At 54.7% G+C, this 119,005-nt stretch overlaps 6 protein-coding genes and 1 non-coding gene across 13 annotated transcripts; 6 read left to right on the top strand and 1 right to left on the bottom strand.

The window, feature by feature from the left end:
- Positions 1-4,743: 4,743 nt before the first annotated feature.
- Positions 4,744-8,214, top strand: Kiss1r (KISS1 receptor). The gene is made up of 5 exons (XM_042697235.1): positions 4,744-5,015; positions 5,331-5,455; positions 6,289-6,424; positions 6,728-6,960; positions 7,338-8,214. Exons 1-5 carry the CDS (start codon positions 4,772-4,774, stop codon positions 7,734-7,736), a joined length of 1,137 nt encoding a protein of 378 aa, XP_042553169.1. The 5' UTR covers positions 4,744-4,771; the 3' UTR covers positions 7,737-8,214.
- Positions 8,215-17,910: 9,696 nt separating this feature from the next.
- On the top strand, positions 17,911-60,394 carry Arid3a (AT-rich interaction domain 3A). Of its 4 annotated transcripts, none has more exons than XM_042697097.1 (9): positions 17,911-17,993; positions 22,107-22,778; positions 23,413-23,734; positions 45,682-45,754; positions 50,038-50,221; positions 50,861-51,108; positions 52,667-52,963; positions 55,681-55,779; positions 56,949-60,394. In XM_042697097.1, the coding sequence occupies exons 2-9, from the start codon at positions 22,384-22,386 to the stop codon at positions 57,152-57,154; spliced, it is 1,824 nt and encodes a 607-aa protein (XP_042553031.1). In that variant the 5' UTR covers positions 17,911-17,993; positions 22,107-22,383; the 3' UTR covers positions 57,155-60,394. The 4 variants fall into 4 exon arrangements, with proteins under 4 accessions (XP_042553031.1, XP_042553028.1, XP_042553029.1 ...); XM_042697094.1 differs by having other exon boundaries at positions 55,678-55,779; XM_042697095.1 differs by lacking the exon at positions 17,911-17,993 and adding an exon at positions 18,080-18,164 and having other exon boundaries at positions 55,678-55,779.
- A 6,881-nt stretch (positions 60,395-67,275) lies between these two features.
- Positions 67,276-76,182, top strand: Wdr18 (WD repeat domain 18). The gene is made up of 10 exons (XM_042697098.1): positions 67,276-67,500; positions 68,450-68,560; positions 72,358-72,491; positions 72,677-72,818; positions 73,223-73,366; positions 73,471-73,535; positions 73,626-73,750; positions 73,947-74,113; positions 75,667-75,735; positions 75,832-76,182. The coding sequence occupies exons 1-10, from the start codon at positions 67,291-67,293 to the stop codon at positions 75,967-75,969; spliced, it is 1,305 nt and encodes a 434-aa protein (XP_042553032.1). The 5' UTR covers positions 67,276-67,290; the 3' UTR covers positions 75,970-76,182.
- Positions 76,183-80,435: 4,253 nt separating this feature from the next.
- Positions 80,436-88,926, top strand: Grin3b (glutamate ionotropic receptor NMDA type subunit 3B). The gene is made up of 9 exons (XM_042697014.1): positions 80,436-80,867; positions 82,586-83,178; positions 84,827-85,859; positions 87,194-87,339; positions 87,415-87,530; positions 87,644-87,795; positions 88,041-88,205; positions 88,312-88,379; positions 88,512-88,926. Exons 1-9 carry the CDS (start codon positions 80,436-80,438, stop codon positions 88,924-88,926), a joined length of 3,120 nt encoding a protein of 1,039 aa, XP_042552948.1.
- Positions 88,927-89,009: 83 nt separating this feature from the next.
- Tmem259 (transmembrane protein 259) lies at positions 89,010-98,060 on the bottom strand. 2 transcript variants are annotated; one of them, XM_042697170.1, is made up of 11 exons: positions 97,632-98,058; positions 92,571-92,843; positions 91,840-91,939; positions 91,648-91,758; positions 91,388-91,510; positions 91,201-91,301; positions 91,027-91,084; positions 90,862-90,945; positions 90,656-90,788; positions 90,451-90,550; positions 89,010-90,176 (listed from the first exon to the last, which is right to left on the bottom strand). In XM_042697170.1, exons 1-11 carry the CDS (start codon positions 97,860-97,862, stop codon positions 89,631-89,633), a joined length of 1,860 nt encoding a protein of 619 aa, XP_042553104.1. In that variant the 5' UTR covers positions 97,863-98,058; the 3' UTR covers positions 89,010-89,630. The 2 variants fall into 2 exon arrangements, with proteins under 2 accessions (XP_042553104.1, XP_042553103.1); XM_042697169.1 differs by having other exon boundaries at positions 90,862-91,084; positions 97,632-98,060.
- A 327-nt stretch (positions 98,061-98,387) lies between these two features.
- LOC122122894 lies at positions 98,388-98,494 on the top strand. The gene has a single exon (XR_006150211.1). It is a non-coding gene; the product is annotated as a U6 spliceosomal RNA (small nuclear RNA).
- Positions 98,495-107,073: 8,579 nt separating this feature from the next.
- On the top strand, positions 107,074-116,618 carry Cnn2 (calponin 2). Of its 3 annotated transcripts, none has more exons than XM_042697291.1 (8): positions 107,074-107,108; positions 107,199-107,269; positions 111,860-111,981; positions 113,583-113,649; positions 113,744-113,881; positions 114,439-114,555; positions 114,705-114,851; positions 115,901-116,618. In XM_042697291.1, the coding sequence occupies exons 2-8, from the start codon at positions 107,207-107,209 to the stop codon at positions 116,168-116,170; spliced, it is 924 nt and encodes a 307-aa protein (XP_042553225.1). In that variant the 5' UTR covers positions 107,074-107,108; positions 107,199-107,206; the 3' UTR covers positions 116,171-116,618. The 3 variants fall into 3 exon arrangements, with proteins under 3 accessions (XP_042553225.1, XP_042553224.1, XP_042553226.1); XM_042697290.1 differs by lacking the exon at positions 107,074-107,108 and adding an exon at positions 107,124-107,142; XM_042697292.1 differs by lacking the exon at positions 107,074-107,108 and adding an exon at positions 107,132-107,147 and having other exon boundaries at positions 107,204-107,269.
- The last annotated feature ends 2,387 nt before the right edge of the window (positions 116,619-119,005 follow it).

The raw sequence follows: 119,005 nt of genomic DNA, 5'->3' as shown, positions 1-119,005 counted from the left end.
AAGAGCAGAGGGACAGCGCCCAGGCCCAGAGTTCAGGCCCCATGACCAACAAAAAAGAAGAAGAAGCAGCAGCAGCAGCAGCTGTGGGAAACCACCATGGTATGAAACCACAATGTAAAGACCACAGAAATGCAACCTGCCAGTTCCTCACCTGCCAGTTCCTCCTTCATGGTAGAGGAACATGTTTGGGACAAAGGATGTGATTGGTTTTTTTTTTTTGGGGGGGGGGGGTCCGGTCGTGGGCCTGGGCGCTGTCCCTCAGCTCTTCAGCTCAAGGCTAGCACTCTACCACTTGAGCCACAGCGCCACTTCTGGCTTTTTTTTTCTGCTTATGTGGTACAGAGGAATCGAACCCAGGGCCTCATGCATGCAAGGCAAGCGCTCTACCACTGAGCCACCTTCCCAGCCCATGTGATTGTTTTAATAAGGAAAGGAAAGAAAAGAGAAAATTTAAAGACGCCCACCCCTCCACTCCCCATGAGCCTGCATATACTTGGGGATTATTGTGGGGATATCTGTGAAAAGAGGCAAAAGAAATCAACAGTGATACAAATCTGAAAGAAACAGCACTGGGGAGAGTTTTTGTGATGTCCAGCTTCCAGTATTTTCCCCTTCCTCTTCTCCCCCGCCCCCTCCTCCTTCTCCTCTTCCTACTTTTTCTTCTGCAGTAATGGGGTTGGAACTCAGGGCCTTGCACTTAGCTGACATTCTACTACTCTACTTGGGCTACCTTTCTAGCCTGTTTGGGTTTTGTTGTTGTTGTTTTGTATTGTTTGCTGGTTAATTGGAGATCGAGTCTCTGGACTTTCCTATGGAGGCTGGCCTCCCACCCAAGATCTTCCCAGTCCTGGCATAAAGAGAAGTTTGCTACTGGCTTCAATATCTTTTTTCCCCCCTGCCTATCCTGGGGCTTGAACTCTGGGCCTAGGCATTGTCCCTGAGCCTCTTTGTGCTCAAGGCTAGCACTCTACCACTTGAGCCACAGTACCACTTCCAGCTTTATCTGATTTGTTTATTGAAGATAAAAGTCTCACAGACTTTCCTGACAGGGCTGGCTTTGAGGTTCAATCTTCAAATCTCAGCCCCCTGAGTAGCTAGGATTATAGATGAGAGCCACCAGTGCCCAGCCAATATCTTCTTAACACCCGTCTGAGCCCCCTCTCCCCAAAAAAACCTCCTAGCTCCTTGCTCCTTTAGCCTATCCATGTGCTGCTAATTATAGCTAATGCATTCCAAAGTCCGGCCAGCTGCTAATGTATTCCCAGACTCAGGAGATTCCCACAAACAGGCGCACCATCCCTGCCTCCTTGTCACCACTGGCCTTCATTCTAAACTAGTCTTCAGTATTACTCCCAAAGAGCAGTCTCATGCCTGTAATCCCAGCTACTCAGCAGTCTGAGATCTGAGGATCATTGAAGCCAGCCTGGGCAGGAAAGTCCCTACAACTCTCATCTGCAATTAAGCACCAAAAACAAAAACAAAAGAACAGAAGTAGAGGTGTGTCTCAAATGATAGAATGCCAGCCTTCATTCAGCACACAAGCTCAGGAGCCTGAACCAAAAATAAATAATAAATAAGTTTACCCTAGACTGATTTGTCCAGGCTATGGTCAAGAATAACTAAGCAGGGTATGGTGTCACATACCTATAGTCCCAGCTACTCAATCTCAGCTGAGGTCAGGGAATCAATTCAGTTCAAATTTAACACCAGCCTGGTGCTGCCTTGAGGGTGGGCAGGGGTAGAGAGGGAGAAAAAAAATTTTTTTTTGCTAGCTTTTATTCAGGATAAAAACCTGAGAAGGACCATTCACTGGTAGGTTACTCAGGAGGCTGAGATCTGAGGATTATGATTCGAAGCCAGCCAGGCTTTAAAGTCTGTGACACTCTTTTCTCCAATTAATCACCAGAAAAGCAGATGGTGCTGTGGCTTAAAGTGGTAGAGTGCTAGCCTTGAGTGAAAGAGCTCAGAGACAGTGCCCAGGCCCTGAGTTCAGGCCCCACAACCAACAGGGGGGAAAGAAAAAGTATAAAAAGGCTGAACCGGGCACTGGTGGCTCATGTTTGCAATCCTACCTACTCAAGAAGCTGAGATCAGAGGATCAGGGTTCAAAGTCAGATTGGGCAGGAAAGGCTATGAGGTTTCTCTACACCAAAAAGCCAGAAGTGGAGCTGTGGCTCAAGTGGTAGAATACCAGATTTGATTACAAAAGCTCAGAAACAGTGCCCAGGCCCTGAGTTGAAGCCCCAAGACTGGTGCGCGTGCACACATGCACGCACACACACACACACACACACACACACACACACACACACACACAAATGAGCATAGATAGGCACTGGTGGCTCCCACCTGTAACCCTAGCTAATCAGGAAGCTAATAACTAAGGAACATGGTCAAAGCTAGCCTGGGCAGGGAAGATAGTAACACATTTATCTCAAATTAACCACCAAAAAGCTGGAAGTAGAGGTATAGTTTAAGTGGTAAAGTACTATCCTTGAGGAAAAAAACATTAAGTGGCAGAGTCCACACTCTGAGTTCAGGACTGACACACAGAAAAAAAGGATGAAAAGGAAGCACCTTTCTCTATTCTGTGTGTGTGTGTGTCTGTCTGTCTGTGTGTGTGTGTGTGTGTGTGTGTGTGTGTTACTGGAGATTGAACTCAGGACCTCAGATCTTGGCTTTTTCGTTCAAGGCTGAGTCTCTACCACTTGACCACACCACTTTCAACTTTTTGGTAATTACTTAGACATAAGAAATCTCACGGAGGCTGGGAAGGAAGCTCAATGGTAGAGTGCTTGCTTCACATTCCTGAGGCTCTGGGTTCTATTCCTCAGCACCACATAAGCAGAAAAAGCTGGAAGTGGCACTGTGGCTCAAGTGGTAGAGTGCTAGCCTTGAGCTGAAGAGCTGAGGGACAGCGCCCAGGGCCAGATTTCAAGCCATGACCATTAAAAAAAAAAAAAAAAATCTTACAGACTTTCCTATGGGCTGGTTTTAAGCCCAAATCCTCAGATCTCAGCCTTCTGCGTAGCTAGGATTACAGGTGCCAGTACACCACCCCCCCCCATTTCTTCAGTGTCCTGTCCCCAGGGATGAACCTGGAGCCTTGCACATGCTCCTAAAGCACTTTTTTTTTTTTTTTTTTTTTTTTTTTTGCCAGTCATGGGGCCTAAACTCTGGGCTTCGGTGCTGTCCCTCAGCTCTTCAGCTCAAGGCTAGCGCTCTACCACTTGGGCCACAGCACCACTTCTGGCTTTTTCTGCTTATGTGGTGCTGAGGAATCAAACCCAGGGCCTCATGCATGCACTCTACCACTGAGCCACCTTCCCAGCCCCTCCTAAAGCAATTTTACCCACAGAGTCCCCACTTTTTCTTGTTGTTGTTGCTGGTTGTGGGGCTTGAACTCTGGGCCTGGGCTCCACTTGAGCCACAGTACCACTTCCGGTTTTCTGGGGTTGATTGAAGAGTCTCATAGACTTTTCTGCCCCAGCTAGCTTTGAACTGTGATCCTCAGATCTCAGCCCCCTGATTAGCTTAGATTACAGGTGCCTGGCTTTCCTCACAACTTTTTTTTTTTTTGTCAGTTGTGGGGCCTGAACTCTGGGCCTGGGCGCTGTCCCTAGCTCTTCAGCTCAAGGCTAGCATTCTACCACTTGAGCCACAGCACCACTTCCAGCTTTTTTTGCTTATGTGGTGCTGAAGAATCGAACCCAGGGCCTCATGCATGCAAGGCAAGTGCTCTACCACTGAGCCACCTTCCCTGCCCACAACTTTTAAGCTGCCTTTGAGTCTTGTGGCAGCCTCTTCTCAGCTGCATAATCAGAATAGGTGAAACCAAGCCTGAATCCAGGAGAGGCAAGCACTCTCCCCATGTGCTTCTCAGGGTGAGGTGAAGATGTAAGATGCCTCTCCTTAAGGGGCAGGCGTGGAGGGACAAAGGGTGGAGAACTACAACAATGGTACTTACTGGACACTATGTAGAGAATGAACCATACAACTTATGGGAGGGGGAAGCTGGGAGAGCGAGGGGAAAGGATGACACAGTCCAAAAAGAAGTGCACTCTTTACCTGACTTATGTAACTGTAACCCCTCCGTACATCACCTTTATAGTAACAAAAGTAAATAAATAAAAAGATGCCTCACCTTTCTGATCGCCTGGCCACTGGTTCCAGCTGCCAGCATCAAAAGCTCTCGCCTGTATCCCCAGTTGGTGTGGGCCACTGGCTACCAGTTTGGGGGGGGGGGGCGAGGGAGATTAACACCCCCTAGGGACAGATGGGTCAACATTCAGTCAGCGACCAGCTCACTACCCGGAAACTTCCATGGTGCTCTCCCCAGCTTTACCTTAGCCTGGGTGGGAGCTGGGTCCCTGAATCTCTGCCGGGGGGGATTGAGGGGGGGGGGAGATTGAGACCAGCCCTTGGGGCGGTGCAGGGGAGGAGCACAGCGGGCCTCCACGTACCTTCCCACCCCTGATCTGCGGGTCCTGCCCTCCCTCCCTCCAGCCCCTGCACACAGGACCCGGCTGGGTGGAGGCGAGGAGCGCCGCGTGCGTGCGCGGTGGAGGGTGGGCGAGCGCGCGGGGAGGGCGCGCAGGCGGGGACCAGGGGAGGGCGCCGGGTATAAACGCGCGAGGCCACGGCGACTGAGACATCCTCCTATCCCGCCGCCTCCAGAGCCTCCGCACTCTTCCCGGGCTCGGACTCGGTCCTCGAGACAAATCCCGGCAGACAGCCAGGAGGAGGAGGAGGAGGAAGACGGTGCCAAGCCATGCATGTCGCGGCTTCATCGGGGCCCAATGTGTCCTGGTGGACACCGGCCAACGTTTCCAGCTGCCCCGGCTGCGTCGCCAACGCATCCGACGGCCTGGGCCCCGCGCCGCGGCTGCTGGACGCCTGGCTCGTCCCGCTCTTCTTCGCCGCGCTCATGGTGCTCGGCCTGGTGGGGAACTCGCTGGTCATCTATGTCATCTGCCGCCACAAACAGATGCGCACGGTGACCAACTTCTACATCGGTGAGTGTGCCACGCCAGGCGAGGGCCTGGAGCGTGTCCTCCCCCCCCCTACCCCGGCCGGTCACAGCAGCCCAGACCCTGCTCTCCTCCCCTCGCGGGCGCCCCAAGCCCCCACCCCCTTTTTTGGTCCAGGTCCTGGGGTGGAACTCAGGGAGGAGTCAGGCTCAGATGGGACAAAGGATGTTCAGGAACGGAGCAGAATGGCTCCGAAGGGGGAATAGTCGAGGGCGCCTCGGCGTCTCTGCCCATGGTGGTAGAGGGTCGCTGGGACCACCCTGCACCAAGCGCCCGTGCCTTTCCCCCCCTCCCCTGCAGCCAACCTGGCGGTCACGGATGTGACCTTCTTGCTGTGCTGCGTGCCCTTCACGGCCCTGCTCTACCCACTGCCCGCCTGGGTGCTGGGCGACTTCATGTGCAAATTCGTCAACTACATCCAGCAGGTGCGCAGCCCGGACCGCCGGGCGGGAAGGGGCGGCGGGCGGGGTCTGGAAGGGGGCGTGGCCTCGTGTCTGCGGGGGAGGGGCCTGGAGTAAGCACTGGTGGGCGTGGCCCAAGCGGGGCCACATTGGACAGCTGGGTGGAAGGGGGTGTGTGCCTGTAGGTGGGCGTGGCCGACGGTAGGCGGGGCTATATTTGCAGCCTAAAGCTTAGCAGGTCTTCTTCCTCCTTCTCCCTCTCCTCCTCCTCCCTCTTCCTCCCTCCTCCTCCACTTTATTTATTTTGTTTTCTTAATGTGGACACTGGGGCTTGAATTCAGGGTTTTGGCACTGTCCCTGCGCTCTTTTGCTCAAGGCTAGCGCTCTACCACTTGAGCCACAGTCCCACTTCTAGCTTTTTGGTGGTTTACTGGTGATTGTAGCCTCACAAACTTTCCTGCCCCGGCTGGTTTTGAATTGAGATCGTCAGATCTCAGCTTCCTGAGTAGCTAGGATTACAGACATAAGCCACCGGGTTCCTGACCGACTGGGCTTGGGGAAAATGGTTCCTGGACACCAAGGCGATGGTAGGGTGGGTGGATGCTTTCTAGAATCGTCCTCCTAGAGAAGCTCTGCTGCTCCCTGCCTCAAAATTGGGGTGCCAGGCGACCCCCGCCCCTCCTACGGCTCTTTTGCTCCTCCCTCCACCCCTCTTGGCCTCCCTTTCCAGCTCTCCCTCTCCTGTCCCCCAACTGGTGGCCCCCTGGATACCCTTCTCTGAAAAACACACCAGAGTGTGTGCCTGAGTAGTCGGGTATGTGGGGGGACCGGCAGGACACTCATCCCTGCTTGTCCAGGTCTCGGTGCAGGCCACATGCGCCACCCTAACGGCCATGAGCGTGGACCGCTGGTACGTGACGGTGTTCCCGCTGCGCGCCCTGCACCGCCGCACTCCGCGCCTGGCGCTGGCAGTCAGCCTCAGCATCTGGGTGGGTGAGTAGTGGTGTGGGTGCTGGGGAGGGGGTAGAGGGGGGGAGTCCTGGTGCCCTGGATGCCCAAGGCTCACTGCTACCCCTGCGACACCAGCCTGGCCTCAATGGGCCACCTAAAGTTGGGCGCACTAGGTCTCTAGGTCACCAGGGGTGTCCACAGGGCAGCATGCCATATGGCACGAGTTCAGGCCACACCGAGCCTCTGGAAGGCTCCTAGGAAGATCGGGGGACCGGGGGGAGGGCATGGGCTCCCCCAAGCTTTAAGTCCTCGGAACCAGGGTCTTCATCTTGGCCTGTGGCGCAGGCTCTGCGGCCGTGTCTGCCCCGGTGCTCACGCTGCACCGCCTCTCCACCGGACCGCGCACCTACTGCAGCGAGGCGTTCCCCAGCCGCGCCCTGGAGCGCGCCTTCGCGCTCTACAACTTGCTGGCGCTCTACCTGCTGCCCCTGCTGGCCACCTGCGCCTGTTACGGCGCCATGCTGCGCCACCTGGGCCGCGCCGCCGTGCGCCCGGCACCCGCGGAAGGGGCCCTGCAGGTGTGTAGCTTCGGGGTGAGAACGGGGCCATGGGAATACCGGGAATACATCCTTTTGAAACTTGTTTTATCCATCTCTCTCCAAACTCACTTCATGCGGGTGGCTCACGCTTGTAATCCTAGAGACTAAGGAGGCTGAGATCTGAGGATCTTGGTTCAAAGCCAGCCCAGGCAGAAAGTCTGTGAGAGTTTAATGAACCACCAGAAAACTGGAAGTGGCACTGTGGCTCAAGTGGTGGAGCACTAGCTTTGAGCTGAAGAGCTCAGCATCAGTCCCCAGGCCTGACCACAAAGCCAGGGCTGACCCAAACAGATAAAAGTGGAGCTGGATTTGGGGGGCAGTGCTTTCCTCTAACCCCTCACCCTTCTGCCATTCAGGGACAGCTGTTGGCTGAGCGCGCGGGAGCCGTGCGTGCCAAGGTTTCCAGGCTGGTGGCCGCCGTGGTCCTGCTCTTTGCTGCCTGCTGGGGCCCCATCCAGTTGTTCCTGGTGCTGCAGGCTCTGGGCCCAGCTGGCTCGTGGCACCCGCGCAGCTACGCTGCCTACGCACTTAAGATCTGGGCACACTGCATGTCCTACAGCAACTCAGCGCTGAACCCGTTGCTCTACGCCTTCCTGGGCTCCCATTTCCGACAGGCCTTCCGCCGTGTGTGCCCCTGTGCCCCTGGACGCCAGCGCCAGCCACGCGCACCCGGACTGGACCCCACGGGGGAGCTGCACAGCCTGGCCCCGCATCCTGCCCCAGCCAGAGCGCCAAAGCACTCGGCCCCTCTCTGAGCTTACTCTATGGGAATCCACTGGAGTGGGGCTACAATTATTGTTATTAATATTGTGTGTGTGTGTGTGTGAGTGTGCGCGTGTGCTAGGACAGGGGCTTGAACTCGGGGCCTAGCACACGCTCTTGCTTAATATAGTTCTGCTCAAGGCTGGCACTCTACCGCTTGAGCCACGGCTTCACTTTGCGCTGGTTACTTGGAGAGAAGATGCCTGGGGTTGGCGGAGAACTGGGATGCTCAGATCTCAAGCCTCCTGAGTGGTTAGGGTCAGCCAGCATCAGGCTATTATTATTTTTATTGTTCCAGATCATCAGTGAAAATGTTTTGCTCTCTTTTGCTTTCAATGTGGTAACAATCGTTTCTGTAATCCTCTCGAATTGAAGACGAGCTAACACCTGTACTTTCTGGGTCTTTCCAGGAAGGTTCAGCCATTTGGTAGCACTGTCTTTATTACTGTAAGATTGCAGATCTAGGGGTTGGTGAGGATAAAGCTCAGTGGTAGAGCACCCCAAAGCAGGAGACAGACAGACAGACAGACACACACACACACACACACACACACACACACAGAGTAAGATCTAACTAATTTCATAAGAAAAACAATGGCAGGCTGGAGCCCTGGCTCTGTGGTAGAATGCCTAGCATGTGCAAGGTCCTGGGTTCAATTTCCAGAATGGAAGATAAAAGATCTCTAGAGCACAGAGCAGGGCATTGGTTGATACTTAGTAAGTTCCCTGGATCCCATCTCCAGCTCTACCAACACCCCAGAGGTGTATGGTTTTGTCACCTCCCAGAATTCTGTGCATAACTCCAGGTGGCACTGACTACTGTTCCCAGGCTGGACCATTGGGCTACTTCTAGTAGCAAGTGTTCTTAATTCTTTGATAGAAGCTTCCAGAAAAGAATTTTTTTTTTTTGGTCCGGTCGTGGGGCCTGAACTCTGTGCCTGGGCGCTGTCCCTCAGCTCTTCAGCTCAAGGCTAGCACTCTACCACTTGAGCCACAGCGCCACTTCCGGCTTTTTTCTTTTTTCTTATGTGGTGCTGAGGAATGGAACCCAGGGCCTCATGCATGCAAGGCAAGTGCTCTACCACTGAGCCACCTTCCCAGCCCTCCAGAAAAGAATTATTGGTGCAAGTTTTTTTTTTTTTTTTTTTGTCAGGGGCTTGAACTCTGGGGTTGGGCACTATCCCTCAGCTCTTCAGCTCAAGGCAAGCTCTCTTCCACTTGAGCCACAGCACTACTGTCAGTTTTCTGGTGGTTAACTGGAGACAAGAGTCTCATGAACTTTCCTGCCCAGGCTGGCTTTGAATCAGGATCCTCAGATCTCAGCCTCCTGAATAGCTAGGATTACAGGTGTGACCCACTGGCGCCCGACTAAGACTTTTTTTTAACACAAGGATTCACTATGGAGCTCAGGGTGGTCCAGAACTCACCATCTTCCTGCCTCTTCCTCCACCTCCTGAGTGCTGGGATTAAAGGGATGCAGTTCTACATCAAGCTTCAGTTCAGAGGCTTTTCGTATAATCTGAGATATAGCCAACAAAGCCCCCTGTCGATTTTAGAACATCTCATCATCCGCAAAGCAGACTTGTCCCCATGAGCATTCAGTCCCATCCTCCACATCCTGTCACCCACTTCCTGTCTATATGGTTCATTTCCTATCAATGGAGTTACACTGTGGGGCCCTTGTGTCTGGTTCTCTCACTGAGCAGGGTCTTCAGGGCCCCTCCATGTTGTAGGGTGGGTCTAGCAACCCTGAGATGTTCCTGGCTGCCCACATGCTCCTCCTGTGTGGGGAGGTCCTGCTGTGCATGTGAACCTCACCAGTGGGTGGTGCTCATGGAGGGTGGAGCATATTGGGGGTGGAGTTCACTGGAGGGTGGTGCTCATTGGTGGGTGGAGCTCACTGGATGGGTAGAGATGACTGGGTGGGCAGAGCTAAAGGTGTGGTGGGTCAGGGCTGAGTGGAGGGACCATGCTGGCTGGTCCACTCATCCATCCCACAGATCATGTCACTGGGAGTGTTCTGTCATCTTACCTAGTTTGGTATGCCTCCATCTGGGATCAGACATGACTCACTCAGCTGCTATAATAAAAGTTACACTGAGGGATTGGGAACGTGGCTTAGTAGTAGAGTGCTTGCCTAGCATGCATGAAGCCCTGGGTTCAATTCCTCAGTACCACATACACAGAAAAAGCCAGAAGTGGTGTTATGGTTCAGATGGCAGAATGCAAGCAGATGGGACAGTGCCCAGGCCCTGAGTTCAAGCCCCAGGACTGGCAAAAGAAAAAAAAATTAGCTGGGTGCTAGTGGCCCACGCCTGTAATCTTAACTATACAGGCTGAGATCTGAGGATGGCAGTTCAAAGCCAGCCCGGGCAGGAAAGTTCATGAGACTCTTATCTCCAATTAACCACCAGAAAACAGGAAGTGGTGCTGTGGCTCAAGAGGTAGAGCACTTGCCTGAACTACAGTGGTTAGCTTTTGTCTCCCAAGCCCCGCTCCCCCATCAAACCCCTGGAACCACCAGAATGGTGGTTAGATGACACTTCCTTCTCCTGACTTCAGGGCAGAGAGTACTCAGGCTTTGAGACCTTAATGTCAACCTCAGGCCACAAGTCTCTCTGGCTGTAAGATCCACCAGGGCTCCTTTTTTGCTCTCAGGACAAAGCCCAACTCCTGGCCTGTCTTCTGCCCGATTGCCCCAGGCCTGCTGGTCTGTTCCTCCAGTTCCTCCCCCCTCTTTCTCTGGACTTAGTTGCAAGGACTCCTGAAACTTAATTCAGGACCCTGTGTTGCTTGGAGCTGTCATAGTCCCATGGGACTGGTTACAGTTCCCATTCTTCCCAAGGGAAGACTGAGGCTCTGGCTGTGTGTGTGTGTGTGTGTGTGTGTGTGTGTGTGTGGTGGGGATGGATGTGGACTAGTTGGGGAGAGAAGGGAGAACTGACCCTCTACCCCAACCCTGAGGACATCATTCAACCATCCTGAAGAATCCTGCCCCCCTCCCAACCTCTCTGAGAATTCCAGAGTCTCCCAAATAGAGGAGAGGTTGAAGCTCAAGCATACAATCCTAAATGCTCAGGAAAGTAGGATCCAGAGAATCACATATGGAAGCCAGTTTGGGCCAAAACATCTGTAGATCTCCATCTTTGAATAACCTACAAGCTGGGTACCAGTGGCTCATGCCTATAATCCTAGCTGCTTTGGAAGCTGAGATCTGAGGATAGCTGTTTAAAGCCAACCCAGAAAGTCATGAAACTCTTATCTGCATTAATTAGAAAAAGGTCAGAAGTGGAGTTATAGCTTAAGTGGTAGGGTACTAGCCTTGAGTGAAAAAGTTAAGAGACAGGCTGGGAATGTGGCTTAGTGGTAGAGTGCTTACCTGGCACCCATGAAGCCCTGGGTTCTGTTCCTCAGTATCACATACACAGAAAAAGCTGCCGCTGTGGCACAAGTGGTAGAGTGCTAGCCTTGAGCACAGGGAGGCTCAGGGACAGTGCCCAGACCCTAAATTTAAGCCCCAGGACCAGCACAAAACAAAACAAAAAAAACTAAGGGTCGGTGCTTAGGCCCTGAGTTCAAGCTCCAGTACCAGCACACACACACACACACACACACACACACACACACACACACACACTCACACAAATGGGCTTGGGAATGGGAATGTGGCTTAGTGATAGAGTGCTTTCATAGCATGCATGAAGCCCTAGGTTTGATTCCTCAGTACCACATACACAGAAAAAGCCAGAAGTGGTGCTGTGGCTCAAGTGCTAAAGTGCTAGCCTTGAACAAAAGAAGCTGAGGGACAGTGCCCAGGCCCCGAGTTCAAGCCCTAGTATTGGCAAAAAAATATATATATATATGGGTTGGAGGTGTGGCTCAGCAGATCACATACCTAGCAAGGCTGGGCCGTGAGCTCACATCCAGCTGCAACAGAACAAAATAAATTGAAGGGGTTGAAAGTGTGGCTCAGTTGATAGAGCACCAGTCAATGAGAGAAAGCATCAGGTATTAAATCCTGGTCTTGGACAAAGAAAAACAGAAATGACAAATTTAAACATTCAAATGTAAGTCATAGTTTATATTGTGGAAGACTCCATACATTCACTGAGGGCTACAAAGTGGTGGAATTCTAGGTTTGGCCCCCAGCACTGCAACAACGTCAACAAAAATTGTCTGTAGCCCTGCGTCCCCAAGTTTGAGATGAAAAGCTTGTTCACAGGTGAGAGGGCGCCACCTAGCGACCTCCGCTCTTTGGGCAGAGGCCACGCCCCCGGCTTTAGCACCGCCCCCTAGAACCGCACCCACCGGATTATAGCCGCACCCACTCAAACCGAGTATCCCAGACTGCAGCCCCGAGGCCGTCCAGCAGGTGGCGCACGCCCCCAAGAGTCTTCTCCCCTACACCCATCCCCTGCGCAGAGCAGGTTGGGAGTGATTAGCATCCCAACCTGGACTCCTGGGTGGATATGTCCCCCGCTGTGAAAGAAGACATGCTGAGCCACATGAGAATTTTCCCGGGCTCTATACGATTTAAGGTCTCTTCTATTAAAAAATACTCAAAATATACTATGGCCCCAGCACCAATGGTTCATGCCTATAATCCTAGCTACACAGGCAGCTGAGATCTGAGGATTGAGGTTTGAAGCCAGCCTGGGTGGGAAAGTCCATGAGGCTCTTCTTTCCAATAAACTACCAAAAAAATGGAAGTGGAGTTGTGGCTGAAGTGGTAAGCAGAGTGCCAATCTTGAGCAAAAAAGCTCAGGGACTGTGTCCAGGCCCTGAGTTCTAGCTCCAGTACCAGCTCCCCCCACCCCCTTATTTTTTTTATTTTTATTTTTTGGTTGATCATAGGCTTGAACTTAGGGCCTAGGTGCTGTCCCTAAACTCTTTTGCTCAAGGCTAGTGCAGGCTTAAGTCACCAGAGTCTGACACTTTAAAAGAATTTTAAATTACACCCCTGTGGGTCTCTAGGACTTCTTTATCTAATGTCAATAAAGTTACCCTGGGGACAGGTTTGGATTAAGACTATGTCCAGGCTGAGATATAGAGGCCTCCTTCCAAATTGGAAAGAAAAAAAAACCTGTGTGCTGGGATTGTGGTTTAGTGGTAGAATGCTTGCCTAGCATGCATGAAGCCCTGGGTTCAATTCCTCAGTACCACATCAACAGAAAAAGCTAAAGTGGCACTGTACCTCAAGTGGTAGAGTGCTAGCCTTGAGCAAAAGAAGCTCAGGGACAGTGTCCAGGCCCTGAGTTCAAGCCCCAGAATTGGCAAAAAAAAAAAAAAAAAGGTTTTGCAGGTGGATGGGGCTTAGTGGCAGAGTGCTAGCATGTGCAAGGTCCTGGTTTAAGCAAGAAGATATACCTACATTCATGTGTGTATGTATATTATTATTTTTATTTTTGTTGGTCGTGGGGCTTGAACTCTGGGCCTGAGCACTGTCCCTCAGCTCTTCAACTCAAGGCTAGTGCTCTACCACTTGAGCCACAGCACCAGGTCCAGTTTTCTGGTGGTTAACTGGAGATAAGAGTCTCATGGACTTTCCTGCCCAGACTGGCTTTGAACCATAATCCTCAGATCTCAGCCTCCTAAATAGCTAGGATTACAGGTGAGAGCCACCAGCGCCTGGGTTTGTATGCATAGTATGTATGTGTAATTTGGAGACTTGTGTGCACAGACACCAAAAACCCAGGAGAAGGGAGTTAGGGAGGGGACACAGGACACAGGAAGACATTTATTTCACCAACTTCCTTAGGCAGCTCTGTTCTCAGGACTGGGGATCCTGCTGTGAATAGAGTGAGGTAAGTCAATACAACTCTTGCAACAGAAAAAGTATCAGGGGCCATCTAGGGGTAATGGGCCCTGGACTCTGATACAGAAAGAACAGAGCAAGAAGCCATGTAGGGAAGGGAAGGGCAGACCAACTACTAGTGGGGGCAATCAGTACAAAGGCCCTGAGGTAAGAAATTTAAGGAGGAACATATGTATATGACATATGGAGAGTTTGCTTTTTAATTTTAATTTTTTTTTACTGCTTTGTTGGTGGTGGTTATGAGGCTTGAACTCAGGACCTGGCACTGTCCCTGAGCTCTTTTGCTCAAGGCTAGAGCTCTACCACTTTGAGCCACAGCTCCACTTCCAGTTTTTGAGTAGTTAATTGGAGATAAGTCTCACACAGACTGTTCTGCCTGGCTAGCTTTGAACTGTGGTCCTCAACCACTGGTGCCTAACTTTTAAAAATTGTCATTATAAAAGAGATAGGTGGCTGGATGCTGGTGGCTCACGTCTGTCATCCTAGCTACTCAGGAGGCTGAGAGCTGAGGATCACGGTTCAAAGCTAGCCTGGGCAGGAAAGTCCATGAGGCTTTTCTATTAACCACCAGAAACCGGAAGTGCCGCCGTGACTTAGATGGTAGAGTGCTCGCCTTGAGCTGAAGAGCTGAGGGACAGCGCCCAGGCCCAGAGTTCAGGCCCCACAACCGACAAAAAAAAGTGATAGGTGATGTATAGGTTACAGGTACATTAGTCAGGTTATGAGTACTCTTCCTAGCTTTTTCCTTTCTTCCTTCCTTTTTCTTCTTTGTTCTGTACATTGTTGGTCCTGGGGCTTCAACTCTGGGCCTGCGTACTGTCCTTGAGCTTCTATTAGCTCAAGACTAGCACTATACCATGTGAGCTGCAGCTCCAATTCTGGCTGTTTTGGTGGTTCATTGAACATGAGGCTCACAGATTTTTCTGACCAGGCTGGCTCTGAATTGTGATCCTCAGATTTCAGCCTCCTGAGTACCTAGGATTACAGGTGTGAACCCCCAACATGAGTATATTTATTTTTGGACTATGTTGCCCCTTCCCTCTCTCTCTCTCTCTCTCCCGCCCCCAAAATGGGAAGAGCTATGAAAATGGAGTCTGGGTGAATTTGTACAGGGACATTCCCTCAAATGCCTCCTGCATGCTAATCAAGCATTCTACCACATGAACCACACCAGTAGCCCCTTTTCATGTGGGTTATTTTATTTTTGTGCCAGTATTAGGGCTTGAACTCAAAGCTTGAGTGCTGTCCCTTAGCTATTTATTTATTTATTTGGTCCTGGGGCTTGAACTCAGGGCCTGGGCTCTGTCTCTGTGCCTCTGTGCTCAAGGCTAGTGCTCTACCACTTGAGCCACAGTGCCACTTCCAGCTTTATGTGGTGCTGAGGAATTGAACCCAGAGCTTCATGCATGTTAGGCGAGCACTCTACCACTAAACCACATTTCCATCCCTTAGCTTTTTTTTTGTTCAAGGCTGCAGCTCTACCACTTGAGCGGAAACTCCACTGGTAGCCTTGCTGTGATTAAGTAATCAGAGATGAGAGTCTCATGAACTTCTCTGCCTAGGCAAGCTGGCTTTGAACCTCAATCCTCAGATCTCAGCCTACTGAATAGCTAAGATTATGCTGGCACCCCAGCAAGTATGAGTAAGTTTAACAGAGTCTTAGTATGTTTCCCAGGTGAGTCTGGGCTTCAGTTCTCTTGTGCTATCATTGGGGATGACAGGCATGCCCCACAGCACTCAGTCACTGTTTGAGATAGAATCTCCCCAAAACCTTTTGCTCAGGCTTGAGAGACAGAAAGATCCCCATGACATCTACCCTGCTGCCCACCCATAGGGCAGCTCGGAGCCAGCAAGTCTGTGTATAAATTCCCCCATCACTCCCTGGGCTAAAAATAGGAGTCCTCAGTGGAGGCAGCTGTGACCAATGTAGCCCCTCACCCTCCTACCCCTGGGGGAACCTCAGTACCACTCTGACCTTAGAGGTAGGGCCTTCTCCCTCCCCTCTACTCTGCCCTTTACCTTTGTGTTGGTGGTGGTGGTGGTTGTGGGGCCTGAACTCTGGGCCTGGGCGCTGTCCCTCAGCTCTTCGGCTCAAGGCTAGCACTCTCTCACTTGAGCCACAGTGCTACTTCCAGTTTTCTGGTGGTTTATTGCAGAGCCTCACAGACTTTCCTTCTCTGGGCTGGCTTTGAATTGTGATCCTCAGATCTCAGCCTCCTGAGTAGCTCAGATTACAGGCATGAGCCACCAGTGCCTGGCTTTTTTTTTTTTTTTGGTGTGGTACTACATATGGTTTGAATTCAGAGCCTGGGTGCTGTCCTTTAGCTTTCTGCTTTACTACTTTAGCCATGACTACACTTGTGTTTTCTTCTTCTCCTCCTTCTCCTTCTCCTCCTCCTCCTCTTCCTCTTCCTGCTCTTCCTCCTCCTCCTCCTTCTGTTTGTTTCATTGGAGATAAGTCTCATGGACTCTTCTGACCTGGCTTGGCTTTGAATTGAAACCCAATTACAGATGTGAGTCACCAGCCCTGGATGGGTAATAGCCAGCCTTTTGTTTTGTTTCGTTTTGTTTGTGGATCCTGGGGCTTGAACTCAGGGCTCACACACTGTCCCTGAGCTTCTTCCTCAAGGTTAATGCAGCCACAGCTCCACTTCCAGCTTCTTCCTCTTCTTTTTTTTTTTTTTTTAAATATAGTTTGTTGGAGATAGAGTCTCACACACTTTCCTGCTGGGGCTGGCTTTGAACTGCGCGCCTCAGATCACAGCCTCCAGAGTAGCTGGGAGGACAGGCCTGAGCCACTGCCTCCCGCTGTCAATAGCCTTAGCGACCTGAGCTGGGGTGTGGCGGGCTGGGCCCCCACATCTTACCTGGGGGTGTTTCTAAACTACCCCTCTGGGGCAACAGCTTCCAGCTCTGCCTGGGGATGGGGTGAAGCAGGGGCAGCTATTCCTGGTGCTGGAGAAGCCTAGGCCGGGGGAACCTGGGCCTCAGGCATGGCGCAGGGGCTGCGCCAGCGGGCCGAGGGGGGGGGGGGGAGGCCGGGCCGGCCCCCTGCTGCCCCAGGCCCGGAGCCCGGGGTGGGGTGGGGGGGGAGGCCGGGCCGGCCCCCTGCTGCCCCAGGCCCGGGGTGGGGGGGGGGAGGCCGGGCCGGCCCCCTGCTGCCCCAGGCCCGGGGTGGGGGGGGGGAGGCCGGGCCGGCCCCCTGCTGCCCCAGGCCCGGAGCCCGGGGTCGGGGTGGGGGGGGGGCGTCCCATTTTGAGTTCCAGAGAGGAGTCAGGCCTGGGACCCCCCAACTGCCCCGACGTGGGACCCCCAACTGCCCCGACGTGAGGGTCAGGAGAGGGGGGGGGATGCACCGAACCCCGCGCTGTACGCTGGGGGGGGTGCGGACAGCCCCCCCCCCGCCGGGTCCCCCCCCGGGTCCCCCCCTCGCCGGGTCCCCCCCCGGTCCTCCCCCCGCCGGTTCCCCCCCCGATCCCCCCCCCCGCCGGGTCCCCCCCGGTCCTCCCCCCGCCGGGTCCCCCCCCGGGTCCCTCCCACCGCCGGGTCCCCCCCCGGTCCCCCCCCTCGCCGGGTCCCCCCCCGGTCCTCCCCCCGCCGGTTCCCCCCCGATTCCCCCCGGTTCCCCCCTCCCGTCCCCCCGGGAGCGAGGGCCGAGGGGATCCGCCACCATCCACGCGCGCGCGCGCCCCGCGGGCCCCGCCCAGGCCGCGCCCCCTCACCGCGGCCCGCACGCGCGCGGCCTCCGGGGCGGGCCCGCCTCGCGCTTCCCCGCCCCGCAGCCCCGGTCGGTCGGCCGGTGCCGGGCTCCAAGCCCATTCCTCCGACGGGAACCCCGAGGCCCGCGGTGCCGGGAACCTCGCCGGCGGCGGCTCGGCCCCAAGGGGCAGAGGTGAAACTCCGAGCTCCGTAGCTCCATGCTAGGTTCCGGAGCAGAGGAAGGGAGAGGGTCCCGGGACTGGCTTCCCCCAGAACACACGCGCAGGGGAGTGGGGGGGGGGAGGAGAGGAGCCCACCTCAACACACACACACACACACACACGCACACGCACACACACACACACACACACACACACACACACACACACAGCGTCCTGTGCGCCTCGGGCAGGGGCGCGCACTTTGTCCACCGTCCCTAGGCGGAGGGGGCGGGGCTTCCCGCAGCCCCATTCCCTTTCTTTTTTATTATTTATTATTATTTAAAGGGGCCGAGACCTAAAAAAAATTTCCGTCCGCTGCTGCTCGCCTCCCCCTCCCCCCGCGCCCGGCTCCTCCGCCGCCTCCTCCCGCGGATCCCCAGCGCCCCCCCCCCCGCCCCCGCCGGTGGAGGAGTTGTGCAAACGGCGGGGACTGGCGGGGCCGTCAGGGAGCAGGGGTGGGGGCCCGGCAGACCCCTCCCGCGTCCCGGGGGCCTGGCGGCTGAATCACCGGCGAGGTATTTGCATCTGAGAGCGATTTGTCACCCGGTGATTTGTCTGCGGGGCGGGGAGCGCCGTGGGGGAGGGGCGGGGCGGGGGGGGGGGGGGACCGGCCGCGCGCGCGGGGCGTCTCGTCCCAATCCGGACGGGCGGGGGTGCGGACGCGGACGCGGCCCGCCGCGGAGTCGGTGAGTGGGGCGCGCCGCACCGGCCCCCGCGGGCGGCCGGCAGCCGGGCGGGCGCGCACCGAGCGCGGGGGAGGCCGGGGCGAGAGGCTGCGCGGGGCGGGGAGGCCGCGGGGCCGAGGCCGGGAGAGGCCGGGCGGGGGTCGAGGGCTCCGGGCCCCCCCTCCGGAGCCGCTCCGCACGGTAAGGCCGTGGAACCCCCGGGGCTGCGCGCCCTGCGTCCTGGGGAGGTGGCGTGGGAGGGACGGACGGAGGGGGGGGGTCCCTCCAAAGTTAGGCGAGCGACACCGGCACGGGTCCCCCGGGCTCTGCGGGACGAGCGCCCCCCCCACCGCAGCCGGGGTTTCGGGGTGCCCGTGGTGCGCGGCCGGGTCTCGGAACCCCCCGGCCGGCGGCGCGGCCCTCCGCGGACCCGGCGGAAGGAAATGGGCGCTGCGTGCGCGCCCGCGGGGGGCTGCGCTCCCTCGGGATGGAAGTTGGGGACGGGGTGGGGTGGTGAAGCGCTATTTCTTTTCCCTGCCGACACCCCCGTTGTGTGTCTTCTCCAGCCCCCCCCCGGAGGTGGGCAGCTCCCGGGGACCCTCCCCGAGCGGCTCGCGGGCACTTGGGACCGCGTCCTGCAGCTCGGGGTGCGCCGGCCCCAGGCTCCCCGGCCCGGGGAAGTGGAGGTGCTGGGGGGGTCCTCAGGAATAAGTTCCCCTTCCTCAGTCCCAGCAGGATGCCCCCACACCCCATTCTAAGGTACAAAATCCGGGGCGCAGGAAGCGCGGGGCGCGCGCGTGTGTCAACTCCAACGTTCGCGCAGGCTGGGCGGCGGGCTTGTCTAATACCTTCCGTTTTTGGACACCCGGGCTCTCCACACACACCCCACTCCCTGCACCCCACCACACACGCACACCCCATGCAAATCTACCGCTTTCCAAGAAGCCTTTGAAATCCTGACCTGGGGGTTTTGTCGTCTTTTGCCGCTGCCTTTTCGGATTTGCTATTCTCACTTCCTCTGGGAGGGGGGGGCTCCCCACTTTCTCAACCCCCCTCCCCAGCTTTCTGCCCTTCCCCCTCCTCTTCCCGCGGCGGAGTGAGGGGCCCCTTTCACCACCCGCGGCCCCAGCCTTGCACAACTCTTTAAATAACCATGTTTTGCAAGGCCCGGCCAAGCGGGTGACCTCTCTCTCTCTCTCTCTCTCTCTCTCTCTCTCTCTCTCTCCCTCCTCCCCCCCAGCCTGGGGGGGGCAGAGTGCAGAGGGTGTGGCCCTAGGTCTCCCCCCTCCCCACCCCTGCCAGGTCCTCAGGACCACCCAGCACCTACTTCCCGCCTGGGACTGCCCTCCTGGTGGAGCTGTCATAAAATGTGGGGTGGTGGCCCCCCACCCCCAGGACAAAGGGCTCTTGGGGGGGAGGGGGTCTCCAAAGGGCGGGCGTTGCCAGTTTAGGGTTCATAGTGCTGATGGGGGTCTGGGGTTCCCCCCTGCCCCCTCCTCCCCAGCGGCCCCTCTGTGGAGGCCTGCCCTGCTCCCCTCCCCCACCCAGCGACCCGGAAGGGTCATTAAACCCTGCAGGCCCACGAGAGGAGGGGGGGGGCTGGTGGGTAGGCGTGGCTTCCTCTGGCCTCTTCCTTCTCTCCTCCCCCCCCAAGAGGGGGCGTGGCCTGGCCCGTTTCCGTGGGGGGGGCTCATCTTGAAGTTGTCAAAGGTGGGGGAGGGGTGGCTGACCAGACCAGACCCGGCCAGAAATGTCCCTTCAGCACTTCTTGGGTCAGTGTGTGTGTGTGGGGGGGGGGGGGGGGGTTGACCAGCTGCCCTGGGGGCAGGGGTGGGTCTGGGTGCTGCTCCTGCTTGCCTGGCCAGGACAAGGGTCTGATGGGTCACTCTGTAGTGTTCTGGCCCCTGAGGTCTTTGTGCCCCGCCCCACCCTGCCCTCACTGTACCAACAGGGACCTGAGGCCCTGTGGGGCTAGGGCCTGTCCCCTTTCCCCTAGGACCATCTACCTTAGGCCCCCAACAGCACCCTGTCCCTTCTGCTGGAAGGCCAGGCGGAGCTGGGGTCCAGGTTGTCTGGCCCCTGTGGCTTCAGTAGGATCCCCCTTCCCCCCAAAAAACTAGGGGAATCTATTCTGCAAGAGTCCCCTGGGTGGAGGGCAGGTCACCCGAGGGTCCAGAGTGCAGCAGGCAGGCAGCCCAAAGCCTCCCGCTGGAAGCTGCCCCTCCTTCTCCCTCCTGTCTTCAAGGCAACAATCCTGGGAGCTTTGTGTGAACCCTGGGGTTCCTTTGGCAGGTTAGGGTTGGGGTGGCCTCCTGCACCCTCTGTTTTGAAAGATGGAGCTTTGCTTCCTCCCTCACTGTCCCCTGGGAGGAGCATCTGAGATGACACCAGTCCTGCTGGATTTCTGTCCCAGCTGGTTTATTGGCCTGGGTGGGTGGGATGAAGGGGCCCAGGGTGGAGGTGGGGGACCTCGATTCTGGTTCTGGGGTATCCCTCATGGATTCCGGGCAGCTAGTGTTTGTGGTGAGCTGAGGGAGACTCCAGGCAGAGACAGAATGTTGCATTCTGGGCTATTTACTCCCTTGGGAACCGCCCCCCCAAGAACTGCGTACTGGGGACCCTTGTTTTCTGCAAAAAGGGGCAGTGTGGGTAGCTCTCGTGACAGGGATCTCCTCCAGCCTCGTTTTCCCTCATCTGCACCATAGGGAGTCCTCCTAGTGTCTTCTCTTCTCTGATACCTGGGGGTGGGGGTGCCTGCCTTGGCCATTGTGAGCCCCCTTTGTCCCCACGGGGGTGCAATGAGGCAGGGACTGTTACCGAGCCATTTCACTGGTGGGGAAACTGAGGCCTGAGAGGCTAAGGCTTGGTGTTCCAGTGGAGAGCGAGGAGGAGGTTTGCCCACACTTGTATACAGCAAGTACAGATTCTGGACCTCTTGAGAAAGGGGTACCTGGGGCCTCTCCGATGCCACATTCTTCTAGGTGTGAGCAGCACCTAGAACTCAGAACCAGAACTCAGAACCCATATAGATGCTTGGGGCCTGCAGCCAGCGGTAGCCAATCAGAGTGCAGGAACGCCAGGTCCCCTTTGACTCTGCCTGTGAGGCAATAACCCAGGGTGTCCCAGGTAGCTCGGATGGTGGCAACGTGCTTCCTCGTGGCTGGGTTGGAAGGGGGCCGCTGGGAATCCGGAGTGGGTAATGCTGGTCCTTGGACCTGCTGGAGGGAGGGTGGATGGTGGATTGGGGGGGGGGGGCCTCCACTGGGGCCACCAGGTTTACACCTGGACCACAGGATTCTTCTAGAGGCCTTCGAGGTCTGGTGTGTGTGTGTGTGTGTGTGTGTTTGTTTGTGTGTGTGTGTGTGTGTGCGCGTGTGTGTGTGCGTGTGTGTGTGTGCGTGTGTGTGTGCGCTCATGTGTATTGCGTGAGTGTGTGTACGTGCCTGTACTGGGGCTAGAACTCAGGGCCTGGGTGCTGTCTCTGAGCTTTTTCACTCAAGGCTAGGGTTCTACCACTTGAGCCACAGTGCCACTTCTGCCTTTTTGGTGGTTAATGGAAAGAGCTCATGGACTTTCCTGCCTGGGCTGGCTTCAAACTGTATTCCTTAGATCTCAAGTCTCCTAAGTAACTAGGATTATAGGTGTGACTACCAGCACTTGCCTGAGGTCTGACTTGTTTATTCTTTTATTTTTTGTCAGTGGTGGGACTTGAACTCAAGGCCTGGGCACTATCCATGAATTTTTTTTTGCTCAAGGCTAGTGGTTAATTGGAGATGAGTGTCTTGTGGATTGTCCTGCCTGGGCTGGCTTTGAACTGAAATCTTCAGATCTCAGCCTCCTGAGTAGCTAGGATTCCAGGCGTGAGCCACCAGCACTAGACTGAAGTGTGATTTCTTGAGATGGGTGAATTGGAAAGGCTCTGGCATGGTCTGACTCCCCTCTTTTTTCTCCCTTCCCCTCAAGGTTTCTGCAAACGTGTGAATGAACCAGATACCAGACTCTGCCCCTGGGTGCCCTGTCTGAGGAGGCATCTGCCCACCCACCTGCCACTGGCATGCTCCACCAGCCTTCAGTCTGAGCTTGGCGGCCCCCGCCCCCACTCCCCGCCACCCTGCACTGCCCCGGCTCTCCCGAGGCCCCCACGCTGCAGTGTGGCCGGGCCCCCTCCCCACAGGGGCCACCCCTGCCGCCTGCCCCTGGTGCCCGGGGTGGTGGTGGCGGCGGCCCGGCCCGCAGGGCCATGAAGCTTCAAGCTGTGATGGAAACGCTCTTACAGCGACAGCAAAGAGCTCGCCAAGAGCTGGAGGCCCGGCAGCCTCCACCAGCCCAATCTCCCTCCACTGGACCCCCAGCCAGAGCCCGGGCCACCCCAGATGAGGACAGAGAGCCCGAGAATGCCCGAATGCAGCGGACACAGATGGCTGCCCTGGCTGCAATGCGGGCAGCTGCTGCAGGCCTGGGGCATCCGTCCAGCCCTGGTGGCTTGGAGGACGGCCCCCCAGGCTCAGAGGATGAGGACATGACCCAAGAGGGGGCTCCAGGTTCCCCAGACCTGCCTGGCCGAGGCAGGGAGGGGCCAGGACACACAGAAGGAGACAGCCGCTTCGAGGATGTGGGATCAGATGATGAGGAATTGTGAGTTGGGGTCTGGGGCCTGGTGTCCCTGATCTAGGGACTGAGGCTTGAAAGGGAGAGTGATGTTGATGAGCCAGTGCATACGGAGTGTGTGCTGCCTGCTTTGTGTGTGTGTGTGTGTGTGTGTGTGTGTCCTGGGTCTTGAACTCAGAGCCTGGACACTGTCCCTGAGGTTTTCTGCTCAAGGCTGGCACTCTACTACTTGAGCTCTACTTCTGGCTTTTCGGTGGTTCTTTGGAGATAGGAGTCTCATGGACCTTGCTGCCTGGGCTGGCCTGGAACTGCGATCCTCAGATCTCAGCTTCATGAACAACTGGGATTGCAGGTCTGAGCCACCCATGGCACCTGGCTCCTTTGATCCAATTTCACATTGGCCTAGCCATGTGTGGCCACAGTGGTTGAGGATCAGGCAGGTAAAGTCTGCATTAGGATGAGGCCTGCCAGGAATGAATGCCAAGATCTAGTGCCCCAAGTGGGAGTGGGAGATGCTCAAGATTCCTATAGTCTGAGCAGGTGGCCAGCTCTCCTTACTTTCAGGGAAGAGGAGGAACTGAGGCTGGGGCACTGCCAGACCTTCCCTGGGTTGATAAATCTTCCTGTCTTCTGACTGATTGGTGCCCTGCATTTACCCTAGAAAGCCAAAGTGGGAGGAGGAAGAACTTGAGGAAGACCTGGGTGAGGAGGATGAGGATGAAGAGGATGACTACGAGGATGAGGAGGATGAGGACGAGGAAGGACTGGGCCCCCCAGGCCCTGCTGGCCTGGGCTCTGCCGGCCTGTTTCCCCGCAAGGCCCAGCTGGCCCAGACCTTCCGTGGAGATGGTGTAACGAGAGTGCTGGGTGGCCCGGAGCGGCCAGGGCCTGGCACTGCCCTTCCTGGAGGCGCTGCCCATGTTGTACCCCAACTGCAGCCGCCAGACCACGGGGACTGGACGTACGAGGAGCAGTTCAAGCAGGTAAGCAGCGTTCCGTGTCATCTGGTGGCCAAAGTGGAAATGTATCGGGTGTTGCAGGTCAGGCAGACTGGCACCCTGTATGTGTTTGAGATGAGCCTGGCAGTGAAGGCTGGGGCGGGACACACAGGGCACCAGACATATGTGTGGAAGTGGGGGCGGGGGGAGAAACGCCTGGAATGCTCTGTGATCACCCCAAAGCAAGTCGAGGAGGTGACAACAGAGCTAGGCAAGTCTGAGCAGGCTGGACCCATGTCTGGAACTTTGATGGTGGACTCCAGGAAGCCACATGGAGTCCAGTTGGCTTGAGAGCTCTGTGTGTGTGTGTGTGTGTGTGTGTGTGTGTGTGTGTGTGTACACGCACACATATCCAGGCATATGTGCATCTGTGTATATGTGTGTGCATAGGGCGTGGCCATACGGCAAGTTCTCTGGTGTGCTCTGTGGTGCTGGCCCCCTATGGCTTTTCAGAGGTGCTTGGTGACTGTTCAAACGACCGTAGAGGAAAAGGCAGGAGCCAGGCACGTAAGGCTTAGAGGAGGTGATGGGTAATTCTACGCTGGCACTGGCCTATAGTAAAGGGGGTGTCAAGGACCCCCCTGATTGTTTCCTGGGCCCAGGAGGGGCATTGAGGAAGCAGAGGCCCGCCCTAGCCCTTCCCCGCAGGCGGCCAGGCCAGAGGAAGTGGCCGGCAGGGAGCCTTTGAAGTCAGGCCGAGCACTGGCCGCTGGCCGGGCAGATGGGAACCAGATGGTAGTCGGGTGACTGGCTGGGCCTGCATTCCAGGCCGAGGCCAGCTGGGGCTCTGCCCCCCGACCTCCTCCATGGTGGCTGCCAGTGGTTCCCACCCAGCCTAGGACGCAGCCTGGGGTGGCTTGGGCTGTGAGACTCAGCAGAGATGCCTTCCCAGGGCAGCCTGAGCCCGGGTACCAGCTGCCACATTGGGTCTAATTTGGGTGGCAAAAAGGGGGTGGTGTGCCATTTTCTGTGCCTCTAGGAGCTTGATAGAAAAGAATATCAGCTCCTATGGTTTGTAGAGACTTCATTACAGGTGCCCAAAAACTCAGATTAAAAAAAAGGGTGCAAGTTGTATGTATCCTGTGTGGGGTTAGGGTTTGGGTTTAGCATTAGGGATAGGTAGGGTCAGGGTTAGGTTTTGGGCTGGTGAGAGGATTAGGCTTTGAGTTAATGTTGGATCAAGGCAGCTGCTAGGCTTAACATTAGGGTTAGGGGTGGAAGTTGGTGGCTCACCCCTATAATCCGAGCTACTCAAGGAGACTGGGGTCCTGAGGATCATGGTTTGAAGCCAGCCTAGGCAGGAAAACCTATAAGACTCTCAAGTCCAGTTAACCATTGAAAAGCTGGAAGTGGAGCTGTGGCTCAAGTTGTAGAGCGCCAACCTTGAGCAAAAAAAGCTAAGGGAGCCAGGCACTGGTAGCTCACTGGTAGCCTGTCATCCTAGCTACTTAGGAGACTGAGATCTGAGAATCGCTGTTCAAAGGCAACCTGGGCAGAAAAGTCCCTGTGAGACTCTTATCTAATTAAGCACTCCAAAACCAGAAGTGGAGCTGTGGCTCAAAGTGGTAGAGCACAAAACTTGAGCAAAAGAGTTCCAGGACTGTGCCCATGCCCTGTGTTCAAGCCCAACACCACAACCAACCAAAACAAAACCTAAGGAAGAGCTAGGCTCTGCCTCATGCCTGTAATCCTAGCTACGCAGGAGGCTGAGATCTGAGGATTGCAATTTGAAGCCAGCCGGGGTAGGAAAGTCCATGAGACTCTTATCTCCAATTAGTCACAGAAAAAGCTGGGAGTAGAGTTGTAGCTCAAGTGGTAGAGCATTACTTTGAGCAAAAATGAGCTCAGGAACAGTACCCAGGCCCAGAATTCAAGCCACAGGACCAGAGGCAGGGTGAAGCTAAGGGAGAGTATGAGATCTGATTTAGGTTGGGTTAGTTTTAGGGCTAGTTTGGGTGGGCACTAGGTGAAAGGGTTATATTAGGGTTCAGGCTACATCTAGGAAGCAGGTTTGGGTTAGCTTTAACTGTGGGCTAGGGTGTATGGTTAGGTTTGGGATAGTTGTTGGTTAAGGTTATGGGTGAGAGGTTGGTTAGGGTTAGACTTGTTAAGGGTTGTGTGTTAGGGGTAGGTAGGACAAGAGAGGTTTTGGCTTAGGGTTTGTGGCTTGGTTAGGTGTTACCCTAGGGCAGTGTTGAAGGTGCAGGGCACAGACATCATGTTGGTACAGGAAGGTAGGTCGGTTGGAGGCTATCTCTAGCCTGTTGTCCACAGCCACCCTTGGAAGCCATGGTGGCACCACCTGGGCTGTGTGATGTCCTTGCTTTCTGCTCTAGCTCTGACTTTTGGAGGTGAAGGTGAGCAGAGGGCTAGCTGACCTACCCACAGAGGACTGTGCTCCTGGGTGTAGCAGTGTCCATCCCCAGCGGCTCTGCTTGCATGAAATGTCTCTGGGTATTCAGGTAGTCTTGTGCACGCACCTCAGTGTCCCCCCCCTCCCAGGGCTGGGGTGTTCAGTGGTCTGTGCTGTTTGGGTCTGAATCTGGCAGATGAGAAGAAGCGGGCTTCAGCATCTGGGGAGGAATCTCTAGATTTCAGATGATAGAAATGAGCCAGGCGCTGGTAGCTTGTACCATTCTAAACACTCAGGAGGCTGAGATTTGGAGGACTGAAGTTCCAAGCCAGTGAGGGCAGAAAAGTCTGTGAAACCCATCTACAATTAACCAGCAAAAAGGCCAGCAAAGTTGGGTGCTGGTGGTTCACGCCTCACATCTGTAATGCTAGCTACTCAGGAGGCTGAGATCTGAGGATCAAGGTTCAAAGCCAGAAGTGGACTGTGGCTCAAGTGGTAGAGCGCTAGCCTTGAGCACCAAGAGGCTCAGGGACAGAGCCCAGACCCTGAGTTCAAGCCCCAAGACAGGCAGAAAAAACAAACAGGCTGGAGGCATGTCTCAAGTGGTAGAGCACCAGCTGAGCAAGCATGAGGCCTTGAGTTCAAACTTGTATCAATAACTACAACCAAAAAGATACAAATGAGCACCGGTGGATGAATTATATTTATTATGAATTATGTTTATTATTCGAATCATGTTTATCAGTTTCCGGCATTTGCCATCTGCTCTGGCCCTGGCTGAGGGGTCTGAGCCAGACAGACGGCTTCACCTTGCAGGGTCATAGCTCAATCAAGAGCAGGACTAGAGCTAGCCAGTCTTTGGGGTCCAAGGTCCATCCAAGACCCTGTGTACAGAGACACAGGGGATGAAGGTCAGGAGCTCTGACCCCAAATAAGCTTCCTGGGAGAGTCATTGTCTGGCTTGCGTGGGGGACACTTAGTTTGGGGTTCAAAGTTGCTCCAGAGACTGGAGTCCTGTAGGAGTTTCTGTAGCAAAAAGTTGAGAAGGAGAGCCCCAGTCCAGGCAGGAAACCTCAACACCTATCTCCTGTGCTTATTGAGAACCTACTATATGAGCCAGGTCCTCCAGTGCTCATGCAAGTCCACGGGGGAACAAGAAGGTATCTGGCCATGTTAGCAGGAAACGTTGGGGAGACTCCCGCGAGAGGACATTTAGGCTGACCCCTTATTAGGAGCCAGGTGTACAGGAAAATATACCTAGCAGAGGACACAGCCTGTGGCAGGGTCCTGGGGTAGAACAGTATGTAGAGTCAGATTCCTACCACAGCCCAGAAGGGTGTCATGGGAGATGGGATCAGATGATGATTGGGTTTGGGGCTATTGTGGGCAGGCTAAGGCTGACCCTGCAGTACGGGGCCTCACCCTTCACCCATCTGTGCCCTGTCTGTCAGCTGGCCACCTTCTGCCCAGCTGGCTTGGGCACCTGTGCATCCCATGTCAACAGTAGCCTGGCAGCTCCGCCAGCCCAGCAGATGTAGAGCCCTGGCGAGGGCTCTGTGGATTCTGGATCCCGCCCCACGGCTTTCCTGGCACGTGGCAGCCCTGGCCGGCCTGCAGCCACTTGGCACTGTCTCCACGTCTTCCTTCCCAGTCTTGGCAGAGCCGTGCAGAGTTCCGCCTGCCGTCCTAGACAGCTGTGATTCTCGCTGTGGGTGGGGGGCTGGGGGCCCCGCCGGGCTGGGGAGCAGCTGGCTGCTGTGTGCCCCAGGGGAGCTACTCTGCTTGGCCGAGCTGCAGACCAGACCGGCATGGAATGCGTCACGGGCCATGATTACCATCTCTGACTCTTGGCATCACACGTACATCCTGGCGGCTTCCTGTCACCCACACAGCCACGCCCGGCTCCCAGTGGCCAGCCTGCTGTTCTTAACTCTCCATCCCAAATCTTAAGATGCTTTTCAGTCTCAACAGCGCAAATCACATTGACTCATAAATAACTAAAGCAGATTGAGATGTGAGACCTATGTACAAACACAATTCACCTATAGAAAGTATACTGTTCTCTTTCTTTGGGGGGTGGGAGGGAAGGCTTATCCCTGAACTCAGAGACTAGGTGCTGTCCGTGAGCTTTTTGGCTTAAGTTTGGTGCTCTACCACTTGAGCCACAGCTCCACTTCTGTTTGTTTTATGTCAGTCCCAGGGCTTGAATTTGGCATGGGTATCTTTTTGTTGTTGTTCAAGGCTAGCACTCTTATCACTTAAGCCACAGTGCCACTTCTGGGTTTTTTCTGTTTATGTGATACTGAGGAATTGAACCCAGGGCTTCATGAATGTTAGGCAAGCACTCTACCATTAAGCCACATTCCCAGCCCCCACTTCTGGTTTTTTGGTAGTTAATTGGGGATAAGAATTGGGGCTGGGAAGGTAGCTCAGTGGTAGAGCGCTTGCCTTGCATGCCTGAGGCCCTGGGTTCGATTTCTCAGCACCACATAAGCAAAAAGAAAAAAGCCGGAAGTGGCACTGTGACTCCAGTGGTAGAGTGCTAGCCTTGAGCTGAAGAGCTGAGGGACATGGCCAGGCCCAGAGTTCAGACCCCACAACCGGACCCCCCCAAAAAAAAAAAATTTCATGGACTTTTCCTATTTGGGCTGGCTTCAAACCAAGATCCTCAGATTTCAGCCTCCTGAGTAACTAGGATTACAGTTGTCCTTCCTTCCTCCCTTCCTTCCTTCCTTCCTTCCTTCCTTCCTTCCTTCCTTCCTTCCTTCCTTTCTTCTCTCTCTCTCTCTCTTTCTCTCTCTCTCTCTCTCTTTCTCTCTCTCTCTTTCTTTCTTGGTCCTGGACTTGAACTCAGGGACTGGGCACTGTCCTTGAGCTTTTTTTTGCTTAAGGTTGGTGCCACTTGAGCCACACCTCCACTTTTAGCTTTTCTTTTGTCTGTCGTCTGGGCCTGGGTGTTGTCCCTCAGCTTTTCAGCTTAAGGCTAGTGCCCTACCACTTGAGCCACAGCACCACTTCTGTTTTCTGGTAGTTTATTGGAAATAAGAATCTCACGAACTTTCCTGCCCAGGCTGGCTTTGAACCATGATCCTCAGATCTCAACCTCCTGAGTAGCTAGGATGTCAGACATGAGCCACTAGAGTGTGGCTTTTGTTGTTGTTGTTGTTGTTGAGATAACAGATCCAGGCTGACCTGAAACTAGTAAGTTCTGAGATTGAGTTGTGCGCCACCATATCTAGTTTGTTGTACATTCACAGGTGTGTACAGCCAAAGACTTTGGTCAGTTTTCCAGTTCCATCACCCCAAAAGATAATCCTATTCCCATGAATCATTTCTCCATGGCCCCCTCCTGCCCCCCCACCCCCAGCCCGTCCTGTTCGTGGCAGTGTGATATTCCAATGTGGTTAGACCACGCTGCGCATATCCACTGACTAGTGCCCGTTCTCTGGTTTTGTAAAGCTGAAGGAGGTTTTTGTGTGGCTGAGTACTTTTCTCTTAGCTGTGGTCTGGCGTGGGATGGCTGGGTGTGATATTCATTCCATATTTACCTATTGGGGGCCTGTGGATGGCTTTGCACCGCATTGTCTCTGCTCTCCTCTGCGTTGTAGGGCCTCTGCTTCCTCGGGGGTGACGGAGATCCAGCCACATGACATGGCATCTCAGTGTGGTTTGAGATTCTCTACCTTCCAAGGTGAAGCGTGCCTGCCATGCATGGTTTGGCTGAGTTCAGGAATGCAGAAATGAAGGGCAGGAGGCTGGGCTCAAGGGATAAGCACCTGCCAAGCCAAGTACAAGGCCTCAAGTTCAAACCCCAGCACTGCCAAAATAACAGGCAGTGAAGCTGTGGCACTTTGCCGGAGGGCTTATCCCTATAATCCTGGTTGCTTGAATGGAAGGATTACAGTTCGAGACCAGCACAGGCAGAGAAGCTCATAAGACCCTATCTCAAAAATAACCAGCAAAAATCAGGCACCAGTAGCTCATGCTTGTAATTCTAGATATTCAGGAGGCTGGGATCTGATGATTGTGTTTGAAGCCACCTTGGGCAGGAAAGTCTATGTGAGACTTTTATCTCTTAATTAACCAGCACAGAGCTGAAGTGTAGCCAGGTGTTGGTGGCTCATGCCTATAATCCTAGCTTCTCAGGAGGCTGAGATCTAAGGATCAAAGTTCGAAGCCAGACTGGGCAGAAAAGTCTCTGTAAGACTCTTATCTCCAATTACCCACTCAAAAATCAGAAGTGGTACTGTGGCTCAAGTGGTAGGGTGCTAATCTTTAGCATAAAGAGTCTCAAGGACAGCGCCCAGGCCTTGAGTTCAAGTCCCAAAACCGACAAAAAAAAGCTGGAAGTGAAGCTGTGGTTCAAGTGGTAGAGCGCCAGCCTTGAGTAAAAATAACTCAAGAGACCTAGTGCTGGATGCATTCCAGGTGTCAGATACGACTAGGTCCTGGCTTCGTGCCCTCTTCCCTGGGTTTCTCTAGCCTTGTTCCTCTCTGCCTGGCATACATTAGCCTGCAAGCAGTTCAGAGATCCAGTGTGACCTTTAAAGTTTTTTGTTTTTAAATAGTACAGGGTTGGAGGTCCCGTGGCTCCGTTGGTAGAGCTCTAGCCAATGAGGTACCAAAGCATCAGGTACCAAGTTCAAATCCTGGTCTCAGACAAAAAAAAAAAATAGAAAATACACACTGAACCTGGTGCCAGTGGCTTATTTCCCATTAACCACCAAAAAGCCAGAGTGGAGCTGTGGTTCAAGTGGTAGAGCACTAGCTTTGAGTGAACAAGCTCAGGGACAGTGCCCAGGTCCTAAGTTCAAGCCCCAGGACTGGCACCAAAGAAAAAAAGAAAAGAAAATACACACTCACATTTGCTAGTTGTTGTTTAAGTGTTTTGTTTTTGAGGGTCTTTCTGGTTAGCTCAGGCTGGCTCAGAACTCACCATCCTCCTACCTCAGTTTCCCAAGTTCTAAGATCCTTCCTGTGGCCACCACGCCCAGCTTTGAATGATACATTTTTCAGATCTACTGAGAAGGGACAGACACCAGACAGCATGCTGGTAGCGAGGAAGATGGAAGCTTTCCAAGAAGGCTTGGCAGCCTAGCAGGGCCCAGCCCGGCCTTGCCCTGCCCTGTCCGGCCCTCTCCTGTCCCTCCCTGTTCACACCCGGAAACAGACTTGCTGGGTGTCTTAAGGTGTGACCTTTGGCAGGTTTCAAACACGGAGGGTGACGCGCTGTTTTTCTTATTGTCACCTCTGCCCCTGTCTGCTGCAGTCAGGGTGTTCTGGACACCGCCCATCTGTCTACCCGATCAATTGTAAATAATACCACAAGGAACATCTTAGGGCTCATGTTGCTTGGGGCAGTATCAGGTAGGGGCCCAAGAGAAGATGGTTGGTTTTAGATCCTGTTTAGTCTGGGTAGAGCCAGAACCAGATCTGGACTCCCCCCACCCCCCTCTTTCTCCCTCTCTCTCTCTCCTCTCTAATTAGTTGTGGGGTTTGAACTCAGGGCCTAAGTGCCATCCCTGAGGTTTTTCACTCAAGGTTAGTGCTCTAAAACTTTGAGCCACAGTGCTACTTCCAGTTTTTTGGTGATTCATTGGAGATAAGAATCTCATAAACTTTCCTGCCTGGGCTGCTTTGAACCGTGATCCTCAGATTTCAGCCTCCTGAGTAGGTAGGATGATGTGAGCCATCGGTGCCTGACTTTTTTCTTTTTTTGTGCTAGTCTTAGGGCTTGAACTCAGAGTCTGTCCCTCAGCTTTTTCTTTTTTTTGTTTTTTTGGGTCCAGTCGTGGGGCCACAGCTCCACTTAGGACTTTTTTTGCCAGCTAATGTGAAGCTAGAAGAGTCTCACAGAATTTCCTGTTCAGGCTACCTTCAAACTGCCATCCTTGCATCTCGGTTTTCTCAGTAGCTAGGATTACAGGTGTGAACTACATAGCACGTGGCTTGGACACATCTCTGAGGAGTCTGGTCTGGGTTCGATCAAGAGGATTAAGGATCAAGCTGTCTAGGGGAAGGGGAGTTGGAGCTGGGGCTATGCAGATCACATAAGAGTTCTCCTGTTGGGGCTGGGAAGGTAGAGTGCTTACCTTGCATGCCTGAGGCCCTGGGTTCGATTCCTCAGCACCACATAAGCAAAGAGAAAAAAGCCGGAAGTGGCGCTGTGGCTTAAGTGGTAGAGCGCTAGCCTTGAGCTGAAGAGCTGAGGGACAGCGCCCAGGCCCAGAGTTCAGGCCCCATGACCAACAAAAAACAACAACAAAAAAAGTTCTCCTGTTGTAGAAGGGCTTGCTGGAACAATGTGTCTGAAGTAGAACATTTGGGAAAAGTAGACTTGAGCTTGGATGTGAGCCTTCCCAAGGGGATGGGAGATATTGGGGGGGCGGGGATTTTAGAGTTCTAGTCCCAGGAGTGGATGTGGAAGACACTGCTGCTGGGTGGATGGGCTCAGGGAAAGACAGGACTGTGGTGTTCAGCATAGGGTACCTCCTGGGCAAAGAACTGGAGGTCAGGCTCCGGGCTCCAAAGGCCACGTTGTCTGGCGTGCGAGACAGAGTGTGTGTGTCCCGTGGGCTGGGAGCCAGCCCTGGCGGCCGGCCCAGGAGGGCGTCTTCCTGGGGCTCTGGAACCTGGCCCGCCTCTGCTGGGGAGGGGAGGGGAGGGCCGGGCAGGGCAGGGGAGGAGAGGGCAGGAGAGGGGAGGTGTGGGCAGCCCCTTGGCAGGCAGCACCAGCCTCATCAAAGCCGCTGTGGCTCCTGGCACGGGGCCAGCGGGCTGTGGTGGGCCGGGGAAAAGGGGCCTGCCCACCAAGCCTGGCAAGGTGCCCTAACCCGTGCCAGCCCTGGGAACCACGCTGACTCAGCCGGAAGGGCCTTATCTGGTCCCTGCGTCACCATCCAGCCGCCTGGGTCACCGCCGCCATGGCTCGGCTCCCTAGCCCAGCTTCTGCCAAGTGCCAACTCCGCCCTATGCTTTCTAATAACACACGCCATGGCCCAGGGAGCGGTGCCCAGAGGCGCAGTGGCCCTGATGCAGGGCACGCAGGGTGAGAGGCGCTTTGGGCCTGATGGAGGCTGGTGGCAAGTGATGGCTTGTGTCAGCCATCCTGGGCCCTCCCGGTGGGCGTCTCCTGGCCTTTCCCCTGTCTCAGTCACTGGCGTGTCCTATCCGTGGGCCTCTATGTGGCCATGTGTGGGCTGGGGCCACAGGGACTTCTCTGGAGGTGGCTGTGTGTCGATGTGTCACTTCAGGCCTCTGCCTGTGTATCCCTGGCTGCTGTCTGTTTTGTGTATGTGCGTGTGGCCAATGTGTGTGCCAGTCCTGGGGCTTGAACTCAGCGCCTGGGCACTGTCTCTGAGCTTTTTTACTTAAGGCTGGCACTCTACCACTTGAGCCACAGAGCCACTTCCAGCTTTTGTGTGTGTGTGTGTGTGTGTGTGTGTGTGTGTGTGTGTGTGTGTGTGCGTGCGTGGTCATTGGAGATATGAGTCTCACAGACTTTCCTGCCCCGGCTGGTTTTGAACCACTGTCTTCAGACGTCAGCCTCCTGAGTAGCTAGGATTATAAGTGTGAGCCCTGGGCGCTCGGCCGACGTGACTGTGTTGCTCTGTGGCCATGTGTGTTCCAGCATCTAGCGTGTCTGTGGGTATGGCAGGGTTGCCACGGGGGACAGTTTGGTTCCAACGGGGCCACCCTCTTTGGGTGTGCCCCGGGTGGCTGCTGCACAGGCGTGTGGAGGGAGAGTGTGCGCGTGAGACGTGCGTGCTGTGCCCTGTCCCGGCCGTGCAGAGCGGGCAGGGGGCTGTTAACCATTACCTTCCTTCCCACTCCAGCCAGCCCTGGGCACAGGTCAGCTGCCGGCCACCCATGTGGGTACACATCAGAGGTGCTGATGTCGACCTGTGGCCACTGAGGCGTAGACACAGGGACCGAGCCCCTGCCTCGTTCAGACAGACCAGCCCGTTCCAGCCTCAGTTTCCCACCCGACCCGCCTCCCCTCCGCCACCTCCCGCGATCACTCTGGTCCCTACCCAGGTAGAGGCTACTCATGTCTGGCAGCTCTCTTGTAGCCAGTGCTTTGACCCCTAAGGTCATTGTCCCCAGCCCTGTGATGCTGCCTAGTGACCCCAATCCAGCAGCCCTGTCCACCCCTTGCCGGGCCGGGAGCAGCTGGGGTGCAGCCTGGCGATGTGGGCACGCGCGCGCGCGGGGCGGCGGTGATCCGCCTCCTCTCTGCTTGCCCAGCTGTGCATGGCTGAGGACAATGGGGGGGGTCACAGGGGGTTAAACGGTAACTAATCTGGCCATTGAAGGCCCCCAGTGCCGGGACATGGCCTTGCCCTGTGGTCAGGGTTGGGCCAGAGGGAGGGGGGCGGTGGGGGGGTGAGTGTGTAGGGTCAGCTCCAGGGCCAGCCTGCAAGCTTTCATTCCACACCCAAACTTGGGACCTGCGCCTTTGGGACCAGACCCCCGTGGTCTGGTCAGCAGAGGAAGACCTGTCACTTGGCGCTGACCCATGCTGGGTAACAGACATGTGAAAATCGTCTGGGGCTGTAATCTTAGCTACTCAGGAGGCTGAGGTCTGAGGATCGAGAATCCAAGCCAGCCCAGGCAGCAAAGGCCGAATTCCCCCGCCCCCCCCCCTCCCCCAAAAAACAACCGGAAGTGGTGCTATGGCTCAAAGTGGTAGAGTGCTAGCCTTGAGCAAAAGAGCTCAGGGACAGTGCCCAGGCCCTGAGTTCAAGCCTTATGACTGCTGGGCCTAGAATCCCCTGTTGGAAACTGAGAGGCCAGTGTACAGGAGGACAGCGGGAGGGTGGCCAAGGGATAGGTAGATGGGTGGGTGACCAGGGGGATACAGGGACACGCATGCCCAAGACCTCCATTGTCACTGGGGGCTCAAGGACTTCACGTGGGCTGTGTCTTGCCTCCTTTTATACCTTCCTTTCCACCACACCTTAAATGTCTGCCCCCCACCTCACCCCCATAATTCCTACTTCATTGGCATCCACCCTGGGGCAGCGGGCGGGCAGCCCTAGCGGGTGGGTGTGGCGGCCTCTCCTGGCCCTGCCAGTCCCTGCTCCAGCTGGCACGCAGCCTGGTCCTCATGAAGATCCATAGACAGAAGCTGGTTCTTGGAACGGAAGCCAGGCCCAAGGTCGTGGGGGTGGGAGGGGGGAGGGGGAAGGCGGGTGTACAGTCTGTGGAGTGGAACCCAGCCAAGCAGGGTGCACAGTACCGCTCTGCCCCAGCCGGGAACAACCACCAGCCAACCACTTCCCTCTGGCCTCAGTTTCTCCATCTGTAAAACAATAGAGCTAAGGTTTGGAGGCTGGCTTATGAACTACTTACTCATCAACCTCTCACTCTGGCCTCTGGTTGTGACACCTGCTGTGCACCCAGCATGGCAGACATAGCTTTCTCAGTTTCCCTGTGAATCGTTTGCTCATGGGTGGTGGGGGCTCTCACAATGCGAGGTCACCATTGTCAGGGGTGGGAGGCTTGCCCCGCCCAAGCCTAGGGTGGGTCTAGACTGCTCTTATGGGGGGGGGGGTGCTGAGGGACTCTCAGATAGGAGGGAGAGCCCTTCCTTTCCTGCAGGTGACTTTGGGCTTGGGCTCCCATGGGCCTGTGCATGGGGCTGCAGGGGCCGCTGGCCTCTTGTCCTGCCTGCTTGCTGTTTGGCATGGCTGTGCAGGTGAGGCTGTGGCCACAAGACCCCGGGTGGACATTCTGGAACAGCTTTCCAGGGCTGTCTGGGCCTGTGTTTGGGGAACTAGGCTGCCTCTTCCTAAAGACAGATATTGTTTTGCCAGGGGTAGGGTAGGATGCTGGGGATGAAGCTCTGACCCACTCCTCAGCCTCAGATCGGGGCAGGGGGAGGTGGGAGGACAGGGTGTGCGGTACACCAGACCTGGAAATTGAACTCAGGACCTCACAGTCGCACTTGGCTTTTTCACTCAAGGCTGGTGCTCGACCACTTGGGGCATGCCTCCAGTCTAACTCTTGGCTGGTTAATTATAGATAAGAGTCACATGGACTTCTCTGCCCGGGCTGACTTCGAACTGTGATCCTTAGGCCTCAGCCTCCTGACTAGCTGGGATTACAGACGTGAGCCACTGTCGCCCTGCCGTGGCCCATGGGAGTTCTCGAGCTCACCATAGGGGTTGAGAGACTCTCGCGGGCTCTTTTTCTATCCCTGTAAAGTGACCTTGTAGTAAAACCCCCTTCCTTCCGGCAGGTCCTGCAACTGCTCAGGCCAGTTACAGGCTTGCCATGTCATTTCTGCCACCCTGGGGCTACCCACCTCCCTCCCTGTACACTTCCAGCAGCCAGCCACTGCCAGACGCTGGGGCTTCCTCAGGTGCCAGCGCCGCCCCAGCATGGGGCCTTGGTTTCCCCAACTGTGAGGTGAGCCAGCAGCTAAGTCATCTTGTCACCTATTTATACCACCTTTGAACCATCTGCCCTCCCTTATCCCCCCCCAGGGGTTTAGGGTGCATTCCCTACTCGGGTCGCAGATGAAGACACTAAGGTTCTTTTTTTTTTTTTGTAATGACAGTTCTGGGGCACACAGCGCCACTTCCAGCTTTTTCTGTGTATGTGGTACTGAGGAATCAAAGCCAGGGTTTCATGCATGCCAGGCAAGCACTCCACCACGAAGCCACCTTCCCAGTCCCCGACACCAAGGTTCTGAGGCAGCCCCAGATCAGAGACAGAAAAGCTGACCAGAGCGAGGGCCCGGTGCCCAGAGCTGGTGGCTCACATCTGGAATCCTAGCTACTCAGGAGGCTTGAGATCTGAGGATCGTGGCCTGAAACCAATCTGGGCAGGAACCTCTATGAGACTCTTATATCACCAAAAAACCAAAGGTGATTTTGTGGCTCAAATGGTAGAGCACCAGCCTTGAACAAAAGAAACCCAGGGACAGCGTGCAGGCTCTGAGTTCAAGCCCCAGGACTGGCACAGAACTCAACAAGCAAGTAAACAAAATGAATGAATAAGACGGTGGCTCATGCTTGTAATCCTGGCCACTCAGGAGGCTGAGATCTGAGGATCCAAGTTTGATCCAGCCCACACAGGAAAATCCAGGAGACTCTTATCTCCACTTAACCACTAAAGAAAAAGCCAAAAATGGAGCTATGGCTCAAGTTGGTAGTATGCCAGCCTCGAGTACAAAAGCTCAGGGACAGTGCCCTAGGTAAGTAAATAAAATATTGTAATATAAATTAATAAATAAAAGCCAACCCAGACAGAGAGAAAAGAGTTTGAGGGAGGTCAGCAAATTTACACGCTCCCCTCCCCCCCAAAAAAAATCTCATGATCTGGAAATCCAGAAGAATGCATCTGGAAGCTTTGGCTCCGTGTCGCTCTGTGTGGTCATTTCAAGAGCTCTATTAATATCTATCGTGGGTGGGGTGCTGTGTGTGTTTAGAGTGGGGGGGGGGTGGCCAGGCGGACAGATGTTTTGGCCCTGCCCGGAATCACTTCCCCAATTTCCTGTGAGCTGAGGAGGCCCTACTGCCTGCAGAGCTGACGGGAAACGAGAAAGGGCCGAGAGAGCTGCATGGCCCCAGCCTCTCCGGGGAAGCCCCTGTCCAGGCAGGTGCACCTGGAGGCTGATACATATTCAAGCAAGAGCCCAGAGAAGGCTAGAAAGGCCCTGAGGTTGCACAGCACACACATACAGAACCTCTGGGGCCCCTGCTGTTCTTTGAGGACCACTAGGCCCTTCCCCCTCTTCCATACCTTCCCCATACCTTGATTTCATTTCTGCTGCTGACCTGCGACTTCCTGAACTGGAAGTCTAGTCTGTCTTTTTTTTTTTTTTGGTCAGTCATGGGGCTTGAACTCCGTGCCTGGGCATTGCTCAAGGCTAGTGCTCCACCACTTTGAGCCACAGCTCCATTTCCAGTTTTCTGGTGGTTCATTGGAGATAAGAGTCAGGGACTTTCCTGCCCCCACTGGTTTTGAACCGAGATCCTCAGATCTCAGCCTCCTGAATAGCTAGGATACAGGCGTGAGCCACCAGCTTCTGGCTTTCTAGTCTGTCTTGAACACCATGTCTTCAGCACCTGGCACATGCTTTGCATACAGAAAGTGCTCAATAATGGTTGCAAAATGTACTGTCCTGTCAAATACCAAGAAGCTGACACAAGCCATCAGCCATGTGGCCTTTTCTTCCTCCTCCTGGGAATTTTCAGAATGGGAAAATCAAAAACCCTTCAAACTTGAATTTCCCAGAGCTCTTGAAGTCGCAGTTAGGCGCCCGTGTGTGTGTGTGTGTGTGTGTGTGTGTGTGTGCGCGTGTGCACTCACACACACACACACACACACACTGCTACTCAAACTTGAACTCAGGGCCTTGTGCTCTTGCTTGGCTTTTCCCACAAAAGAGCTGGCTCCCTGCCACTTGAACCACACCTCACTCCTGGCTTTTTAGTGGCTAACCAGAGGTAAGAGCCTCATGGACTCTCCTGCTTGGGCTGACTTTGAAACTGTGATCCTCTGATCTCAGCCTCCTGAGTAGCTAGGATGACAGGTGTGAGCCACCAGCGTCCATCTTGAAGGTGACTCCATCAGAGCCGGGCACCTCCTCTGCCTCCAGATTCTGCCTCTTCGCCCCATGGTGGGTAAAGTGAGGACGAGACAGGCCAGCAGTAGTGAGGGGCTGTGAGGCTGCATCCTTCCCCCGACCCTCTTCCCACAGCCCCGCCGAGCGTCCCTCCATCTCCTTCATGCTGTTCCAATCTTGGTGGCTTTGCCCACTCGCTCCCGTCTCTTGGGGAGTGTGGGTATTTCCATTGAAGGGCAGGCTGCTTGGTGGCCCCCTCTGGGACCCTGCCCACCTGGCCTGGGGAGCCACAGGGCTGAGTCATCCCAGAGGCCCCAGGGCCTCGCAGAAGCCTCACTGATGCAGTGATGACCCCTAACCCCTGCTCACATAGGTGGAAGGTGAAGCAGATGAGGGCACTCCAGAGCTGCCTGGAGGGATGAGCCATCACAGAACTGTGACAGAGGCTGGTGTGAGGCCCTGCCTAGGCTTCCTGCAAACTACAGGAATCAGAGAGGCTGAGACTGGGGGAAGGGAGGGCTGGGAAGAACTCTAGGCTAAGCCAGTGCCAAGGCCCACCAGGGGCAGGGCTGGTGTGGAGAACAAAATAGGTCCATTTGGCCAGTGCACATTTAGTGAGAAGGAAAGGAGGGAGGGAGAGGGAGAGGGAAAGGGAGCAAGGGAAGAGGTGGAGACAGCGGATCTTGCAAGCCTCGGGCCATGGAGCCGGAAGACCAGCTAGGAGTTGGGGCTCTTTCCTGGTGGGTCTGGCAGCTGGAGAGATGTGTGGCCTGAGGTTGACATTTAGGACGCTTGGCCCCTGGAAGCTGGGAGAAGGAAGTGTCATCTGACTTACCGCTCTGGTGGCTCCAGGGATTTGGTCAAGGGAGAGGGGGTGGGGAGCCAAAGCCAGCCGCTGTAGTTTTTTTTGTTATAGCAGCTGCAGTGAGTCACGTCTGATCCCAAATGCAGGCGTACAGAAAGAAGTAGGTGAGATGGCAGAATGCACGATCCCACTTCAGCTGGAGGTAGACGCCGCCCAGGGGTCCTCGGGTGGATGAGTAAAGGGACCCTGAGGACACAGACACTAAGGGCCCACAGAATGGAGCTCCATCCATAGGAAACATCCAGAACAGGGCGTGGAGCCAGGGACTGGGGAAGGGACAGGTGGCTACTCATAGAGAATGTTCTGCAGCTAGATACAGGCAGAGAGGTCATACCACAGTCAGAGTTAAACTGCTCACTTTGCATTAGGTGATACCATATGATCTGAGTTTTAGGTCAATACTTTCTATGTGTGCACAAGTCATGGGGTTTGAACTCAGGACCTGGGCGCTGTCCCTGAGCTCTTCAGCTCGAGGCAAGGACTCTACTACTTGAGCCACAGCCACTTCTGGTTTTCTAGTGGTTAATTGGAGGTCAGAGCCTCATAGACTTTCCTGCCCAGGCTGGCTTTGAACTAGGATCCTCAGATCTCAGCCTCCTGAGTAGCTCAGATGACAGGCGTGAGCCACCAGCGCCCTGCTCCTGAGCTTCTTTTTGCTCAAGGCCAGCACTCTACCACTTGAGCCACAGCACCGCTTCTGGTTTTTGAGTGGTTAATTGGAGATAAGAGTCTCATGGAGACTTTTCTGCCCAGGATGGCTTCAAATTGTGATCCTCAGACCTCAACCTCCCGAAAAGCTAGGATTATAGGGGTGATTACAGTGGATTACAGTGGTTGGCCTGTCCCTTAATTTTTTTGTTTAAGGCTGGTGTTCTACCACTTGAGCCACAGCTCCACTTCCAGCTTTTCGGTGCTTAATTAGATATAAGAGTCTCATAGGCTTTCCTGCCTGGCTGGCTTCTAACATGAACCTCAGATCTTGGTCTCCTGAGTAGCTAGGATTATAGGAGTGAGTCTTGGGCCCGGCCCTCATTCTTAGGGGTTACCTCTAAACCTGTCCTGATTTTTTTTTTCCTTGTCTTCCTGATCTCTTGCAGACTGTTAGGGCCATGCCCAACTGGAAGGTCCTCATTCTTGGGGTCCACCCTCCCCAACGACTAGGTACCTCCTCTCCAGGTGGGGCCCTGTGGACTTTGGAGTCATGGGGAGACTGCAGGGGGCCAGGACAGACCCTCCCTGGGGGAGCAAAGGTCCTGCCAGGGGGGCCCTGTGGGCGGAAGGCCGTTTCTTTATAGCCTGGGCCCCAAATCTACAGACACCACTGGGGCTGCTGCCCAGGTGGGGCCCAGCTGGGGCCAAACACAGCAGTCATGTGACCCTGGGCAGCTGGTCTGGGGTCCAGCCTGGCCTAGGGAAGAGCTGCCTCTCCCCTCCCCTCCCCTTCTTTCCCGTCCTCTCTCCTTTCCCTTCCCCTCCTCTCCTCCCCTCCCCTCCTTCTCTCTTCAGCCCCCACCCTGGTCCTAGTTGGTTTTGTGGATTTTCTTGAAAGCTCTAAGGCATTTTCTAAGCCATGATTGAGTACCCAGTTCCCAAGACTCCCCCATCCCCCCAGAACCAGCTGATGATGCCCTGCCCACTCCCAAATGGCCCTGGGGACATTGATCAGCCAGATCAACCACATAGCTGCCCCCCCCCCAAAATAAAACCCCAACCCAGGAACTGTTTGTCCTTCAGGGCTGGGGTGTGTATGGGGGAGCGGTCTCACTTTTTCCTCCTTTACCCAAGGCCATGCCTAGCCCTGGCCACACCTGAGCTCTGGGTTCTGCTTTATGTAATGGGCTGGCACTGCTCTCTGTCCCCCTATTGTCCCCCCACACCCTCACCCCCAGGAGTGGCCTGAGCAAAGGGGGGAGGGGAGAGGCCGGGGACCCGGTGACTCTCATTGGTGCAGAATGCTAGGCAGGAAAGGGGGAAAAAAAGCATGGAGGGTTGAGAGGGGGACGAGCAAGCCCTGCAGAGAATCAGAATTGCATTTAGGGCAGAGGCTACAGCCAGTGTAAAGGCCCTGGGGTATGTGTTTTGCTCAAAAAGCAGCTCCACTAGGTTAGAGCAGATGGGAGGGGGTGGACTGGTGGGAGCCAGGGAAGGCTGTAGGGGGGGGAGGGGTTGGGTCATTCTCAGCCACCTGGAATAGCCCCTTTGCTCCCAGGTCCCTGTGGTTCAGCAAAAGGAGAGGGAGGGTCCACTTGGCCTCACCCTATCTGTGCCTCAGTTTCCCCATCTATAAAATGGATGGCTCTGGGAAGGCGGCTCAATTTTGATGTCCACAGACTGACAACCTCTATCCTGGGAAGCGTGTCCTGCCCTCTGCCTAGTCCCCTGACAGGGAGTGTGTGTGTGTGTGTGTGTGTGTGTGTGTGTATACGTGTGTGTGCGTGCACACAAGTGCATATGTGTGCAAGTGCAAGCTCTCTCACACTTGGCTTTTTTTCTTTTGCTTGGTTGATGCTCTACCACTTGAGCCATACCTCCACTTGTAACTCCTTTGCTGGCTAGTTGGGCATCAGAGTCCCTCAGATTTTTCTGCCTGGGCTGGCTTTAAACCGTGAGCCTCAGATCTCAGCCTCCTGAGAAGCTAGGATTGCAGGCGTGAGCCACCAGTGCCTGGCAGGGTTTGAGACTCTAGGGCAGATGAGCCACCAATTACCCATGTTTTGAAGACTTGGGTTCCCCCTTGGTCTGAGAACCAAGGCAGTGCCAGGCCTGGGCTTGACTTAGGACATTTTGGGGCCCACAAATATCACCTTTGCTTTTCCCCCACAAGATTAGGGCAGCCTGGACACTGTCATATGAGGCCCTGGCCAGCTGTCCAGGGCGGGATACACCCTGCAGGGGAGCGGATCTGGGGCCCAGAGCCCCATAAAGCTGGGCAGCCTTTACTACCCCGCTTTGTTGTCAGCTTTCTACATTAAAGCTGCCTCTTCCACCAGCAGCTGGGGGCCCCCCACGAGTCTCCCCTTCTTTATGGCCTGGAGTCAATGGCCCAGATCCACAGGGGTCCATCGATGCCCTGCTACTGGCCCCTCATCTACCATTTGGCTTGGGGTTTAATGGCTCTGTTCATCTTTCCTGGGCAACTAAATTGATCCAGCTATTTCTGCCCCAGCCTCAGTTTCCCTGCTGGGACTGGAGGCCTTATGGTTCTAGGTGTTCAGAGTAAAGCTGTTGTATCTCTATCCTTTACGTTCTGGGGGAGAGGTGGGAAAACTGAGCAAGAAGGGACCCACCCAGGAGATCTCAGTGGGCTATGGGCCTGGGAACGGCCTGGGGCGTCCAGGCCTTGGGCCTGGAGGTGGATGTCCATCTGGGCTGGGAAGGGCCTGTCCTGCCTCCTTTAGCACCTGGGGCTTGGAGCATCCTGGGCTTGGGGCCACCACCCCAGTTCCTCCCTCTATAACCTCATTTACATTTGTCTCTGCATCCTCCCGAGCTTGCGGATGCAATTCCACCCCACTCCATTTTACCTGAAGACATCCCCAAAAGACCCTTCTCCCCAAAACAGTCCTGTTCTGGGCTTCTGCCTGACAAGATCGTGTGTGTGCACGCACACCGCACCCGTACAGAGACCAGGACTCAGAGCGTCATGCTCAATCACTTGGCTTTTTTGCTCCAGGCTAGCACTCTTACTACTTGAGCCACAGCTCCACTTCCGGCTTTTTCTGTGATTAATTGGAGATAAGAGTCTCCTGGACTTTTCCTGCCAAGCTGGCTTTGAACCATGATCTTCAGATCTCAGCCTCCTGAGTAGCTAGGATTCTAGGAGTCAGCCACCAGCATCCGGCTCCATGATGGGACCTTGATTGGCCCAGGCAGCGGTGGCTTTGGGCCTGTCCCCACAGTTCTATCTAATGTCACTTCCCTCTCTGCCCTTCCTGCGGCAGCTGAGAGAGCAAGCGTCGGGTCGGTTTGAGGAACTTTTATTAAGTGACTGCTGTATGCCGGGCCCAGTGTGAACCAATCACAGACACCAGCATGAAGCCACAGGCTCTAAGGATGAAAAGCAGAGGAAAGCCCCGGGCTAGCACAGTGGAGGGAGCCGGCTGGGGTGGACACATCAGGCCGCCGTGTGTGTGTGTGTGTGTGTGTGTGTGTGTGTGTGTGTGTGTGTGTGTGTCTGTGTGTGTCTGTGTGTGTCTGTGTGTGTCTGTGTGTGTCTGTGTGTGCGTGCGCGCACATGCATGTGTACAGTGTGTGCACGCCCAGAGGCAGGTCCTGCATGGCCAGCTGGGTCTACCTGCAGGCCCCACCCCTCAGGCAGCTCAAGGGGAATGGGCCTCCCAGGCCACCATAAATCAGCACAGGAATGCGGGCAGGCCAGTCTGGTGCTGGCCGGGGGTGGGGAACAGACAAAGGCCCGAGCAGCTGGCCTCTGCACAGACTCCACCACCCAGGATAGAAGGCCTGGACTCCTCTTCCCTCTCTTTCTGGAAAGTCCACTCTCCCCCCTCCGCCCCACCCTATTCCTCTTTTTGTCTCCATTACACAGATGGAGAAACTGAGGCCCGACAAGGGGCAGATTAGCAAAAGGGTGGCAAGGAAATGTCCCAGTAGTCAGTACTGAGCTCAGGCCCTGGGGCCCCTGCACTTGGGACAGGACTAATGACTGATTATCCTAGCTGAGGCCCTAATTGGTGGTTTCACGACCCCCCACAGTGGGCAGGCCTGCTTTCCTAAGAGCTTAATTTGAAGCCTGGTATTTTGGCTCTGCCCTTCCTCAGTAAATTGGCCCCCTCCCTGATCTTCACTTTCTAATTACCTCTGCCCGCTTCCCCTTGAGCTCACCAGTCCCTGCCCATCTTCCAGAACCAGTGTGTATGTGCTGCTGATCCCAAAAGCCCGGCCTCCAGCCCCCTCCCACGCCACCCCCTGGCCACAGCCTTGCCATACTGAAGGCTTGCTTTCTTTTTTAATTTTTGTCAGTCATAGGGCTTGAACTTGGGGCTCTACAGCTTTGAGCCACAGCGCCACTTCCCATTTTCTGGTAGCTTATTGGAGATAAAGAGTCTCAAGGACTTTCCTACCCAGGCCGGCTTTGAACTGTGATCCTTAGAGCTCAGCCTCCTGAATAGCTAGGGTGACAGGGGTGAGCCACGGGTGCCCAGCTTTGAAGGCTCACTTTCTAGACAGTGATGAGACCCCAGGAACTCAGCTGCTAGGACCAGAACCAGTTGGAGCTCAGGGACAAAGGTTCACCCCATTCCCAGCTCTGGCTTCATACTTGCCATGCCTCAGTTTCCTCATCTGTCTCTTAGGAGCAAAAGTGCTGTGTGTTTCTCATCCCTGGTCTGCATCTGTCTCTCTGTGAGCCTGGTGGTTGTTGCTGTCAGGGTGGGCTGAATAGTCTCACACACCCATTAAGGATTGTATGGAGCCGGGTGCTAGTCGGTGACTCATGCCTGTAATCCTGGCTACTAAGGAGGCTGAGATCTGTGGGTCATGGTTCAAAGCCAGCCAGGGCAGAGAAGTCCATGAGATTCATCTCCAATGAACCAGCAAAACCACAGAAGTGGAACTGAGGCTCACAGTGCTGTAACGTGCCAACCTTAAGCAAAAAAGCTCAGGGATAGCGCCCAGGCCCTGAGTTCAAGCCCCAGGATCAGCACAAAACAAAACAAAAAAAAAAAAACAGGATGGAAGCCCAAGGAACTGGTTGGAATTAGGATCTTTCAGATAGAATTAGTAGTGATGGAGATGGGAACATGTCAGCATGCGGATTGGGGTGACAGCCGCAAGCCCCCAGAGGCTCTGGGACCCCAAGCTCTGGCAGAGTCAGAAAGGACCTCTGTTAGCTTGGGGTGGGGGCCGCTGTGGTCTGCCCCCTCTCCCCGCTGCAGAACTGAGTTTCAGCCTCCAGGCAGGGATCGATTCCTGTTATTTGCATCACCTCCCCTTTGAATTTGTGGGCTTTGTCTGTCCTTCCCCAACCCCAGATGCTCCCACTTACACCCCTCGATTGTGGCATCAGCCTCATGGGCTGCTTTGCCACAGCTCAGGGAAAATCAGGGAGTCCCTTGGTCACCCCATGTCGTGGGGACATGGCTCCTGTCCTCCGCTGACCCCTTCCCCTCTCTCCACAGCTCTATGAACTTGATGGGGACCCCAAGAGGAAGGAGTTTCTGGATGATTTGTTCAGCTTCATGCAGAAGCGAGGTGAGTCTCCTGTCTGCCAGGTGTGCCGACAGTAGGGTCTGGATGTGGAGTCAGATGGGGGAAGCAAAGGTCTTGCCATGAGGTCTGATAGTGGATGGAGGCAGGGTGAGGTCCTGCCATAGGGTCTAATGGAGGAGGTAAGATACTGATGACAGTCTGATGGAGGAAGCAGGGTCCTAATGTGGAGTCTGATAGGGAGAGCCATCCCAGAATTCAAAGCTCCCTTTCTTTTTCTTTTTTCTTTTTGCCAGTCCTGGGTTTGAACAGAGGATCTGGGTGCTGTTGGGCCACAGTTCCAGTCCCAGCTTTCTGGTGGTTCTTTGGAGATAAGAGTCTTACAAACTTTCCTGCCCAGGCTGGCTTTAAACCATGATCTTCAGATCACAGCCTTCTAAGTAGCTAGGATGCCAGGCGTGAGCCACCAGCACCCAGCTTAGGCTCTCTACTTTGAGATACCTACAGGGTAAGAAGGGGGGGGTTCCCTGCTTCCAGTACTGCCCCCCCAAAGCTGTGGCCTGCAGGTGAGGGACAGGGCCAGCCTTTTTGGGGGAGTGGGTTCCTATACCTGGTGGACCTTACAAGGCCCTGTGCTTGTTGGTCCTGCAGGTGCTAATTCAGTTTGAGATTCCAGGCCCGGCCTAGCCCCCACTCCCTCTAATGAGCCTCAGTTTCTCCATCGGCAGCACAGATGCTACAGCTCGTTCCTGCTGTGTACTAGTGCCCCCAAATTCAAGGTCCAGTGAGATCCCAGACACACACTAGTGCAAGGTTGCTGGTGTGTTGCACATTTACTGAGCATACCGTACCAGCTGAGCCACCTTGCCTCTCGACCCACTTTGTCCCCCACCCGAGAAGCGAGAAACCATGGGGTGACCCCTCCAGCGCACACCCACCAAGGACAAGTCTAGACAGGTGTGTCGTGGTGGAGAAATTGAGGCCTAGGACAGGCACCCAGTCCCTCATGATGAGAGTAAACCAAGCTTGGGAGGGGTGCGTGCGAGTGCGTGTGCATGTGCGTGTGTGTGTGTGTGTGTGTGTGTGTGTGTGTGTGTGTGTGTGTGTGTGTGTGTGTGTGTGTGAAGGGCCATAAGCAATGTTCCCAACATTTGCTTCCAGGTCCTGGCCCATTGTGTGAGGATCCCAGGGTGCCCTCTCTCCCCTGCTTAGGGCAACCCCTGGACTGGGGTAGTTACCAGTCTGCTTTTTAGGGCAGGAAACTGAGGCCCAAGGCGGGGCTGTGGCCTGGGGGCCCCTGGAGCAGGAAGGGGTGGAGGGGACAGAGTCCAGTCCCAGGGGAGCCTGTGGTCCAGCAGCTTGTAGCTGGGGGCCCTCGCAGGGGCTGCCCCAGCCCGCTGTGTGCCCGCCCCTGCCTCTCCCTGGGCTTGTACTGGCCTTGTGTAAACACAGCCGCCAGGCCAGGCCGGAAGGGAAAGGAGAAAGGGGGGGGCTGTGGCCTCCAGACCCCCCTGCCCAGCTCAGTGGCCTCTTAGTTAACCCCTCCTGTGCCGGGGTGGGGCATCTAGGTCCAGTCCCTGGGTGGAGGCCCCTCTATCTTATCCTCAGGCCCCAACTCAGACCAGGCCTGCTGCCCCTTGTGTGGCCAGAGAGATCACCCTGGTCTCTTTTATCATCGCTCCACACCTGCATGAGCCCCTCTGACCCCTCAGCTGGGGCCTCCAGTTCCCAGGCTTAGAGGGGACCATATTCTCTGCTCTCAGTGGCCCAGTCTGGTGTTCCAAAAAATGAGTTTCCTGTGCATGTGGTCAGCAAGGCCAGGGAGCCAGATGCTTCAGTTGAACCCCTGTTCACACAGAGTCACGAGGATCTGTGTCCATCACTACTAACAAACTCCTATGCTTCCCTCAGAACCCCACCTCAAAATCTCTGCTATCTTTCTAAACTCTTTCCCCCTTAGGTGTTCTTTGGGACTGAGAATTTGTCCAGCTCCCCACCCTTATTCTCTTTCCTACATGTCCTTTTTATTTCACTTGGTTGAGCTGGGAGGTGGTCCCAGAAATACCCACCATAGGGTGAGACTTACACCTAAACCCCTAGACTATTGGTGGGGGAGGGGGCATGGCAGTTGCCACCCTACTTTTCAAGGCAGGAAACTGAGGCCCCAAGGCCTCATGAAGCCAGACGGTAATTGTTTTGGGCAGGGGAGTGGGGGGTGGGGGCGGTTATGGGGCTTGATCTCTGAGCCTAGGCGCTGTCCCTCAGCTCTTCAGCTCAAAGCACACACTCTACCACTTGAGCCACAACACCACTTCTGTTTTCTGCTGGTTTTATTTGGAGATAAGAGTCTCATGGACTTTCCTACCCAGGCTGGCTTTGAACCACGATCCTCAGATCTCAGCCTCCTGAGTAGCTAGGGTTATAGGCAGGAGCCACCGGCGCCTGGCTTTTATTTTTTTAATTGTTACTATAAAGGTGATAAACAGAGGGGTTACGATTATGTAAGTCAGGTGAAGAGTACACTTCTTTCTGGACAATGTTACCTCTCTCTCACTCTCTCCCAGTTTTTCCCTCCCATCACACACTCACAAGTTGTCAGTCCTGGGGCTCGAACTCAGGGGCCTGGGCACCATCCCTGAGCTTCTTTTGCTTAAGGCTATTATTGCTCTACCACTTGAGTCACAATATCACTTCTGACTTTAACTATTTATCTGGTACTAAGGAACGAAACCCAGGGCTTCATGCATGCTAGGCAAGCGCTCTAGCACTGAGCCACCTTCCCAGCCTGAGAGTTCACTTTCAATGTAGTGTTTTCAGTGTTCAGTGAGTACCGCTGCTGCTTTTGTTCACCCTTGGTCCCTCCAAATCGTTTTGTTTTGAAAGGGAAAAAGATCCTCCAAACTAGATGCATCTCAGAAGTCTTGAAATGTGGGGTCCCATCGACACCTCTCACTGTCTCAGCAGTTCGCCCTATCCTCCCGCAGGCTCCCAGTCTTACAGTGCAGTCCTTCTGGGAGGCTCTGTTCTTTCTGTCCTCCACGGCGGGGGCGGGGGGGGGGGTGCTGAGGTCCTGAGTAGTGCAGGAGTTGTATGTATACAACTGAGATCTGGAGCTGCTGCTTCTCTCTCTCCCTTGTATTGTTTCCTCTGTGTGTGTATGTACATGTGTACGTGTGTATGTGTGTGTACGTGCGTGCATGTGCGCACACCTGCACACACCTCTCCTGTGGTTTGAACTCAGGACCTGGTCACTGTCCCTGAACATTTTTGCTCAAGACTAGCTCTCTACCACTTGAGCCACAGCTCCACTTCCAGCTTCTTTGATAGTGTAGTAGCAATAAGAGTCTGACAGACTTTGCTGCTCTGACTGGCTTCAAACCAGGATCTTCAAATCTCAGCCTCCTGAGTAGCTAGGGTTACAGGTGGGCGCCACCACCCCCTGACCGTAGTGTTGTTAATGAGTGATATATGCCAGGCTAGGTGCGAAGGACTCTGCATAGAACAGATTGGCAGTAGAGACCATAGTCAGTAAACAGATGGCTTCCTGAGCCCAGAATTTCAGACATGGAGGATGTTTGGGTCAGGCTTCTCCTGTCCTTAGGCCCAGGCTGCGCCCACCTCTGTTGAGTATGAGGGAAAGACAGAAGAAGCATGTACAAAGGCCCTAGGAAGTCTCGGTGAGCAGAAAGGCTGGGGGGGGGGGGGGGGTGGCTGTCTGTAGCGGGCATGGGGTAGTGAAGTTGAAGGCAGGGCAGAGCAGACATTGACTTGGTGGTAGGCCCACCACCTCCCTCCCAGGCCTGGCCCAACATTCTCTGTTCTTTAAACTGAAAGCCAAGTTAGCTCAACCCTCCCTGCCCCCACTGAGCCTGCACAGCTCCTGGGGGACAGGGATGTGGAGGGAGGGGCCCTGGGGATTGAAGGCTGTGTTGTTTTGGCAGCTGTTGTGGTTAGAGACATGGGGAGGGGGGCAGTAACAAAGGCCTGTGGGTCCCCTGCATGTCCCCAAATGGCCATGCTGTCCCCTCCTCATCTTGCCCCCTCCCCTCCCTTGAAGCTTGTATTGTCCGCAAAGGCTCGTGTAGACCGGAGTGCAGCGACCTCTGTAGGGCGCTTTGTAGGAGGCACCCATCCCGGGGATGCTGGGCACGTACGGCTATCACAACTGAGGGTCCCCTCCGTGGAACAGACACGCTGCAGGGCCCAGGATATCCCCAACAGGGTACAAGAGCGCAGGCCAGCTGTGCACCAGAGGCCCCTGCCTGCGCTCACCAGACCCAGCGGCGCCCACGGCAGCACCTGGCCTCACCCGCGTCCCCTCCCCACAGGCACGCCCGTCAACCGGATCCCCATCATGGCCAAGCAGGTGCTGGACCTGTTCATGTTGTATGTGCTGGTGACAGAGAAGGGCGGCCTTGTGGAGGTTATCAACAAGAAGCTGTGGCGGGAGATCACCAAAGGCCTCAACCTCCCTACCTCCATCACCAGCGCTGCCTTCACCCTGCGCACCCAGTGAGCGGTGGGCGGACGGGGGCAGCATGGGCTGGAGTGAGAGGGTGACCAGAAGACTCGGAACCCCGGGGAAAGACCATGAACTCGGGTTCTGTGGGTCATGGGGAAGGCCTTGAGAGTCACCACCTCCCTTCCTGGGCTAGCCTGCCACCCTCTCTGGACTAGCCTTCTGCCTCCCTTTCTGAGCTAGCCCACCACCTCCCTTCTTTTTTCTTTTCTTTTTGGTTGTTGTCGGTTGTGGGGCTTGAACTCTGGGCCTGGGCGCTGTCCCTCAGCTCTTCAGCTCTAGGCAAGTGCTCTACCACTTGAGTGAGCCACAGCACCACTTCCTGTTTTCTGGTAGTTAATTGAAGTCTCTCATGGACTTTCCTGCCCGGGCTGGCTTTGAACTATGATCCTCAGATCTCAGCCTTCTGAGTAGCTAGGATGATGGGCGTGAGCCACCGGTGCCCACCCCCACCTCCCTTCTTGGATTAGCAGACAGTCTTCCCTCCTGGGCTGGCCACCCACCTCCCTTCATGGTTAGGCAGAGAGGCACAGCAGCCCCAAGGAGACAGGATGGTGCCATACCACAGGGCTTGGTGGAAGGCCATGGGAGCCTTGGTCAGCCTAGTTACCAACCCTCTCCTCTCTCTGCAGGTATATGAAGTATCTATACCCCTATGAGTGTGAGAGGCGGGGCCTGAGTAGCCCCAACGAGCTCCAGGCTGCCATCGACAGCAACCGAAGGGAGGGTCGGCGCCAGAGCTTTGGAGGCTCACTCTTTGCCTATTCGCCTGGTGGGGCCCATAGCATGCTGTCCTCGCCCAAGATTCCTGTGCCCTCCCTAGGTCTGGCTGCCAGCACCAATGGCAGCTCCATCACCCCAGCCCCCAAGATCAAGAAAGGTGAGGGGCTATTAGGGGCCTGGGACTGGATGCCGGACCACCTTGGGTCTGGATAAATCTCATAACCATAAACCCAAAGTGAGCAGGAAAGAGAGTTTCCAGCAGATATTACCAATCATTTTCAACTGACCACTACTGTACCCATGCAGACATTACCAATCAGTCATTTCCAGCTAACCACTACTGTACCCATCCAGGCATTACCAATCAATCATTTCCAGCTGATCACTAATGTACCTGTCCAGGCATTACCAATCAGTTACCACCTCTCCAATCCCATGTCTGCACCTGGTAGACAATCATCAATCAGTGCTTATTTCCCAGTTCAGTGCCAAGGCAGACATTATATATCAAGTGCCATTTTCTATCTTCTATCCATGGCAGACATTGCTAATTAGGTGCTGTTTTTCATGTCCACACGGAGATAGATTGAGAGTACTGTGTATCCTTTCCTAATCTAGACACTCATCCATGGTAGCCCCCATCTCTGGAGCATGACAGATGTTCTTAGTTGATCACCGTGTTCTTTCCCTCTGAGCTTTGAAATCCTCAACACACTGGCTCAGGCAGACTTGTGGAAATTGTCCTAGTATGTATCATTTTGATCCTTAAACCATGTAAATTGATTGCTAGGTACCCCTGGGGAAAGTCACTGCGCTTTTCTGAGCTGGTTACTGGATATTTGTGGAGTTTGTAGGGTCTTTGTGTGCTGGTAAACTCCCCATCCGTGACAGACGTTAGCAGTTGATGGCAGGCTTTCTCCCACTCAGCCTCTGAGTCCTTTCTAACCTAGAAACAGCAACAGCAGATGCTACTGTAATGGTAGTTAAGCATCAGCCATGTCAAAGCCTCACACTGGGGAGGGGAGAAGACAATGATGGACAAGATAGGTGCTGATGAGATCCACTGGCCACAGTGTCAACAGATAGATCCACAAAGATGGAAGGCAAATCCATGACTGCAGGGGGCTCCTTCGAGTCAAAAGCAGATTTCCAGACTCAAAAGCTTGCAGGCATGGGCATGGAGTCTGCAGAAGCCTATAGCAAAGAGCCCAGCAAGTAGAAGCAATGTTATGCATGACTGCGGGAGGAAGTAGTCAGGGAGAAAAGAGAGCAGGGGTCAGAGTAGGACATCTCAATCATGGGGTTGTTTTTTTTTTAGCCCAAGAAGAGGGGAGTCTTTATGGATTTCTTTATTTATTTTGCTGGTCCTGGGGCTTGAACTCAGGGCCTGGGTGCTGTCCCTGAGCTCTTGTGCTCAAAGCTGATGCTCTACCATAGCTCGAGCCATAGCTCCACTTCTGGCTTTTTTGGTAGTTCATGTCTTCATGGACTTTTTGGCCCGGGGCTGGCTTCAAACTGTGATCCTCAGATCTCAGCCTCCTGAGTAGCTGGGATTATAGGTGTGAGCACCAGCTCTGGCTTAGACAGCCTGACTTCCTCCTCATCCACCCATCCACTTCCTCCGCAGAAGAGCGGTCTGTCCCCCTCATGCCTTGGGTAGAAGTGGGGGCCAGGCCCTCTCGGCCTCTCCAACCACCTGCTTTTCTTCTGTCTAGAGGAGGATTCAGCCCTTCCTATCACAGTCCCGGGCCGCTTGCCTGTGTCCCTGGCAGGCCACCCCGTGGTGGCAGCTCAAGCAGCTGCTGTGCAAGCGGCAGCAGCCCAAGCAGCCGTGGCAGCCCAGGCTGCTGCCCTGGAGCAACTTCGGGAGAAACTGGAGTCTGGGGAGCCTCCTGAAAAGAAGATGGCCCTGGTGGCAGATGAACACCAGCGGCTCATGCAGCGAGCCCTACAGCAGAACTTCCTGGCCATGACAGCCCAGCTGCCCATGAGCATCCGTATCAACAGCCAAGGTACCACCCGCTGCCCAGGCCCTCTGTGTCTCCTTTGTAGCAGACAAAATAAGAGCTTGAGAGCCATCCTAAGACCAAATCAATAAGACCCCCAAAAAAGGGCAAACTAGGAAGAAAAAAGAAAAGATACAGGGGAGGAACAGCAACAGGTAGGGCTAGTAAATTCACATAAAGAGCTGTTCAGGCTGGGAAGGTGGCTTAGTGGTAGAATGCTCGCCTAGCATGCATGAAGCCCTGGGTTCCATTCCTCAGTACCACATACACAGAAAAAGCTGGAAGTGGTGCTGGAGCTCAAATGGTAGAGTACTAGCCTTGAGCAAAAGAAGCTCAGGGACAGTGGCCAGGCCCTGAGTTCAAACCCCATGATTGGCAAAAAAAAAAACAAAAACTGTTCAGTTCCATCCCACTGGGGATCTACAAGTTATTGGAATTTAATATCAGGTGATTGGCATCGTCATGATAGGGCATGCCTTAATCTCAGCACTCAGGAGGCTGGTGCAAGAAAATTGAGTTTCCAGCAGCCTGGGCTACATAACGAGACCCTGTCTCAAAAATGTGAAGGATTAGCTGGACATTGGTGGCTCCTGCCTATAATCCTAGCTACTCAGAAAGCTGAGATCTTTTTTTTTTTTGTCATGGGGCTTGAACTCGGCCTGGGCACTGTCCCTCAGCTCTTCAGCTCAAGGCAAGTGCTCTACCACTTGAGCCACAGCGCCACTTCTGGTTTTCTAGTGTTTTTTTTGCAGATAAGAGTCTCACAGAAAGCAGGGCGCTGGTGGCTCATGCCTGTAATCCTAGCTACTCAGGAGGCTGAGATCTGAGGATCACGGTTCAAAGTTAGCCTGGGCAGGAAAGACCGTGAGACTCCTATCTCCAATAAACCACCAGAAAACTGGAAGTGGCGCTGTACAGCTCAAGTGGTAGAGTGCTTGCCTTGAGCTGAAGAGCTGAAGGACAGCGCCCAGGCCCAGAGTTCAAGCCCCACGACCGACAAAAAAAAAAAGTCTCACAGACTTTCCTGCCAGGGCTGGCTTTGAGCCATGATCCTCAGATCTCAGCCTCCTGAGGAGCTAGGATTACAGGTGTGAGCCACCGGCACCTGGCCTGAAGAGTACACTTTTAAAGCCAGCCAGGGTGGGGGTGTTCTTGGGATCCTGATCTCTAATTAACCAGCAAAAAGTTGGAAGTGGAAGTGTGGCTCAAAGTGTGCCAGCTTTGTGTGGATAAAGCTAAGTATAAGAGCTAGGTTCAAGCCCAGTACCAGCATCAGGTTGTGTTTGCATAAGACCTGAGTACCACATATTTATTTAGCTGGCTCATTGAACTTGATACAATGTCGGCTGTGTGCACAGAGTTGTTACACTGTATTGTGTAGGGATTAATAACATGTTCTCTTCAGAAGCTACTTGGTTTGTTGTTGTTGTTGTTTTTAATACTAAGGTTGGAGTCCAGTGCCCTGGATATGCCAGGCAGATGCTCTTTTTTTTTTTTTTTCTTTTTTGGTCATGGCGCTTGAGCTCAGGGCCTGGGCACTGTCCATGAGCTCTTTTGCCCAAGCGCTTTGCCCAAGGCTAGCGCTCTACCACTTTGAGCCACAGCACTGCTTCCAGTTTCCTGGTAGTTAATTGGAAATGAGTCTCACAGACTTTCCTGCCTTGGCTGGCTTTGAACCTCGGTCCTCAGATCTCAGCCTGATAAGTAGCTTGGATTAGAAGTATGAGCCACCAGCACCCAGCAGGCAGATGTTCTTCTATGTGAGCCATGCTACCAGCCCCAGATATAATTGTCTTTCTGAATATTTTCAATCCCCAGTTGGTTGAATTCAAAGATGTAGAACCCACAGATAGAATTCCTTCAGGTGAGGCTGGGAAGATGGCTCAGTGGTAGAACACTTGCCTTGCATGCATGAGGCCCTGGGTTCGATTCCTCAGCACCACATAAGCAGGGGAAAAAAAAGCTGGAAGTGGCGCTATGGCTCAAGTGGTAGAGCACTAGCCTTGAGCTGAAGAGCTGAGGGACAGCGCCTAGGCCCAGAGTTCAGGCTCCATGACCAGACCCAAGAGAATTCCTTCAGGTGAAAGGAAATGTCATTTTTTGTTTCCATGGAGCTTGAACTCAGGACTTTGTGCTTTTTTTGGGGGGGGGGGGGTGGGAGGTCCGGTTGTGGGGCCTGGACTCTGGGCCTGAGTGCTGTCCCTCAGCTCTTCAGCTCAAGGCTAGCGCTCTACCACTTGAGCCACAGCGCCACTTCCGGCTTTTTTCTTTTTGCTTATGTGGTACTGAGGAATCAAACCCAGGGCCTCATGCATGCAAGGCAAGCACCCTACCACTGAGCCACTTTCCCAGCCCCCAGAACTTCGCTTTAAAGAGTTTGTTAATCTGGTACTCTACCACTTTAGCCAGGCCTCCCATTCTGCTTTTGACTGGTTATTATTAGGGACTTTTCTGCACGAGCTGACTTCGAACCAAGAGAATCTTCCAGATTCTCAGCCTCCTGAGTAACTAGGATTACAAGATGTGAGCCAGTTGGCATGGGGCTAAATAAGTCCTGATTTATTAGCAGTGTTGGACATGGAACCCAGAATCTGGTGGGGAGATAGGAGGCAAATCTCTCAAACTAAACAAAGCCAAGTGACTGAGACACCCAAAGGAGGAAGTTGCCACAAAGCAATTGTTCTCTTAAATGGCCGTGTTCTTGTTCCCTTCTCTCCTAGCAGCCTCTGAGAACCGCCAGGACTCTGCCATGAGCCTGACCAGCACCAACGGCAGCAACAGTATTAGCATGTCGGTGGAGATCAATGGTATCATGTACACAGGTAGGGACCGGAGGCCAGGCTGCCCATGGGATGGACCCAGCTCTTGCCTGCTGGAGCCCAGGCATGGGGCACAGGGAGCAAGGGAGCCACTGGCACGAAAAGGAGCAGGAGCACGTCATCTCTATTGTGTATTCTTTCTCCTTTCGCAAGTGGTTTTCTTTTTTTCTTCTTCTTCTTTTTTTTTTTTTGTTGTTGTTGGTGGTGGTGGTGGTCATGGGGCTTGAACTCTGGGCCTGGGCACTGTCCCTCAGCTCTTCAGCTCAAGGCTAGCATTCTACCACTAGAGCCACAGCTCCACTTCCCGTTTTCTGAGTGGTTTATTGGAGATAAGAGTCTCATGGACTTTTGTTCCAGGGCTGGCTTTGAACTGTGATCCTCAGATCTCAGCCTCCTGAGTAGCTAGGATTATAGGCGTGAGCCTCTGGCGCCTGGCTTCTTCTTTTTGTGCCAGTCCTGGGGCTTGAACTCAGGACCTGGGCGCTGTCCCTAAGCTTCTTTTGCTCGTGCTCTACCACTTGGACCCATCCATAGCTCCACTTCCAGTTATTTTTGGTAGTTTAGTGGAGATAAGAGTCTCACAGACTTTCCTGTCCATGCTGGCTTCAAACTTCGATCCTCACATCCCAGCCTCCAGAGTAGCTAATATTACAGACATGAGCCATCCAGTGCCTGACTTGCTTTAGTTATTCTGTAGATATTTTCTCACATGTTTGCTTGAGGGCAGCCTCTGACTGTGATGCTCCTAAGTACACTTCTCGCATGACTAGGATGACAGGCATGAACACCATACCTGGTTTGTTGCTTGAGAGGAGTCTCATGAACTTGTATGCTTGAGCCTTAAGCCAGATCTGTGCCTTCCAGGTAGCTTGAGATTACAGGCTGGAGCCACTGCGCCCCATCCATCCCCTAGTTTCCTTCATAGTGGAATTAGGCCCTGACTCACAGTAGCCACTGGGAGGCGCTCCTGACGCAGTACAGCCTGGTTTGCTTGGTGGACAGTCCCAGAGGGTCAGAGCCATTCCTGTCTGGTGGATCTAGGGATGGATTTTTTTTTTTTTTTGAGGGGGATTGTCTTTGCCTGGAAAGAGTCAAGAAGCTTGTTATTTCTGGTGACATCTGCTTGGGGACCCAACCCTCAGTGACTTGTTTCTCTCCTGTTCTCCTATCAGGAGTGCTCTTTGCCCAGCCACCGGCCCCCACACCGCCCTCAGCAGCCAGCAAAGGTGGTGGCAGTGGGGGTACAGGTAACAACAACACTGGCAGCAGAGGAGGAGCCAGCGGAATCAGCAGCAACAGTGGGGGCAGCCAGGCGGGGCCCACGGGGCTGTCTGCGCCGCCCCCCACATCCTCTACCTCAAATAACGCCTTGCCTTAATTTACCACATCGCATTGCTGCCCACCCAATAGCTCCTTGGAATCGCCCACGCCTCCTCCCCTCCCCCCTGCAGGAGGTGCCAAGCTCTTCCCCCCTCACAGGGTAGGGGGTCCTGGCAGCCAACCATGGCAGGGGCCAGAAAGGCGAAAATGCGGGTGGGGGAGGGTAGAGATCCACAATGGTGCCACATTAACGCCAAAAAACAAAAAAAAAAAGAAAAGAAAGGAAAAAAAAGGAGAGGAAAAAATATAGATATATATACATACATACATATATATATAAATATAAATATAAAGCAAATTTAATAAAACAGGGGAAAACCAAGGAACACTTGAATTTGTAAGGTTTTGGACATTCAGAAAAATGGATTGTGAGGACCACCACAAGATAGGAGTGTCCCCCCCTCCCCGGGAGGGGGGTCTCACCCTGGGGTCCAAGTCAACCTATTTATTACCTCATGCATTGCTGTAGTGTGCAGATCTCAGTTCTGCTGGGTTTTTATTATTTGTATTTTATCTTATTTTTATTCATCACACATTCACACCAGCTCCTTCCTTGCGTTGAAGGAAACCCCTGAGCCATCGTCACAAAAAAAAAAACTTTTTCTTTTTTTTCTGTTGCTTTAGGAACTATGAATTTTCTTTTTCTCTAAAAAAAAAGAAAAGAAAAAAAAAAAGAAATAGTGACACTCAAAAAAAATCTAAGGATTTTTTTTAAGAGGTTTTGGAGGGGGGTGGTTAGCTTTGTAAATACTTATTTTATTCTGGGGGGTGGGGAAGTTTCAGACTTAGGATATCTATATAGTTCTATATCTATATATTTGTGTTCTTTCAGGGAATATGGTCTTGGAAAAGGAAACAAAAAGGCAAAAAAATCCAACCCAGTAATAACCTGTTTAATCTTTCCGGTAACTGGCTTGGGTTATTTTGGGTGTGTGGGGGGGGTTCCCTGTGTGGCTGGCAAGCCTGGAACACTGGATCTTGGCACTCAGGGGGCTGTGGCGATCTCCATGTCTTGCCTGCCAGCACTGTCTGCACACCTGGGTGTTGGACGTAGAAAGTTCTGGAAAAGGGTGTGTGAGGGAGGGCCTTGCCTGTCTCAGGGATGATCTGCTGGGCTGCTTTGGGGGACTATCAATATGGGGGTGATTGAGTGAAGCTAGGCCTAGCTCAGGGTGAGGATTTTAGGGCCTCAGCCTTGCCGGCACCCCTACTTTCTCATCTCCTTTCTCTTTCTGTCTTCTCCCTGCCCCTTTTTAGCATGGGGTGGCCAGCTCCTGTGGCCTAGGGGACAGTCATTAAAAGTGGCAGCAGCCTGGGACAGAAGGCCCCTGACCCCTCCAGGAGCTGCTGGGTCTTTCTGCCAGTGTCTCTGCCACGGTCCTCTGGTGCCAGCAAAGCAGCACGTGATGGCTGCACTGCGTTTTGGTGTCTTGTGGCAGGGAGTCAACCTGGCTGTCCCTGGTGGCCCCAAGATGTCTTAATGGGGCCCCTGGGAGGCTGGCGTAAGGAGAAGCTGCTGCGGGAGTTTGGAGCCCTCAGAGCCCCTTTCTCTGGGGTGGGGGCGGGGCGTCCATGGCCCCCAGCCCAACTTCTCTTTCTTAGTTCCCCCTCCCCACACACCCCTTACCAGGGAAGGGGCAGGGGCCCTTATTTCTTTCTAAATCTCAGGGTGATCAATACACTCCCCTCCCTTCATTTCCAGGGGAGGGGATGGTAGCCTCTTTTTGACTTTTCTTTCTGGAAGTTTCTGCCCTGCCCCATGTAGGGAGGTGGGGGTGGGGGGGAAGGCGGGTGTCTTCGCAGCACAATCATTCCTGGAAAATGGGTACTTTTGATTCCCCAGACTCAGTCCTTTCCCTTCAGAGCTATCTGAATTCTGGCTGCATTTGGTTGTGTGGCCAGGCTCTGCCCTTCCCGCCCAGGGTTTCAGCCGGGCTGTCCCTGTGCCTGCCAGGCTGGGGCACCTGGGGGGGTGGGGGTGGGGAAGGAATGTCCTCTGCACATTTCTGTCTACCTCAGGTCTTTTTTGATGCCAAAAAACAATACCATGTTCTGCCTGCCTCCTCTCCCATCCTCCAGCTCATCTTCCCCCCTCCCCCTCCCCAAGAGGGACCAAGAGTCACCTCCATCTCCACCCCCCCTCATGGCAGTTGGATATCTCCCAGGTGGTCTTGGAGGGATTGATGGGGGGGGATCCTGCCTGGGCAGAACTGGACCCCTAACTGGGGACCCTGAGCCTGTGGGTCATAGTGTAGGACAGATGGCTGAGGAGGGGGAAGGCTTTGCAGCTTGGGAAATGAAGGGGGTCTGTGTGACCCCTGGGCTCTTCCAGAGGCCTCCCCCGTGGGTCTCCTACCCCAGCCATCTCCCATCCACCACCTACCCTGGGTTTAGAAAGGGGCATATTGAGGTGGGGGTGTCGTCAGCACCCCTTTATGCAAATGATGGGAGAGGCCGGGCCTGTGCCCTGTACATCTGGCACCATGCATGGAGTTTGAAAGGTGATAGAGGGGAACTCCAAACTCAGGGCAAAGAGAGGCTGTGGAAAGGGGGGATGGAGGGTGGGGCCACTATCCTTGGATAGGCTGTTTCCAGAATGTTCCTTGTGGCCCTTTCTGCTGTCATGGAGCTGGCTGACCAGCTGTGGGGATGGCTGGGTTAGGTTTGTTTTTGTTTATTTTTTTGAGTTGTGCATTTTCTGTATAGTCGCATTTTCCCCCCTTTTATTCTATCGGCTTTGTTCCTCCCTCCCCCCAATTTTGGCTTTTGCATTTCCCCCCCCCCCTCTTTTGGCAAACATGAAAACAGCCTTGTTCCATTTTCAAATCTGTGACATTTCAGTTTCTCTGGGGCTTTGTCAGAAGGCGTGCCGACCACGCCCAAACTCAGGTAAAAGAAAAATAAACTTAAAGAAATAAAGGTTATAAACTGCTCTCTACCTCCGGCTGGGCCTGCAGTCATCCTGTGGAAGGACAGGGAGGCTGCTACAACTTCAGTTGTCCAGAACATTCAGGTATTAAAAGGAAAAAAAAAAAAAAAAAGGAAAAAAAATTGAAAAGACCAAAAAAAAAAAAAAAAAAAGGTGCGATTTTGAAATTAAAAAAAAAAAACACTGAAAGTTTACATTTTATAACATTATTATGCAGATTGTATTTAAAGCTCAGAAATATTTAAGACAATTGTAACCCCTGTAAAGCTGATGAGATATTAAAACCAGACAAAACACTTCTGACTTTAACAGACTGTGTCTTGAGCTGTTTTTTTTAGGGGGAGGGGGGCAGTGAATCTGGGTACCTTGGCCCCATGATGCTGGGAGAGGGGGTTCTCACCTAGCTGTTAATTCCAGGAGGGAAATACCCTCCCCATCCCCTGGCAAAACATGCATCTCAGGGGACTCTGAGCTAGGTTGCAAGCGGGGAGTATGGAGGCTGGGGGTACTGCTCCGAACCCTTCAGGATCTAGGACACCCCACTAGTTACAAATGTCCACAAAGTCTGCAATAAACCATAGCTGAGGTGATTCCCTTCCTGGTCCTGTGGCCTACAGTGCCTCACTGGACACCTGGTCCCCATTTTCAGGGTTGAAGGGTACCAGATGAGGGCCACATCTCCTGTCCTCAGACATCCCATAACACCTCTGTAAGACTGTGGGGATCCCATCACTCCTCCGCAGTCTGGTGCCGCCGCCAGGCCTTTGCACAGCTTATTATTCCTGCCTGAAATAGCCTCCCTGCCTTCCTCTTCTTTGGAAGGGAGCTTTAGTCCTGTGTGATAGATATGTCATCATCTTCTGGGCCAGATCCACGTGACCTTTTGCTCCTGCTCAGATCAGCCAGTGATAGCCGCCTCCCTGTGGAGCGAGCTTCCCACCTCACCCCAAGGATCAGCACTATGCCCAGAGGAGGCCCCCAGTTCTCAGGGGGCATCCTTTCCCCTCCTGACAACTGAGAGAGAGAGAGAGAGAGTGTGTGTGTGTGTGTGTGTGTGTGTGTGCGCGCGCGCGCACGTGCACACGCACACGTGTGCGCACACAGATCCTCAGAGCCTAGGAGCCATCCCTGAGCTTTTGCACGGCTGATGCTCTACCACTTGAGCCACAGCTCCACTTCCAGCTTTTGGGTGGTGAATGGGAAGTAAGTCTCACTGACTTTCCTGCCTAGGCCAGCTTTGAACCACAATCCACAGATCTCAGCCTCCTGAGAAGTTAGAATTACAGGCATTAGCCTCCATTTAAGCCACAGCTCTACTTATGGCTTTTTCTGAGTACTTTGTTGGAGATAATGAGTCTCATGGACTTTCCTGCCTAGGCTGGCTCCCAGCCTCCTGAGTGGCAAGGATTATAGGCGTGAGCTACCAGCACCCAGCATTCACTTGACCTTTTATTACTACCCAGTCCCATGGAAACAGGACGGAGGGCCCTGGTGGCTGGTGGACTCCACTCCCAGCCTCCACACACAAACCAGAGATTGGACTGCAAACGTTGGGGTGGTTTTCTGGTTGTCTTCCCCCCTCGCCCTCACATACACACTGTTTTCCATGCTAGGGACTCAGATGGACAGGCTCAAGGTCATGGTAGCCAGGTAGGCCAGCTAGGGGAGGCCCCAGGCCATGGCCACCTTGGCGCTCAGCCCAGCAGCCCCACTCCGGCCATGGCTAGCCTGAGCTGGTTTCTCCTAGGCTGTTGGAGAAAAAAACAAATCACTGTACTGCCACCTGCATGCCCTCCCCTGTCACAGGTGGCCCTTTGTCCACCGCCTCTAACCACTCCGGCCAGAAATACACAAACACAGGAAGGGGGCTCACCCACCACTCACCCACCACTCACCACTCACTCTTCCCTTGGGGGAAGATATGGACTAACCAGGGGAGAGAAGAAAAAAAAAAATCCCCTTCCTGGTAAACCAGATGGTCCAGTCCCAAGTCTTTGTCTTCATTCCTAGCCAACATGTCTCAGAGAGGTTGCTGAGGAGCCTTGAGGTTTCACAGCCCCTGAGGGACACAGTAGGACCCAGATCCCACCTCTCCAGCTTTCTGTGCCCCCAGCCTGGTCTGACTAGGCCTTTTAGTGTATAGGGAGGGGGGGCAAGGGGGTGTCAACCACTTTGTGCCTCAGTTTCCCTTGGTCCTGTTTTCCCCCCTTGTCTCAGATCCCAGTAGTGTGCTGAGGGCTGTCAACTGGGTGGTCCCAGGCTCCCCCAAGTATGGCTTTTGTGCTGCGAGGCGCTAGCGTAACTGGCCTATCCTCATTCCAAGGGCTGTGGGGAGGGGAGCTGACCTCTGACCTCCCCGGCAGGCCAGCCAGCCCCAGGGAGAGGACAGAGGGACACTGGCCCCTGAGCTAGACTGCAGCTAGAGGCTGAAGGGGAGGAGACACAGCCCAGCTGCCCTGCTTAGGTTGCCAGGAGTATATGAGGGTCCACGACTAGTTGATCTTCACCCCACCCAGGCTGGGACCTAGATTCTAGAAACTTCCAGGCCAGACTTCCCCTGATAAGTGGGTATGCAGACCTAGGCCAGAACTTCATCATCCACAGAATCTCTTACTCCAGCCTGGCCTAGGCAGCCACAGTATCCCCTAAATGTAGTTGGGGTAACTGAGGTCCCAAGCTGCTCAGTGGTCTGATTCTCCTGTACCACCAAGGCAAAGTTAGCTACAGGGCTCAGCTGAAGCTTGAAAACCCACGTTAGCATTAAGGTACCTTGGCCACGTGCTGGGGATGCAGTCTAGGGCCTCCAGCTCGAACTCTTCCAGCCCTAAGCTGGAGGAGGTGGGGGCCAGAATGAGTATCTGAGCTGCCAGGTACAAAAACCACATGTGGGCCAGTATTGAGGCTTGACCTCAGGGCTTGGATGCTGTTTTTTAGCTTTTTTTTTTCTTGCCAGTCCTGGGACTTGAACTCAGGACCTGGCACTCTCCCTGAGTTTCTTTTGCTCTGGCTAGCACTCTACCACTTGAGCCACAGCACCACTTCCAGCTTTTTCTGTTTATGTGGTACTGAGGAATTGAACTCAGGTATTAATGTATGCTAGGCAAGCACTCTATCACTAAGCCACATTCCCAGCTCTGCCCTTTAGCGTTTTCTTTTACTTTTTTTTTTTCTTGGTGAGTTATGGGACGACTTGAACTCAGGGTCTCGGTACTGTCCCTGAACGCTTTCCCTCAAGGCTAGCATTCTATCACTTGAGCCACAGCTCCACTTCCGGTTTTCTGATGGTAAATTGGAGATAAGAGTCTTACAAGCCAAGTGCCGGTGGCTCACGCCTGTAATCCCAGCTACTCAGGAGGCTGAGATCTGAGGATCTCAGTTCAAAGCCAACCCCAGGCAGGAAAGTCCGTGAGACTCTTATCTCCAATAAACCACCAGAAAACCGGAAATGGTGCTATAGCTCAAGTGGTAGAGCACTAGCCTTGAGCTGAAGAGCTGAGGGGCAGCACTCAGGCCCAGAGTTCAAGCCCCACGACCAACCAAAAAAAAAAAAAAAAAAGAGTCTTACAAGCCAGGTGGCAGGGGCTCACGCCTGTAATCCTAGCAACTCAGGAGGCTGAGATCTGAGGATCTTGGTTCAAAGCCAGCCCAGGCAGGAAAGTTCGTGAGACTCTAATCTCCAATAAACCACCAGAAAACCAGAAGTGGTGCGGTGGCTCAAGTGGTAGAGTACTTGCCTTGAGCTGAAGGGCTGAGGGACAGCGCCCAGGCCCAGAGTTCAAGCCCCCTGACTGACAAAAAAAAAAAAAAGAGGCTCAGACTTTCCTGCCAAGGTTGGCCCTCAACAAGATCCTCCTATCTTAGCCTCCAGAGTAGCTAGTAGCTAGGACTATAAGTCTGAGCCGTTGGTGCTCAGCTCATGGCTTTTTCATTCAAGATTAGTGCTCTAGGCGCTGGGAAGGTGGCTCAGTGGTATGCCTTGCATGCATGAGGCCCTAGGTTTGATTCCTCAGCACCACATAAGCAGATAAAGCTGGAAGTGGCGCTGTGGCTCAAGTGGTAGAGTGCTCACCTTGAGCTGAAGAGCTGAGGGACAGTGCCCAGGCCCAGAGTTCAAGCCCCACAACCGACAAAAAAAAAAAGCAAGATTAGTGCTCTACCACTTGAGCCACGGCTCTAATTAATTGGCCATGAGTCTCAGACTTTGCTGCCCCAGTCCTCACAGATCTCAGCCTCCTGAGTAGCTAGGATTATAGGTGTGAGAGCTGGCACCTGGCTGATTTCTCTTTCTTCTTCATACTATAGAAACATTAGAAGCCCGGTGCAGTATTGCACACCATCATCCCAGCACTCTTTTTTTTTTTTTTTTTGTCGGTTGTGGGGCTTGAACTCTGGGCCTGGGCGCTGTCCCTCAGCTCTTCAGCTCAAGGCGAGCACTCTACCACTTGAGCTACAGCGCCACTTCCGGTTTTCTGGTGGTTTATTGGAGATAGGAGTCTCACGGTCTCTCCTGCCCGGGCTGGCTTTGAACCACGATCCTCAGATCTCAGCCTCCTGAGTAGCTAGGATTACAGGCATGAGCCCCAGTGCCCGGCAAAGGGTTGGTTTTTTTTTTTGTTTGCGTTTTTTTTTTTTTAAACTGTATTTTTTTTGTCTTTTCTTTTTTGGTACTAGGGATCGAACCCAGGACGTTGCACTTGCTAGGCAAGCGCTTTGCCACTGAGCTACATCCCAGCCCAATAATTGTATGATGCTAATATATTGCATACCTTTTTTGTTTTGTTTTGTTTTGTTTTGTTTTGTCGGTTGTGGGGCTTGAACTCTGGGCCTGGGCACTGTCCCTCAGCTCTTCAGCTCAAGGCAAACGCTCTACCACTTGAGCTACAGCACCACTTCCCCCAGCACTCTTTAGAGGCTGAAGCAGGAGGATTGCAAGTTTGAGGTCATCCTAGCCTGGGAAGCTCTGAGCTTCTCTCTATACGGGAAAAAAAAAAAAAAAAAAAAGCAAGCAAACAAAAATTTCCAGAACATTAAAGGAACTGGAAGCATAAACCATCTTGGGTTACATTTCCTTTCAGGATGAATTTAAAATAAGATCCAGCCTGCACTCAAAGTCCTGCAGAGCCTCCTCCCTGCCCCACCCCATAGTCCTGTCTCCCAGGCCTCCCAGGGCCTTCGTATGTGCCCTGCTCAGCACCAAGCTCTCCTGGGTCCCCGGCTCCGGGCTCAGACGATGTCACCCCAGACTGGTCCTATGGAGCTAGCTTTCTCTGAGTTCTGGGGCCATGTTCCACCATTCTATGGATGGCTCACACCTGCCACCTGGTGGCAGCATCGGGCTGCACTCTGGGTTCCAAAACTGGTCCTTTGGCCAGGAACTTTCTCCATTATCCCCTCTGAACTGGGGTCATGACACCCATCACTGTTGTGATTGCATAGCTATGTGGATTGCAGGCAGCTTGATCACAAGGGCTGGAAGAGTGAGACTGGAGGCTGCATCCCATGTCCAGCATTGAGGTGGGTTGCTGTGCACGGGGCCTGGGAGTAATGAATGAATTTTCCTTTTTCAAAGCATGGCTACTGAGACTCTTTCTTTCGCTTTTCTTTCTTTCTTTCTTTCTTTTCTTTCTCTCTCTCTCTCTCCCTCTCCCTCTCTCTCTCTCTCTCTCTCTTCCTTTCTTTCTGTCATGGGGCTTAAACTCTGGGCCTGGGTGCTGTCCCTGAGCTCTTCAGCTCAAGGTGAGTGCTCTACCACTTCAGCCGCAGTGCCACTTCCAATTTTCTGATGGTTTAACTGGAGATTAGAGTCTCACAAACTTTCCTGCCTGAGCTGGCTTTGAACCACAACTGCGATCCTCAGATCTTAGCCTCCTAAGTGGTTAAGATTACAGACATGAGCCACTGGCACCCAGCCTCTTTTTTTTTTTTTTTTTTAATTGTCTTTTAAAACACACCTGGCTCTTGCCCATGTAATTGTAACCCCTCTGTACAGTATGTTCACAAAAAATAAAAATAAAAAACACACACACACACACCTGGCAGCTGTGACTGAGGTGAAGAGCTGTTCAGATGGAGCTATGACTTTGAACCAAGTGGCCCAAGTCGAAATCTGAATTTTATAGCTCTAAAGAAGCAAGGTCAAAGAGGAGGCAGACTTGGACCAACAAATAATCATTTAATTCCAATTCACTCTGTAGACATGTTAGCTGTGTAGTCTGTTTTATGCATGTCTCATTTGGGCTTTTGCATTCTATAAGGTAAAGATCAGTTCTTAATATTTGCATATTCAAAAAGACTGAAAAATAAGCCAGGTGCAGGTGGCTCATGCCTGTAACCCTAGCTACTTAGGAGGCTGAGATCTGAGGATTGCAGTTCAAAGCTAGCCCCGGCAGGAAAGTCCATGAGACTCTTCTGTTCAATAAAACACTCACAAAACCGGAAGTGGCGCTGTGGCTCAAGAGGTAGAGTACTCTCCTTGAGCTGAAGAGCTGAGGGACAACGCCTAGGCCGAGTTCAAGCCCCACGACCGACCAAAAAAAAAAAAAAGACTGAAAAATAATCTCAGAATATGCTGGATGGTGGTCAGGCTCACGCCTATAATTCCAGCTACTCAGGAGCTGGGATCTGAAAATCAAGGTTCAAAGCCAGCTGGGGCAGGAAAGTTCATGAGACTCTTATCTCCAATTAGCCACCAAAAAGCCAGAAATGGAGCTATGGTTCAAGTGGAAGAATGTTAAGAGTGTAAAAGCTCAGTGCTCAGACCCTGAGTTCAAGCACCAGGATTGGAACTTCAGCCTTGAGCTGAAGAGCTGAGGCACAGCGCCCAGGCCCAGAGTTCAGGCCCCAAGGGGGCTGAGAAGTTGGGTCACTAGTTCAAAACTCCCAGCAGGAAATGGCCAATGGTCAAGTCAGGCTCTGGTCCTACTAAACAGATGGCCGGAGACACTAGGCCTCGGAAGAAGTCACAATCCAAGAGCTCTACTTAATCCCTCAACCCTCGAGTCAGGGCTACAGGAAAAGGTTAAAAGAAAAAAAAAAGGGGGTTTCCCCCACCCCCCCACCCCCCCACCCCCGCCAAGGCTTGTGCGCACGCGCAAGTCCTCCAGCCCCGCCCCCCCAAACTCGTTACCGCCTCTCTACCCCAACGTGATAGGCGTGGCCAGAGCCACGGGTGGTGACGCGCTTCCGGGGCGGGACCGGCCGACAACATGGCAGCCCCCATGGAGGTGGCTGTATGTACGGACACGGCGGCGCAGTTATGGAGCTGCATTGTGTGGGAGCTGCATTCGGGCGCCAACCTGCTCACCTACCGCGGCGGCCAGGCCGGGCCCCGGGGCCTCGCTCTACTTAACGGCGAGTACTTGCTGGCGGCACAGCTGGGCAAGAACTACATCAGCGCCTGGGAGGTGCAGCGCAAGGTGCGACGCGGGGCCCGGGCATCGAGGGGTGCTCGCGAGAAGAGCCAGGAAGCGTTCAGGGGACCGTGTGCGTCCGTTTGGGGGTCGCGGCGCTGGGGGGCTGGGAGAGGAGAAGAAAAAAAAATAATTGTTGCGGTTATGAGACTACGCATGCGCGATTGGGGGGGGGGTCTTCGCATTGTGCGCATGCGCAGAGCTGGGTTGGTGGTTGGGCTGTGGAGAGTTGGCTGTGCCAAGGCTACAGCCAGCTGGGGTCCTTAGAGGAACTGCGCATGTGTAGGCTCGGGAGCGCTAAGTTTGATTACAGGCAGAGGTTGGGGCTCTTTGGGGTTCGGTTTGTTTTTGCGGTTCTGGGGTTTGAACTCGGAGCCCCCATCCCAACTTTTGGCTGGGTGTTTGGAAAGTGGAGTCTTGTGAACTTTTCTTCTTGGGCTGGCTTAAAACTATAATCCTCCCAATCTCAGCTTCCTGAATAGCTAGGGTGATAGGCCTGGGCCACCAGCCCTCTACTTGGGGTTCGTAGTTTCTTGGAGAGGAGAGGTTTGAAGTCTGGGGGGAGTCTCATGAAGGGATAGCCCAAAGACATGCATCTGTCTTCTCCAAAAAAGCCACTTTCACCATACAGCTTACTGTGTCCTCTCTATCAGCAGCCCCCAAAACACAGCCTCTGAAGCCCCTACTGCTCCTTCTGCCCTCTGCCATCTCTTCTAGCAAGTGCTGTGCTCTGGAGCTGCCTGCTTGAAGTTTTTCCATGTCAGAGAGAGGAGAGGAGACTCAGAACCACATTACAAGGGCTTGGGTCTCAAACCTGTTAGCCATCTCTCTGACCTGCCCCTCACTTCCAAAGGAAACTACCTTTCCACCCTTAACTCCAGGATCTGCCTTCATGGACTTTATTCCCACCAGTAACCCCTCTGATCAGCTCACTGGTCTTGTTGTGTGTCCCTAGGACCAGCTCCAGCAGAAGATCATGTGTCCTGGGCCTGTCACCTGTCTGACTACGGCACCCAATGGTCTCTACGTGGTGGCAGGAATTGCAGAAAGTATATACCTCTGGGAGGTAAGAAGATGGAGCACGCCTGTCTGTGGAGTGACCGTGAGGATCATATTCCAGGCTGGGGGAGGCAGATACTGGTGGCTGCAGTGTCTTGCTTGTCCTTCAGTCTCAAAGCCCCCTTATCTCTAAAGGATCCTAATTATACCAGCAGCCCTCCCAGGCAGATTGCAGTGCAGCCCCACTCCTAAGGCTCCCTCCAAAAAGCAGCACCTGGAGTTCTGCCTTAAATTACACAGAAGAGCTTGGGTACAACCAAGCTCACGCCTTATAATCCTAGCTATTCAGGAGGCTGAAATCTGAGGATCACAGTTAAAGCCAGCCCAGGCAGGAAAGTCTGTGAGACTCTTATCTCCAATTAACCACCAGAAAACCAGAAGTGGCACTATGGCTCAAATGGTAGAGTGCTTGCCTTGAGCTGAAGAGCCCAGGGACAGCACCCAGTCCCAGAGTTCCAAGTCCCACGACTGACAAAAAAAGAGCTTGGATACAACTCAGTGGCAGAGCACTTGCTTAGCATCTTCAAGGTACTAAGTTCTATCCCCAGGAACATGGGGGTGGAAGGCAGGCACCAGTGGCTCGCACCTGTAATCCTAGCTACTTAGGGAGGCTGAGATCTGAAGATCAAGGTTCTAAGCCAGCCTAGGCAGAAAAGTCCATGAGACTTTAACCACCAAAAAGCCATGACTGAAGCTGTGGCTCAAGTGGTAGAGTCTCAACCTTGAACAGAAAGCAAAGTGATAACACCCAGGCCCAGAATTCAAGACTGAGAACTAGTACACACACAAAAAATGAAAAGCTGGGGCTGGGAATGTAGTTTAGTAGTACTTGCCTAGCATGCGTGAAGCCCTGGGTTTGATTTCTCAGTACCACATAAACAGAAAAAAAAAAAAAACAGAAGTGGTGCTGTGGCTCAAGTGATAGAGTACTAGCCTTGAGCAAAAGAAGCTCAGTGCGCAGGCCAAGTTCAAGCCCCAGGACTGGCAAAAAATAAATAAAAGCCGCAGGGGAGGGGGGTAAGAGGCAAGATGATATAGCTCAGTCTCTCTTGCCTCCTTTTCTCATTGATGGAGAAAGCAGGTGACACCTCCCCTTGTCCCCTATCATATAGCCTGGAACCTGTCCCACAGGGCCAGGCTTTTCCCAGAGGGCCAGGGATCAGTGTTTTATACTGTACCCTTAGGGAGCACCCCTGGCAGTTCTAACCATGCTTGTGTGGCCATGTCCCATCACAGGACTTGGCCTGCTTCGTGCCGGGGAGGCCTAGCCTTCTCCCCCCGCACCCCACACAGATGGCGTGGTACAGACAGCAAAGGGCTTGGGGTGGTTAGCAACCACATTGCTGCCCCTCCTAGGCCCATCCTTGCATCCCTATGGGTCACCAAGCCATCCAGGGCTATGGCAATGCCGGGCCGTCTCATCTCACTCTTCAATGGGGTGAGTCTCTTTGGGATACAGGGGAGGAAACCTAAACAGTAGGACTTGGTTTGCCCTACCAGGTAGGCATCTTCATCCAGATTGCCAGGAGCCTCAAGTGTGGTGCCCAGTGTGGTAGTGATTCGGTGGCTCAGCACTTGGTATGTGAGAACCCCCCTTCTTGCTGAGGGGCTGGCTGCCTGGCAAAGGGCCGCAGAGTTGTGGCTGCCCAACCCGGCTCCTTCGCCTCCGAGGGTTTCTGTGCAGTGACCACCAGGGGGCGCCCCAGTGGTTCTGCAGCCTGGTAACCAGGAGTGGGTGAGGAGCAGGGAGGAGGTCAGCAGGGGCCTAGCAATCTTAGAGCAGGCTGAGGGTGGGCAGCTGGGCTCTGGCAGCCTAGGCTTGTCAGATCTGCCCTTCATGCTGGCTCCAGAGGACCAGGGCATCCCTGGAGGTGTGGCAGTTACTCAGTCCAGCCCAGCCCAAACTCCAGGAAGTTTGATGGTTCCCTGGAGGTGTCAGTTTAGTGGTGCTGACAATGCCATTTAACCCTCTACGCACCTGGGCTAGCCTGTCATGCAGGTGGGGAGACTGAGGCCCAAGAAGAGGTGAGGCTCCATCTACCACCACAGAGCACACAAGCAGACACCTCAGGCCTGAGGCCCAGAAGCCTAAACTGCGGGTGTGGACAGTGTTTCCCATGCTAGCAAAGGGCCTCTTCCAGCCTTCCATGGCCTCCTTCCCTGTGTGTCAGCTTTCCTCCCCTCTTCTCTCTCTCTCTCTCTTTCTCTCTCCCCCTCCCTCTTTCTCCTTCTCCATCTCCCTCTCCCCCCTCCTATTTTGGTGTTTCTGCATATACTAGTACTGGGTATGTGCCAGTCCTGGGACTTGAACTCAGAGTCTAGGCACTGTGCCTGAACTCTTTTTGCTCAAGGCTAGTACTCTACCACTTGAGCCACAGCTCCACTTCTGGCTTTTTCTACGATTTAATTGGAGATAAGAATCTTACAGACTTTCCTACCTGGTCTGGCATGGGAACCATGATCCTCAGATCTCAACCTCCTGAGTAGCTAGGATTACAGGCGTGAACCTTCAGCACCCAGCATTCCATCTCTATAAGAATACTGGAATACTGCCACGTGACTTTATCTTAACTTGGTCCCCTCTGCATAGACCAGGCTTATTTTCTTTTTCCCTTTTTCCCATTCCTCACTGCTAGAGCTGGAACTCAGGGCCATGCCAGACAAGTGCTCACCACCAAGACCCAGCTCTGCCCTTCCTAGGTTTGTTGTTGTTTGTTTTGTTTTTGTTTTTGTAGGTCTTGGGGCTTGAACTCTGGGTCTGGGCGCTGTCCCTCAGCTCTTTAGCTCAAGGCTAGCGCTCTACCACTTGAACCACAGTGCTACTTCCAGTTTTCTGGTGGTTCATTGGAGATAAGAGTCTCACAAGCTGGGCGCCAGTGGCTCACGCCTGTAATCCTAGCTACTCAGGAGGCTGAGATCTGAGGATCGCGGTTCAAAGTCAGCCCGGGCAGGAAAGTCTGTGAGACTCTGATCTCAAACTCAAAAACCGGAAGTGGCACTGTGTCTCAAGCAGTAGAACGCCCGTCTTGAGCTGAAGAGCTGAGGTACAGCGCCCAAGCCCAGAGTTCAAGCCCCATGACCGACCAAAAAAAAAGAGTTTCACAGACTTTCCTGCCCAGGCTGGCTTTGAACCGTGATCCTCAGATCTCAGCCTCCTGAATAGCTAGGATTATAGGTGTGAGCCTGGCATTCTACCTAGTTTTAAACAAGGTCACACGCACAGGTCTTGGGGAACAGGACTTGAATATACTTTGCGGGGCACAGCACAGCGAGAGCAGCATCCCCGCTAGCCCGGACTCCTCCTAGGTGTTGTTCAGGGTATTCTCAGCCTCTTCGGGCTGACACACAGGCCCCAGCGGGGCTTGAGCCAGTTCCCCAGGCCCTGCGCGGGGCACCCTACCCCCCAGCTCCTGCAACTGCCTGTCCCATGATAGCTTCCTACCATGACAAAGATGCCAAAGAGCCATCCACAGGTCCTGAGTGCAGCCTTAGGGGTCTGTGGGGCCAGGGCTGGTGTTCAGGGGCACCCTGGAAAGCAGCTCCCCAGTGGCAGCTGGGTTGTGGGAAAGCACAGCAGGGTCACCCCATTCCTGGGCCTGTTCTGTAGCCAGGGACAGAGTGGAGTGCTAGACAGCAGTACAGCCAGAAGCCGTAGCTGCCACCGTAGCTCAAGCTGGGGACTCGCTCCTGTGTTGACCCCCTGGGGCCCTTGGACGCGAGGGCTTCGGAAGCAGTGCCTCCACCTGTGGGGTGGTGGCAGCTGGGATCCACTCCTCCCCTGGCCCTGTGCCCCCGCCCCTCCAGGTCTCCACTGGGAACCTCCTGGTCATCCTGAGCCGCCACTACCAGGACGTCTCCTGCCTGAAGTTCACCGGCGACAGCAGCTATTTCCTCTCTGGGGGCAAGGACTGCCTGGTGCTGGCCTGGAGCCTCTGCAGGTAGCGCCAGTCCCGCTGAGGGAAGACTGTGCCAAGGCCCTGGGGCAGGAAAGGTTGTGTCTGGGTGGGTGTGTGGTCATGGTGAGCCTGCTGCGTGCGGGTCCCAGTCAGGGGCAGTGGGGCGGGTCTGTACCCCACATGTGGAGGCTCCCCCCCAATGGTCCACTGCCGCCCTCCCCGCCCAGTGTGCTACAGATGGACCCCTCCAGGATCGTGGCCCCTCGGCACGTCTGGTCTCGTCACACGCTCCCCATCACAGACCTGCACTGTGGCTTCGGGGGCCCGCTGGCCCGCGTGGCCACCGCCTCACTGGACCAGACAGTGAAGGTAGCCCCCGCCCCCACCAGGTCTGAGCCAGCAGCTCCGCAGGGCGCTCTTGGCAGGCCAGTGGATCACCTCTTCCCCTGGGTGCCAGGCTTCCAGACAGCCTGTAATCCCTGCGGCTTGAGCCCAAGGACGTCCGGGGCCTGTCGGCTGGAAATTCCCACTCAGCCAGCCATGCTGGCCAGCTCAGCCAGCCCGCAGCCCGGCGCACAGGGGGCGGGGCGGGGCAGGGCAGCCCTTGGTTTTGATAGGGGTCACCTAGGGAGAATCAGGCTTGAGCCAGGCTCAAGGCCAGGCACCTCAGGTCTCTGCCGTCCCTCCCCCACCCCACCCCCAGTGCCCAGCCCTAACCCCCCATGGCCCACAGTGTGGGTCCTGTGCCCAGCTCTCCCGTCCCCTCCCCCCAGCTGTGGGAGCTCTCCTCCGGTGAGATGCTGCTGTCCGTCCTGTTTGACGTAGGCATCATGGCTGTGACCATGGACCTGGCCGAGTACCACATGTTCTGTGGTGGCACCGACGGGTCCATCTTCCAGGTGGACCTCTGCTCCTGGGTGAGTGGCCGTGGGAAGCCGTGGGGTGGGTGCGCGGGGCGGGGACGGGGAGCCCGGCCAGGGGGCTGCTTCCCCAGCACTCAACACCCTCTTGGCCCCCCCAGCCTGGACAGAGGGAGCGGAGCTTCCCACCGGACCAAGACTCTGGGAAGATCTTCAGAGGCCACAGGTAAGGCGGGAACGGGCTCTGGGAGGCCTGGGGCAGAGCTGGCACCTTCCATGCCCAAGTGAGGCCAGTGCCCATCTCCACCTGCCGCAGGAACCAGGTGACGTGCCTGTCGGTGTCCATGGATGGCAGTGTGCTGCTCTCCGGCTCCCACGACGAGACGGTGCGGCTGTGGGATGTGCCCAGCAAGCAGTGCATCCGCACCGTCACCCACAAAGGTGGGCGGTGAGCGCAGGGTCCGCGCCTGTCCCAGTGTGTAGCAGGGGACGGGTGGGGGCAGGGGAGGGAGGTCCAAATGTGGCCCGCACCTATCCCAGGGCGGGGTGGGGAGTCTACAGAAGGGACCAACAAACCAACTCAAGCACAGGCAGGGTGGGCTGGCCCGCGAGAGCAGCTGACTGCCGTGTCTTGCAGGCCCTGTGACCAATGCGACCATCATGCTGGCCCCAATCAGTATGCTGAGCTCCGACTTCCGGCCCAGCCTGCCGCTGCCCCACTTCAATAAGCACCTGCTGGGTGCTGAGCATGGCGACGAGCTGCGCCGTGGGGGCCTCACTCTGCGCCTGGGTCTCCACCAGCAGGTGCGTCCCTCCTGCCCGCCACCTCTCCTCACACCTGCGGTGCCCGTCCTGCTGGGCGTGGGGACTCTGCCAGTCGTCCAGAACCTTTGCTCCCCAAGGGCAGCCCCAGGGTCCCGAAGGCCGACAGTACTTCCTGTGCAGTCTCCTGCTGCCCTTCAGCAGTGTCCTCACCAGCCCAGACGCTCCCTGTCCCCCGCGCTCTGGAACACTTGGCACGTCTCCCTACGCAGCTCTTACCCAAGATACAAATTGATTCTATCAGTGGTAGTGCAGCTGCTATCTCTGTCCTCTCTGAGGGAGCCTGGGGCCTCACCTAACTCGGGTAAAGTCAAACACCCTGAAGGGCCAGGTGCTGGTGGCTCACGGCTGTAACCTTAACTATCAGGAGGCTGAGATCTGAGCATTGCAGTTAGAAGCCAGTGTGGGCAGGCAAGTCCATGAGACTCTCCAATTCACTACCAAAAAGCCAGAACTGGAGCTGTCGCTGAAGAGGTAGAATGCCAGCCTGAGGCAGAAAAATGCCAGAAACTTGTGCAGGAGCAAAAGATGCCAGAAATTTCAGCTGTGCCTACAAGCCACCGCAGCAAGGTGTCCTGCAAGGTGTGGTGTGCGGTCACATCTTCCGCCGTCCTTCCCTGGCCTCTTGCCATCCAGTTGGACACCCACCTGTCTGTCCAGGGCAGGGCCTGCCACACAAAAGCCATGTGCATTTACCATTGTAGGGTTCCATAGGGGCCAGTTGGGGTCAAGGCTAATGGAGCATTCCCTGTGTCTGTGCATCCAACAGCCAGGGCTGCTCTGAAGATGGCGACTCGCCCACCTACTGCTCCAGCGTCTATTGGTTTTGGCTTTCAGAGAGAGGAAGAGAGAGAGAGGAGAGAGTATGCTGGGCCACTTATCTTAAGACTGGTGCTCCGGGCACCAGCGGCTCACGCCTGTCATCCTAGCTACTCAGGAGACTGAGGTCTGAGGATGGCAGTTCAAAGCCAACCCGGGCAGGAAAGTCCATGAGACTCTAATCTTCAATGAACCACCAGAAATCTGGAAGTGGTGCTGTGGTTCAAATGGTAGAGAGCTCTCCTTGAGCTGAAGAGCTGAGGGACAGCGCCCAGGCCCAGAGTTCAAGCCCCATAGCTGACAAAAAGGAAAACAAAAAAAAGACTGGTGCTCAACCATTTGAGCCATAGCTCTACTTTGAGCTTTCTGCTGGTTCGTTGGAGATAAGAGTTCACAGACTTCAAACCAGGATCCTCAGATCTCAGCTACTCCTGAGTAGCATGGATTATAAGCGTGAGCCACTGGCCCCCAGACCACGAGCTACTTAAGGCCTTCCTCAGGTGTGATATTCCCACCGTGGGAGCAGCGCTGGCCCGGGGCTCTGGGCAGTAGACGCACTGCAGAGCTGGGAATGCCTCCCTGTTGAGTCTGACAGCTGCCACCACAGGAGGGGCTCCCCGACTGAGTTGCTGGCCGCTCTGGGGTGGTGTGTCCCGCGCTCACCGTGGGCGCTGGCCCAGTCCCCACGCCCAGGCGTGCTGTGCCTTGTCTTGCAGGGCTCCGAGCTCAGCTACCAGGAGCGGCTAGAGCAGCTGCAGGCCGTGCTCAGCGACTCTGTGGAGAAGGTAGGTGCCGCCCTGGGTGGCTGGAAGCTGGGGTCCCTGGTGCTGCTTGTGGCTGGGGAAGGCACCTGCTGACCTCTGACCCTTGCATCTCCCTAGAATGTGCTGGGTGGTCAGGACCGGCTGCAGCTACATGTGACAGAGCTGGAGGACGAGGTGTGCAACCTGCGCAAAATCAACAGGGACCTCTTCGACTTTTCCACGCGTGTCATCACCACCACGCGCAGGGCCAAGTGAGGCCAGAGGGGAGACCCTGCACGATGCGGCCCTGAGCCTCGCCAGGGCCCCCGTCCCCCATCTCCCCCCCGCGACTAGAGCCGCAGCTCCTGGACTTGGCCACCAGCACGCTCCCGGACAGGCTGGCTCCCATTGGCCACTTTAGCATTTTGTTTTATATTTTTTTACTCCCTTTGGTGTTTGTTTGCCTTTAACAAAAAAAACTGGACTGAGCCCCCCTTGTGCCCTGTGCACTGTGTCCGCACCGTGCCCGCGCTGCGCTCAGCCCTCGCCGGCTGGACTGCCCTGGGCCAACGCCTGGGCACTGCCACAAGGGTGGGGTGCTGCCCTGCACATCCCCGGGGGGGGGGGGGGTCCCAGCCAGGGTCAGGCACTGTCAGGTACCTGCTGGCTGCCCAGCTAGCTCTGCCTAAGGAGGCTGAGCCCCTCCCACCCCCTCCCACATTCTGGGGACACTGCCAGCAGCCAGCCTGTGCCTGTTGCTTAGCCCGCATACCCATAGAACCTTCCAGAAAGCTGTCTCCACTGACAGCCCTGCTGAATGAGCCAGAAAATGCGTGTGACTTGGCCAGTGTGGTCCAGACCCAACACAGGCCAGCGCTGACCTCATGCTCCCCATCTGTACGGGGAAGGTCAGCCTCCCCCCTGCACGTGGACACCACCAAGGGCGCCCCCCACTCCCCCCAGGCACTGGTCCCAGCAGTAGGGAAGGGGCTGCCCCAGGCTCAAGCTCCTTGGCCACTGGCATCGCCCAACAGGGGGCTCTGAGCAGTGGCTGGAGTGGGACAAGTGTCCCACTGCCCCCAGAGCACTGTGCCTTCGTTTCCCCCCATCTTCTGGGCCCAGTCTGTCCTCCCACCACAGGCTGGAGGCCACAGGGAGGTGGCCTGGCTTAAGCTCATCACACACCTCGCTCCATCTGAGTTCTGAGACCCCGACCCTAGTCCTACTGGGCTGGCCCACAGTGGACACTGGCCAGTTCTTTCTGGAGCTGGCAGGTTTGGGATGAGGTGGCCATGGTCCCCCCTGGGAAGCAGCCAACACCCTCGAGTCTGGATTCCCACCCCCACCCACCGGAAGCCAGCAAGTCCCCAGAGCATCACCCCAGCCTCAGCTGGGTGAAGGTGGGCTCCTCAGGCCTGGGTGGCCAGCTGTGGACAGGAAACCTGCACAGAGGACACGGCTGCAGCGAGATGAGGGAGAGGCTGCATTAGCATGCAGCCCGCCACGCCGCACCTTCTTGCCCATGTCAGCTGAGGCCAGCTGTCCTCTGCAGGCCACAGGGACGCTGCCAGGGTGGGGGCTGGGCCTCCTGCAGACGGCAGGAAGCTGAACACCAGTGGCTCACACCTGTAATCCTAAGGCTAAGGATTGTGACAAAGCCAGCCCAGGCAGGAAATCCATGAGCCTCCATCTCCATTTAGCCAGCAAAAAGACAAGAAGTGGAACTGTGGCTCAAGGAGTAAAGTGGCTCCTTGAATAAATGGAAGAAGGAGGAGGAGGAGAAGATTCTGAAGTAAGTACCAACACCAGCAAAATAAAAAAACAAAGCTGAGGGTTGGGAATGTGGCTTAGTGCTTGCCTAGCATCATGAAGCCCTGGGTTCCATTCCTCAGTACCACATAAGCAGAAAAAAACAAAAGTGGTGCTGTGGCTCAAGTGATAGAGTGTTAGCCTTGAGCTAAAGAAGCTCAGGAACAGTGCCCGGGCCCTGAGTTCAAGCCCCAGGACTGGCAAAAAAAAAAAAAAGTTTGGCTCTTCTCTTCCACATGCGCCCTCTTGCTGAGCAACACTAAGGGTCAGTGACAGACAGGAGTGGAGACTAGAAACACCAGCCTTAGCCACTGTCCCTAAACACATGGATCAAATAGAAACAAAAAAGTAGGATGCTAGCTGAGTGCTGGTACTCATACCTGTAATCCTAGCTTCTCAGGCAGCTGTAATGTGAGGATCATGGTTAGTTAGCCCAGGCAGACAAATCCAAGAGACTCCAGTTAACCAGCAAAAAGCTGGAAGTGGATGTGTGGTTCAAATGATAGAACACAATCCTTGAGCAAAAAAGCCAAGCAAGAGTGCAAAGCCCTGAATTCAAGCCCCAGTATTACTGGTGCATGCACACGCACAAACCAGGATTCTGTCGGCCAAGAGGAGAGGTAGTATTGAAGGAGCTTCAGTGTGGGAAATGGAAAGTTCTGGAGATGGATGGTAAACAGCTGTACAACCACGTGAATGTACTTAATGCCATCAAATTAGAGACCTAACTAATTAAAATTGGAAATGTATGTTGTATTTATAATTTTATTTTATTTATTTATTTTGGATCTGTTCATGGGCCCTGAACTCTGGGCCTGGGCGCTGTCCCTCAGCTCTTCAGCTCAAGGCTAGCGCTCTACCACTTGAGCCACAGCGCCACTTCCAGCTTTTTTTCTTTTTTGCTTATATGGTGCTGAGGAATCGAACCCAGGGCCTCATGCATGCAAGGCAAGCGCTCTACCACTGAGCCACCTTCCCAGCCCCTGTATTTATAATTTTAAAGTGTTCACTTGAGAGTAGAAAATCTTACTGTTGCTATGTGTCAGTGGCTTACACCTATAATACCAGCTATTCAGGATGCTGAGATCTGAGCATCACAGTTCAAAGCCAGCCTGGATAGGAAAGTCTGTGAGACTCTTACCTCCAGTTAACCACCAAAAACTGGAAATGGTGCTGTGGCTCAAAGTGGTAAAGTAGGGCTGGGAATGTGGTGTAGTGTTAAAAGTGCTTGCCTACCATGCATGAAACCCCAGAAAAAAACAGGTGTGGTACTGTGGCTCAAGTGGTAGAGTGCTAGCTCAGGGACAGCACCAAGGCCCTGAGTTCAAGCCCCAAGACTGGCAGGAAAAAAAATGTTTGTTGACTGGCTGATTAAGCATTAGTGCATGGAGTTCCCAACTCAAAGCCGTTTGATTTCAGGAACTGAGGAGACCAGGCCTGTTGTATCCCATAATACCAAGGGTCATTACCCAGGATTCCCTGAGGGTGGCACACAGGTGACATTGAGGGGCCAAGCTGCCCCCTGTTTGGGGACCTCAGGAACCCCTCCTCCAGACCCAGTGGGCCCAGCCTACCCAGTAGCTGGAAGAAGTGGCCACACCCCTAGAACAAGCCCCAAGACCTGGTGCATCTTGCTGGCCAGAGCTTCACATTTCATTTTGCATTCATTCCATGGTGATTCTCTTCCCTCCGAGGCACTGACTGGCTCCAGAAGGAGACGAGGTCAGCCAAGTGTAGATTCATTCATTGGAACCTGATGTTCCAGCCTGGCCTGCAGCTACCCTGTGAGATCCCTCCCAACCAAGGAGGTTAGGCTAGAACATTCCAGACGGGCTGCCTGGGAAGGTCACTGGCCAGTGTTCATGGAGCACCTTTTACCAGCCCAGGCACCAACGGCTCCCAGGTCCTTGAGACAGAGGAGTGGCCAAGCAGACCCATCTCTTCTGCACAGAGCTGAATAGTAGCGGGTCAAGATCGTGAAGAACTAGGCCCCAGTGGCTCACGCCTGTAATCCTAGCTACTCAGGAGACTGAGATGTGAGGATTGCAGTTCAAGGCCAGCCCATGCAGGAATAGTCTGAGAGACTTCTTTTTTTAATTGAGTCTTGGGGCTTGAACTCTGGGACTAGGCGCTGTCCCTCAGCTTTTCAGCTCAAAGTGAGTGCTCTACTACTTGAACCACAGAGCCACTTCCGGCTTTCTGGTGGCTTTTTGGAGATAAGAGTCTCACAGACTTTCCTGCCTGGGCTGGCTTTGAACCGAGATCCTCAGATCTCAGCCTCCTGAGTTACTAGGATTACAGGAGTGGGCCACTGGCAGCCTGTGAAACTTTTATCTCCAATAAACTACTCAGGAAAAGCCAGAAGTGGAGCTGTGGCTCAAGTGATAGAGTGCTAGCCTTGAGCAAAAGCTCAGGGACAGAGTCTAGGCCCTGAGTTCAAGCCCCAGGATAGGCACCAGAACAAAAACTCAGATGTAGGTGGAGACTGGGTCAAGTGCTCTCTAGAAGCAGGGGCACGTTTGGGCCTCAGTTTCCCTGTCTGAGCAATGGGCAACATTCCCTAGGGTGGGTGGGAGGGCACCCCAGGATCCTGGAGAAAAGGGGCTAGTTGTTGGAGTAACAGTTAGAGCCCTGGATTCTTGCCTAGAGCCTTCCCTGCCTTCTCGTCCGCAGATTTACAGGATGGGTAGGCTGGCAGCAGGGCGCGGGTGCCCAGCCCTGCCCATGCAGGGCACCAGCAGGTCTGGCAGTGATTCCTCTCCTCCCTAGTGGCTGCTGGGGACCCGCAGGCGGCGGAAGCGCGGCTCGGCGGGGTCCGGGCAAGAAGGAGGTGCCGAGCGCTGCCCGGAGGGGACCGGGCACCCGGGGGACCCGAGGATCGCGGACGGCTGGCGGTCCCTCTTCGCGCCGCGGTCACCGAGCGCAACTTTGTGATGGAGTTTGTGCGGGTGCTGTGGCTCGGGCTGGCGCTGGCGGTGGCGCTGGGCTGGGGAGCAGCCCGCGGCCACCCGCAGCCGTGCGGCGCCCTGGCCCGCCTGGGGGGCTCCGTGCGCCTGGGCGCCCTCCTGCCCCGCGCGCCCGCCGCCCGCGCCCGCGTCCGCGCCGCCCTCGCCCGGGCCAGCCTGGCACCGCCGCTGCCGCACAACCTCAGTGTGGAGCTGGTGGTCACCGCGCCCCCGGCCCGGGACCCTGCCTCGCTCGCCCGCGGCTTGTGCCAAATGCTGGCGGCGCCGGGCGTGGCGGCCCTGCTGGCGTTCCCGGAGGCGCGGCCCGAGCTGCGGCAGCTGCAGTTCCTGGCGGCCGCCACCGAGACGCCGGTGCTCAGCGTGCTGCGGCGGGAGGCGCGCGCACCCCTCGGCGCCCCGGTACGCCAGGACGCGCCGCACGCGCGCGCGCTCGCGCGGCGATCGGGGACCGGGGTCCGGGGTCCGGGGTCCGGGGCGGGAGGCGCGCGAAGGCTGCGGGGTGGGGATTTGGGGGAGCCCGGACTCCCGGAAGCCGGATGTCCCCAGGGCACCGGGAACGGGGAACCCAGGAGCGGGATGACCGGGGGCTGCCCCGGGGCGCAGGGAGGTTGTTGGCTGGGAGGCTGGAGCCCCGGGGCGCAGGGCCTGGATGCCTCTGAAGCCTGGACGCGGGCCTTCTCTGGGGGCGCACAGGTCTTTTCCGGACCCCAGTCCGTAAGACATGTTGCAGAGACCTCCTGTCTCTCCTCCTCCTTGGACGGACCCCCTTTCTCCCCCCGCAGCCCCGAGTTCTTGCTATCACCTGTGGTTGGGTGCGCAGCCGTTCGGTGGGGGTGCCCCCAAGACCTCTTTCCTGGCAGCATTCTCTCCTTTCTTCTGGGGACCCTCAAAGTGAAGCATGGCTCTTCCCGCCACCCCTTCCAGAGCCCCGGTCCCCAGGCAGCCGCTATTATTCACGTCCCATCCTTGATGGGCCTCCCAAATTCTTTCTTCTTAATGTCAGCTCTGTTCAGATTCCGGGAACAAATGAAGTAAGGGGAGCAGAGAAGATGGGGCAGATTTCCAGGGATCTTTAGAGAAAGATCTCCTCCCTCCTAGAGCCAGCAAAGAGGAAAACTCAGCTCAGGCCTGGGGCCTGGTGAAGGGGGACCCATGGAAGCAGGGAGGGCCAGGGTTAAAGACCCTACTGCCTCCCTCCTTCCAAACCCAACTTGAGGGAACTCTGGGCCCAAAGGCGCGCCCTCCCCATCCTCCTAACCTTCCTGGGCCTAATGAAAGGTGCAGACACAAACCCAGGCCTGTGGTGCCCTCTGCTGTAATGTTTGGGAACTGCACCCATGGGTCTTTGGTGTCCTGGTCTTGGCCTTTTTAGGGCCTCTGAGACCGGCCTGGCCCTCGGGGATTCAAGCTGTATCCCCTGTCTGTGACCAAACACTCTGGTCACACCCAGACCAAGTGCCATCTACCTTAGATGTCTGGTAAGGCTGTTATGCCTCCATGCACCTGGGAACAAGTCCCCAAAACACTACACAAGCCCTGGGTACAGAGGGGTAGCCAGTCTGTGCTGGCCTAAGGAGCACAGTAATGTGTGAGAAGGGGATCCTAGTGGGGAGTGATCCAATTAGCTCTGAGCTTGGGTATTACAACTGGACAGTCCACAGGGAGCCATGGTTCTTGATCTTTGAGGGGACTTCAGGCAGGGGGGGAGGGGATGAGGTCAGGAATGAGATGGAGGTGGGTACCCAAGGGGCAAGGGAGTTCATAAAGGAAGCCCAGGGTTTGCCTAGATGGATGGCGAAGTCTGCAGAGAGGAGGGGCAATAGAACTGGGTTTCGCAGAATGTCTAGTGACAGAAGAGTATTCTGGCTGGGAGAACAACCCCCCCTCCCAAATCTCCAAAGTGGGGCACTGTCACAGTGGGCAGAGCCAAAACTTGAGTGTCAAGCTAAGGAGGTTGAACTTTGTGCTAGTAACAAGGAGGGTTGAGAGCAAGGTTGGACTGGGAGAAGGCAGGGCTTTTGAGATGACATCTATTTATTGGACATCTATGATGGGATAGAATGGGGATCGTGGGACGTGGAGACCACCCACCCTAATTTATAGCCACCCCTTCCCAGACCCCGTTTCACCTGCAACTGGACTGGGCCAGCCCCCTGGAGACGCTGCTGGATGTGCTGGTGTCCTTGCTGCATGCGCATGCCTGGGAGAATATCGGCCTCATCCACTGCCGTGTCCGGGACCCTAGTAGTTTGGTGGCCCTGTGGACAAGTCGGGCAGGCCAGGCCCCAAAGCTTGTGCTGGACTTGAGCAGGCCAGACACTGAAGACACAGCACTGCACACTCGCCTGGCCCCGCTGGGGACACTGGCAGGAGAGGAAGCCCCAGTCTCCGCAGCTGTCCTCCTCGGCTGTGACACTGCCCGTATCGGCCGGGTGCTTGAGGCCGCACCACCAGGGCCCCGCTGGTTGCTGGGTACCCCGCTGCCTGCTGAGGCGCTGCCCACCACTGGTTTACCTCCTGGTGTGCTGGCATTGGGTGAGGTGACCCGACCCCCACTGGAAGATGCCATTCATGATGCCCTGGAGCTCATGACCCAGGCACTGAGCAGTGCAGCCCACGTGCAGCCCGAGCGAGCCCTGCTCCCGACCACAGTCAACTGTGAGGAGCTGCCACGGGCGGGACCAGAGTCTCCAGGGAGCTTCTTGGCACGGTGAGTGGGGAGCTTAGGGGAGGGGATCCGGGCCCTCAAGTACCCATCTGCCAAGTGTGGTGGCCCTGCCATGATCTCAGTAGATAGAAGGCCTAGGCAGAAGGCAGATGGCTAATCAATGTGGCCCTGTCTCAAAAATCCAGCAAGTTGCCAGGCGCTGGTGGCTCACGCCTGTAATCTTAGCTACTCAGGAGGCTGAGATCTGAGGATCACAGTTCTGAGTCAGCCAGAGTGGGAAAGTCCATGAGACTCTTATCTCCAATGAACCCCCAGAAAACCAGAAGTGGCACTGTGGCTCAAGTGGTAGAGCGCTAGCCTTGAGCTGAAGAGCTCAGGGACAATGCCCAGGCCCAGAGTTCAAGCCCCACAACCGACCAAAAAAAAAAAAAATCCAACAAGCTGGGAGCTGGATCACTCACACCTGTAATCCTAGCTACTCAGGAGGAGTATTGCTTTTCAAAGCCAGCCCAGGCAGGAAAGTCTATAAAATTCTTTTTTTTTTTGTCGGTCATGGGGCCTGAGCACTCCCTCAGCTCTTTAGCTCAAGGCTAGCGCCCTACTACTTGAGCCACAGCACCACTTACAGCTTTTTTTGCTTATGTGGTGCTGAGGAATCGAACCTAGGGCCTCATGCATGCAAGGCAAGCACTCTACCACTGAGCCACCTTCCCAGCCCTGTCCATAAGATTCTTATCTCCAATTAACTACCTCCAAACCGGAAGTGGCACTGTGGCTCAAAGTAGTAGAACACTAGCCTTGAGCACAAAAGCTCAGGGACAGTGCTCAGGCCCTGAGTTCAAGCCCTAGGACTAAAAAATAAAAAAATCCAACAAACAGGCAGCACCAGTGACTCATGCCAGACATTTTCCTCAGTCTATTTCCTCATCAGGGTTACCTTCTCACGAAGCTATGTTGACCCCTTTGTATTTTTTTTTTCCATTCCTAGGGCTTGAACTCCTCAGGGCCTGAAAACTGTCCCTGAACTTGCTCAAGGCTAGCACTGTACCACATAAGCAACAGCACCACTTTTGGCCTTTTCTGTATATGTGGTACTCAGGAATGGAACCCAAGACTTCATGCATGCTACGCAAGCACTCTACCTCTAAGCCACATTCCCAGCCCGGCCCCTTTGTATTAAAATGGCAGCTCCACTGGACACTGGATGGTTCATACCTGTGATCCTAGCTACTCAGGAGGCTGAGATCTGAGGATCCCAGTTCAAAGCCAGCCTGGGCAGGAAAGTCTGTGAGACTCAGCTCCAAAGCCAGAAGTGGCACTGTGGCTCAAGTGGTAGAGTGCTAGCCTTGAGCAAAAAAGTTTAGGAACAGCACTCAGACCGTAAGTTCAAGCCCCAATGCACACATGTGCATGCAAACACACACACACACACACAATTTGCTGTATAGCTGTCTCCATCCTTGAAAATGAAGCGGCATTTTGGGGCAAACAATTTCCCAGTAATAATCAGCTCTAGGTCTTTGGCACCTGGGTGGTTAAGTTGGCTGCAGGCCAGGTATTCAGGAGGACAGGTGCGTCCGCTAGGAAGGAATCAGGTCAGGTTGGGAAAAGTGGACCTCACTGTTTAGTCCAGGAACCCCAGTGGGCCTACGTGTGTGCTCCAGCCTCTCTTCACACCCCTCACCCCCAGGTTCTTGGCCAACACCTCCTTCCAGGGCCGTACGGGGCCCGTGTGGGTGACAAGTTCATCCCAAGTGCATATAACCCGAAGCTTCAAGGTGTGGAGCCTGCGCAGAGACCCGCGGGGTGACCCAGCCTGGGCTACGGTGGGCAGCTGGCGGGATGGGCAGCTGATCTTGGAACCAGGCACTGCCGGTGTCTGCCCCCTATCCCCACCCGGGGCCCAGACTCGGCCAAAACTTCGTGTGGTGACACTAGTGGAACATCCCTTTGTGTTCGTGCGCGAGCCGGATGAGGACGGGCAGTGCCCAGCGGGACAGCTGTGCCTGGACCCTAGCACCAATGACTCAGCCACACTAGACGCACTGTTTGCTGCACTGGCCAATGGCTCTGTGCCCTGGGCCCTGCGTAAATGTTGCTATGGTTACTGCATTGACCTGCTGGAGCGTCTGGCTGAGGACACGCCCTTTGACTTTGAGCTGTACATTGTGGGCGATGGCAAGTACGGGGCCCTGCGTGATGGCCGCTGGACCGGCCTGGTGGGTGATCTGCTGGCTGGCAGGGCCCACATGGCGGTCACTAGCTTCAGCATCAACTCAGCCCGTTCTCAGGTGGTGGACTTCACCAGCCCCTTCTTCTCTACCAGCCTGGGCATCATGGTGCGCACGCGCGACACCGCCTCACCCATTGGGGCCTTCATGTGGCCTCTGCACTGGTCTATGTGGGTGGGCGTCTTCGCCGCCCTGCACCTGACCGCGCTTTTCCTCACCCTGTACGAGTGGCGCAGTCCCTATGGCCTCACGCCACGTGGCCGTAACCGGGACACTGTGTTTTCTTACTCCTCGGCTCTCAACCTCTGCTATGCCATCCTTTTCGGGCGTACAGTCTCCAGCAAGACGCCCAAATGTCCTACTGGGCGCTTCCTCATGAACCTCTGGGCCATCTTCTGCCTGCTGGTCCTGTCGAGCTACACAGCCAATCTGGCGGCTGTCATGGTGGGGGACAAGACCTTTGAGGAGCTGTCAGGAATCCATGACCCCAAGGTAGGTGGTCAGCATGGGATTGAGGATGCCCAGAGTTGAGCTGTACCAAAGTGTGGTCAGGGAATGGCGAACACAGGGCATAGCCATCCACCAACAGCAGCAGCAGCCAGAAAGGGAAGTATGGCTCAAGTGGTAGAGTGCCATCTTTGAAAAAGTCAAGCTAGAGAGTGAGGCCTCAAGTTGAAGCCCCAATACTAGTAGAAAGAACAAAAGAGAAAGAAAGGCCAGGTGCTGGTGGCTCACGCCTGTAATCGTAGCTACTCAGGAGGCTGAGATCTGAGGATCGAGGTTCAAGACCAGCTCAGGCAGGAAAGTCCATTAGACTCTGATCTCCAATTAACCACTAGAAAACTGGAAGTGGCGCTATGGCTGAAGCGGTAGGGCACTCGCCTTGAGCTGAAGAGGGCAGGGACAGCGCCCAAGCCCAGAGTTCAAGCCCCAGGACTGACAAAAAAAGGAAGGAAGGAAAGAAGGAAGATTGGAAGCCTGGCACTGATGGTTCACACCTGTAATCCTAGCTACTCAGAGGCTGAGATCTGAAGATCAAGCGTTGAAGCCGGCCCTGGCTCTAATTAACCACATATAAAAAAGCTGAAAGTGGGGCCCTGGCTCAATTGGTACAACACTAGCCTTGAGTAAAAGAGCTTAGGGACAGCACTCAGTACTAGGGCTTGAAAAGAAAAAAAGCAGGATTGGGGAAGAGTGGGCTGGTCCAGGGTTAGATCCTGGGTGCAAAATGGGAGGATCGGGGGTGGGGTGGGTGGGAGGTTGGAGGGAGGGTGATTGGAAGGATGGGGGGGAGGGGGAGGTTGGAGGGAGGGTGATTGGAAGGATGGGGGGAGGGGGAGGTTGGAGGGAGGGTGATTGGAAGGATGGGGGGGGAGGTTGGAGGGAGAGTGATTGGAAGGATGGGGGGGAAGGGGGAGGTTGGAGGGAGAGTGATTGCGTGGATGCTGAAGAGCAGGCCTGGCCCTGGTGAGTTTGGGCAGGTCTACAGTAGGCGGTTTGTTCCTGGTATACAGGTGGACTGGCTGTGGGGGTGGGGTGGGGTAGAATGGGAATCTGAGGGGCGGGTGAATGTGAAGGGGACAGAAGAGAGTGGTGTGGGGTTTGGGGGTCCCTTAGGACCCCAAGAGAAGCCACTGAGGAGGCAAGTTGAAGGTGACATTTCCTCCCCATGTAGATGGATGCGCAGGCTTTGTAAACCGAAGGTCTCAACCAAGTGACCTTGCCCCCAGGGACCCCTGGGCAGGGCCAGGGTCTTGATGGGCACCTGGGCTGGGGAGGGGTTCCCAGGATGGTGGGCACTGCTGATCTCCGCCCACTCCCCACAGCTGCACCACCCGTCCCAGGGCTTCCGCTTCGGGACGGTGTGGGAGAGCAGTGCGGAGGCCTACATCAAGGCGAGCTTCCCGGAGATGTACGCACACATGCGGCGCCACAGTGCACCCACCACGCCCGATGGCGTGGCCATGCTCACGTGAGACCCGGCCCGGGGGCAGGGTGTGGGAGGTCGAGCTGCCGATCCTACCCCACTGACCCTGCCTCCCCCCAGGAGCGACCCCCCCAAACTCAATGCCTTCATCATGGACAAGTCACTGCTGGACTACGAGGTGTCCATCGACGCGGACTGTAAATTGCTGACAGTGGGCAAGCCTTTCGCCATTGAGGGTGAGGGGGGCCGAATGGTGGGGAGCCAGGGGGCTTGTGGGGGCAGGGCTGAGGTGCCCCATGTGGGGGTACAGCTCTCCTGGGGTTGTGTTCCACCTGCCTGGGTTCCCCAGGCTACGGCATTGGACTGCCCCAGAACTCACCCCTTACTTCCAACCTGTCTGAGTTCATCAGCCGCTACAAATCTTCTGGCTTCATCGACCTGCTCCACGACAAGTGGTACAAGATGGTGCCTTGTGGAAAGCGGGCCTTCGCCGTGACCGAGGTGAGGAAGGGCTTCAGGCACAGAGGTGGAGGGTAGGCCTAGGGGCCCCGGAGGCTGCCTGAGGTGCCAGACCCCCCGATCATTCTTGCGCACTTGTTTTTGTCCTACAAAACCCCAGCTCCCACGTCCCCATTTCATCCTGGCTCCACAGGCCCCAGCCCTCCTCTGGTCCGGACCCCACCCTCTCCATGCAGGGGTCTTTGTCATGTGATCATGTGGGATTCCCTGCTTGTGTTCTATTCCAGACCCTCCAAATGGGCATCTACCACTTCTCGGGGCTCTTCGTGCTGCTCTGCCTGGGCCTGGGCAGTGCCCTGCTTAGCTCTTTGGGTGAGCATGTCTTCTACCGCCTGGCACTGCCCCGCATCCGCCGTGGCAACAGGCTGCAGTACTGGCTGCACACCAGCCAGGTGAGGTGGGCTGTGGGCTGCACAGGGGCAGGGCGGGCTGCAGGCCTGCCAGGAGCGGTGGGCCCCTAGCCCAGCACACCACTAATGGGGACTGTGTGGGTCTCAGAAAATCCACCGGGCGCTCAACACTGGGCCACCAGAGGGGCCACAGGAAAGGCTGGAGCCAGAGCCCAGGTAAGGACGGGCCACCTGTGGGAGGGACCAACAACCCTTGGTGGGGTCCCGGCTCCAGGCCTCCCTGCAGGCCACTGTGGCCAAGGTGGACGTGGCCGGTGGGGTGTTGCTTAGCCCCATTCCTGTCCCTAGTGGAGCCGAGGAGCCGCGGCTGGACCCCGAGGGCCCCGGGCGCTGGAAACGTGTGCGCAGGGCTGTGAGCAAAGAGCGCCGAGTGCGCTTCCTGCTGGAGCCAGGGGCGGCTGCGGCCCAGGACTCGGAGGCGGGTGAAGCTGACGCCAGGAACGCAGAGGCCTGTGTGGAGCCCCTGCCACCAGGGGGCCCCGTGTGGCTGTGCTCCAACGGGAGGCCGGCGGCCCCGCGCTCGGCCGAGCTGGAGGCGCTGGCGCGGCACATCGAGGAGGTGAAGGAGCGCCTCCGCCAAGCCCTGCTGAGGCGCGGGGAGCTGCGGGCCCAGCTCGGGAGCGGCAGCGGCGCGCGCCACCGGCCCCTGCGCTTGCTGCAGGCAACAGGCAGCCCGGATGACGACGACGAGGACCAGCAGTGACGGAGCCACATCTGCCACCCACCTGCCAGCTGTCCAGGCAGGGTGGGCTGGGAGGGCCGGGTCCCCCGAACATGCAGACCGCACCCTGTCCACAGACAGTTTATTCTATATACAAACAACTTCGTACACCGCAATTAAATAGAATGGAATGAGCAGCCTGACCCGGCCCACTCCCATGCGAGCAGGGCTGGACCCTGGCCACTGCTCTTGGCACCTGTGTCCCTGTGCCTGAGCCGCAGCTCTTCTCTCTTGGGGACCCCAGGCTGGTCGCTCTCGTGGACAGGGGTGGCCGTGGAGAAGGCACTGCGCAGGGAGCACCAGGCAGGGCTGGACAGCACAAAGGTGTGCGAGGCCCCGTCCCGCCCTGCCTGCTCCTCCGCGTGGTAGCCTTGCCCACCTTGACCTACTGCTGCCCTGGACTGCACATGGGCCAGTACACTCAGATCTTCCAGAACCTTCCAAGTCTCCACTCCATCCCCTTCACAGACCACCACAAACCCAGCTGACTAGCAGGTCAAGCCCTGGTGGGCTCCACATCTGATCTGGCAAGACAGGCCCCACCTCTCACAAACTGGATGAACCCCCCACCATCCTGAGCAGACAGGTGGTCCGGAAGAAGGAGGTAGAGGACACTGGTGCCCCCCAGGGATGGCTTCCTCCGCCCCACCAGCTGCAGAAGCAGGGACAGGTGGCTCAGGGGCTTCTCAGGACCCGACCTGGGAGGGTGCATCTGTTGAGCCTGGGGTGGCAGGGCTGGGTCCACTCCCCGAAGCCTCCGTTGGGGCTGCATCAGATGCCAATGAGTCACTCTGAGGAGCACTGTCCTGGGAGGTGTGGGGTGGGCTCCCACTGGGGCTCAGGGATCTCGCAGGCCGTCGCTCCAATAGTGAGGCACTCAGGCCAGACAGGAATGAGGCATCAGAGATGATGGCAGCTGTCTCGGCCATCCAGCCCAGGTCACTTCCAGTGGCTGCTGCCACAGATGCTGCCACAGCCCCCAGGGAGCTGGGTGCTGCAGCTCCAGGCCCAGGCCCTCCGCCGACTCCAGTGGAGCCCGGGCCCAGGGCGAGTGGCTGGCCTGCAGGGTCAGGGGTGGTGGCTTGGGTGCCAGAGTTGTTGTTCAGGTCGTCGGGCAGCGCCGTGGGCGTCCCAGCACCCAGCTGTGGGCTCTGTAGCAGCATCTCCTGGATGCGGATCTGCTGCAGGATGGCTGGCAGCTCGTAGTGGTGGAAGAAGTAGATCATGGAATGCTGTGGGTGAAGAGGCGGGTCAGAGCCCAGGAAGGCCCCAGACCAGGAGAGGGGGACACCATACCAGAGATGAGGAGAGGTCCCACCCGCTGTCCACGCTGCCCTGCGGGGTGGGGCTGGCTTACAGGAGGCAGTGCCCCCAGCAGCAGCAGTGTGCCAGGGGGGCAGCAAGGCCCAGAGCAAGGACCCACACTGCCCTGGGGACCTGGCCACCTCACCAGCCTGTCTCCCCTGTGTACCTACCACCAGACCCTCCTACCCACCCAGGCCTCACCTGGATGAACAGCCAGGATGTGACCAGGGCCAGGCTACTGTACTGCCCATTGAAGCGGTAGTGGTAGGCGTAGAAAGCGAAGTGGTACAGGTAGAAGAACCTGTGCAGGGCAGGGCCATGAGCACTGGCAGACTCACCTGCCTGGACCCACACTGCCCCTCGTCCCCAGCCCTCCAACCGCCCCGCCCCGCCCCGCCCAGCTCACCGCAACCAGTGCCGCTTGCTGGTGTTGGTGTGGCAGCAGATGGCATCGTACTGGTCAGCCAGCCACACGATGAGGATGATGTAGAAGGCTGTGGTGGTGTCGTTGAAGAACTCAGACATGATGGCCTCCATCCCTGTGGGGACAGGCAGTACGGTTGGAGCAGGCGGGGTGGGGTGAGGGTGGGGGGTGCTGGGCAGAGTCCTCACCGACGAGGGCCAGGATGACAGTCAGCAGAGGTGCTGCGGGAAAGGCGATGGCCATGTTCATCTCCAGCATCTGCAGCAGGTCCACTGCGGGCACAGGGCGCGGGGGCCACTCGTGAGGGCCTGGGGGCGAGCCCGCCCCGCCCCCCGCGGCTGGCCGGGACTCACCGATGAAGACGAAGATCTGGTGGTGGGAGTAGCGGAGCAGCATGGACACGCTGAGTGTCTGCAAGGGAGGAGCAGGGGTGAGGGGCTGCAGGGAGTTGACATCCCAGAGCCCCGCCCCTACCAAGGCCCCACCCCCAGCTCCTCCCCAGGACCCCACCGGCCCCTCACACTCACGAAGATGACCATGATCACGAAGGCAGCCAGGTAGGATGTGCGGGCCATCCACATGCTGACAAAGCGGTAGTGCTCACCAGACACCACGTTCCGCAGGAAGCCTGTGGGGAAGGCAGTGAGAACGGCCTAGACCCACACCTTTCCCTACCTGCCTGGGCCGGACCCACCTCCCCAGCCTGCACCCTACCCTTGTTCTCCTCATTCTCAGCCAGGCCCTTCACGCTGGACATGAGGATGTCATCATAGCCCAGGAACTCATCCAGCAGCAGGCGGCTGAACCGGTCCCCAAAGCACTGGTCTCGAGTAGGATCTGTGGGAGGGCGCAGTCAGGGCTGGCAGAGCAGGGGAAAAGGTGCCCCGGGAGGTGTCCTGTGGCTGGGCGGGGTCCTTGGGCCCCGGTCCCACCCCATGGCAGCATGACACCCTGTGGCACGGGGTTGGACTCACCCAGCGTGACGACCATGACGGGGATACTCAGGCGCTGGCGCGTGGCCTGTGACAGCCGCAGAAAGCCATATTCCAGCGAGTACTCCACGATGTACTCATCCTGGGGCCACACTGTAGGGACAAGGCCGGTGAGCCCTGGCTCGTGCGCCCCACCCCCACCCCACCCCCACCGGCCCACAGCTCTGAGTATACCTTTGGCAGGTGTCTCAGGGAAGGGAAATTCCTGGCTGTCATTCAAGGCCTCAGCTCCACCTGGTGGCTTGAACACCTTGGGCTCAATGTCCAGCTCAAACTGTGGGCAACCAGGAACCAAGGCATCAGTGTGGTCATCTGGGACCTGAGGACCAACTCTTCCAGGTGCAGCCCCTGGAATCCTTCCCCTCCCTCCCCCCCAGACTGGGACCACTATCACAAACAAGGCTCAAACTTCCTGTACTTCTGTCAAGGCCCAGAACTCTACCCCAGTCCCAAGCCTACCCCGTATGTGGTTCCAGGAAAGGGTTTGAACCCTGAAGCTGGGGACTCAAGCAGAGTTTGGGCAGAGGCCTCAGGTCCCAGGGCCAAGTGTCAGATGCTCCCCCTAACACCTCCCCCCGCCATAGCTGGAGCATGAGTGTCTCTCCATCATGGATGGAGGCTGAGATGCCCCCACCCCCACCATAGGGATGACAGATGCTCATCCCTCTACCACGTGCCACCTCAGGTGGGTGCAGATTTCTTGGCTCAGCCCTTGTCTTCTCCTCTGCCACTTCTGCCTTCCACCACCCCAGAACCAGGCCCATCTCCACCTAACAGCAGGGAACCCCTCACTGAAGGCCATCAAGGCCAAGCAGACAGCGTGCTGCCAAGCCCTTTGAAGGGTGGCCCCCTCTCCTGGCATGGGTCTCCTTCACTCAGTTTTACACCCGCTGCTCAGAGCTCACCTTAACAGAGCTGTTCCCAAACATCTCCATGGTCAGCTCCTCCTCCTCCTCCTCCAGCTCCAGGCCTCCTGGCTCCACAGCCAGGCCCGAGAAGCTCTGGCGGCCGCCATCACAGAACTGCAGGAAGACGGGTGCGCGGCTCGAGTTGTGCCGCACCTCCACGCGAAGGATGCCCTCCCGGGGCCACCTGTCACGCACATGCTCCAGGCAGTTGATGGGTGAGCGGGAGAAGACGATGTGGATGTAGGCCAGCACGAAGAGCACAAACAGGGCCTGAGGAGAACAGCAGTGAGTGGACCTGCTTGGCAGGCGACAGGAGAAGGGAGTCCCCGGCAACTCAAGTCCTGGTTGGGCCTACAGCCCATGAAAGGCTCATGGGTCTTGGGTTTCTCTCTGTCTCTCTCTCTCTCTTTTTTTTTGGTGTGTGCAAGTACTGGAGCTTGAACTCAGGGTCTGGGTTGGCACTCTACTACTTGAGCCACACCTCTACTTCTGGTTTTTCCACTTCTGGTTAATTGGAGATAAGAATCTCACCAACTTTCCAGCCTGAGCTTAGCTTTAATTCTTGGCCCTCTGATCTATGATTTGATCTCAGATCTTTTGAATAACTAGGATTGTAAGAGTGAGCCCCCTGGTTAAAGGCCTTAGGCTCTGAATACTGGTGACTGGCCATGATTTCTTAGGGAGAAGACAGGCTCTCTGTCGGGTCTTGTGGGTGAGACTCCACCCAAGATGTGGGGCTGGGCTCAGGCCACCAGTTCTGCGTCCACCAGGCTGCCTGCCAGGCCTGCCACCCAGGTGAGGCCAGCTGGGCTCTGGACTACACATATACCACAGTTTGCCTCTGTCCTCAGAGCCCCTGATCTCACCAGCTAAGAATAGCCTTTCCTGGCTAGGCAGCCTCTGCACCCCTGCCAGGCCTGACACAGGCCAAGGACACAGCTGACCCTTGTGGGCAGGACCCAGGCACTCAGGACAGGCCCAAGAAGCTTCCTCATCTATGCAGTGGAACAGCAGCCACCTTCAGCCTCAGGGGCCCTGGTGGTATTTGGGGACATGCAGGGCTGTCACGACTGCTCTGGCATGGAACAGGTGGAGGACCCTAGGGGAAAGGGGGCTCCAGGGAGCTGTGTGATACTCTGCTAAGAGCTGGATGTTTTACCAGTTGTGCCAGCACAGTCTCCCATGCCATATACATGCGTGCCAAATGCACTTCCAGAGTTCCCAGACTCCCCAGGGAAGAGGTGTCTGGACTCTAAAACTATAGCCAGAGAGGCCCACCCAGACCAGAGATGCTAGAGCACAAAACCTTTCTGCTGACAGAGGCCCGGTATTCAGGGAAGAATGAGCTGCTGGTGGCCACAGAGTCATGAGCACAACTGCCAGAACTCTACCCCTTCCATGCCCACAGGCAGCCAGACCCCCCCCCCCCCCCCGCCTCCGGAGTATTCTGGCCAGACCCAATGGCTATAACCTCAAGTGAGCAAAGACTCAGCAAATGGCAGAAAGAGGCCATAGGTCTCAGCTCCTGCTGGCATCCTGGATCACAGCAGAAGCTGGCACAAGGCTCACAAGAGATTCAAAGCTCCTCCTCTGGGGCCAAGTGGAAGTAAAAGCTTCTGTCCCTCACAACCAAAAGCACCAAAAGCTAGGGGTCAGCACTGGACAGCAGGCCTGCACCACACAATAGTGCTGACACAGCATGTCCCAAGCCAGGGGCTGCCTGCTTCTCAGGGATACCCGGCCACCACTGCCCGAACTCACAGAGGAAGAACTGGGGCAGAGGGGTTGCAGACCTGAGGTCACAAGGGCAGCAGACCAGGCCTCCAGCTGACCGTCACCATGAACATGCCTGGGCAGACCTGAATCCGAGGTGATGCTGAGGGACCCACGTCCTGCCCCACACTGCCTCCCACAGGCCTGGCCCTGACCCCACAGTGGGGTCAGCCTCTGGATGTGTGGACTTGGTCACATAGCCTCTAGGCCCCTTAGAGCTGTGGCTCAGCTGTTACCTTGGTGTCCCCCTCCAGCTGCCCTAGCAATGGTCACACTCTCAAACCAGGTGCCCCATGCTGGTCAGGCCCAGAAGACACCCATATGGTTTCCTTCACTAACCTACCCAACAAGACCAGCTCCTGTCTGGGCCCCAGTTTCCCCACTCCAGAGCAATGAGCAGGTAACACCCAGCCAGACTCTCCCCTGGGTCCTCTGGCCAACGCTGCCCTCTGCCACTCCACATGCTTTGGTGACCCAGACCAAACCCTGTGTCCCACTGCTGTCCCCAAACTTCCAGCCAGCTTGCCCTGGGCCCGACCACCAGGACCCTGGCTCTCCGACTTTGGTGGCCACTCCCCTGCACTTCCCCATCCCATGCTCAGCCTCACTCCTGGCACCACCCTTCCCAATGCACCCTGGGTGCTGCATCCCAGAGCACAGGGAGACAAGGACGAGGCACTAGCAGACACGAGGCTGCAGGAGCTGCCTGCCCCTGCCACCGCCTCCAGGAAGCCCCCTGGCCTCACTCCCTGATCCCCAGGAACCAGGTCCAAGCCCACTGGCCTATCTCTGCGAGTCTCAAGAGACCACACTTTTCTACTCCGAGAAGGTAGCCCCCCACAGCCCCAGCTAGAGTCTGCAGGAAAAACCCAGGTCTTTTCTACTCAGCACCCCGCTGCTTCCCTCCCAAGGGCACAGCACAGAGACTCCCAGGAGTGGCCATAGTGACAGTCCCCTCCTCCCCCAAGAGAGAGTAGGGGCCTGGAGTCTGTCCTCTCCTCGGTCCTCGGTATCCCCAAGAGGGGCACACTGCTTGCTATCCCGACTCACCAGAGAGCAGGGCCCTGGCCACATCCAGCACTGCTTACTGGCTGCCAGAAGACAGCACTGCAGGTTTACCAGTCTCTGTCTTACTAGTCTCTGGGCCAGGACGCAGCCACCTTTCCCAGCAGCCCGAGGCTCAGAGTGTGTGGAAACAGGGTTTGGCTACTCAGGTCCACAGAGCAGCAGCCAGGCGGCCTGGTGGGCAGGAAGCAGAGAAGAAAGAGAGCTTCCTGGAACCCAGCACAGCCTCAGAAAGCAGCTGTTCCGGCCTGGGCTTCACAAATAAAGGAAATAAAAAGCCCCAGCTGTGATGGCACACTTCCTGATGAACAAATCCTCAGTTCTACCAGCAATCCCACCACCCAGCATCTCTAAGCTAAGAGACTCAGGGAGGCTGAAAGCATCCCAAGGGCTCTACCTTCTTTGAGGCTCCTACTTGGCAGCACAGGGTGACCAATGCCAGTGGCCCAACACAAGCTGTACTGCTCTGAGTGGCACCTGCCTGGAAGACAAGAGCCAGGCCTGCAGGGATCCCCCAAAGGCCAGCCCCTTCTACATCAGGAGGCAGTGGGACCAGAGTGTGGTTCTCCACCACACCAAGCACACCTTCAGGGAGGTTTGGCATGGGCGGGTACCTCAGTGACTGAGTGGTGCTCAAAGGCACCTGAGCCCCTTCAGAGACCTAGACCACTCTGAGGAAAATCCACTCCACACACAAGCCTTTGTCCACAGGTTCAGAGCATCAGGGACCCTGACACAGGATTCCAGATTCAGTGTCACAGAACCGCCCCCTCAGCCACCATCACCTCTCAACAGGACAGGGAAGAACCAAGCTGTGCTAGGGGCTACAGAGAGGAAGAAGGCAGGCAGAACCTGCTGTTTTAGGGTGCAGCACCTGCTGAAAGGCCAGCTCCTCACACCTGGGCACTGTGCTATCTGCACATGCAGGGGGACTTCCTTAGAAGTTCTGATTGAGGCCAGGACTGGCTCCCAGCTTTGTCCACGGGCCAGGTTTCGGCTCCTTTACACCAAACCCCAAAGAGCAGCCAGCTTCCACCCAACTGCTCAGCCCACACCCTTACCTCCCCTGTCCAAGGGCATTTACCCCTTTCTGCAGGCAGGAAGAAAAAGCCAGGCACCAGAGGCTCATGGTTTGAAGCCAGCCTGGGCAGGAAGGTCCGAGAGACACTTAACTCCAATTAACCAGCAAAAAGCCAGATGTGACGGCCAGAAGTGATGGTACATCGGTGGCTCACACCTATAATCTTAGCTACTCAGGAGGCTGAGATCTGAGGATTACAGTTTGATCCCAGCCTGGACAGTAAAGTCCGTGAGTCTCTCACTTCCAATTAACCACCAAAAAAAAAAAAGCTGGAAGTGGTAGAGTGCTTGCCATGAGCAGAATAAAACTCAAGGACAGCACCCAAGCCCTGAGTGCAAGACTCAGTACTCTGGCACACACACAAAAAGAAAATGAAAGAAAAGAAGAACAAGAAAAAGGAGGAGCTTGCTCAGCAATATCAACACTGCCCCTGCTATTTCTCCATTTTCTGGGGGGAGTCAGAAACCCAGAACCCAGGTTTCTAGCTAGCTGTTTCCCAGGCCAAACTACTTCCTGGAGGCTGGCACTTGTCCTTCCTGAGGCCTCAAGGAACACAAGAAGTGGGCATGGACAGGACAGGCAGGCAGAGCCCCATAGGAGGTTTAATCAGACCCAGGCAAGGCTCAAGGCTCCCTGAGCAGCTGTGAAACTGCTGCTGCTCACCCTAGCAGGAAGCCCCTGTCCCAAGCAAGGCCCTGAGAGGCTCAGCACAGGAAGAGTTGTGGGCAGGTGGAAGGTTCCAGGAAGGGGAACACCAAAATGAGCCACTGTCAGGGCAAGAGCCAGGGCAAGAAGGCGGCTCCCAGGGCTGAAGGGAAAACCGGTATGGCGGATAGGCTGAGTACTAGGCCAGACTAGGGTGAGTGGGGGTTCAGGATCCCAGGCTGCAGAGTCAGGGGTCAAAGGGCAGGAGGAGGGCCCTGGGGAGGTCAGGGCCGCTAAAGGAGACGGGGGACCCGGGAAGGAGGAGGCCGGGACTAGGGTCGACGACGCGGTGACAGCCTGTCACTTGGCATTCTTCCTAGGCGGAGATGGGCAGGGTGGCACTCCAGCTCTAGGCGCTCGGGGTCAGAGGGTATGAGGCCTCTGGGATAGAGGATCGGGGTGGGGGGGGGGGGGTGTGATCGGGGTCCCGTCACCTTGAGCAGCACGAAGAACTCGAAGAGGCGGCGGAAGGCGGGAGGGAAGAGCCGCGAGTAGGTGACAGCCATCTTGAAGAAGAGTGCGTGGAACAGCCGGTCGCGCACGTTGATGAGGGGGTTGGGGTTCAGGTTGGGGGTGCGCGGGCCGCGCGCTGGGGCCGGACCGCCGCCGCCGCCGCCGCCGTTAGGCCCAGGCCCCGGGGCCGCGGGCGCAGCGTGTTCCGACATACTGCCCGCGTCTCCCTGGCGGCCGGCCGGGTGTCTGAGGCGCGTCCCGGCCTCTGCCGCCCTCGCCGCTGCCCACGGCCGCCGCCGCCTTCGCCTTCACCAGCGTCCGCGACGGGCCAGGGACGCCAGCGAGCACGCCAGGCCAGAAAGTCCTCGTCCAGTGGAGCACCCTGGGATACCCGTGGCCGCCCGCGGAGGTCTGGCTCGCCCTCGTTCCCGGAGTCAAGGCTCTACGAGGCAGGAGGGCGGAGCCGCGTGTGGCCCGTCTCATTTGCATAGAGATTTCCCACAAGTCTTCGCGGCATAAGCGGCTGCGCTCCAGACCTCTCCTTAGATCGATATCTGAAGATTTTTTTAAACCTAATGAGATACTCAAAGTAAAATACTAAAATAAAAGGCATTCTTTCTTGGGGGCAATTACCAAAAAAGATCCCACAGAATGGCCAGAGAGAGAGAAAGACCACCTAACTGTAAAGTGTTTCTATGTCGAGGTCTTTAAATAGAGAAATTCGCAAGCTTTGTGCTGTGTTCGCTTCGGCAACACATATACTAAAATTGGAACGATACAGAGAAGATTAGCATGGCCCCTGCGCAAGGATGACACGCAAATTCGTGAAGCGTTCCATATTTTTGCTTAAAACCTCCACCACCAGCCCAGTGTATCCCATTAGGGAAGGTCCCTGCAGCCCTGCTGGTGGACAGCCCCAGGACAGGACCCCCCGGGCCAGCACCCAGTGTGAGTGCCCTCCTGAGTGTGAGGTGCTTCTCCACGGTGCTCCAAAGTCAACGATCATTCATCCCCTGCAGAGACAGAAAGGAGGGAGGAGATCCTTGAGCCAGGAAGTACTACCCGACACTCAGACTGGGCAAACAAACATTGCAAAGTGGAAGGGAGGGCTGGGGAATGTGGCTTAGTGGTATAATGTGCTTGCTCAGCATGCCTGAGGTCCTGGGTTTGATTCTGCACAATCAGAAAGAGCAGGAAGTGGTGCTGTCGTTCAGGTGGTAGAGTGCTAAGCCTTGAGCAGAAGAGGCTCAAGGGACAGTGCCCAGGCCCTGAGTGCGAGCCCCAGGAGTGGCAAAAAGGAAAAAAAGAAAGCTGCAGGAAGTGCTGCCTCAGGGCTTGAAGTATGAGCACTTGGGAGAACAGCTGTGGCCACTGAAAGTCATTGAGGTGATAGGCTCCAAGTGGAGATCTAACTAATAGGAGCAAGCACTATTTTGTGGAAGATGCAGACACAACTTTATAGGGGTGGAGTCTGGGAAGAACAAAACAGATATCCCTATTCTTTTTTCTTTTGTCTTGCCTGGGTCCTGTCCCTCAGCTCTTCAGCTCAAGGTTAGTGCTTTATCACTTGAGCCACAGCACCACTTCTAGCTTTTTCTGCTTATGTGGTGCTCAGGAATGGAACCCAGGGCCTCATGCATTCAAGACAAGCACTCTACCACTGAGCCACTTTTCCAGCCCAGGAGGTGACTCTTGAAGCTTAAGACAAGCCTCTCAGAACTACTCAGGCTCTGCCTATATAGTAGGTGCTCAATAAATACACAGTCTTGACATTATTTTGGATCACTCCTCCTTGCCTCTCACTCTGCTGGTTGCAGAAAGGAAAAAGCTTTCTTTCCCAATGAAAAGAATGGGTATACAGCAATCTCCAAATGGTGCTTCACACATGCAATCCTAGCTACTCAGGAGACTGAGATCTGAGGAGCACAGTTCAAAGCCAGCCTAGGCAGGAAAGCCCCTGAGACTCCTACTTCCAATTAACTGCCATAAAAGCCTTAAGGCTCAGGTGGTAGAGTGCTAAATTGAGCGAAAAAGTTCAGGGACCAGCACCTTAAACCCTGAGATGAAGACTCAGGACCAGCACAAAAGAAAAAAGAAAAGAAAGAAAATGAAAGGGCTAAGGGAGGGTATGAGATCCTGAGTTCAAGCCCCAGGACTGGCACCAAAAAAAAAAAAAAAAAAAAAAGCCCACATGTTTTTGTTGCAATAAGGATTCTGGATCTATCTGGTACCATCTTGGCAACGTGGGTGGATGATAGGGAATTGCTAAAAACTGGGAGGTGGAGTACCCACCCCCAGGAGATGGGAATGCCTAAAGGCCTGCAGGCAGGGCCAGGGACTTGGATAATAGGTTACTGGGCCTGCCTGACCTGTGGCTGGAAGGAGGCAAGGTTTAGTGAAGCTTCCCTTTAAAGGTAGGGACTTTCTCAGCCAGGTGCTGGTGGCTCACGCCTGTAATCCTAGCTACTCAGGAGGCTGAGATCTGAGGATCACAGTTCATAGCCAGCCTGGGCAGGAAAGACCTTGAGACTCCTATCTCTAATAAACCACCAGAAAACCGGAAGTGGCTCTGTAGCTCAAGTGGTAGAGCGCTCACCTTGAGCTGAAGGGCTGAGGAACAGCGCCCAGGCCCAGAGTTCAAGCCCCACAACCGACCAAAAAATAAAGGTAGGAAGTCTTCACTTAGAGTGCTTGATTTGATTGCAGAGTAAAAATTTCTGGACAAGTCACTCTTGGTATTATCCCCACCTCGGGTGCTCAGCTCCACCCAGACCTGGGCTCCAATCTGTTCTAAAGTTCCCGCCATACAGCTGGCCGTATGGCCGCTCCATCTCTCCGCCTAGACCTACCTGCACACGCACCTACCTCCCTACCTGCCCCACACTTGCTTGCCGCTTAGACAGGGACAGATACCATGTGTTCCCTCTCCTGGGAGATATGGCCCCTCTAATAAACCTTATAATAATCTTTCTCCTGTGTCTGTTTGCCTCAGCGTGGTCCCCTGGGATGGTGGTGAAGGATTATTACAGTCACAATGATTAAGAAAACTTGTCAGAGCTTTATTGAGTAAGTAAACAAGCAGGCACACACAGAAGGGCAGGGACACACTTGAACGGAGGGTGGGTGTTTTCATAGACACAGTGCTCCTTGGGCTGTTGGGGTACTTGTATGGTAAAGGCAGGAGGCTGGCTTCAAAGTTATGCAAAGCCGAGTTCTTTGTCTTTGCTCTACCCACACCTGGTGTTATTTTCTGAGTATCCAGGTAATAATGCATCTTGCCATAAAGCAGTCCCTATCCTTGGGACAAGGAGGTACTTGCTATCTGCATTTTGGGGCAGGTAAGTTTTCTCTGGAAGGCATACATCCTGTCAGACAGTTGGTAAGCCTTGGGTGAGAAATGCATCCTTCAGGGAGGGGTGCATCCTGTTGTCTTTCCCTGAAGCAAAACATAGCACTTGTATATTTCTAAATGCCATATTTCTGAGTTACCTTCACCAGGCCTCAGTTCCCTTAAGTCATCCTGTTTCATTTCCCTTAAAATGAGACTTTCGTTCCTTTAATGTTTTTCTGGGGGGGATGTGGGTCTGAACTTGGCCTGGTCACTGTCCCTCAGCTCTTCACCTCAAGGCTAGTGCTCTCACTTGAGCCACTTTCGGCTTTTTTTTTTTTTTTTTTCTGCTTATGTGGTGCTGAGGAATCGAACCAGGGCCTCATGCATGCAAGGCAAGCACTTTACCATTAGCCACCTTTGCGGCCCCTTTAATCTTAAGGGAAGTACTTGAGGAATATCTCCTATATTTGCTGTAAGCAGACCATTCCTCATTTCCCCTAAAATGACTTGGTTCCTGTTAGACCAATGAGCTCCCTTCCCATAGCTTAGCACGCTCCTTCCCCTGTCCACAGCTTAGCATGCTCCTTTCCTAGGCAACACCAGGCCCACGTAGTAAAGGCAATAAATAATCAGCCTTCACCCCCCCCCCACCTTGAGATGCCACTCCTCTGGGGCAGCTACCACCATATAAGGCAACAAAAACCCCTTAGAGTGACCTTTAGGTCTAGTAGCGGCAGGAGCCCTTATTTACTACTTGGCAGCAGCATAAACCCTAATCTACCATCATGAAGCCCTGATCCTCACATCCACACCAGGGTCTCTGCCTCCAACCCCCTTTTAGCCCCTCCTAGTCTCAGTAGTTTGTATGGGTCCCCTCAGACAATATCCGGCACTTCTCACTCCCCATTTGTGAGAAGGGGTCTTGCCCGTCCCTTTACCGGGAATAAACCTTATCTTTGTTCTTTGTACCTGGATGTCTGCATGGTTTTCTAGTAAAGTCTAATATACTCTAGCAGTTCCCTTAATCTTTTTTTTTCTCCTTTTTTTGCCAGTCCTGGGGCTTGAACTCAGGGCCTGGCCCCTGACCCTGAGCTTCTTTTGCTCAAGGCTAGCACCCTACCACTTGAGCCACAGCACCACTTCCAGCTTTTTCCGTTTGTGTGGTACTGAGGAATTGAACCCAGGGCTTCATGCACGCTGGGTAAACACTCTACCATTAAGCCACCTTCCCAGCCTCCTTATTTCTCACGGCGTTCCACTTCAGCTCTCCAGGTTTGGTGAGATTGTTTTTCTGCTCTTTACTACCCTCGTGGCTCAGTTTCCTAATAGTATTAAGTGGCTGCAAGTTTTGAGGGGGACGTATGTCTGCTTGCACTTGCTGGTTTTCTAATAAAAACTCCCAATTCTTCAGTAAGGGAAAGACTAGGTCTAAGAAAGAACCTTGTTTCCCGGTGCAGGTGATGGGGGCTGTCCACCCAGCTTCCAAGGCCCAGAGGTAAGACAAGCTATACTTTGAATTGCAGGTTGTTTAGACCCAGTTAGACTGAGAGGATATATAAATGCATTGTGTTATTTAGCCTCAGGGAAATCCTACCTCACCTGTGATGAAAGGCAGGGGCGGGACTTGGATAATAAGTGACTGGACTTGCCAGTCTTGGGTTGTAAACTCTGAAGCTCCCCGTGACCCTTCCTCCTGACCTGACCCTATTTAGGTCTAGACTAGCTCAGGCGCCATTACACCATGCCACACGTCTCCATGTTGGTGTCCTGTCTCAGGTCTCCTGGCTCGCTTCTGATCACCATGGTGTCCCACTTCTGGTCTGGTTTGTTGGTATTGTTTCTCTGCTTTTTCTTTACTGTCTGGCTCTCATGGCTCAATTTTCTGATAGTGTTATTCTTTTTTTTGCTGGCCTGAACTCTGGGCCTGGGTGCTATCCCTCAGCTCTTCAGCTCAAGGTTAGCACTCTACCACTTGAGCCCCAGCACCACTTCCGGCCTTTTCTGCTTACATAGTGCTGAGGAATCAAACCCAGGGCCTCATGCATGCAAGGCAAGCACTCTACCACTGAGCCACCTTCCCAGGCCCTAAGTGTTATTCTTGAGGCTGCAGATCTTTGGGACAGGAGTCAACATGCAGGACACTGGTGCTCTACTGAAGACTCCAGATTCAACCTCTTAAAATGTAGCTTCTCTGTATCTCATGATAGAATTCCCCTATAATACTGGAACAGATGGAGGTGGGGAGACTGGTAAGGCCAGAGCAGCAAGTAGGGGTTCTAGAGGATTCCTTTTTATTTTGTTTTTTTGTGCCAGTCCTGTGGCTTGACTCATGGCGTGGGCACTGTCCCTGAGCTTTTTTGTTCAAGGCTAGCTCACAGACTTTCCTACTTTCCTGGCCTGGGCTGGCTTTGAGCTGAAGGTCCTAAGCTGCCCACTTCCCTAGTAAGTAGGATTGTAGTCCTGAGTCCTTAGCACTTTGTTGAGTAGGCCATAGGCAGCCAGGGGCAAACTGGGAGGAAAGGGGTTCCCAGAACTACGCCTTAGCTCAGATCGCCCTCTAGTGGATATTGAATTTTGACGATTTAGTTGTAGCTGTTCCCCACAGGTGTCCAGAGGTTGATGACCATGAACCTCAGGACTTGAGATGCTACGACTGATGTATAGATCAGTCAGATCAGAAGCAGCCAGATGCAGCCAGATGGTTCACACCTGTAATCCTAACCACTCAGAAGCTGAGATCTGAGGATCACAGTTCCAAGCCAGCCCGGACCAGAAAGTCTGTGAGATTTTTTTTTTTTTGGGTCCTGAACTCTGGGCCTGGGCACTGTCCCTCAGCTCTTCAGCTCAAGGCTAGCGCTCTACCACTTGAGCCACAGCGCCACTTGCGGATTTTTTCTTTTTGCTTATGTGGTGCTAAGGAATCGAACCCAGGGCTTCTGGCATGCAAGGTAAGTGCTCTACCACTGAGCCACCTTCCCAGCCCCTCAGCTCTTCAGCTCAAGGCTAGCGCTCTACCACTTGAGCCACAGCGCCATTTCCGGCTTTTTTCTTTTTACTTATGTGGTGCTGAGGAATCGAACCCAGGGCCTCAGGCATGCAAGGCAAGCGCTCTACCACTGAGCCAACTCCCAGCCCCCAAGATTTTTTTTTTTAATAATGAAAATACCATACAGAGGGGTTACAATTACATGGGCAAGATAATGAGTACATTTCTTTTTTTGTTTGTTTATTTTTGTTTTTTGGGGGTCTGGTTGTGGGCCTGAACTCTGAGCCTGGGCGCTGTCCCTCAGCTCTTCAGCTCAAGGTTAGCTCGCTAGCACTTGAGCCACTGGGCCACTTCTGGTTTTCGGAGTGGTTTAGTAGAGATAAGAGTCTCACTGACTTTCCTACGGGTCTGGCTTTGAACCGAGATCCTCAGATCTCAGCCTCTGGAGTAGTTAGGATTACTGGTGGGAGCCACTGGCTCTCAGCTTTGGTGACACTCTAATCTCCAATTAACCACCTGGAAACCAGAAGTAGCACTGTGGCTCAAAGCCCTAAGAGGCTAGCCTTGAGCAGAAAGAGCCTCAGGGCCAGTACCCAAACCCTGAATACAAGCCCCACAACCATTTTCAGTTTCAAGTGTTCCTTTGAAAATTGCCATGAGCACAGAATTGTGGCAATCTTCCACCTAACAATGTAAAACCACTTCAACCCTACCAATTGAGCAAAATAAATAAATAAATGTAATACAATACAACAGCAGAGCAAAATTTTTCCTCTGGTGGGAGGGTGGGCAGACTCAAGATGGAAAACTGCACTGGAGGGGAGGAGTATCTTAAGGGTTCAAATCTATATGGGGTCTGTGAACCCCATAGTCAGTTCTGAGACTTGTCATCCATTCTTCCCACAAGTTGATTGTGTGAGGTGTCTTGAACTTGATCTTGTCGCTGTTATTTTCTGTAGGCAGCCACCCCCCTTCCCCCCCCTCCACCGTGTGTGGCAAGCATTATGTAACTACACGGTAAGGTCAGTGGCTGGGAAGGGATTCCTTATCAACATCTTAGCTGGAGTCTCAGCTTTGGGTTTCCTAACTCCTGGCCACACCCCTACATGAAAGCCCTCTTCCCCACCCCCTACCCCTGCCAGCTTCCTGTGGCCAAAGCTAAAAATTCCTAAGATGTTAACATCTATGGACTCAACAGGCCCTCATCTCTGTACCAGGCACCTTCTGAGCACTTTGTGAATGTTAACCCATCTGTGTTATAAGCTGAAGCACAGAGAGGTGGAATAAGTTCAAAAAGACACACAGAGCCAGACGCTGGTGGCTCATGCCTGTAATCCAGCTACTCAGGAGGCTGAGATATGAGGATTGTGGTTTGAAGCCAGCTAGGGCAGGAAAGGCTGTCAGACTCTTCAATTAAGCACCAGAAAACCAGAAGTGGAACAGTGGAACTGTGGCTCAAAGTGGTAGAGGGCTAACCTAACCTTGAGCAAAAAAAAAAAAAAAGCTCTGGGACAGCAACCAGGCTCCTCATTCAAACCCCAGGATTAGCATATACACACACAAAAAGGGACTTGCTTAAAACCTCTTGGTTAGGACCCAAACTCAGATAGAGGAGAGGGAGAAAGACGGGCTAGAGAATGAAACATCACAGTAAGAGCTTCTCAGGGGAAAAGGAGACTGAGTCAGAGCACTTCAGGAGCCCAGGCATATGTCTCCAACTCATACTTACACTTCAAAGCCCCACGTCTCATGACCCCTCTTTGAAGTAGCTCTTTGTGTGTGTGTAGGGGGGGGGGAGTCATAGGGCCTGAACTCTGGGCCTGGGTACTGTCCCTGAGCTCTTCAGCTCAAGGCTGGAGCTCTACCACAGTGCCACTTCTGGCTTTTTCTGCTTCTGTGGTGCTGAAGAATTGAACCCAGGGCCTCATGCATGCAAGGCAAGCACTCTACCACTGAGCTACCTTCACAGCCCTGAAGTGGGCCTTTGAAGAGCCCTCTTTTCTCAGAGTTCCCTCAATTCAGAGAGTAGAATGGGGGATTCTGCCTTCCCAGAGCTGGGAAGAAACTAAACTCTCAGGAGCCATTTATTGAGGACATGGCAGGGAGTTTTTGGTAAAAACACAATTGAGGGAACAAATGAATGAGTTACTAAAGTGAATGTATTCTTGGCATTGGTTGATTAACTGATTGATTGTCAGTACAGGGGTTTGAACTTAGGGCTTCACGTTCTCACTTGGCTTTTTCACTCAAGGCTGGTGCTCTACCATGTGAACCACATTTCCACTTCTAGATTTGTTTTTTGCCAGTCCTGGGCTTGAATCCCTCAGGACCTGAACACTGTCCTTGAGCTTCCTTTGCTCAAGACTAGCGCTTTACCACTTGACAGTGCCATTTCTGGCTTTTTCTGTTTATGTGGTCCTGGGAAATTGAACCCAGGGCATCTCCTGACCTCACCACTCCCTCTGGTCAGCCCTAAATTCCCACACTGAGCCCTGTCCACAACCTTTCCGCAGGTATTTGGGCCTTTCGTTCTATCATTCTACTTGGGCCTGGCAAACTCCTACTTGTCCCCTGAAGCCCCAACTCTCAATAGCATCCCTCCTTTAAGAAGCCCCTGTCACCTTCCTCAGGCCTCAGATTTCCTAGGAAGGGACAACTGGGAGGTGCCTCCTAAGTGGCGGAGAGGGACCCTCCTTCATACCCCAAAAGGGTTCAGGGTCCCCACTGTGGTGCAGAAGAGTAAACTGAGGCCCAGAAAGCGTGGCAGAGCCCTGTAGGGGTTGGTTACCAGCAGGTAGAGAGGGGACAGGCGGGTTACTACTAGGTCTGAGGCAGTCCTGAGCCCCTGACCCTTCCTGCCTCAGTTTCCCAACGTTGCCAAAGAAGTCCTCTCCGGGCCCCGGGGCGCGGGAGGCGCCGCCGGGCGGGGGTCGGGGGCTCAGGAAGTTCTGCGGCCACAGGAATTTGTGAGCTTTCAGGCCTTATAAGGATATTTGCGCTCGGAGCCAATCAGCGTCGGGGGCGGCGCCCGGCCCCGCCCCCAGGCCCTCCGGGCCCCGCCCCGGCCCGCCCGGCCACGCCCCCGGCCCGCCCGGCCACGCCCCCGGCCCGCCGGCTCCCGCCGCGCCCCGTCCGCGCCGCGTCCCCGTCGCGGTCCCCGTCCCGCTCCCCGCACCGCCGCACCGCCGCGCGCCCCGGTCCCGTCCCCGCGCCGTCCCCGCAGCGCCGCAGCGCCAGCCATGAGCTCCACGCAGTTCAACAAGGGGCCGTCGTACGGACTCTCGGCCGAAGTCAAGAACCGGGTGAGTGGGCGCCCGACGCCCCGGCCCGGCCCCCGGGGCTCGGACGGGCGCCGCACCCCGGCCGGGCAGGGCGGCCTCGCTTCTACGCTGACACCTGCGGGGTCCAGGCGTTCAGGACAATCAGGGGGACCATGAGATGTGGGGAGAGGGACCCCCCATCTTCCCAGCATCCGGAGTCACCGGGATCCCATCACCGTCCGGGGCTCCTGGGCCTGGTGCCCCCTCCTCCACCCCGCCCCGCTCCCGGTCCCAGCCCCGGCCCCGGTCCCGGCCCCGGCCCCGGTCCCGGCCCCGGTCCCTTCGGATGCCCCGCACCTCCCCCACCCCAGGTTTCCAGGCCCAAGAATGTGCTGGGGAGCTGGGGCCCCCTCTCCCCATCACCTGGGCCACACTTCCGCTTTTGAGTCCACTCAAGTTCGGGGCGGGGGAGAGGCGGGGCTGGTGGCTTTTTGAGCTGGGTGTGCCCCCCCCACTTCTCCCGGGAATTTCCTGGGCTCTTACACCTGAGAGTGAGGGGAAGTGGGGGGGGGTTCCCCGGTTCAGATCCCTTCTATACACATTCAAAAAGATAGATGGCAAGGAAGTCCTCTCAACGTAGCCTGGACAGGTTTGAGGTGTGGCAGTTGGAAAGATCACACCAGAGATCTTCTGGTCTGGTTCAGAAAGGGCCGGACACTTCTGGAGGGTCACACAGCAAAGCATCTTGGAGAAGGTGTGGAAGAGAACTATGATTCCAGCTTGGAAGGTGTGGGGGGGTGGGAAGGGCAGGCCTACCAGCCTGAGGCCCTTCAGCTGGATGAGCAAGCACACACGCACACCCACTGGACACCTGGGAATGTGGCTTCACAGCTGCGGCAGGGTGGCGGGCCCAGGCACGCTTAAGGTACCTGGCCTGCAACCTCTTGGTCTCCACTGCAAACAGCAGAGAGAATTGCTGTGTGAGCTCTCACCAGCTTCCCCAAAGCTGCAAGTGGAGCTTTGGCTCCCCAGCATGAGTGAAAAAAGCTAAGGGACAGCACCCAGGTCCTGAGTTCAAGTCCCAGGAACCACAAACACATATACACACAGAGCTTGGTGGGTACTCTGGCTCAGAGAATCATACAGCTCAAAAGTGACCCAGCCAAACCTAGATGTCCCAGGTTGCCAAACCAGCACTCTGTGGTTTCTGGTGACTATAGGCAGTCTCTATATATATCAGGGACACAGACTAGTTGGGACACATCACCCTCTGGACAGATCCAGAGATCTCACTGTTAGACCCTTGGGCCTGGGTTTACTCCCTGGCCAGTTCTCTGGGAGCCTCTGTGCCATGTGGTCCTAGCTGAGGGTCCAGGCTGCTGGGAACAGCTGGTCCCGATTTACTAGGGAGGCATCCACATTCCTGGCAGTCTGTGGTGAAGGAGGAGGAATGTGCTCTGGGCTGTGGGCAGCTGAGGAGCTAGCAAGGGAGGGAGGGAGAGAGAGGGAGAGGCAGTGGGCGGGGCTTTTCCCCCCACAGTCCCCCGAGCCTTAGAGGGGCTTGGCCCAGCTGAGCCAGGAACGCCTGGCATCCTAGTCGGCCAGATTGCCTCATCTCATGCTCAGCATTGTGGGCTCCTGGGTGTGATACCCCCCCCCCTCCCTGCCTGCCCTGCCCGCCCTGCCCTTTCTCATTCCTCCTGACAAAGCCAGCCTGGCAGGGCTGCCTGGGAACCTGGACACTGACAGGGATCAGATTTGCTGGCTGTGGCTACCTGCCTTTGTCTCCCTTAATCCCACGTCCCTAATCTCACCTCAACAGCTTTGTAGGTGGGAACCCAAATGGGTTCCTGTCAGCAGAGGTTTCTGTAGCCAGTCTGGTGTGCACAGTAGCTCACATCTGTAATACTAACTACTCAGGAGGCTGAGATCTGAGGATCCTATTTCAAATATAGCCCAGGCAGGAAAGTCCCTGAGTTTATCTCCAGTGAACCATCAAACAACAACAACACAGAAGTAAGCTGTGGCTCAAATGGTAGAGTGCTAGCCTTGAGTGGAAAAACCTTAGGGACAGCATCCAGGCCCTGAGTTCAAGCCTTAGGATCAGTACAAGGTTTTTTAAAAAGAGCAGCTCTGTCCTTCTGTTCCCTGGGGGAGGATATGGGAGAGAGGGGCTGAGGAAAGAGGACATGATGTTTGCAGACCCACGGTGAGTCTGACAGTCCTGCTTGTCAAAAGCCTGCCATGGGCTTCTTCCTGCCTTCCTGGGAGCTGCCTTCAGAACACAGCCAGGCCTGTGCACCTGCCTGGGTTCCCCCAGCATCTGGCCCTGGCCAGTCCAGCTTTGGCTATGGGGATCAAGCAGCTGTGAGCTTGAGGAAAGTAGGCATGCATTTGGAGGGGCCTTGAACATGTCTTGCTTTGTGTGGTGTGTGTATGTGTGTATGGGGGGGGGGGGTCTCTGGGCCTTGAACTCAGGGACTGGACACTGTCTTTGAGCTTTTGTGCTCAAGGCTAGTGTTCTACCACTTGAGCCACAACTCCACTTCCAGCTTTTTTTGCTGGTTAATTGGAGATAAGAATTTCATGGATTTTCCTGCCCAGGCTGGTTTTGAATTATGATCCTCAGATCTCAGCCTCCTGAATAGATAAGATTCTAAGTGTGAGTGACTGGCTCCTGGCTTTTCTTTTCTTTCTGTTTTGATCAGAGACTGGGACTCGAACTCTACTTGATGCTTTCTCTCATTAGATAGCATCTAACAACTTAACCACACCTGCAACAAAATAGTTGGTTATTTCCTTTTTTTTTTTTTTTTTTGGGTCCTGTTGTGGGGCCTGAACTCTGGGCCTGGGTGCTGTCCCTCAGCTCTTCAGCTCAAGGCTAGCGCTCTACCACTTGAGCCACAGTGCCACTTCCAGCTTTTTTTTTTCTTTTTACTTATGTGGTGCTGAGGAATCGAACCCAGGGCCTCACGCATGCAAGGCAAGCACTCTACCACTGAGCCACCTTCCCAGCCCAGTTATTTCCTTTTCTTTCTTTATTTTTATTTATTTATTTTTTGTCAGTCATGGGGCCTGAACTCTGGGCCTGGGCGCTATCCCTCAGCTCTTCAGCTCAAGGCTAGCGCTCTACCACTTGAGCCACAGTGCCACTCCCAGCTTTTTCTACCTATGTGGTGCTGAGGAATCAAACCCAGGGCCTCATGCTTGTGAGGCAAGCACTCTACCACTATGCTACCTTCTCAGCCCTTTTTTTTTTTGTGCCAGTCCTGGGGCTTGAATTCAGGGCCAGGGGCTGTCCCTGAGGGGTCTTTTGCTCAAGACTCACTCTCTACTGCTTGAGCCACAGTGCCACTTCTGGCATTTTTTGCAATTTATTGGAGATAAGAGTCTCATGGAGTTTCCTATCTAGGCTGGTTTTGAACCACAATCCTCAGATCTGTTTTCTAAGTAGCTAGGATTACTGCATGTACCAGTGCCTGGCTTGACCTTGAGCCCTCCCTGAACTGACAGCAGATGTCATGGGGGAGTAGAACCATGAACAAGGACACCCACCACATAATGGCAGAGAAATTTCACAGCCAGGGTGTTTAGGGAAGGGAGGGATTAAGTCACATTGAAGTTGGTAGAGACAGTCTGTGCAAAAGCCCTGTGGCAGAAACCAGTATGGCCAGTTCCAGAAATGGAAGTTCAGTTCCTCAATAGAACAATAGAATCACCCCCTGACCTGCAGTTCCAGAAGTTGAATACAGATGGGCAAAGGAGACCTGCATACACCACCTGCATCTTAACATAACATTCATAACAGCAAACGGGAACAACCTAAGTATCCATGGGTGTGTAAATGGATGTCTAACATGGTCCACACACGGAAATGTCATGCAGCCATGAACAGGATGTGACTCAGCTATGGTGTGGAGGGACCTTAAGGACATGGTGCTCATTGAGAGAAGCAGACACAAAAGGCCCCATAGTATGTGGCTCCTTTGAGAGGAAACTTCCAGAACAGGTACATATAGAGACTGGAAGTGGACTTGGGGGCGGGGGAGGGGGTTTGCAGAGAGGCTAGGTGACTACTCATAGGAATAAACTTCTTAGCCGGGTGCCAGTGGCTCATTCCTGTAATCCTAGCTACTCAGGAGGCTGAGATCTGAGGACTGCAGTTCAACGTCAGCCTGGGCAAGAAAGTCCATGAGACTATCTCCAATAAACCACTAGAAAACCAGAAGTGGTGCTGTGGCTCAAGTGGTAGAGCGCTCACTATTCTTGAGCTGAAGAGTTGAGGGACAGTGCCCAGGCCCAGAGTTCAAGCCCCACAACCAACCAAAAAAAAAAAAAAAGAAGGAATGGACTTTCTTTGAGGTGATGGAATGTTCTGGAATGGATTGAAGTAGTGATTTCACAACATTGTGAATGTACTAAATGCCATTGCTGTCCCAACAGAATGCCACCGAGGTGACAAGATGTCACCTATGACATCCCAAGGTGGGGGGGGGGCGGGGTACGGACAGGGTCAGGTCCAGCCAGGCCTCACGCCGTCAGCCAGCCAGGCCTCACGCGTCAGCCAGCCAGGCCTCACGCCGTCAGAGCGGTCATTCTCCACTCCTCAGCCCTGTGCCTCTTGCTTCTCAGCTCCTGTCCAAATATGACCCCCAGAAGGAGGCTGAGCTCCGCAGCTGGATCGAAGGGCTCACGGGCCTCTCCATCGGCCCCGACTTCCAGAAGGGTCTGAAGGACGGGGTGATCTTGTGCACGTGAGTGCTAGCTCGCTCTCTTTCTCTCTCATCTGTCTCTTATTTTCTCCTTCGGTCCTTCCCTCCCTTTTTTTTTTGTCGGTCGTGGGGCCTGAACTCTGGGCCTGGGCGCTGTCCCTCAGCTCTTCAGCTCAAGGCTAGCACTCTACCACTTGAGCCACAGCGCCACTGCCAGCTTTTTCTGCTTATGCGGTGCTGAGGAATTGAACCCAGGGCCTCATGCATGCAAGGCAAGCACTACCACTGAGCCACTTTCCCAGCCTTTCTGCTTCCTTCCTTTCTACATTCCTTCTGTCCTTCTCTTTCATTTTCATTTTCTCCTTTTTGGCCTTTGTCTTCCTCTCTCTCCCTCCCCCACTCTCCTTCCTTCCTTCCTTCTGTCCTTCCTTCCTTCCATCTTTTCTTCCTTTTTTTCACCAGTCTCTACCACTTCCAGTTTTCTAGTGGTTAATTGGAGGCTGGCTTTAAATCATGATCCTCAGTTATCAGCCTCCTGAGTAGCTAAGATTAGGATTACAGGTGTGACCAAGCCACCAGTACCTGGCCCTGATGTCTTTCCTTGGAGCTACCAATCCCCCTTTCTCTTTCTCTCTCTCTCTCTCTCCCTCCCTCTCTTTCCCTCTCCCTTTCCTCTTTCTCTGTTTCTCTCTCTCCCCCCTCCCTCTCTCTTTCCCTCTCTCTCCCTGACACTGTGTCTACTTGGCACAAAGTATTTCACACTCCAGTGTGTTCACCACTTTTATGGATCACAGACACAATACAATTCAGCAGGCAGACCCCAATGCAGAAGTTTGTTTGCTTCTTACTTAATAGTATGACATCTTTTTTTTTTTTTTTAGTTCTTTCCTTTTTCTTGTCTTATTGCTTCGTCTAGGACGCCTAGCAATGTGCACCCTTCATTCTGCTTCTGTTTCATTGGAGAACTGACAATGCTTCCAGTGGTCTTTCCTTGTGCAGGCTATTAAGCTGTGATTCAGATATTCTATAGTCTTGCACATTAAAAAATGCTTGTGCGTCGGTGGCTCATGCCTGTAATTTTAGCTACTCAGGAGACTGAGATCTGGTTCAAAGCCAGGTCTTGCAGGAAAATCCATGAGACTCCTATCTCCACTAAACTAACAAGAAGTCAGAAGTGGAGCTGTGGCTCAAGTGGTAAAGTGCTAGTCTTGAGCAGAAAAGCTCAAGGACATTGCCCAGGTCCTGAGTTCAAGCCCCCGAGACGAGACCGGGACACAAAAAATATTGGTAGGGCTGGGAAGGTGGCTCAGTGATAGAGCACTTTCCTTGCATGCCTGAGGCCCTGGGTTTGATTCCTCAGCACCACATAAGCAAAAAGAAAAAAGCCAGAAGTGGCGCTGGGGCTCAAGTGGTAGAGAGCTAGCCTTGAGCTGAAGAGCCGAGGGACAGTGCCCAGGCCCAGAGTTCAGGCCCCACGACTGGACCCAAAAAAAAACAAAAAAAAAAAACTGGTACACAGAAGCTAGGCAAAGCAGGTTTCCCTGGGCAGGTATGAACTTGGCCGAGCTGGGAACCCTGGTCCCTGGGTTCTACGGACACTAATGGAGCTTTCTATCTTGCTCCACCCCCACCCTCCACCCCAGACTCATGAACAAGCTGCAGCCGGGCTCGGTCTCCAAGATCAACCGCTCCATGCAGAACTGGCACCAGGTGAGGGGCTGGCGGGTAGAGGACAGGACTGGGGACCCAGCGGGCAGTCCGGTAACTGAGATCCCCTCTCCGCCCTTCCCCTGCCTTCTCCCAGCTAGAAAACCTCTCCAACTTCATCAAGGCCATGGTCAACTACGGCATGAACCCTGTGGACCTGTTTGAGGCTAACGACTTGTTCGAGAGTGGGAACATGACACAGGTCCAGGTGTCGCTTCTCGCACTGGCAGGGAAGGTAAGGCCCAGAGAGGGAAAGCAGCCAGCCTGGAGACTCACAGTGAGGGAAATGTTGATGTGGTATAATCTCTCTCTCCCTCCCCCTCTTTTCTCTCTCTCTTTGTGCCAGTACTAAGGCTTGAGCTCAGAGCCTGGGCACATTTTTACTTAAGCTACAGCTCCACTTCCAGGTTTTTTTTGCTGGTTAATTTGAGATGAGACTCTTCCTGTCCTCATTGGCTTTGAACATGGCTCCTCAGATCTCAGCTTCCTGGGTTGAGGCTCTTCATTTTGTGTCAGTCCTAGGGCTTGAGCAAAGCCAGATATGAAGCTGTGGCTGAAAGGGTAGAGCACTAGCACAAAAGCTCAGGGACAGTGCGTAGGTCCTGAGTTCAAGCTCTAGGACCTGTGGCGCTGTACAGAGCTCAGGGACAGTGCCCAGGCCCAGAGCTCAAGCCCCATGACCAACAAAAAGAAAGAAAGAAATTTCTGGGTTGTGCAGTCTGGGAAGGATGAAGGGCCCTAGTTGCTCTACCTGGCTCTCTTTGCCCCTCTCACTCCCCTGTCCTCTCCCAGGCTAAGACAAAAGGGCTGCAGAGTGGCGTGGACATCGGGGTCAAGTACTCGGAGAAGCAGCAGCGGAACTTCGATGATGCCACCATGAAGGCCGGCCAGTGTGTCATTGGGCTGCAGGTGGGTGCCAAGCCCTGTACTTGGATCCCAGGGTTCTTATGTGATTCGTGTCCTGCTCAGCCCTGTGGGCCCCCCCTCCAGCTTCTGGGGAGAATCTGTGGGAGCCTGGAGGGGGAGCAGCTTGATCTCTTGCGCCTCCCTTCCCACAGATGGGCACCAACAAATGTGCCAGCCAGTCCGGTATGACAGCCTATGGCACCAGGCGGCATCTCTACGACCCCAAGAACCACATCCTGCCCCCCATGGACCACTCCACCATCAGCCTTCAGATGGGCACAAACAAGTGTGCCAGTCAGGTGGGCCCCCGACCCCCACCTCCCCAGTGTCCTGCTGCCACTGCTGTTTCTACTGTTCGGCATAGTGCTAACTCTCCAGTGGGACTTAGTTTCCACTCAGTTCTGATCGTTTCCTGTTCTCATGCTTTTTGCCAAGTTGAAGCTATATATCCCATTGATGATTTTCAAACCCTCAGATCCCTAGGTAGCTTTGGCCTCAGCCAGAGTAGCCTCCTGGCTGCCAAGGGAAAAGTAGAACATTGCTGATTTGTTGTTGTTATTGTTGTTCTTTGTTTTTTGTTTTTTTTTGTTTTTGTTTTGTTAGTACTGGGGCTTGAACTCAGGGCTTGGGCACTATCCCTTAGTCCCCCCACCCCCTCCCCCAAGTCTGGCAATCTACAACTTGAGCCAGAGCTGTACTTCTGGCTTTTTTTCTGGTTAATTGGAGAGAAGAGTTTCATGGGCTTTCCTGGACTAACATTCCTGGTTTTAAGTGATCATGATGGAATCAGACAGAGGAGCTATCTGTAACAAAGATCTACTTCTCAGCCAGGTGCCAGTGGCTCACACCTGTAATCCTAGCTACTCAGGAGGCTGAGATCTGAGGATTGTAGTTCAAAGCTGGCCCAGGCAAGAAAGTCTTTTTCTTTTTTTTGGTCGGTAGTGGGGCTTGAACTCTGGGCCTGGGCACTGTCCCTCAGCCCTTCAGCTCAAGGCAAGCACTCTACCACTTGAGCCACAGTGTCACTTCTGGTTTTCTGAGCAATGTATTGGAGATAAGAGGCTCTTATTTCCAATTAATCACTCAAAAAATCAGAAGTTGAGCTGTGGCTTTTAAGTGATAGCATGCTAACCTTCATCAAAAGAGCTCAGGAACAACACCCAGGCCCTAAGTTCAAGCCCCACTACCAACCAAAAAGGAAAAAAAAAAAAGATCCACTTTTCATAATTACAGAAGGGAGTCCAGCTTGGAATTACCCCTTGGGTGCCAAGCAGTGTGGGTTGGGATTGGCATGAGAACTGGGAACCTTTTTTTCCCCATCTGACACCTTCTCTTTCCTCTCCTCCAGGTGGGCATGACGGCTCCGGGGACCCGGCGACATATCTATGACACCAAGCTGGGGACAGACAAGTGTGACAACTCCTCCATGTCCCTGCAGATGGGTTACACACAGGGTGCCAATCAGAGTGGCCAGGTCTTTGGTCTGGGCCGCCAGATATATGATCCCAAGTATTGCCCGCAAGGCTCTGCGGCAGATGGCGCTCCACCTGGTGCCAATGACTACCCCAGGGAGGCCTCAGAATATGTGCCCTACTACCAGGAGGAGGCCGGCTACTGAAGCACCCCAGAATGCCAACTCCCCATTGCAGTACCCTGTCTGGGGCTTGGGGTTTTTATGGGTGTAGCTTTCCCTTTTCTCATTCTTTTTTAAACATTTAGTACCGCCCGTGGAGGGTCTGTGGGTGATTGGGGCTGCTTTGACCCATTCTGACAGGACTTCCTTTGCAGGACTGAGCCCTGGGTAGATGTGAGGGGTCCATGGGTGGGGCATGTTACCTGGCAGCAAATTTCCCAGAATGCTCTAAGACAGAGCCAGTTAGGGACCAGCCCTCAAATGACTTCCTGTTTCTTCCTCTCTTGATCAACTTCTCTTGATCAACTTGTGGTTTCTATTGGGCAGAAGTTTCAAAGTAGTTTTAAGGAAAGGAAACTGTGTGTGTGTGTGTGTGTGTGTGTGTGTGTGTGTGTGTGTGTGTGTGTGTGTGTGTGTGTGTGTGCGCGCACGCGCGCGTGTGTTGGTTTTGTTTTAGTTTTTCTGCCAATATTGAGGTTTGAACTCAAAGACTGGGTTCTGTCTCTGAATGTTTTCTGTTTAAGGCTAGCAGTCTACCACTTGAGTCACAGCTCTACTTTTGGCTATTTTATAGTTAATTGGAGATGAAAGAGTTTCGTAGGATTTCCTGGCTGGCTGGCTTTGAGCTAGGATCCTCAGATCTGAGCTTCCTGAGTAGCTAGGATTATAGGCGTGAGCCACAAGTGCCCAGTTTCTTTCTCCTTCCTTCCTCCCTTCCTTCCTCTCTCCCTCCCTCTCTCTCTCCCTCCCTTCCTTCCTTCCTTCCTTGCTTCCTTCCTTCCTTCCTTCCTTGCTTCCTTCCTTCCTTCCTTTTTCTTTCTTTCATAAGGTTAATAGAGAGGGAAGCTGGGTAGTTGACCCCCCTGGAAGTTGGGACGAAGTCCAAAATATCGTAGGCCTCTTAAGGACTGGGTTCCCCTAGGAATCTCCTATGGTCATCCCTGACCATTCCCAACAGCCTAGAGTTCTGAATGTTTCAAAGCATGCAGAGCCTCTCACAAGTGCCTCCTTGGGCCCCTCAGGTCTTCCTGTTCTGAGTCTAACCAGCTCCACTCTGCCCTTCTTGCTCAATCTGCTCCCCCCAACCCTTGGACTTTTCAGATAATGTGAAATACTGAGTGTGGACCAAAAGCAATAAAAACCTCCATTTTTTTAAATAAAAATTGTGTCTGAGACAGCAGGAATCCTAGACCATCCTGGTGATAGTGGCTGGGGGCCTGGGAGACCTTCCCAGCAACCTTGGGCAAGGGAAGTAAAACCCAAGGCCCTGAGGTCACGAGTGGAACCAATGACTTGAAAAGCCAAGACTTGAGTAGAGGAAGAGGCTGAGCTTCACTGGGATCTGTGGGTGCCAGTTCTGCCCATTCCTACAGCACTGCCTCCAGGCTATTCTCCAAGCCTGGAGATCTCTCCCAGTGCAACTATACATTCTCAGAGCTCCCATGCCCAAAGCCCACCCCTTACCTCCATAGAGCAGTGCCCTTCCCAGCTCTTCCCCTTCCCAGAGCCTTTGGAGCTTTGGATCGATCCACCTTCCCTTCATACCTATCATGAGCTTGTGGAAATACATCAATTTTCCACAGCAGGAAAGGTTTCCCCTCAAAATCAAGGTAACTGCCAGGTGTGATGGCTCACCCCTGTAATCCTAGCTACTCAAGAGGTTGAGAAGTGAGGATTGTAGTTCAAAGCCAGCCCAGACATGAAAACCTGGGAAACTTTATTAACCATCAAAAACCTGGAAGTGAAGATGTGGCTCAAGTGGTAGAGTACCATCCCGCTGAAAAGGTTTAGGAACAATGTCCAGGTCCTGAGATCAAGCCCCTGTACAGGTACCAAAAATTAAAATATCAACCTAGCTAGCTGGGTGCTGGTGGCTCATGCCTGCAATCCTAGTTACTCAGGAGGCTGAGATCTGAGAATCGCAGGGCGAAGCCAGCCCAGGTAGGAAAGTCCATGAGACTCATTTCCAATTAACCACCAGAAAACCAGAAGTAGCACTGTGGCTCAAGTGGTAGAGCTCTCACTTTGAGCTGAAGAGCTGAGGGGCAGCGCCCAGGCCCAGAGTTCAAGCCCCATGACTGCCCCCCCCCCAAAAAAAAAGAATCAGCCTAGCTACTCAGGAGGTTGAGCTCTAAGGATCCTGGTTCAAAGCCATCCTGAGTAGTAAAGTCCGAGATTCTTATCTCCAAGTAGCCAGCAGAAAACCAGAAGTGGAGCTATGGCTCAAAGTGCTAGAGCACTAGCTTTGAGCAAAAAAGATCAGGGACAACGCTCAGGCACTGAGTTCAAGCCCCACAACCAGCAGCAACAACACATAAGCCAGGTGCCAGTGGCTCATGCTCATAATCCTAAAATCTGAAGATCGTGGTTCAAAGGCAGCCCAGGCAGAGAAGTCCTTGAGACCCTTATCTCCAATAAACTTCAAAAAAGGCAAGAAGTGGTGCAGTGGCTCAGGAGGTAGAGCACCAGCCTTAAGCAAAAGGAGCTCAAGGAAAGCACCCAGGCCCTGAGTTCAAGCCCCAGGACTGACAAAAGAAAAATTGAAGTAACTGCTCTTCTGCCATCACCTGGGCCACTGCAGGACCCCACAAATTAAGGGCAGAGGAGAGTGCAATACTGATGACTTCGTACTAGCGTCCATTTTGCAGCTGGAGCCGCAAGCAGGCTGGAACCCCTGTCCCCAGGGAACACGGGACAGAAGGGTCTCCCACAACAGGACCTTGCAGTATTGCAGGCGGCTGGTCAGCGTGGGGAGACCGCTAGCCCTCCTCCCCGCAGTGCAATCCGCCGGGCGTGTCCTGAGGATGGTCTCCCTCGGGA

This window comes from Dipodomys spectabilis, unplaced genomic scaffold (assembly GCF_019054845.1).
Source record: "Dipodomys spectabilis isolate Male_0828 unplaced genomic scaffold, ASM1905484v1 ptg000215l, whole genome shotgun sequence".
Taxonomy (NCBI): Eukaryota; Metazoa; Chordata; class Mammalia; order Rodentia; family Heteromyidae; genus Dipodomys; species Dipodomys spectabilis.
This window is presented reverse-complemented; position numbering and strand designations above follow the sequence as displayed.

What these genes read in the sequence shown, in the direction of transcription:
- Kiss1r (XM_042697235.1), top strand. Translation starts at nt 4,772, where the DNA reads ATGCATGTCGCGGCTTCATCGGGGCCCAATGTGTCCTGGTGGACACCG. An exon ending in CAGCCTCAGCATCTGGGTGG is followed by an intron (nt 6,425 to 6,727) that starts GTGAGTAGTGGT and finishes CCTGTGGCGCAG; the next exon opens with GCTCTGCGGCCGTGTCTGCC. An exon ending in CCGCGGAAGGGGCCCTGCAG is followed by an intron (nt 6,961 to 7,337) that starts GTGTGTAGCTTC and finishes TCTGCCATTCAG; the next exon opens with GGACAGCTGTTGGCTGAGCG.
- Arid3a (XM_042697094.1), top strand. Translation starts at nt 22,384, where the DNA reads ATGAAGCTTCAAGCTGTGATGGAAACGCTCTTACAGCGACAGCAAAGA. An exon ending in AGCCCCCAAGATCAAGAAAG is followed by an intron (nt 51,109 to 52,666) that starts GTGAGGGGCTAT and finishes TCTTCTGTCTAG; the next exon opens with AGGAGGATTCAGCCCTTCCT. An exon ending in CATCCGTATCAACAGCCAAG is followed by an intron (nt 52,964 to 55,677) that starts GTACCACCCGCT and finishes CTTCTCTCCTAG; the next exon opens with CAGCCTCTGAGAACCGCCAG.
- Wdr18 (XM_042697098.1), top strand. Translation starts at nt 67,291, where the DNA reads ATGGCAGCCCCCATGGAGGTGGCTGTATGTACGGACACGGCGGCGCAG. An exon ending in CCTGGGAGGTGCAGCGCAAG is followed by an intron (nt 67,501 to 68,449) that starts GTGCGACGCGGG and finishes GTGTGTCCCTAG; the next exon opens with GACCAGCTCCAGCAGAAGAT. An exon ending in CCGCACCGTCACCCACAAAG is followed by an intron (nt 73,751 to 73,946) that starts GTGGGCGGTGAG and finishes CGTGTCTTGCAG; the next exon opens with GCCCTGTGACCAATGCGACC.
- Grin3b (XM_042697014.1), top strand. Translation starts at nt 80,436, where the DNA reads ATGGAGTTTGTGCGGGTGCTGTGGCTCGGGCTGGCGCTGGCGGTGGCG. An exon ending in CAAGCCTTTCGCCATTGAGG is followed by an intron (nt 87,531 to 87,643) that starts GTGAGGGGGGCC and finishes TGGGTTCCCCAG; the next exon opens with GCTACGGCATTGGACTGCCC. An exon ending in ACTGGCTGCACACCAGCCAG is followed by an intron (nt 88,206 to 88,311) that starts GTGAGGTGGGCT and finishes TGTGGGTCTCAG; the next exon opens with AAAATCCACCGGGCGCTCAA.
- Tmem259 (XM_042697169.1), bottom strand. Translation starts at nt 97,862, where the DNA reads ATGTCGGAACACGCTGCGCCCGCGGCCCCGGGGCCTGGGCCTAACGGC. An exon ending in CCCTGAGACACCTGCCAAAG is followed by an intron (nt 91,759 to 91,839) that starts GTATACTCAGAG and finishes TTGTCCCTACAG; the next exon opens with TGTGGCCCCAGGATGAGTAC. An exon ending in TGAGAATGAGGAGAACAAGG is followed by an intron (nt 91,302 to 91,387) that starts GTAGGGTGCAGG and finishes CCTTCCCCACAG; the next exon opens with GCTTCCTGCGGAACGTGGTG.
- Cnn2 (XM_042697291.1), top strand. Translation starts at nt 107,207, where the DNA reads ATGAGCTCCACGCAGTTCAACAAGGGGCCGTCGTACGGACTCTCGGCC. An exon ending in GACGGGGTGATCTTGTGCAC is followed by an intron (nt 111,982 to 113,582) that starts GTGAGTGCTAGC and finishes CCTCCACCCCAG; the next exon opens with ACTCATGAACAAGCTGCAGC. An exon ending in TTCTCGCACTGGCAGGGAAG is followed by an intron (nt 113,882 to 114,438) that starts GTAAGGCCCAGA and finishes GTCCTCTCCCAG; the next exon opens with GCTAAGACAAAAGGGCTGCA.